At 47.8% G+C, this 144,179-nt stretch overlaps 2 protein-coding genes across 2 annotated transcripts; one reads left to right on the top strand and one right to left on the bottom strand.

Annotated features, from left to right (window-relative positions):
* Nucleotides 1-29,069: 29,069 nt before the first annotated feature.
* On the top strand, nucleotides 29,070-134,472 carry LOC144806526 (uncharacterized). The gene is made up of 5 exons (XM_078672868.1): nucleotides 29,070-29,655; nucleotides 30,201-30,902; nucleotides 100,961-102,073; nucleotides 102,142-103,234; nucleotides 134,340-134,472. Exons 1-5 carry the CDS (start codon nucleotides 29,070-29,072, stop codon nucleotides 134,470-134,472), a joined length of 3,627 nt encoding a protein of 1,208 aa, XP_078528994.1.
* Nucleotides 134,473-141,470: 6,998 nt separating this feature from the next.
* Nucleotides 141,471-142,409, bottom strand: LOC144806525 (olfactory receptor 6M1-like). The gene has a single exon (XM_078672867.1). The coding sequence runs from the start codon at nucleotides 142,407-142,409 to the stop codon at nucleotides 141,471-141,473; it is 939 nt and encodes a 312-aa protein (XP_078528993.1).
* Nucleotides 142,410-144,179: the final 1,770 nt, after the last annotated feature.

Raw genomic sequence — 144,179 nt, 5'->3', positions numbered from 1 at the left:
ATTTAACTTGTCTTAGTGTTTCTCTTGGTACTGTTTCCCTTCTTTTTTCTGCTGACTGTACAATTTCACACGGGTACCCATGAGCTAAGAATCTATGGGGCAGATGTATCAAACCATTTTTTTGTCGCAAACGCTGCGAATTGCGACACAAAAATAGGAAAATGGAATGTATCAAGTAAAAAGCCTCGCAATATTAAGGAATCACAAATTTTGTGATTCCTTAATATTGTGTAAGCATTTAAGGAATCGCAAATTGCGATTCCTTAAATGCTATGTATGAAGCATTTAAGTTTTGCGAATTTAGGCTAAGAAATCACAAATTACCACCAACTTGTAGTTGGTGATAATTTGCTAATTCTTTTACAAATGCACTTTTTGCCATTTGTAAAGGTGCCATGTGACGCTCATACATGCCATTAGGGCATGCATGTGCGCCACATGTGCACACTTGTCAATTTCAGGGGTGCAGCAGGGTGTCCTTAAGACACCCTTGCACCCTTGAAATTATTCTCAATTTGTGATTAGCAAATTGCGAATCGCAAATTGGGAATGAATACATTCCCATTCATTCCTATGGGCCTCCTGGCCCATAGAAATGAATGGGAAATTATTACTTAATTGCGATTAGCAATTTGCTAATCGCAATTAAGGAATTTTAAGAAATAGCGAATTTCTACATACATACCATTCTGCAATTCTCAAATAGCGATTCTCAAAAAATCGCTATTTGAGAATCGCAAAAGGGTATCTTGATACATCTGGCCCTATGTCTTTGTCACTTATCTGCAAAAAGTAATCTTCCTTCCATCTGAAGTATGAGTGGCGTAGACAAAATTGTAGCAACTCCAATATAAACACTAGGCCAATACATTGATGAGTTTCTGCAAACGTTTGTGCAAGGTTGGGTGACGTATGTGAGAGATACTGCACACTTTCTTCAACTTTTACAGTCAGTAGATCTAGAACATCGGAATATAATTTTGATTAATTTGCTGCAATGAGGGCAAGAATTAAGGGCAGACCTCCAAACTCTGAATGCACAAAGTCTAGAATGATTCCGATAGCTGTCTGAAAGGTGTATAACAGTCCTGAACCAATGGTCTTAAATACATGTATAGTTCCGCTCGTGTCAAACATGTTAAAGATACGACCCATTATTTCTAGGAAATGTATGGGGCAGTTTGTGTGTATCAGAGCCTGTATCTCAGCCTAGGTCCTTGCAACTTGAAGTTTATACATTTTTCGAGTGGAGGTTAAGGGTTGGCTCTGTTGTGTAAACATGGCTTTCATTCTGCTTAGAGTATCACAACGTATAAAAGAAACATTCAGTGAAGGCCAAATTAGTGACTCACTGACTGTATTTGCTGGGGGAAACAATACTTGCAATCAACAAATAACCCTGGAATTCACTGTCACCAGATATGGGATGCCTGATAGCATGCCACAACAGCCTTGATCATTCAACATGAGGTAACTCCCATTTGAGAGTAGGCCGAATGTCCTTGCAGGTGGCCGGACAAGTTTGCCACAGAACCATTACAAGCCCCATGTAAAGAAATGTCCTGACATATGAGCGAACCGCTCAGTGTATTTTCACAGTTGGTACCACTTAGAAACACTTCCCTCCACTCCTACATCTATAGTCGTACGGTAGTTCCCAGGATTGCTGAATGTATTAGCTACCCAACCTTTCATATTTGCCTGCCAGCTTTTGTGTAACCCTTTCCCTAGGGGGTGTTCCCCCCCCCCGCTGTGCGAGGGCGAGGAGGCACGTGCGGCGCCGCTGTGCTGGTGACGAGCTCGGCTCTTCATGAAGCACAGCGAAGCTGCACTCATGACGAGCGGAGTCACAGCCAAACCCGTTTTCAGAACGTTCAGCACACGGGGATAATTACCCCCGCGTGTGAACTTTCTAACGGCTGTGACGAGCTCAGCTCGTCATGATTGCAGCTCAATTGTGCCTCATGACGAGCTGAGCTCTTCAGCAGCATGGAACAGGTTAAGGCAATATTGAAATTGGAAAGTTGTGACCGGCAGGTTGATATGGCCATGAATAAGCCACCCTGTAGCTGTTTTTTCTGCTACTGTGAATGGTAATCTTTCCAGTTGTTGTTTTACTAGGGACCTGGTATTGCGATAAAAGATATTTAGTAGTTGGATTTCGGCCGGTACAGACTTTGGTTGCTGATGCAGGCAGAGCGCCAGAGGCAGGGGTTCCGGAGGGCTGGAGGGGGATTGGAAGATGCCTAGCTATTGTAGGCGGTCGATGGAGGCTGGGCACAATGGATAGGCTGCGCTGCGAAGGTTCAACAGGGTCTCCATGGAATACATTAATGGGGGGGCAGGGGAACTGGGCCCGGTCTAGCGCAGACGGGCACAGTCGGGCTTGCCTTTGGCACGCCTTCCGTGCCCCATCGGCGCGCCCGCTGCGCGGCCGGGAGGGCATGATCATTATTTGCTGGCTAGAATGTTAATGGCAGGAAGACTGCAGCGGCAACCCGGGGCTAACCCCAAGATGGTGGCTACCCTCACAGTTCCCCGTAACAGCGCCTAATCGGCTGCATGGGTGGAGCGAAGCACAGTGAGGAGGAGGGGGAAATGGTAAGTGCACAAGAAATCAAGTTTTAAAATGACAAACAAATTTTAAAAATGCGAGCGAATGGTGCTCCCAGCTTTCCGCCTCAGGAGTTCTCAATGCGTCTTATCAGTGTAGCGCGCGAGGTAGAGAGTGCGTCTTATATGCTGGCTAGAATGTTAATGGCAGAAAGACTGCAGCGGCAACCTGGGGCTACCCCCAAGATGGCGGCTACCCTCACAGTTCCCCGTAACAGCGCCTAATCGGCTGCACGGGTGGAGCGAAGCACAGTGAGGAGGAGAGGGAAATGGTAAGTGCACAAGGAATCGAGTTTTAAAATGACAAACAAATTTTTAAAATGCGAGCGAATGGTGCTCCCGGCTTTCCGCCTCCGGTGTTCTCAATGCGTCCTATCAGTGTAGCGCGCGAGGCTGAGAGCGCGTCTTATATGCTGGCTAGAATGTTAATGGCAGGAAGACTGCAGCGGCAACCCGGGGCTACCCCCAAGATGGCGGATACCCTCACAGTTCCCCGTAACAGCACCTAATCGGCTGCACGGGTGGAGCGAAGCACAGTGAGGAGGAGAGGGAAATGGTAAGTGCACAAGTAATCAAGTTTTAAAATGACAAACAAATTTTAAAAATGCGAGCGAATGGTGCTCCCGCTTTCCGCCTCAGGAGTTCTCAATGCGTCCTATCGGTGTAGCCCGCGAGGCTGAGAGCGTGTTTTATATGCTGGCTAGAATGTTAATGGCAGGAAGACTGCAGCGGCAACCCGGGGCTACCTCAAGATGGCGGCTACCCTCACAGTTCCCCGTAACAGCGCCTGATCGGCTGCATGGGTGGAGGGAAGCACAGTGAGGAGGAGAGGGAAATGGTAAGTGCACAAGAAATCAAGTTTTAAAATGACATTTTAAAAATGCGAGCGAATGGTGCTCCCAGCTTTCCGCCTCAGGAGTTCTCAATGCGTCCTATCGGGATGAGGCATGCTCTAAACAAGGCTTCCGTCGCCTGCACTTGCCAGTCTCTAGAACCCCAGACTGATTTTGTGTCTATAGTGTCCTTCCAAAGCTCAAACCCTTGTCTAGACAGCTGGGCAATAAAGGCTGCAGAGTAGATCTGTTTGGTGTTAGTTCACATATTTTTCTGTGCTGTTTGGTTTGCAGTCCTATAAAAATAAGAAGATGGGTCTGTGGTATTGAACCCTGAAAATTATGGAAACATCTGTGAAAATGTTTTTGAACTGCCCTTCGGTGGTGTAGGACAATGTTCCTATTGATTGTACATAAACACATTTCTAGGCATTGCAGATCTATGCGAAAAATTATGACCAAAATGCTGATAACAGTACATTTGTTCATAATCTGATGAACCTTCCAAGTTTTCATTATTAGAAAATGCAGCAGATTTCGCTAGATCAGACATCATATTACTGACAGTCTCGAAGTCCCAATCATCTGAATGGTATACAGACAAAATATCGAAACAAAAAAATAGAATAGCACTAATATCGAAGTTAAAATATAGAATGGACAAAATATCGAATGGACAGAATATAGTCAACAAAAATATCGAATTTAAGGAAAGTAATTTAATATCGATTTTCATTAATATAGAAAGTCAAAATATCAAAGTATATAATATAGGTATTAAATATATCGAATTTTTAATAATATCAATTTTTTAAAGTGTTTTGTATGTTAGTATAAGTGTGAAAAGTGTATATTTCTTTTATAATTTATTTTAAGTAATGAATTGTATGTTATTTAATTTTTGCGTAATTTAATTCTGTAGCCGGTTGTGGGTTTATAGGGGAATAGGTGGGAAGTAATTTAATTATAATTAATTAAATATTTGAATTTGAATTTGAATTTGAATTTAAAAACACTTATAAAGCGCACTTTTACCACGCGGTTTCATGGCGCTAGGACTGTTGAACACCAGATAGCAGCAAGAGGAGACTAGGCGGGGAAGGCTTGCAGGAAAAGATGAGTTTTTAAGGTTTTGCGGAAATCATGATAGAGTGGGATGGAGCGGACGTTGGGGGGAAGAGAGTTCCAAAAAATGGGACCAAGAACCGCAAACTTCGCCGCCCCATCCTCGTCTTCCTGAAACGTGGGACAGAGAGGAGAGATTGAGAAGAGGAACGAAGCTCTCTGGCAGGTGTGTAACTGGAGATTGCCGAATTTATGAAGGCTGGGGCGGTGCCAGCTCGGGCCTGGAATGCAGTACAACCCAGTTTAAAAAGGGCCCTCTCCCTGATGGGGAGCCAGTGCAAGTTTTTAAGTACAGCTGTGGCATGATGGAACTTGGGGAGGCCGAATATAAGGCGTGCCGCTTGGTTCTGTACCAGCTGAAGGCGACGGAGGGCATAAGCTGGGACGCCGTTGTACAGGATATTACCGTAATCCAGCCGGGACAGGACCATAGCCATCATAATGAGTTTAAGAGCAGACACAGAGAAATATCTTGAGATTTTCCTGATGGTGCGGAGGGTATAGAAGCACGAGGACACCACCATACTAATTTGGGAGTGCAAAGTTAAGTTTTGATTTAACGTGATCCCAAGTGTCTTAACAGAAAAAGAAGGTGAAGGGGGCAACCATGTGCAGGGGGCCAAAACGAAGGGGACCAGGGACTGGATGCCCCACCCGTCAAGACCAGCTCAGTTTTATCTGGGTTGAGTTTGAGGTGGTTAAAGTTCATCCAGTCCCTGATGAAAATCATAATTGATTGGAAATTGGAGATAGATTCAGAAGAGTGCGAAAGGTTAAAGATCAATTGAAGGTCATCAGCATAGTTGAAGACGGTGACCTCCAGCTGTTGGAGGGCAGAGATAAGCGGGAGGATATAAAGGTTGAAGAGAAGAGGGGACAGGGAAGAACCTTGGGGAACACCACAGTACACCTTAAGTGGAGAAGAGGAAAACCCATCTAGACGGACGGCCTGGGTGCGGTCCCTCAGGAAGGAGGTGAGCCACGCCAGGGGGGCCCCCCTAATGCCCGCCGCCCTGACACGGGTGAGAAGGATGGAATGGTCAACCGTGTCAAAATCAGCGGACAAATCAAGGAGGACCAAAGCCTGAGGTTGGGCCACGCCCATTTCTTCCCTTAGACTGTCCAGGACCGAAATCACAACCTTCTCGGTGGAGTGGCGGGGGCGGAATCCGGCCTGGCGGGGGGCCAGGTAGCCGCTGTCCTCCATAAATGAACTGAGGGCAGCGGCGATGTGGCACTCCGAGATTTTTCCCAGGTGAGGGAGAAGGGAGATGGGGCGGTAATTCGTTAAGGAAGCGGGGTCAGCACCAGGTTTTTTTAGGAGAGGGATAATTATTGCTGATTTGTGGATCTCTGGAACTACACCAATCTCCAACGAGTCATTCAAAAATGTCAAAGGAGGAGCAGGGCAGGCCTGAAAGATTTCTCTCAGGATGGGCGCTGGGCATACATCTGAGGGGGAGCCAGCGTCTCTCCAGTCAGCAGAGGGATACGATCAAGGTGAAACCTATTGGGAGGGGGATCGGGGGCCAGGGGGAATGGGGGAGGTGGGGGAATGTTGGCTTTATTGACTCTGATATCCTCCACAAAAAAATTATTCAGGGAGTCACAGAGAACTTGAGAGGGCACAGGTTTTAAAGTGGTTCTGTCAGACATAGCCAGCTCCTGTACGGTGGAAAAAATTTCTCTAGACTGGTTTCCTGCTGAGAGGATTTTGTCGGAGAAATAGTCAGTCTTGGCTGAAAGAATTGCCTTTTTGTATGCATTGAGCAATAGTGAATACTGGGTTTTTAGGATGGGACAGTACGAGCGCCTCCATGCACGTTCAGCCTGGCGAGCAGCAAGCTTCTTAGCCTTAAGTTAGTCAGAGAACCATTTATTTGCACTGTGGGCGCGTTTCACAGCAACGCGTTTCAGGGGAGCAACCAGATTACAGGACCTGGATAGCCATTCGTTAATAGTGACAACCTGCGATGCTGGGGAAAGTTTCTCCGGGGACGGGGCGGAATTGGGGAGGGCTGGACGTTTGAGTTGATGCAGGTTTAAAGTGAACGATATTAAAAAATGATCGGACCATAAACAAGGAGCAATAATGGGGGGGAGACTGAAGTATTCAGTGACCAAATTTGATCAAGGGTGTGGCCCTTACAGTGTGTGGGTGTGGATACATGAGGAGTGAAGTTAAGAATGAGAAGGGAATCTGTGAAATTCCTGGATGCTGTGTCTTCTGCAGGGGCAGAAGGCCAAAAATTGAAGTCACCGAGGACTAAAACAGAGGACTTATTGACTATTAATGTGGCTAGTAGCTCTTCAAACTCAACTAAAAAGTGAGGGGCAGGACCGGGAGGGCGGTAGACAAGCACGCAAGTCACAGGGGTTTGAAAAGATGCTGAGCGCATTACCAAGCATTCGGTTCCTTTAATGGCCGGGCAGGAGAGGGTTTGGAAATGAAAGTCCGACCGGACGATCAAAGCAACTCCTCCGCCTGCCCTGCCCGGCGGCCGGTCCGCCCGCAGTGCGTAGTAAGTGGACGGGAGTAGTGCGAGAATATTAGGGAGGGAATCGGGGCAGAACCAGGTTTCTGTCAAGAATAGCAAATCAGGTTTCTGGCTGTCCAAAAGGTCATAAAGTTCCAGTTGGTGCTTCACCGCTGATCTGGTGTTTAGGAGACAGGCCGAAATGGTGTCTCCTGGGCTGGAAGTCTGGGCAGGTTTCAGCGAGCGGTGAGGCGGGGACACAGTGGGAGGACAGGTAGGGGCCATGGAGGGAGTCAACTTGGGTCGAGCAAGGCCAAGGTTGCGAATGGTGGACACTGAGGTGGCACTGAGAGAGCCGAAGCTTTGAAGGGCATAGAGCTCGTCTGGGGAATAGGTTAAAAATTGGGCATAGCAAGGTGCCCCTAGCCCCGGCCGGCCGCGGACGGGTGCAGACGGGATTGCCTTTGGCGCGCCTTCGGCGCGCCCGCTGCGCGCGTCCGCTGCGCGTGCGCATGGGACGCTGCTTAAGAGTCCTGGGAGCGTGAAAGCTAGAACGCAACCCGAGGACCTGGTCTGCCCCTCCAAGATGGTGGCCGCAACCCCGTCAGCCCTCCGGAACAAGCGGCACTCAGCCATGCCGGACCGGGGCTAGGGGAGCGGTGATGGTAGATGAGGAAGCAGCAGCCAGGTGAGAAGGTAACAAAAATTAATGTATTTATTGGTATTTATCTTGAAATAATTGTTCAATAATGTTTAATTGGTAATTAATTAAATTGTAATTGGTAATACATTTTTATTAATTGATTAATTGATAATTATGTTAATTTTTTTAATTTATTTCCCACAGCGGGTTGTGGGTTTATAGTGGAATAGGGCGGAAAGTTTTTTAATTGTAATTAATTAAATATTTTAATTTATTTATTGGTATTTATTTAGAATTCATTGTTAATTACTTTTTAATTGCTAATGAATTAATTGTTAATTAATTTGCATTAATAGGTAATGAATTTTAATAATTAATTTGTATTAAATTGGTAATTACATTTAATTAATTGTTTATTGGTATTAATATGTAATTAATTTTGATTAATATAAGAAGTATTTACTTTCCCTACTGTTACACTCACTGGAGTGGGAATAGTCATTTTTACCCCTAAACTATCCAACGCTTTCCCTACTGTTGCACTCTCTGGAGTGGGAATAGTCATTTGTACCCCTACGCTATCCAACGCTATCCCTACTGTTGCACTCACTGGAGTGGGAATAGTAATTTTTACCCCTACGCTATCCAACGCTTTCCCTACTGTTGCACTCTCTGGAGGGGGAATAGTAATTTTTACCCCAACGCTATCCAACGGTTACCCTACTGTTGCACTCTCTGGAGTGGAAATAGTAATTTTTACCCTCCTGTTATACAACGCTTTTCCTACTGTTGCACTCTCTGGAGTGGGAATAGTAATTTTTACCCTCTCGTTATCCAACGCTTTCCCTACTGTTGCACTCACTGGAGTGGGAATAGTAATTTTTACCCTCCCATTATCCAACGCTTTCCCTACCGTTGCACTCACTGGAGTGGGAATAGTAATTTTTACACTCCCTTTATCCAACGCTTTCCCTACTGTTGCACTCTCTGGAGTGGGAATAGTAATGTTTACCCTTACGCTATCCAACGCTTTCCCTAATGTTGCACTCTCTGGAGTAGGAATAGTAATTTTTACCCCTACACTATCCAATGCTTTCCCTACTGTGACACTCTCTGGAGTGGGAATAGTAATTTTTACCCCTACGCTATCCAACGCTTTCACTACTGTGACACTCTCTGGAGTGGGAATAGTAATTTTTACCCCTACGCTATCCAACGCTTTCCCTACTGTTGCACTCACTGGAGTGGGAATAGTAATTTTTACCCCTACGCTATCCAACGCTTTCCCTACTGTTGCACTAACTGGAGTGGCAATAGTAATTTTTACCCCTATGCTATCCAACGTTTACCCTACTGTTGCAGTTGCTGGAGTGGTAATAGTAAATTGTACCCTCCCGCTATCCTACAGTAAGAATATTGTATATTATTAATTAATATTATGTTAATATAGATATGTGTTAAAAATGTAATTGTATGTTTATTTTTTTAACTTACATTAATTATTTAATATGTTTTTAGTTATTTAAGTATTTTAAGTATGTTTTAGTTAATTATAGTTATTATTTCATTAATTTCAAATTACTTTTAAGACATTTTAAAAAATTCGATATTTTGACTAACTATATATTTTTTTCGATATTTTTGATTAGATATTTTTGTACTTACCTGTTTGTAGATAGGACTTCGATATTTTTGCTTTCTATATTTTTACTTCGATATTTTTAGTATTCTATATTTTTGAATTCTATATTTTGTCAGTGATCCATCTGAATAGGTACTGGAGGTTAATGAAATCACTTAATGAAATCTTAAACAAGTGTCGAAGTTTTAACATTTCCGTCGGGCCAAAAATGTCGAAATCAACAGTATAATGTTCACTGCAGACAAGTCTCTTTCTTCATGGTGGGATCATTTGTGAGGTTTTAAAATTAGGTTCACATTTTTGCTTGTAGAATCTAGATGATTTTATCTGCTATTTACAACTAAACCTAGCCAGAAAAAAGAACAGCATTCCTGATATTAGTCACAGTTCAGTCCATGGTGAAGTCAGATAAGTCTCTTTAACCCCTTCCACGCTCATGACGAGCTGGGCTCGTCATGAGGTAGCCTCCTGCTACGCTGATGACGAGCCCAGCTCGTCATGGAACATTTGTTTTTGCATTTTCCAGCACACAGCGGGAAAATGCACAGCATCGATGCGGTTAGGAAAATGAAGAAAATCTTTGTCTTGCTGTTTGTAGGATTTTTTGACTGGCGTTGTTTCAGGTTCTCGTGGATCGTCAGAGAACGTATCAAAATTAATGAAATAGCCAGAAGTAGTTCAATCAATTGTTTGGATTGCATCAGGATTTGTAGAATTGCTGTGTTTGCTTGTTCTCGTCTAACTAATTGATCACTTGTTACATTGGTGTAGACAGGTGTATCTGGTCGGACTGTTATTTGGGTTTCAAGAGGAATGAGTTCCATAGCATTGTTGCATAGTCCTTCATTTTGCACTGGCGACTCCTCGATGGTTATGAGTCTTTCAGTTTGAACCTCTTGGATAGTAGCGAGAGGAGGGCGTCTGCTACTAGGGCGGAGACCACGAGGCCTACTGTTGAGTATTGGTCACATATTGTGATTTGATGAGGTTGATTGACACACATCTTTTCTCCTTTTTTTCCGGCAAGGGGTAGCAGAAGTACTGTTCTTGTTCCGTTGACAGCTAGGATGGGTACAGGTTTTCTGTAGGAAGGTCCAAATTCCTTTTTATCTGCAATTTTCTCTCTGACTAATTCCCTAACTTTTGGGACCCAGACAGGCCTTGCTGGCACTGCCGATTCTTCCCCAGTGGCGGTTTGCTTCAGGTTAACGTTGCTTTGTTTCGTTCTTAATTAAAGTAAAACAAATGATCCCTTGGAATATGCCACAATGAAGTGGCATAACCCTTTGCTCACTTCAGACTTCACCCTTAGATGAATAATATCCTCCAGCCTGTGCAATAGACCCCCACCACTGTGATAATCATATAAATTCCAACACTCAAAATGTATCATTAAAACCTTTTTTTATTAAAAACCTAATTATCAGTTTACAGTAATCATTACAAACTATGTGTCACACATTTCATCTGAAGCAATACAAGTTTAAAAACCACACATTACATGTGATACAATCAAAAGCCAATTGTTTAGAATAGCACCCTGCAGCACTCCAGGCAACCCTTATGGCGATGTTAGTGGTTCAGCCAACCTTATAAAGGCTCTCAAAGTGGTAGCTATGGAGAGCAACCTTTAGGCTTAGTCTAGGAGGAGTGAAAATCAGCGCGGTTTACCAGTATCTAATCCTTTAGTGTAGGCTAAGAGAAAAATAACCACACATGCTATGTATAAAAATAGATATTTATTACAATAACCAACTAACACTAAACAATGCACACAATATTGCAACAATATATTAGTAAAGCAGCACCAATACACAATAGTCCCCCGAGGGAGACCCGTGGAATACAGAGGGTTACGGATCCACCCCACCAGTGGATGCCATCGGAAGCAGGATTCCTATAACCACTGTCGGAAACAAAGGAGGACTTGCGTTCGATGCCGCTGCTGGAAGGATGAAAGAGTCTATTGCAAGGTCGACAGAGTCCATTGGACGAAGTCAGTCTGTTAGAACAAAGACAGAGTCTGTTGGAACCCTAATGCGGGTCGTGTAAAGTAGTACCTGTAAGCAGATGGTGTGGTGTTGGGTTCAATCAGGCCTACATATTCCGCTAAACTCTCGAACACCTTAGTATAGAAGTTGGCACGGACACTGGAAAATGCAAAAGACAAGTTTATTAAGACCCCATGGGGTGGTGGTACATTCCTACAGCACCCTTCGGCAATGTAAGAAGTAGCACACCGAACACCGGTGCGCGACCTCTTTTATACAGTTTGATAGCATTAAAAGATAGGCGGTTACAAGTTACACATTTTAGGTACATATAAGGTCATTTTTGGAACACAGCCAGCTTGTGGGAGGAGTTCAATAGCACTGGTCAGTTTGTGCTAACATTCCTAAAGAATGACCAGTTAATGTATAGTGCGCATGTGCGCTTGACCAGTACTAAAAAAAGCCTGTTGCTAAGCAGAATGGATGACCATACGTATCGAGAAAGGACAAGAGGGCACGCTGACCATGAGGCAGCGTGTTCATACAAAATGGAGGTCGGAAGGATTTAAGATGGCCCTCGTGCATTTTGGTCAAGTTAACAAAAAAGACCGTGTAGCTGAGCTAAACGCTAACTCAGGAGCTGCCAAAACACGACAGACGGCCCTTTTAGCGTTTAGCAAAAGCTACCTCATAGCGGACGTAATCAGGATTCTCGTCATCAATATTGATGGCCATTATTTTCAGCACTTCGTCGTTGACCAATTTCTCTTGCTTAATAATAGCTCGTTTGGACGGGATACAGGCTGTAATACATACAGAACATAATGTTGGGCCACATTGAATACATAGACAAAGGGAAAACAATACTCCAATGAAAATACATAGAATGGTTAATAATTTCCAACCCCAAGTACTAAATAGGGTCCAGAACCAACCAGAAAGGGTCCAAGTTCCATTTTCTGGGTGGATCTCAGCAGCTATCTTATGCAATTTCGTAAATCGAATCATACACGGAAGGTGAATTATCTGGCACGTACACGCAGCAACTACTACCGATAATGCGGCATGCTCCACCACGATCAGCTAGTATCACGTCTAGAACCATCCGGTTCTGGAGCGTCACAATTCTGGTAATTTGTAATTCTTCAGTTATATTTCCCAAAGCAGAGGCAGTTTCATTAGCGACGGCTTCCACCACACGTGTAAGCCGCCTTATTTTTCTGCTATTCAATGCAGCTCCTACAAATGAAAATAAACCCAAATTGAAATCTACATATTGCTGTAAAGTGGTATCAGTTTGGTCTATTCCATCGAGATCTAATGTTCTTTTAACTCTGTTTAGGACGAAGTCATGATACAGAACGTAATCATTGTGATACATAGGAGGAGCAATAAATACAGGCGGCAATACAAAAGCTATGTAACATGTTCCTAACCATCCCAGTGGCAGACAATGGTATCCCTTATTTCCACAAATGAAATATGTATTACGTGAGGCTACAAATGCAATTCCATTTGGCGTATCAAAGGTAAGTGTAATATTGCATTCGCTGCGGCCTACAGGGATTGTACCTTTATTTCTAATACAAAGATCTGCTTTTGTATCAATAACCGTTATCACATGTAAGCTCGTTACATTTATAAGTCTTTGATTCGTATAAACACGAGGTGCAGACACATTGTCCGGACGATATTCTTCCCATTCAAATTTAGTTCCTTCAGCTTGTGGATAACCATCTTTGTCATTGAAACATATCTTGTTCAATCGAAAGAGTAGTCCACCTTTCGTTGGCCATCGTAAAGTAAAAAGAAGAGTATACCAAGCATTGCAAGAACCATTGTGAGAAAACAGGAGAGGAATGAGTGGAGTTCCTCCCCTCTTTTGGTGTCCAGGCAACATTCCACATACCCAACAATTTGATGTGTTGGTCATGTTGTGAGTGTGATGCAAAATCTGAATAAAACTGTTATTCAAATAGGTCTGTCTATGTCTCTCTTCATGATAGGGCAAAGTAAAATGAAAATGTTCGGATGGGCTTGGAGTGGTAGGCAGTAAGTGTTCTCGTGCAGGAAACAATTGTTCTATAGTCCAAGCTACTACTGCAATCACCACTATGGTCAAAACAAACAATACAGCACCAAGAATTCTCCCTTTTCGTGTCGAAGGAGATGCCATAGTTCACAAAACAATGATCTTCAAGAGCAACACTAAGAGAAAAATAAAACGATGGTTCTGGACTGAGGCTGCCGTTGGTTTGTTCTCCGAGATTCAAGACGGGTGTCGCTACTCTGGACAGAACTGATCCCCCCCCCCTTGATATTCCCGGCTTCCGTTTCACAAACCTCAGAGCGGTTACCAACCAGTTTCAAAAAATGCAAAAAGAAATTATTTCCTGGGACGTAGATTGTACTTCACTCCATCAGAAACAGTGTGGTCTGGGAAGGCTCCCTCCAATTCATTGGACGTAACAGCTGGGCTCTTTTCTGCATCCAAAATCTTTCTGTACTCGGATAGCACCACAGGGTTCACCAGATCCAGGGAAACACGACGACAATGGCTGGAAGGAATCCACCGTTTCTTATTGGTGACTCTCACTGCTGTTCGGGTAGCCAGCAGCACCTGCTCTGGGCCATGCCATCTCGGTTCCAAACTGCTGGACCTCTCGAACACGCGGACCATCACGTGGTCCCCAGGATGAAGATCATGAGCCTCTCCAGTAGAGTTATCAGGGAGCGCTTCCCGAACCTGTTGATGAATAGAAAGCAAATCATTTGTTAATCGTGCCAGATAGTCATTCATCATTATACAAGGCACATCATGTATCAAACGAGGTTTAGGAACTCCCCAAATATTCATCGGCCTTCCAAACACCACTTCATAGGGTGTGAGGCCAGATCGAGAATATGGCACTGATCGAATAGACAGCAATGCCAAAGGCAAAGCGTCTGGCCATTTCAAAGATGTGGATGCCACGATCTTCGCTAGCTTCAGCTTCAGAGTCGCGTTATACCTTTCCACTAAACCTGCTGATTGTGGATGAAAGACAGCGTGGAATCTTTGCTTGATTCCCAAACCTTTCAGGACGTACTCCACTACTTTCCCAATAAAATGAGGACCATTATCATTCCACATAAATTTACAAACACCATAGCGCGGGAAATACTCTTTGAGTAACACCTTAGCTGTTGTCAATGCTGTATTATCTTTCGTGGGGTAAGCCTCAATCCATTTACTGAAGCCACACACCACCACTAAGACATACTTGAGGTTATTACAGCGCTCCAGCTGGATGTAATCCATTTGCAGTACTTCGAATGGTGCAGTAGGTGGAACAAACCCTCCTTTAGGAGTATAAGTCCCTTGTCCAGGATTGTGCTGTACACATATCAGACAGGTCTGCACTACTCTCTTAGCCGTACTAGCAATTTCAGGATTTTCCCAAACCCGTGTAAGCAATTTAGTAATTGCGAGAGCTCCAATGTGTGCCAGCCCATGCGTCATCTGCACCATTGTTTGTAAATAGGCCATGGGTAGTTTCCATCTTTCCATATCTTTACTCCGCCAGCAACCCTCATCATCCAACACTCCTTCAGTGGCCCATTTCACAAGTTCTGCTTCAGATGCCGACCTCTGTATGTCTAATATTTCTTCTCTAGCATCATGCCACCGCTCAGCTTGTGATTTCACCACGTACATGGGGGAATTATTTTGTAGCATAGCAGTCTCTCTCGCAATGCGATCTGCGAAAGCATTGCCTTGTCCTATTTTGTCCGTCACCTTTTTGTGTGCACTGCATTTGACTATTGCTACTTTCTTTGGACATAATAGTGCATTCAGGAGATCGCGTACCAATTCTCCATGCATGATGTGTACTCCATGTGAAGTCAAGAATCCTCGTTCCTTCCAGAGTAGGCCAAAATCATGCACTACTCCAAAAGCGCAACGACTATCCGTGTAAATGTTCACACATAGCCCAGCACTTAACTCACATGCTTTCGTTAAGGCTATCAATTCAGCTGCTTGGGCCGATTTCTGGGGTATTCGTGCTGCTTCTACCACTGTCTTAAGTGTCGTGATCGCATAAGCTGCGGAAGTCGTACCATCTGGTAACTTCACACACGATCCATCGACCCACAGTTCCCCATCTACATCTGGAAATGGTGTATCCTGTAAATCGATACGACCCTTTGTCTGTTCCTCAGTCAGAAAAACACAGTCATGTTGTTCTTCCTTCTGGGTCTCAGCAACAGGATCCGGCAGTAAAGTCGCAGGGTTCAGTGTCGCACATCGTTTTAGTGTGATGTGCGGCGCCAACAACGTTAGCTCATATCCTGTTATGCGGGCACTTGTTAGATGCTGTGTTTTCGTTTGATTCAACAACGCATCTACCGCATGGGGAACTAACACCAACAATTTGTGTGACAAAACTATTCCATCACTTTGTCGTATAGCTACTGCTGTTGCTGCAACTGCTCGAAAACATCCAGACAGTCCTCGAGCCACAGGGTCGAGTACCGCCGAGAAGTATGCACAGGGTCTCTGTTTGTCTCCATGTGCCTGCACTAAGACTGACAATGCGCACCCATCCTTCTCGTGTACGTACAATGTAAAGATCTTCGTGTAATCAGGTGTACCTAACACTGGTGCAGAACAAAGAGCCTGTCTCAATTGTTCAAAAGCATTCTGACATTCATCCGTCCATTCAATGGGAATCGGTGTATCTTTGGACAACAGTGCCAACAAAGGCTTAACAATGTGTGAAAAACCCAATATCCATTGCCTACAAAAAGACGTCAGACCTATGAAGGCACGAACATCTTTCTGAGTACGGGGGACTGGTGTATCTAAAACTGCTTGGATTCGATCTGGTGTCAATGCACGGCCCTCCTTAGACAAAAGATGACCGAGGTAGGTCACCTTGGGTCTACAATATTGTAACTTTTTCTTCGAAACCTTATGATTGTTTGTGGCTAAGAAGGAAAGCAAGGAAAAGGTACTTTTCTCACATTGTTCCTGCGTGTCTGCTGCAAGTAAGATGTCATCCACATACTGAATAAGAGCCACTCCATCCTGTAATTCAAAGGAATCAAGCTGCCTCTTTAAAGCCTGACTATAGATGCTAGGACTTTCTGTATAGCCTTGAGGAACTCGACAGAATCTATACGATTTATTATTTAATGTAAATCCAAAGAGATATCGACTATCAGGATGTACAGGAATCGAGAAAAATGCATTTTTCAAATCGATGACTGTAAAAGTAGTAGCCGTCGGTGGAACCAACGTAAGCAACGTGGTGATGTCAGACACCACCGGGTACTGAGGCACTACTATCTTGTTAATTTCCCTTAAATCAATAATAAAACGATAAACCTTAGCATCAGTATCTCTTTTAAGGATCGGTAGAATTGGGCTGTTGCAAACATTATAGGGAACTTCCTCAACTACTCCTGCCAAAATCAGATCATTCACAATGTGTATTAAAGCAATTTCGCCTTCCCTCGAAATTTTATATTGTGGGACACGTGGCAGAGATACTCCCTCCCCTCCTTTACAGTAATACGTACTGGGGGAATACTCATTTGCCCTACGTCAGTATCAGAAGTGGCCCACAATGCTTTTGGTAGGGAGGCTAATATTTCAGATTCATGGAGAAGACACAATGGCTCAATTTCTGGATAATTTTCGTTCAACACAACTCGCACTCCTTCCGGGGCACAGCGAATAGTAGCTCGAAAATGTTTTAACATATCGAGTCCCATAATATTATCTGGTGTATTCGGAGACAGCAAAAAGGGACAAGGGGCAGCAAATTTATCAACATGAAATGCAACGGGTTGAGACAGTGGGCTAGAAGTAGGTGTTCCATCGAACCCTATAGCTGTAATTACCTCGCCAGACAGGGGAGCCCTTGGAACCAAGTGTTTGGACAAAGCGCTACGAGTAGCTCCTGTATCGACCAGAAATTGATCAGTGGAACCCAAGACATGTGCTTCTATGTATGGACCCCTTTGATCAACCGGTACCTCAACCGATTCCACACCCCATCCTACGCAATCCTATGCATAGTGTTCATCGCGTGGCTCAACAGAGCCACCCTCATTTATCTGACATTGATTGCGATTATCGAACGTATTATAATCTGTCTGACCACGACCCCTTGCTCCATATCCTCCGCGATCATTTGCTCCATAACCTCCGCGATCATTTGCTCCATAACCTCTCGGCCCTCCATAATTATTCCTAGACCTTCCACTTCCTCGTCCCCTCAAATTACACTGTTCTCGAATCACCGGACAATCTGCAATCCAATGTCCAAACTGTTTACAGTATGCACACTGATTCACAGATATGTCAGAACGAGGAGGAGGAGCATTATTATACGATCCTCGTCCCCCTCTATTGTTTCCCCTCGTAGCCTGAACCTGAGCCAACATTACCTTCGTCTTCAAATCCTTCGCTTTCTTATCACTACTTTCCTTTGCCTCCAATTCCTGTCGTTCATAATATTGAGCCATAGTCAATAAAGAAGCAGGGGTTGCCGTGGTCCACGAACTTTCACTCGCTTTTAATCGTTTTGCAATCTCCGGTAGGAGATTAGCCACATACTTATCAACCAATAAATGCCTGCCTGTATCTTCTGTTAAAGATTGTCCACTGTAATCATGGAACGCTTCCTCAAAGCGAGAAAAGAAATCAGAAACCGATTCATCCGTTTTCTGCTTACAAGAGGCTAGTATGGTCCAATCAATCTTTTTAGCGGGAACAAGCGTCTTTAATTTATTTAGTATGCACCCTGGAAGGTCCAATATCAATTGACAAGGCTTACATGCTGGTTCCCTGTCTAAGTCAGCTTGAATTAAATCTTTCCAACTCGCCCCGAGAGTCGTGTGATCATCAAACTTACGAATCGCTCTCCACATATCAGGGGGCAATATTAGCCCAAAAAACAGATCAATATCAACTAACGTCATAACACACGAAGAAATTGCACTTTCAACACTTTCATAGAAAGCCGCTGGATTTTTACGGGGATCAGGCAAAGCATTCTTAAGCGCCATAACATCTGCTCTATTCCAGGGCGTATGAACCCAGTTATATACAAAATACCCTTTTGCGTCTTTGGATGTTTTATCATCATCTGTGCCATCCCCTTTATGAGGGACATATAAAGGCGCAGCTTCTCGCATAGGTCTAACATTAATCGCAGCTATCTTATCTGTTCCAAAGATAGAGCATTCTTTGGATATCTCCGTCGATCCGGACGCAGGCGGACCCTTTGACTTTTCCAACTCCCGTAGCCGTGTCGCCTCATTCCGTAGCTGAACCAAACGTTTGAAAAATTCCTCCGCATCTGAAAGAACAAAAAGACCTTTACGAAAGTTATCGCGACCCTTGGATATATCCTTGGGTTCTAACTCTGTAGAATACTTTCTAAATCGATCAACAACCTCATCACCAAAATGATCTAAAAAATACAACCGCTCCCTGTCAGACCATTCTTCCATTTGTTTACTAATTTCAGAGACAGTTACGGAATTAACATTTAGCTTTCGTGCAAACAACCGCAATTCCGCAGTTCGATCCGACGATAACCTCGTACGCTGTGTATTCTGATCGTCCTCATCCGAGTCCTTGTTCGGGGCCGTAGGTGCGACGTACGGAGGCGGGCAACGATCTAGTAATGAAAAATCATCTGTTTCATTAGTAAGGACCGGATAAAGAGGACGTCGGATGGGAAACTGACCATTAACCTGCAAATTATGTTCTCGAGTCTCCCTCTCTTTCTGTTCCTGTAACTCCTTCTCCTGTAGCTGTAAAGCTGTGTCACGCGCAGCCTTTCGCTGCACCTTCTCCGCCAAGGCTTCCTCACGCTTCACTCGTTCCCGCACCTCTTTCTCCCACATACGCACACAATCAAACATATCTTGTCTAAACCTTCGCTGAAACAAACACTGCTCTACATATTGAACCTTTCGAAGATCGAATGACCCATGTAGTGGCCACTGTAATTCACGATCGGCTTTTGTATACTTGTGCCATAACGTGCTATACATTATTGGCGGAATGCCAAATTTCACATACATCTCACGATTCGGAGTCCCCTCTGGGGGAGCCGGCTGTGATTTATTTAATCGATAATTGGTACCATTCTCAAAGCTGCACATCCCTCGGAGTGTGCTGAAAACAGGCATGTTCAAAAGTACCACGGAAACGCGATACTACATAAAAGGGCACTTAATGTGCTTCATACACGGTGTGCCGTTCAAATCAAATAAATCAGAGAAATATCCCTACATGCCTGCCTATGTGAGGTGCACTCCACATATAAATCAAATTCAAAGATTCAAACGTTAGCTAACTCAAACAAATTCAAATTCAAAAAGCCATAGTAAGTGTCAGTAGACTACCTCACCAATCAAAAGCTTACCAAGTATCTTCAAACGTCCAGGGTCCAACTGCCAAGTTCTGTGATCGAATCAGCCAAAACGGCACTACACGACAATCCAAGATCAGAATCTCAGTCGAGGACCGGCGCCACCTGGAAGGTCAGATCAGAAGGAAAGGAAGAAACACCGTGGGTGCCAAGACTCGGGTCACTCAATGGCAGCGATCGCTTCCATGGCGAGTTTCCAAACCTTCGTCGCGACCTCTCCTTCGGGCATCCGAGTCGCCGATGAGTCCCTTCGTGGTCGCCAATTGTGGTGTTGGGTTCAATCAGGCCTACATATTCCGCTAAACTCTCGAACACCTTAGTATAGAAGTTGGCACGGACACTGGAAAATGCAAAAGACAAGTTTATTAAGACCCCATGGGGTGGTGGTACATTCCTACAGCACCCTTCGGCAATGTAAGAAGTAGCACACCGAACACCGGTGCGCGACCTCTTTTATACAGTTTGATAGCATTAAAAGATAGGCGGTTACAAGTTACACATTTTAGGTACATATAAGGTCATTTTTGGAACACAGTCAGCTTGTGGGAGGAGTTCAATAGCACTGGTCAGTTTGTGCTAACATTCCTAAAGAATGACCAGTTAATGTATAGTGCGCATGTGCGCTTGACCAGTACTAAAAATAGCCTGTTGCTAAGCAGAATGGATGACCATATGTATCGAGAAAGGACAAGAGGGCACGCTGACCATGAGGCAGCGTGTTCATACAAAATGGAGGTCGGAAGGATTTCAGATGGCCCCCGTGCATTTTGGTCAAGTTAACGAAAAAGACCGTGTAGCTGAGCTAAACGCTAACTCAGGAGCTGCCAAAACACGGCAATGGGACAGAGTCAATGCGGGAGGCCTGGAAGATGCAGGTCTCTCGAAGACAAGAAGAACAGGATGCTTGTTGCAGAGCCCAGGCTCTGTTGCGCTGAACCAGAAGCTTCGCCTGAACTACTGTGTCTTTGGAGATGGCCGAGTTGTTCCGATCACACAACTGCATCGGTACGGGTCAGTTTTAAAGGGGACAGACTCAATGACAGAACCTTCCGTAGTGATCGACTCCGCTACCGCGAGTTGGTGGAGGTAACCGATGCGGTCACCAGGAAATCAAGTGATCCAGCGTTGCAGTGCACAGGGGTTCGGTTCTATGAGGGATGCTGACCTCAACTGGATGAGAGGACAGATCAGACATCGAAGGGATGCAGGACCACCACCTGTGTTGCTGAACCTTTGGGGAGTCTGGAGGAGCTCAGGCTCGGCCGACCGATCGGTTGCCTTGCAGTGCCTGCGACTGCAGGGGAGTGACTCCTTCACTCCAAGGGAAATTCCTTTAGTTATCTTGAAGTTCCACAGGCCTTGGTTGGACCTGTATGTAGCACAGGCACATACGTTGCAGAGGGCTTGCAGGGCGAGGCAGTAAAGAGCAGCAAGAATCTACCCCGGTGCAATCTCGAGGTCCAAAGCGAAGTCCAGAGTACCCAGGCGGTCGAAGTAGAAGTGATGTTGATCTGAAGCGAATCCCACAATGACTCAAGGGATGCATCCACAGGTAAGTCCTTAAGTACCATAAGGTGAGGATTGGGATGATTCAGGGGTCCCTCTCTGTAGTGTAGTTCCTATTATCCCAATAGGCTCTGCGCATTGGAATAATACCTTCAATAGTATAGACCTAGGACGGAGGTTAACTAGGTCTTCTACTGACGATATTAGACTTAAAGTTTTGGGTTTGCCAGCTAGCTCAGAGTTCACTAGAAACTTTCTCGAATAGGCAAGGAGGAGTTTCACCTCCCTGGATAGACAAGAAGGGATTTAGTTTCTGACAACCATAGAACATGACAACTTTGCTCTCCCCTAATCAAGAGTGTATCTCTAGAGTCGTGTGAAAACAAAAGACAACTTATTTTACTCAGTCATTTCAGTGCATTCTTAGTTTCACCAGATTGTAGAGAAAAGGAAGAGACGGGCGTGTTCAATAAAAGATGTTATTTATTGATCAGTCTCTTTTCTCATACAAGAGAAATGAATTGATATTATTGCAATACTTATGGTTAAGTAAAGTGCATACAATAAAAGCAGAATTATGAAATAATACTGTAAAAGCATGGATATGGTTTCTAAGCCATATGATATTTAAAATGGATAAAATAGATACATACATATATACATTTGACTAATCGTACTCAACTGGTGCTTCTAACTACGCCTACCCCAGTGTACCTGACCTGAGCCTAATACGTGGGCGGGAGTAGATAAGTAGCAGTTTAAGTTAAGTTTGTTTTGCCAAGTGACTGACTCAATAATTCTCTGCAAGGGGTTATTCAGTTCTCTACCTGAGATCTAGAATGGTTGAGGGCTGGTATCTCTCGTCTTTGGTCTCGATATTCCAGGCTGCCTGAAAGGGCTGCTCGGAAGCGCCGGAGCTGGATTTCTCGGCAGGAGAAAGCAGCGTCTCGTTCTCAGCGTGTCAGGAAGGCGGGGCAGCGCCAGTGGGCTTCGCTCTGTGCTGGCCTCTCGGCAAGTCTCGCTGCTCCGATCTCGTCACCATCGCGTGTGTTTGCTTAAGGCAATGTCGGTAATATTTATACCTGTAAGGTGCCGAGATTGACGTAAGGATGGACATAGATACGTCAATAAGGATGTCATACGAACTGGTCGTTAGCACATTCTTTTACTGAAGTTCTCGGTGAAATCAAAACAATGGCTGCAGGGATTTTCCCAGGTTGTCATAGGTTTGATTTGTTTTGAGAACTCCGTATGCCTTATCAGGGGCTGGAGGAATATTGCTTGCCTAATTAGATGGCAAGCATTATGACCTAATCAGATAACGCGTTCCTGTGCCGTGGTGTGGCTTAATCAGATAACGGTTTCTGCATCATGGGATGGCTGCTAGTTAATTGTTAACCAGAACAGGGTCAGGAATAGGGGGATCGATACAGAACCTATAGGAATACATCACACCCACTCCACGCTAACTATGGCCATATTTACGAATCTAGGTATAGTAAACATACTGTAGAGTATTGTGTATACCTTACACCCCAAAATACATATAATGCATTTCTAAATTATGTAATATACGGAAAAAAAAATAATCACATGTACTGTATGCATTCAAGCTGTAGAATAATGCTAAATTAATCACGCATATGTATACATTATTATTAAACGAATATGAGAATTACACATGAAATGGCTCTTAATACAGAAGAAAAAGTTCGAGACCACTCCATCACAGATCAAAATATTTATGAACATGCCAGCGGGCAGCTAATGTCTATAAAGTTCCTAAAAATAGAAATTTAGTTCTCTACGAATAGTTTCTACTTTAAGCAGAAGATAAGTGTCCCGAAAAATTGTAAAAATATTTTGGGGCTGCTGAAAAATTGCTGTCCGTAAACTGGAGGGAAAATTGTTCATGTTACTTTATTATTAAAGTTGAAGGCCAAATTCAGGGTGATGGGAACGCCGTGTGCTAGCTTGCTCAAAAGTCGTTATTTCTGCTCTGGGGAGAACATCATATCATTGAGACTGTCGAAAAAGCTGTCAACAGCTTCCTGTGAAGGTTCTATTAACTCGGAAAAAGATGTAACCATGCATTCATGTGCATGATTGCCTTCATTGGCGTTTCGATTATCATTGCTGACAGAAGGTCGTACCTGATCGATGCTGCTTTCATCTTGAACCTCACTACCCCTCAATCGTAGTGGTGAAGTTTCCACAAATGCCGTCATCAGGATTGGTAGCCGTTGGGGGCAGCACAATGCATGAGCCGTTACCGGACCCAACAATGTTTCTGCGTCCATTGGCGCATCCGATTGTAGTGTCAGACAGGTGTCCAACACGCATTCTTCTCCGCACAGCATGCACCTTAATACAGGTAAAACACATCGATGCCACATTGGTCGAAATGAAAGAAACCAAGTCATGTTTAGGTCTCTAAGCTGGGATAGTCCCAGGATTTTTGATATCCGGTCCCGGTATCCAATGGCTAGGATTGTTTCTTCCATTGTCGCAGGTGTTTTGTCTGTGACACGGTCTGCCATAACGAAATAACAGGATCAAAAATAGGATTCCTGCCACTAATCCTAAAAGGAGTGGTAGTCCGCCGAAGATGGAGTGGACAAAGTCCGGAAAAATACCCAGAATGGCTTTGAATGGAGTTAAAGCCCCCGAAAACACTGTCTTAAATACATTTGAGACTCCACTGGTATCAGAAATATTTAAGATTTCATTCAGGATTTCTGCGAAATGTATGGGGGAATTAGTTGATAACAATGAGTGAATCTCTGCAGTTGTCCTTGCGACTTGGAGATCATACGTTTCTTTTGATGACGTGAGCCTGGTCGGCGTCTGAAGAAGCACTGTTTTCATTCTGCTTAAAGTATCAATTCGAATAGAAGTAATTTTCAAGTTGGGCCATGTCCTTGCCTCCCTGTCTGTAAAGGAGCTGGGGAACAATAAGCGTTCACAGCACATGACCTTCGCAGTCGTAGTTATGAGATAAGGAATCCCGGGCAGTAAACTACAACATCTGCGATCTACTATTAGAATGTAACTCCCGTTATAGAGTCTCCTAAAGAATGGTTCTATTTGTGTTGCAGGTGTGCCTAGCTGGTGACATGAAAGGTTATTTGAGTTCCCTTCACAGGCTCCATGCAAACTAATTCCATTACACAGAAGTGTACCGCTCAGTGACATCTCACAATTATTGCCACTAAGAAACACTTTCTGTCCTTTATTACTGACACATGCATGTGAATAGGGCAAATTCCATGTTGACTTAATGTACCCTTTTCCCAATTTTTCGTACATGCCAGCCTGTATATATTTTTGGCAGTATTGAAACCTGAAAGTAGATATTGGAATATTAATTATCCCATGTATTATCCATTCAATGACAGGTCGTTCTGACATTGTCAATGGTAATCTCTCGAGTTTCTCAATGCTCAGGATTGTATAATCAGCACCCTTCTGTGCCATACTGATTTGTTTATCAGTAAGGTTAAAGATATTGAATAGTGACGTTGTGTTGATTAAACGCCAAGGCACATAGCCTGAACGCAGATTTTGTAACGTCCAGCCAAGCTGTATAATAGAACGCAATTGGGACTGACCGTGTTGTAACATCAGTAAGTCTTGCGATATTATGTCGATTGCTGAAGACACAATGCTGTCCAATGAAAAAATTCTGGAGGACAGAGTCATTAACCCATTGTCCACTACAGAAAGCGATTTTTCCAAATTAATACGGTCAATTTCCCGTATACTTTCTGCTGTCTCAATTTGAGTTATCTTCCAGGCCTCGTTGTAAGCTGCATATATAGAGGCTGCTATGAAGCGTTTTTGACGCTGTTTGCGCGGTCCCATAATGAAATCACGCAAGTCAGCACCATCAGTAAGTAAAGTTAGGTGTTGCTTAATTTCCGTCAGTGTGGATGTTTGTAGCCATTGAAGGCAGAGCTTGCCCACACTGTACGTGGTAATTATCCCTGGGTGTTGTTTTTGGGAATATCTAGGGTCTGGCCTGGTCAATGTGAACCCCTGTATTTTGTTCAGGAATCTGTCTTGACAGTTATTAGTATCTGTGGGCCAGATTAACCATTTTTTCCAATCAGGATGTGTTCTGTTTTGGTTTAATACATATTTTATGTCTATCTCATCATCTATAGAGCTGTTGCTGTACATTGTTGGCTTTGGAATAGACGGTTTATTTAAGTCTTTGATTTTGGCTAGGCCAAGACAGGTAGTTTGTTGAATAGTGTCATTCAAAAATATAATTTGTTCTGGGATCATGCAGGCTCTAAACAATGATTCTATACCTTGTACTTGCCATTCTTTTGTACCCCAAACACCTTTTACTTCAACATTTTTGTTCCAGAAATCGAAACCAAATGTATTCATTTGTTCAAAAAATGAATCTGAATATATCAATTTTGTATTTGTAAGCATAGTCTTTGTACCTGTCTTATTTGACAATTTGAAATAAAATGTTTCTGCATTACTTGTGTTGAATCCTGAAAAATATGAATATTTGTCATAAAAGGTTCTTGAGCTACCTTTTGGAGGGGTTGCACAATGTTCCCATTGATTATAATTTCAAACATTTCTAGGTTGTGCAGATTTATGTAGAAAATGGTTACCATAGTGGTTGTAACAGAACATACTATCATAATTAGACGAACCCTGCAAATAATCATGTTTTGTATATTTAGCAGACATCACTAGGTCAGACATCATATCATTAATACTTTCAAAGTCCCAATCATCAGCAAATGAGCTTGGTTTTACAAAGTCACTCAATGAGATCTTAATTTGATGTGGATATCTCAGGATTTCAACCGGACCATAAATTTCATAGTCAGTGTTGTCCCATGCTACCCCACCCGGTATAGGATTGGCTGTGAAGTTGACTGAAGAAAGTTCTCTTTTCTCGACGTGTGAAGACGTGTGTGGTTTGAAGACCAAGTTGATTTTCTGGCTTGCTGTGTCCATTTTAGCATATTTTCCCTCAATGAAATTTCCCAAACATAGTACCATGATGAGCCAAAGTATGAGGATAAATGCACCCAAGGCCACCCAGAATTCAATCCATGGAGAAATCAGATAGGTTTCTTTCAGTTGTTTCAAAAGTTCCTTAGCTTTATCTTTAAAAGTTTTTGTTGATGGCTGTGTCTTTGATTCATTGAGGTCTTCAGAGGAATCATCGAAGTTTATGAAGTAGCCAGATGCTGTTCTGTCAATTGTTCCAATTGCTTCAGGATTACTGTTTCTTGTTGCTTCAGCATAGTCATTTGTTACTTCATTGTAGGTTGGTGTGTCTCTACTAAATGTTTTATTTGGGTTTTTAGAGGTGTAAGTTCCATTGCATTGTTGCATAGTCCTTGTTGTTGTTCTGTAGGCGTTTCGAATGTGATTAGCCTCTTAGTTTGAACCTCTGTATTTGTAGCAAACCTTGGTGTTCTACTACTTATCGGGAGTCCACTTGGCCTACTGTTTGTTATCGGCCACATGATTGTGGTTTTACCAGGTCGATTGATACAACTCTGTTCTCCTTTTTACCAGCAAGGGGCGGTAGTACTACTGATCTTGTCCCGTTGATAGACAAGACAGGAACTGCTTTTCTGTAAGAAGGCCCAAATTCCTTCTTTACCGCGATCTTTTCTCTGACTAGATCCCCGACTTTTGGAATCCAGACAGGTCTTGCTGGGACAGGTGGTGTTTCTTCAGTGGTCGTTGGCTGTTGTTTCAACTTTATGTTGCTCAGGTCTTTTCTTGTTTCATTTAAGTCCTGCAAAATAGCCAAACGATCTTTGATATCAAAGCTTTTTTCTTTCACCACTGAAGTCTGACTGTCAAGATCTAAGACCATCATCCTAGTCCCAAACAATAGTTCGTACGGACTGAATCCCTTCAGAGAATTTCTTGGCAGGTTGTTTAGACTACGTTGGACACTTATTAGATGTTTGACCCACCCAGCTCCCGAACCTAATACCTTCGCTGTTATAGATTGCTTTATGCCTTTGGTTTTTTCTTTACACCATCCCGTATCCCTCAGGAAGGAAGTGAGAAGAGTCCCGCTATGCAATGCTCATTTGGCTATGTTTTTCCACACGCTTTTTAGGGCACGAGGAGAGTATTAGCCAAACGTAGCATGCTCCTAGCGTATATGCCACTACAGACTCGCAAATCTTTTTATAACAGTCCAGACGTCAGCCAAGTGCTGGGGTCTACATTATAAGTGGAAACTAGTCTTTATTTGTTAACTGGATGCTTTATTTACACTGGTTTTTATTGATTATTGTTTTAGCCCTCTATAATCCTATCTCTTCTAAAGAAGTAATATGTCCTTTTGTAATAATACGCTATTATGCGCATCAAGTGTTAGAACCTGACACACCAGGAGTCAAGTATTTCCTTAACGGAGTGCTCTATAGACCCATTTCTTTATGAAACAATGCAATATGTCTTTCGGTAACGTTGCGCTAATTCGCGCATTCATTTGGCAGACCATACTTGATTCTTTTCCCTTATTTTTCTTTCTGCGATCCCCTTTCACACAGAGTGGACAAATACGAAGATTTTTGACATTCTTGAATGCAGATTGCCAATTTACAAGTACTTTCTACGTGACTATCATAAAGGGACAGACCGTTTCTATGTAGTCACATTTAGAATTGTGGTAAGAATACCGCACTTATTGTCCGCCATCTATTCTACTGAGTAGGTGCCTTTTTCCCCTACTTTAGAATGCTTTTCCTAATGATTCCCTTTTTGTATATACTCTTTCCTTTAGTCTCTCTCCGGCGAGTACCGTCCAGTACACGGATATTAGCCCAGACCTAATGCCAAATACCACGAACATACCATTCCTCAAGGTAAATAATCCATAATGGCGAGAGAGAGTGAATTGTCTAAACTTATCCAATCACACGTTTTTAATGGGCGCAATAACGGAACATCCTGCTAGCCCCTAAACAACACGGATAAAAACCACCGGTCAACCACGTCATGTTACCGTTATGGTCCCTCACCTACACCCCCTCACAAAGGCTCACCTAGTTTTATTCTGACTGATCCACTACTGCATGAACCCTCGGAATGCAAGATCACCGTGTATGTGTTAAACACGATCACACACCAAAGCGTTATGTCATAAGACTTCATGTCTATGCACCACCACCCAAGGGCAACCACTCACAGCCTTGGAGTGACACATGTACCAGTGTGTTGACGTTACCACTACACAATACCATCACGTGCGAACCCACACGTACGGCACTACTGCATGTTGGCTGCACCTTGTCACCATTTGCAGTATGTAACAACGGCAGTACTGACTCTGTATATGTTATTCTTGTATCATCAGCCCTGAAGAGTCGTGTTGACTCAACTGTACACGACGAAACACGTGTCGGCTTTGCATAACATCTCTTGAGTCTGGAGAGAATAAATCATCTTCTTGCTGTATCAAGAACACACCAAAGATTCTGCTTCTGTTTCCTTAAATACTTATCAGTCATTGCACTGTTTGTGATACTCTGTTGTAGTAGCGAGAGCACACTTGTATATAATTGTTTAGTCCCTTGACTTTTCAGACGGTTAAGGGTGTTTTTCCGCCTGCTCTTCACGCACTACATGTCTAATTGTCAATTAACACTCTGTAACGTATATCCTAGGCAGTGCGCCTGAGAGATCTGAATTTCTAAAAACCCCACTGAAGTGTTTCTTGAGTTTGCAGATTGGGCGCCTCCACGTTACATTTTGAACCACTAGACCTTATTTTGGACGCCTTACTGTCCACCACACCATGGACAGGGCTAAAGCAGCAGCAGATCTTTTTGAGAATCTGGCCAAGGGCATGCCCACACACCAGGCATCAGCCACGGCAGGTCCTGCACGCATAGAGGGTTTAAGAGACAAGTTCTTCAAACTTGAAAAACTAAAGAAACAAGAAAACTCCCGTTGGTGGGACGGAGCAACTCTGAAACACTACCTGAAACTTAAATTAGTTCCTAGAGGACTACGGTCCAACATCTTCCCGACCCATGATGATCTAGACCGGGATCTCATGAGCAAATGGGAAGATTCGCTGAACCAGAATTCCATCACACTAATAGACATTCTCATTGAGAGTGCTGATCGGAAGACTGCCCTATTACAATCAGAAATCTCTGTGGTAGAACAAGAGATCAAAGACCTGAACAAACCTGAGGCCACTGTTAAGAATTACACCATTCTGGACGAAATTCTTCTGAAACACCAATCCGAAATCCAGAGCAGGAAGGCACGTCAAATCAAAAGGGATGAGGCAGACTATAAAAATGGCAGGATATACACTTTTGATCGCAAGTATGACTCCTTAATCCCGAAACCTAAGGCAGGCTCACAAACCGGCAGGACCACCACCACCAACTCTGCCAGTTCCAGCACCACCTCTCTGAGTTCTACTGGACTCAGCGACATAGAGAATGAAATTCTGGCCAACTCAGAACCTCATAATTCAACCTTTTTTTTAGAGATGCAACGAGTAAGGAGAGGCAACAGGACTCAGCCACCAAGGGCCGCTACAGACCCAGAACCCACAGGGGGAAACGTAGGGACAAGCGAGGAATATCGCAGGAAATTGAGGTCAGTCACACAGAGGAACCAACCACACTAGGTGACACAGTTCAAGTCATAAACCTTTCCTCACTTCCTCTAACATCCGATATGACATCCTTACTTAGCAGAGGTTTGAATTTCAATCCCTATTCCACTGGCGACATATGTCAAACCAAAATTGATGTCTTTAAGTTCATACGTAGTCTCAAACTCAAGAAACATTTTGCTGGATCACAAGACGTGCAGAAACAACCTAGACACATCCCTACTGTATTTGACAATGTACCTTTGACCATTAAAGATGTGCAATCCACACACCTGCTTCTTTCTTTGACAGACAGGGAAGATAGTCCACTTGAAATGGAAAGGCTCCTTGAAGAGCTGGATGTCGAGACCGATTACAGTATCACGAGTGGCCTTAAGAGTAGATCCAAATGGACTCCTACACTAGCAGGGGGCAACAATATGGACAAATTTTACAGACACGTCCTTGAGGATCTTAACAGTACCAACATTAAGAACCTTGACACGAAATTTAGATATAGAGACAACTTGACCAAGGGTGAACGGTCAGCACTCTCTATTCTTAGCGACAACCACAAAATCATCATCAGGGAAGCGGACAAAGGGGGGAACGTGGTGGTCATGGATCTCAATGACTACAACAATGAGGTCCTTGGCCAACTGAGTGATGACTCTTGCTATGAGCTTATTAACCATAACCCTATGGGTCCATTAACAATACTACTAAATGGACTCCTATTGAATTGGAAACAATCTGGTCTACTTGATGACAATGAATATTTGTATCCCAAAGTCTTCAGACCCACGTATCCGTGGCTGTATACCCTACCTAAAGTCCACAAGAATCTACCATTCCCACCGGGCAGACCGATAGTATCGGGGATTGGGGGCCCCACCGAAAGAATCGCAGAGTATGTGGATCTTTTTCTGGGACCTCTAGTCAAGAACCTTCCATCTTTCATACAAGACTCGAAACACATACTGAACATCATGTCAGACCTGGAGTGGCAGCAAGGTACTAGACTAGTAACTTTGGATGTGGTGTCCCTGTACACCAGCATCAATCCTGAAATAGGTATCAGTGCAATTACCAAACTTCTTTCAAATAGACCTGCTTCGCTATGGGCACATACCAACATGCTGCTACACATGATGAAGATCATCCTGGATAATAACTTTTTCATTTTTAATCGGAATTGGTACAGACAGAAGAAGGGAGTAGCCATGGGCTCGAAATTCTCACCCTCCTTCGCTAATCTCTTTATGGGGGCCTTGGAAACCGACCTAATCTGGGGTATCAAAGGCAAACCATACATTGACTCCATAGTCTACTGGGGGCGATACATTGACGACTGTTTTCTCTTATGGTCAGGATCCGAGGAACTTCTCCAGTCCTTCTTCAAGTATCTAAACAATAACTTATGGGAAATCAGTTTCACTATGCGCCACAGCCTCACCAACATTGAATTCCTAGATCTTGAATTCTATGTTAAGAATAACCAATTGCATTCCAAACTATTCAGGAAACCAACCTCCTGCAACTCCATTCTCCACGCTTCGAGCTTTCACCCTGAGCATCAGTTAAGGTCTATCCCATATGGAGAATTCCTTAGGGCTAAACGTAACTGCAGTGAAGCAATGGAATTCGATAACTGTATCATGACCATGAAAAATAGATTTCAAAAGAGAGGGTATTCGAGCTCATCCCTTCTAAAAGCAGAACGTAAATCCAGAGTCATCTCTAGACCAGATTGTCTGAAAGCACGTACGGAGGTGGAGTCCTCCAAACAACCAATCAGACTGATTACTGAATTCAATGCACTTAACTATCACGTCAAAAAGAGCTTCAACAAACACTGGAAAATCTTAACAGATGATCCTGTTCTTAAAGAGCTTCTTCCGAACAGACCTTCCATCACATACAGAAAGGGCTTCACCCTGAGAAACAAACTAAGCCCTACAGTCCCCCACAACACATCGGTTCAGGACTGGCTATCCACAAGAGGTCTTGGTTTCCACAAATGTGGGTTTTGCTCCATGTGTATTTGGGGCAAACATGGTACCAAGACTTTCAAAGGCCCTGATGGAGCTATCTACAAAATTAGACACAACATCACGTGTTTGACTAAATTTGTGGTATACATAATTGAATGCCAGTGTGGAAAGATCTATGTAGGCAGCACCATCAGGACATTCAAGGAAAGAATTTCTGAACATATAAGAGCAATACAGAGGAGAGACCCCAAATACCCTGTGGCTTTACACGTAGCAGAATGTCAACCATTGGTAGATGATATCAAAGTACGTGTTTTCGGCATAGATGTGATTCCCCTCGACATTAGAGGGGGCAACCGCGAACTGAAGCTTAGACGTAGGGAGGCGACTTGGATCATGCGTTTAAAATGCGTGGAACAGGGGCTCAACTACGACCCTGAGCTTCAATTCTTCTTAGGCGACTAGGCAGCCGTCTGGGGGACCCTTCTTCCACAAAGACTTACTGAACCTTTAATGTGTGATCAGCGAGGAACTCACAGTGTCACATATAGACATTTCTAGATACACCTACCATGTACTATGATGTCAATGAAGATAACTACTATGTATATTGTGTTAATACATGATCTCATGAGCGGTTATACCATGTAATACTTCTGACCAATACCTAGGTCTAATATTGTATAATGATCATAATGTTTAAGAAACTAATTGTAATGTGTTTTGAACCCGTTGATAAAAATGACATGCTCACTAACGAGAGGTGCGGGTGGGCACTTTCACTCTAAATTACTTAGGTCACTGAATTTACGATCTTTACCTCGCTTGGGTCTTGGAACCCGAACACTCACGTGCACACCAACCACCTTCACGCGCCTCCTGTTCCCAACCATGTAAGCCCCCTCACTCTAGGCAGGCTAAGACATTAGGAGTTCCTTTATGAAATGACTTTCTCTTTCGTCCTAATTGAAACGACCTCTGCATAGAACTGAGTGCATATTTTATATATTTTTTGATGCACTTCTGCCACTTAAAGATGGCGAACCCGTTTTTCCACACCACTGACGACGTGGACATCTTCGATTTCTACCTTTGTCTATAAAGTAATCCCCCCCACCTGGTCACGTGTCCGTACAGAGAGACGGCAACCGGGAACCACAGGAGGAGGGATTCCAAAACAGAGGTAAGCGGCAACTAACTCCCGTTATCACCACCGCATGTTCTGAAGCCCATGGTACTGGGCTTTCTAAGAGCTAACCCGCGCTCTTGTTTCCCGTTTTGCAGCGCACCGCCTTTTTAGAGACGTACTCGTCTCTAGCCAGCCAAGTATCAGACGGATCCCCTCCCGGCTACCTCCTGACACACCAGGAGTCAGGTACTTCCTTAACTTAGTCCTCTATAATCCTATCTCTTCTAAAGAAGTAATATGTCCTTTTGTAATAATACGCTATTATGCGCATCAAGTGTTAGAACCTGACACACCAGGAGTCAAGTATTTCCTTAACGGAGTGCTCTATAGACCCATTTCTTTATGAAACAATGCAATATGTCTTTCTGTAACGTTGCGCTAATTCGCGCATTCATTTGGCAGACCATACTTGATTCTTTTCCCTTATTTTTCTTTCTGCGATCCCCTTTCACACAGAGTGGACAAATACGAAGATTTTTGACATTCTTGAATGCAGATTGCCAATTTACAAGTACTTTCTACGTGACTATCATAAAGGGACAGACCGTTTCTATGTAGTCACATTTAGAATTGTGGTAAGAATACCGCACTTATTGTCCGCCATCTATTCTACTGAGTAGGTGCCTTTTTCCCCTACTTTAGAATGCTTTTCCTAATGATTCCCTTTTTGTATATACTCTTTCCTTTAGTCTCTCTCCGGCGAGTACCGTCCAGTACACGGATATTAGCCCAGACCTAATGCCAAATACCACGAACATACCATTCCTCAAGGTAAATAATCCATAATGGCGAGAGAGAGTGAATTGTCTAAACTTATCCAATCACACGTTTTTAATGGGCGCAATAACGGAACATCCTGCTTGCCCCTAAACAACACGGATAAAAACCACCGGTCAACCACGTCATGTTACCGTTATGGTCCCTCACCTACACCCCCTCACAAAGGCTCACCTAGTTTTATTCTGACTGATCCACTACTGCATGAACCCTCGGAATGCAAGATCACCGTGTATGTGTTAAACACGATCACACACCAAAGCGTTATGTCATAAGACTTCATGTCTATGCACCACCACCCAAGGGCAACCACTCACAGCCTTGGAGTGACACATGTACCAGTGTGTTGACGTTACCACTACACAATACCATCACGTGCGAACCCACACGTACGGCACTACTGCATGTAGGCTGCACCTTGTCACCATTTGCAGTATGTAACAACGGCAGTACTGACTCTGTATATGTTATTCTTGTATCATCAGCCCTGAAGAGTCGTGTTGACTCAACTGTACACGACGAAACACGTGTCGGCTTTGCATAACATCTCTTGAGTCTGGAGAGAATAAATCATCTTCTTGCTGTATCAAGAACACACCAAAGATTCTGCTTCTGTTTCCTTAAATACTTATCAGTCATTGCACTGTTTGTGATACTCTGTTGTAGTAGCGAGAGCACACTTGTATATAATAGCCCTTGGAGAGATTATCCCAAAATAGGCCCCTTATTTTTAGGTCGAGCGACCTATCTCAATGCGCATGCGCATTGAGCGGGAGCTCGATATATTGTGGCTTAAACAGAGCTTACCGAGATCAGGCGATTCCCAGGCGATTTCTTCCAGTGCACGTGAAAGCGCGTGCACAATGCCACCAGCCGCTTGCCTCGCATTACCACATCAAAGGCAAGGCGGCCTCGTCTCAGGCCCCTGCTGCTTCACACCCTCATGCCGCTCTCCCCGCTCCGCCCCCTCCCCTGCCCGCCATGTCGCATTTCTCCTCGTACTTTCACTTTGACTGCCGCAGGCCGTCTCTCGTGTTTCTCCTTGTTTGTTATTTGGGCTTGAAAAGGCATTTATACTATCCTTCAAATTTGGTAGGAGTTTGTGTTGTTTTGAATTGCTTTGTTGTTGTCAGACTTGAAAATGACTTGCGCTCATGCTTATGTTTTTGTGCTTCCCATTTAAATAAATGTTTGCCTCGGAAAGGCATTTATACGTTCGTTCCTCATCTCGCTGTATTTTTTGGGTGTTTGGAAATTAATTTCGAGGAGCATCCGTTTTTCTTTAGGGTAACATTTAAATATATTTTGTGCTTGATAAAGCATTCAAATGCTCATTTCCTTTTGTTTTCCCATTGCGTTTTAATCCGGGCGTATTGTATTTTGCTCTGAAACTGTGCCTTAAGCAAGATTGAATATGGCATGTGCCAAAAGTATTAAATGTGCAAGTGAATTAATGGCTGAACGCAGGCAAGTATTACATTTAACCCAAAAGAATATGGAAACGTGGACAATGCCGCTCCCCCTACACTTGTTTTGTGAACATTGTTAGTGTGTTGTGCGCGCGCATGATCTCGGAAAACACATCGGAATAAAACACGCATTTCTTAGATTTTTTTTATCGAAGCTCTTTCATTAAAGAAATGCGCTACCGCTACCTGCATTTTGTAAACTTTAGCATGTTGTACCCGCACACAATATCATACATATTTACAGCATGCATGAGCAATTGTTCCATTTCAACGTGATATCAGCAGTAACATTACCGCCATTACTCTATGTACATTCCCAGTAAACTAGTGGCTCAGCTAGCGCATTGGGATTCCTATTGATCTGCATGTCTAATCGATATACTATAAAGGCAAAAAATACAACTTTGTTGAAGATTCCACATAAATATAATTCCATACAGTGGCGATTCTTTCAGTTGGTGTCAACGAGGGAGTTGCAGGTAAGGCATCCTCATTGTGTTTTTAGTGAAGAGCAGGCCGGATTTTGGAAGACTGAATAAATAACACCTTTTAGAAGCTTGGCTTCAGAGGTCTGCACTTGAGAGAAGTTAAACTGCTCTTCCATGCAATTCTAATGTAAACAAGAGGGGCTCCTTAAACCCCCATTGGTCGGCAGACAATGTAAACATTGGCACAGCTAGTAAAAATATGTTAATGTAGTTGGTTACAGCTACACACTGCACTCCATTTCAGGGGTACGATGTGATTTAATTAGTTTGAAATCCCCTGCATATTTCAATTAAGTTAAACTGTAGACAGGAGTTTAAAAATCCTAGTTTTAAATGCTTACCTTACGGCGTCCTACGCACGCAAAAAAGCACTCCAAAAATACATGTCCACTATGTGTTCAACTGTTACATTTCACCCGAAAGCATATCCATTCAATTGAATATGGCATTGGCTAAAATTGTTACAAGTGCAGGCAAATGAATGGCTGAACACATGCAATTCAGATACTAATAGATTAAACTACTGTTTTAACACATGGGGTGCTCTTAAAAACAGATTTTCGATCCTTAATTCTCCCGATACAAGTTTTTAAAAAGGGTTTACAAGAGTTCTTTGAATTTATTGTTGTCTACTCCATGTGGGTTTTAAAAAAAAAACTATGAATACGAACCTGAATGCCATCGGCTAGCCACTGCCCTTAAGCTATTTATGTAGCATATGTTGTGCGTTGCAAGGTAGTTCACATCTGTTCATATTATTGTTTACGGAGAGACGATTCTGCCCATTGTGATGTGGCGCTAGGGGGTTGTCTGTCACCACAGGAGATCTACCTCCTCCTCGTCCTTCAGGAACGCACAGGCCAATTCCCTGACCATGGTGGTTAACATACTCCATTGCGCTGTGTCAGAGCCGCCAGCCCCATTTTTTTAACATGTCTTATATCAGACAATTATTGACTCAGAACAAAGTGGTGATCCTTTCTGTCCTCATTGCGTTTTCAATGAAGAACAGTCCGGCGATTAAATTTCAAAGTTTAAAAAAGACATTTTTCAGTCTTGGCGTCACCATAACATATGGCAAATTTGGTCAATTTACCCTACTTACAGCCTAGCCTGTTCTCTGTCGAGACTTGAGCAATCTTTAGAGCACAAGATAAGATCTTTTCACATGGAAGAGTCAGACGTATTGCAACACTACTTAAGAAACAAGCATTGGCATAGACAATAGGTCTCGCCTTTGGGACCTTATACGTGTTTAGCCATGCAACAGTTGATGTTGCTGCACCAAGGATATTATGCTGCATAACTAAATACTTAGAAGGTCCCAAAGGCGAGACCTATTGGCTATGCCAATGCTTGTTCTAGTCTTATCCCCCTCTATACGTAATGTTATTTCATATATTTTGTGAGGTTTGCTAACTCTGGTGTCTGCAGTTTCCACTTGAAGGTATTCATTCGTGTCCACTGTCTCCAGATGATTCATAAGGACTTTGCGAGCTATGCTCACTTCTGCTGCGCTGTCTAGCATTGTCTGAGCCCATTCTCCGTTTTTCAGTTGTGTCCTCAGTATTCTCGGCATTGTTGATTACTTTAATACAGGCTACCTTCTTTTTTGGAAATTGTAATTTTTTATTCAGATGAGCAGATTTCTTGTCTTTGGACTTGACGTGCTCTTCCCTGTGTTCTGATCGTCCTCTTCTCGCCGATTTCTGCAAGGAAGTCTGAAAAGATTGAGAGGGACGTGTATCAATTTCTTGATATCTATCAGGTTTTTTTATATTATCCCTATTTCTAAGGTTGTATTTTTTCCCAGAGGGCTCACTTTGGGGAGACCTGCGTCCTTGGTTCGGAGATCTTTCTCTCCGCCGAGGAGACCTTCCTCTGGACTGGAATTTCTTTTCTTTAGGATTGGATTGTTTGTTTCCATCCCAGCTCTTTTTTGGTGTTATTAAATTATTTTTAATAAATACTTTTTCATGACTTTCAATTAGTTGAGGTTTTACTGGTATTCCACCCAAACTATCTCTACCTAGTTCCTCATAGGATTTTTCTATTATTCTGGCAATTTCAGCTGGTTGGTCTGCTATATCTGTCTCTTTTAACCTCTGGCGGATCGCCACATTTGCTGCTTCTCCCTTTATGTTGGCTAGTAATATTGCCGAGACCTGCTTGAAGTCTTTCAGTAATTTCATACCAAGAGTTAAAGCAGGTTCTGGACCGTATTCATCTTGAATTTGTTTTAGCACATCTGGTATTACTGACATGGATGGAACACCATGTGTTTTTGTGTAAATGGAAGCAAAGACTGTACCCCAAGTGTCACAGTCCTCCACGTGTGGTGCGATTCCCATTGGAAGACAGATAGTCACAATCCTGTGTTTTTCTAACGGGGTGGTGTCTGGAAACACCGCCTCTATTTGGGTGATTTTTTTGCTAACCAGAATGGTATTTGGTCCCGTTTAGCTGGTACTTTACCTAGGCAGGACTGTATGTTCTGTGGTGTAATTTTATTTGTGTTCCCCTGATGAGGGGTCAGCGGTGGAATTTTAATTGCTGGTTGGATTGTTGAAGTCCGCATTACATATTGGACTAATTGTCTATGTACTTTTATTAATTGTTTTAGTTGTATTAAAAGATCTGCTGCAGACATTCTTTCGATGTCTGGATGTGGTGTGTATCCGGCTAGGACCGGCCACGTTGCTCCTGGTCTACCTAATGGACCAAGCCTGGTGATGTGATTATTATGTTTTAGGGCGCCATTAAACAAGAGCAGGTGCTCTTGGAATTTGAGTTGTACTTCCACCTCTTCGAAAGGAATGTACTCATTAGGAGGTTCCTCTGTTTTGTAATAGTGGAAGTGCTTTGTTACAGCGTTTGCTGCTGGAAAGTGTATCCATGAATAGAATACCTCTGTCTGCCGATATTCGTGTGCCTCAATTACGAATATGACTGTGCCACCTCTCGGTGTCAGTCCATTTTCTATAAGTTTTAAAGTTATAGATTTTCTTATGTTGACCGGGATGAGTATTATATCCTAGTCTGCTTCTTGCATAGTATTATCAGCTGCTGCGAGTTCAGCTGCTATTCTAACTGTCTCTCTTTCATCATCACTCTCTGACATTTTACTGTCAGGAAGGTTATTCTGTTTGTTTGCAGATCAGGTTCTTATGGAAACAAAGATTAGATGCACAATATTTTGGAACAGTGTATCCTTCAACGTTGACTAAACCAAGAACCGTACATAGGAGTTTCCTCCTGCGAGGTTTGGCGGATATGACCTTTCACCCACTCCAGACGTCTTTGGAGTATTATGGGAAAAAAGGGGTCTGAGTGAAAAAGCACGACTGAGTTACTCTAATGTCTTGCGTTAGTTTTATCGCCTTTCCAAACCTTTGGGCGCCATGTAGTGTAGTTCCTATTATCCCAATAGGCTCTGCGCATTGGAATAATACCTTCAATAGTATAGACCTAGGACGGAGGTTAACTAGGTCTTCTACTGACGATATTAGACTTAAAGTTTTGGGTTTGCCAGCTAGCTCAGAGTTCACTAGAAACTTTCTCGAATAGGCAAGGAGGAGTTTCACCTCCCTGGATAGACAAGAAGGGATTTAGTTTCTGACAACCATAGAACATGACTACTTTGCTCTCCCCTAATCAAGAGTGTATCTCTAGAGTCGTGTGAAAACAAAAGACAACTTATTTTACTCAGTCATTTCAGTGCATTCTTAGTTTCACCAGATTGTAGAGAAAAGGAAGAGACGGGCGTGTTCAATAAAAGATGTTATTTATTGATCAGCCTCTTTTCTCATACAAGAGAAATGAATCGATATTATTGCAATACTTATGGTTAAGTAAAGTGCATACAATAAAAGCAGAATTATGAAATAATACTGTAAAAGCATGGATATGGTTTCTAAGCCATATGATATTTAAAATGGATAAAATAGATACATACATATATACATTTGACTAATCGTACTCAACTGGTGCTTCTAACTACGCCTACCCCAGTGTACCTGACCGGAGCCTAATACGTGGGCGGGAGTAGATAAGTAGCAGTTTAAGTTAAGTTTGTTTTGCCAAGTGACTGACTCAAGAATTCTCTGCAAGGGGTTATTCAGTTCTGTACCTGAGATCTAGAATGGTTGAGGGCTGGTATCTCTCGTCTTTGGTCTCAATATTCCAGGCTGCCTGCAAGGGCTGCTCGGAAGCGCCGGAGCTGGATTTCTCGGCAGGAGAAAGCAGCGTCTCGTTCTCAGCGCGTCAGGAAGGCGGGGCAGCGACAGTGGGCTTCGCTCTGTGCTGGCCTCTCGGCAAGTCTCGCTGCTCCGATATCGTCACCACCGCGTGTGTTTGCTTAAGGCAATGTCGGTAATATTTATACCTGTAAGGTGCAGAGATTGACGTAAGGATGGACATAGATACGTCAATAAGGATGTCATACAAACTGGTCGTTAGCACATTCTTTTACTAAAGTTCTCGGTGAAATCAAAACAATGGCCGCAGGGATTTTCCCAGGTTGTCATAGGTTTGATTTGTGTTGAGAACTCCGTATGCCTTATCAGGGGCTGGAGGAATATTGCTTGCCTAATTAGATGGCAAGCGTTATGACCTAATCAGATAACGCGTTCCTGTGCCGTGGTGTGGCTTAATCAGATAACGGTTTCTGCATCATGGGATGGCTGCTAGTTAATTGTTAACCAGAACAGGGTCAGGAATAGGGGGATCGATACAGAACCTATAGGAATACATCACATCTCAGAGGAGGGGTCAGACAGGGGGGAGGATACTCCCATGTCCTTTGTCCAGTTTTGCGTCTGAGCAGGGAGCCAACAGTGTTGAGGTATGATTCCAACAGGTTTGATACCAAACATGCCCAGGTTCGTTCTAGTCAGTTTTGAGATGGTCATCGCGTAATGATGCTTGGCCTCTCTATTTCAGGATGGCTGTTCCACTTACAAAGCCTGCAGAATGGACTCTGGGGTTTGTAGGGGTGTCCTGCTCATGCAGGGGCACCCTCACAAATAAAACCAAGAACCCTGCCTTTGGGACTGAAAAGGCCTGCCAGAGGGGTGACCTCTAGGGTCTAAGTGCACATGGGGAGAGATATAAGGAAACGTATATCTTCCGTACCACATACTAGGGACTTACAAGGGTGCACCAGTAACCAAACAGGAATGTACCAAGGTACTTGCTATAGCCAATTTAGGGGAGAAAGAACAGAGGCTAGGGTCCTGCGTAGCAGGATCCACGCCAGAGTAGTCAGAAACAGTATATCACCAGGCAAAATGTGGGGGTAACCATAGAAGCATATCCTACTTTCCTACACTGCTGCAGACAGCCTTTTTTCAAGCATCACCACCCGCAATTTATGCTGTTTGCTGGAGCAGAGGCTGTGCATCTCACTCTCTGAGGAGGACTCCCATGACCTTTGGAAAGGCCATGGCAATTTCCTCCAGGAGGCAAGGTTGAAATTCAGTTATTTCAAGTTCCTACACCACTGGCACTGCACGACAAAAAGCACATTTGGCAGAGTATTCCAAGTCCTGGAGGTGCTGAAGGTGTGCTGCACCGACCTGTGACATTTTGCATTTCCTGTGGGTCTGTATAATAGTTTTTTGCTACTGGGGCTCCATTCAGGATACCTTGATGACCAACCTAGGGGTGACACTGCAATTAATGACCCGTCTGGCATAGTCAAGTCAAGTCAAGTTAGAATTTATATAGCGCACTACATACCCATAGGGTCTCAAGGCGCTTGAGGAAGGGGGGGGAGGTTTACTTATCGAATATCCATGTTTTAAGTTGTTTTCTGAAGGCTAGGTGGTTTTGAGTGAGGCGGAGGTGGATGGGAAGGGAATTCCAGGTCTTGGCCGCTAGGTAGGAGAAGGATCTTCCTCCCATGGTGGCTTTGTGGATGCGCGGAACAGCGGCGAGGGCTTGGTTGGACGAACGCAGCTGGCGGGTGGGGGTGTAAAAGGAAAGGTGCGTGTTGAGACAATCAGGTCCAAGTTCGTATAGGGCTTTGTGTGCGTGGGTGAGGAGACGGAACGTTATTCTCTTGTTGACGGGGAGCCAGTGAAGGTCTTTCAGGTAAGCGGAGATGTGGTCTGTGCGAGGGATGTCTAGTATGAGTCTGGCTGAAGCATTTTGGATGCGTTGGAGTTTTTTCTGTAGTTTCGCGGTGGAACCGGCGTATAGGGTGTTTCCGTAGTCCAGACGGCTTGTAACCAGTGCGTGGGTGACCGTTTTTCTTGTTTCGGTGGGGATCCAGTGAAATGTTTTTTTGAGCATGCGTAGGATGTTGAAGCATGAAGATGAGACGGCGTTGACTTGTCTGGTCATCGAGAGTGAGGAGTCTAGGATGATGCCCAGGTTCCGTGCGTGGTCCGTCGGTATGGGGGCTTTTCCTAGGGCCGTTGGCCACCAAGAGTCGTCCCAGGCGGAAGGGGATGAGCCTAGGATGAGGACTTCCGTTTTGTCCGAGTTCAGTTTCAGACGGCTGTGCTTCATCCACTCGGCTACTTCTTTCATCCCTTCTTGTAGGTTGGTTTTGGCGGTGGTTGCGTCTTTGGTGAGTGAGAGGATCAGCTGAGTGTCATCAGCGTAGGAGATGATGTTGAGGTTGTGTTGACGTGCAATGGTTGCGAGGGGGCTCATGTAGACGTTGAAGAGGGTGGGGCTGAGAGATGATCCTTGCGGGACGCCGCAGATGACTTCGGTGGCCTCTGACTTAAAAGGGGGGAGGCTGACTCTCTGAGTTCTTCCAGCGAGGAACGAAATGATCCAGTCCAATGCTTTTCCTTGAATTCCGATGTTTCTGAGGCGTTGTATCAGGGTGCTATGGCAGACTGTGTCGAAGGCTGCGGAGAGGTCAAGGAGGTTAAGGGCGACTGTGTCTCCGTTGTCCAGTAGTGTTCGAATGTCGTCTGTTGCTGCGATGAGGGCGGTCTCGGTGCTGTGTTTGGCTCGGAAGCCAGACTGTGAGGAGTCGAGTGATTTGTTGGTTTCGAGGAAGGTGGCGAGCTGATTGTTGATGGCTTTCTCAATGACTTTGGCAGGTAATGGGAGGAGCGAGATGGGGCGGTAGTTTTTGAGTTCGGTGGGGTCAGCTGTGGGTTTTTTCAGAAGGGCGCTGAGTTCGGCGTGTTTCCAGCTTTCTGGGAATGTGGTGGAGTTAAGGGAGTAGTTGATGACATCTCGGAGATGGGGTGCGATAATGGAGTCTGCTTTGTTGAAGATGTGATGGGGACATGGGTCTGTAGGGGATCCTGAGTGGATGGAGTTCATCAGGCGAATGGTCTCTTCTGTGGTGATTGGGTTCCATTCTAAAAGGATATTCGGAGGAGGTAACGGTTCGGAGGTGAGTGGGGTGGACTGGTTTACAGGTTGGTTGTCAAAGCTGTTATGGATGTCGGCGATTTTGTCATGAAAGAATGAGGCAAGGGAGTCGCAGAGGATTTGAGAGGGGGTGATGTCGTTAGAGCTGGCGGTGGGGTTGGTGAATTCTTTGATGATGTTGAAAAGTTCCTTGCTGTTGTGGGCGTTGTTGTCTAGTCGGTCTTTGAGTGCTGATTTCTTGGCTGTCCGGATTAGTTGGTGGTGTTTGCGGGTGGCGTTTTTGAAGGCGGCTTGGGTGATAGTGTTTGGGTCTGTTTTCCAAGTTTTCTCAAGGGAACGACAGAGCTTCTTGGATTTCTTAAGGTCGTCGTTGAACCAGGGGGCGTTCTTGCTTCCTTGCTTGATTTGATGTTTTTTCAAGGGTGCTAATTTGTCGTCGGTTTGGGTTAATCATTGTGTGAGGTTGATGGCGGCTTGGTTAGGTTTCGTTGAATAGGCAGGGGGTTTTTGAAGAAGCGATGTTGAGATCTGGTCGATGGTGATTTTGTTCCAATTTCTTCGCAGAGTTGGTTGAGGGTGGTTGTGGATCGAGGTCTTATTGTAAATAAAGTGGATGCAGCTGTGGTCCGTCCAGTGGAGGGGTGTGGTATGAGTGAAGGAGATATGCTTGCTGGAAGTGAAGATCGGGTCGAGTGTGTGTCCTGCATAGTGTGTGGGGGTGTTAACAAGTTGTTTGAGTCCGAGATTGGCGAGGTTGTCCAGAAGGGTGGTGGTGTTATTGTCGTTGCTCTTTTCCAGATGTAAATTGAGGTCTCCAAGTAGAATGTATTCTTCCGAAGGGAGGGCGTGTGGGGTGATAAAGTCAGTGATGTCTTTGCTGAATTTTGTACGGGGTCCTGGTGGCCTGTAGAGGAGGGTGCCCCTAAGTGTTGTCTTGGGGTCGGTGTGGATCTGGAAGTGAAGGTGTTCGGCGATAGCGAGGTTGTCATCTGAGCTGGTTGAGACGCGGATGGTGTTCTTGTGGACGATGGCGATGCCTCCTCCTGTTTGGATGGGGCGGTCCTTACGGATGATCTTGTAGCCGTCCGGGATGGCTATGGTGATGTCTGGAGCTGAAGAGGCATTCATCCACGTTTCTGTTAGGAAGGCGATGTCCGGAGAAATGGTGTCGAGTAGATTCCAAAGGTCGATGGTGTGTTTGTGAACCGAGCGGGTGTTGAGAAGGATGCATTTGAGGTGGTTGGTGTTGGCTCTCTGTTTGATGTTTGTGGGTTTGGTTTGGGACCTGACGCAGGTGAATTTGCAGGAGTGGCAGGTGAAGGGTCCAGGGTGTGTCCTGGTGCTGCTTGGGCGCAGTTAGTGAGTCGGCCGGAGTTGAGTGCAAAGAGGGAGGAGGCGTCATATGTAATGCGGGGAGGATGGGTGGAGCGGGGACCAGGGGGTCTGGCGCTGGGCGCGGTCCAGGCGCGGACGGGCGTAGACGGGCTTACCTTTGGCGCACCTTCGGCGCGACCGCTGCACGTGACCGCTGCGTGCCTAAGCATCTGTCATAAATGGATAGTGGAGGGGGAGGGGCGTGGGCGGGTCAGCTGGGAGGCGGGAGCGGGGAGGAGATAAGGGCCACGAGGACAACAAACAACCAAATGGCAGGAAACGAAACTGGGGCACAAAGACCAAAATGCTATTCAAAGCGCAGAAATTACACAGCAGTGCAGCGCTATTAATTTAAATATTAATACAGGACACTTGGCTATGATGCGAGGCAGATAACGATACCAGGCGCTATGTTCGCGTTGCAGCGCTCTCAGAATGCAGGCGATGTCGCTGAGGCAGGCAATCCGATGTAGCTGGAGGAGGGGTGCAGGCAGAGAAGGGGCTGAGGCAGGGAGCATGTGGGAGCGACCTCCACGGAGCGAGTCCAGCAGGTCACAAGTTGGAGGTAGGAGGAGAGAGCTTCCTCTACCAGTGGGTGGGCGGGTCAGCTGGGAGGCGGGAGCAGGGAGGAGACAAGGGCCACGAGGACAACAAACAACCAAATGGCAGGAAACGAAAATGGGGCACAAAGACCAAAATGCTATTCAAAGCGCAGAAATTACACAGCAGTGCAGCACTATTAATTTAAATATTAATACAGGACACTTGGCTATGATGCGAGGCAGATAACGATACCAGGCGCTATGTTCGCGTTGCAGCGCTCTCAGAATGCAGGCGATGTCGCTGAGGCAGGCAATCCGATGTAGCTGGAGGAGGGGTGCAGGCAGAGAAGGGGCTGAGGCAGGGAGCGTGTTGGTAAGAGTTGGCCTGCTACGGCCTTTGTAGAGGCAAAGGTGGAATTTTACACCATTGGTCACCCACCACGCTACCGTCTCATAGTACATGGCTCTTTGACATGCACAACATGGCCACTTACAAAATACCTATGTGTAAGCTGAAAGACTGTAGGAAGGTGGCTACCTGACTATGGTTACCCCAGATTTTTTGCCTGTGTTTAGCTGGTTTTTTGACTTAGTTGACCTGGTTCCCTGCTAATCAGGGCCCCAGGCCATCTGCTCTCTCTGTAAAATGGATTCCATGTACCCTAGGTACATACCACAATTGGAAATGGACTCCTTGTCAGCCCCTGTATAATGCACTATAGGTGCCCAGGGCATAGGGGCCACCAAGGCCTACCAGGGGCTGCAGCATATCTTTTGCCACCCCTGGCTGGTTCTTAAATTGACACAACTGGCTGATCACTCAGCTGGGGTAAGGTGGTATAATCACCCCTTGCTTAGATGTAGTATACCTATATCTAAACCTATATCTGGACACATATTAACCTGTGAGCCACTCCTATGGAAGGCCTCATCAATCCTGGAGGCAGAGTGCGTGGTTTCATGTGAGATGGAGCTCTAGCATGAGCTGAGCCTGTCTGCAGCTGTCGGGAACAACTCCCTAAGCTGTTTCAGGATAATGCCATACCATATACTCTTAAGTGCCTTATAATCCTCGCGGTTATATAGCAACTTTGGTTTGGCTTTATCAAAACATGTCGTGTAAGGTGTCATACGATTTGGAATACCATCCCCTCGCCAGTTCTGGCGACGGGGATGGCATTCCACCCCTCTAGAGGGGTAAGACATGTTCCTTTACTAAATGCGGTTAATTTCTCCAAAGACCTTAAGATCCACAAAATGGATGCCTCTGCCACAGACAAATGTCTGGACCCCTGCAGTTGACCGAAACTCAGCAGATGGGGCCTGGACAAAGGGTTTCCTGTCACAGGAGGGTGTCACCACCCTCCAGACAGGAGATAGTGGATTGTAGCAGGGAGGTTTGAAAGAAACCAGACACTGCCTGGGGCGCACAAGGCTGCCCCTTGCATAATCCGGCCAAACCGGTTCTGGGGCACTCCAGCCCTCGTGCCAGGGCGGCCTGGATCAAAGGAAAGGGGTGTATCCACCCCCTTCCTGGGTCCCACCCATAGGGAGGGACCTAGCAGGTAATCACGCCCCCCAGATTGGAATAAGAGTGGGAGCAGTGCCAATGCACATCAGATTTCCTGGAAGAAACATTAGAAATGAAACTCTGGACCCTTGGACCTCCATCTCAACGTGGAAGCCCGAAGAATCTCCCTTGTGGTCAAGGAGTGACCACCCTGCAGCAGCAGGCACCATCCAGCCCTCGACGTCTACTTAGTTGCAGTTCCCGCCGGAACTCGAGCGACTGAGATTGACGAGATCAAGCTTGCCTGCCTTCCAACAGCCCGATCCACAGTCCCTGCAGAGCTGAGACCCGTGGAGGCGACCGGAAGCGTGGGGCACGCCATCTTGAATTGACCACGAGACGCTGACCGTGCAGCCCACGAGTGACCCTCGAAGCTGTGCACCGGGGTTTGAGAAGCCCCCACCCTGAGCTGCTCCTGAGCCGAAGTTCAGCCCTCCACACTCGACGAGTGCTGCGTGGGGCCCTTTGGCTCTATTTGGCTCAACGCGTTGGCCCGGTCACTTGCCAGCTGGCTAGTGGTCCCTGTGCCGACGAACTACCTAAGAAGACTCGTGAATCTGGTTGCTCCAGATCCACACCAGCTCCCCTGAAAAGGAGCCCCGACTCTGACCTTCCTGGTCCGAGTGAGAAGCAATCTTCCGATCCCGCGTGGATTGCTCTTGCCAAGGCTTGTTTGCTCCAAACTTGAAGCCGACTGCACCGACGGTGAGAGCCTGCGTGGGACAGATCGTGACCTGCTCCTGGACGTCGCAGATGCCCCAGAGCCCACGTGACAGCGGAGAGAAGCTCCTCGACGACCACCTGATTGCGCCCGACATTGCCTGGTTCCGTCCTGGTTCCACCCTGGTCACTGCTGAGTGACCCAGACTCTGTCCCCTCTGCTTTCAGGTACTCTACAACTTGAGTCCACCCTTGGACTCCACCGGACACTTCATCTTTAACCAGCCTGCAGCCCTTTCAGCTTCAAGCACCAAGAGCCTGCGTGTCAAAACCCGACGCCACTTCGACCCTGTGCACCCACTTCCTGTGGGTGAGGTAACTTTGCTCCGCCGGTGTTCCCACACTGGTGCACACCTCTAGGGTCTGTGTGTTAAGTTTTGTTCCTCTAGGTTCAGCGGAAGTGTCCTTAAACTTTAACTCTATGACTTTTACGCACCATTGGTTAACATTGGTGCATGCGTGCGCTTTCCGCACATCTCCCGAATCCCGAGGGCCATTCCCGACTTCAGCATTGCTTGTCCTGACTGCTCCCAGCGATTCCCTAGGCCCTAGGCCTAACCACTGTTCGAGTGGCCTCTCTTATACCACTTGTTTAGTATATGGTTTGAGTGGCCACCCGCCCTCATCCATAATTGTGCAACTTGTATGTTTAAACAGTGCTTTTGATTTAACGCTTGTGCCCCTTTATTCATAAAGAATACTGGGGATTGTTTTTAGTAATAAACACATATATTTTTATAATATATACTTGTGTGGTGTCCTTTCATTTGGTATTACAGGATTGTATGTGGTAAAACAGCTCGCTTAACACGACCTCTTAAGTTAAGCCTTTAGGCTGCTTAGTCCATGCTACCCCTAGGATAGCTTGTCTAATAAGGTTGACTTACAACCAGACACCATAAGGGATTGTTTGGTCAGGTAGTAGGTGGTTCCAGAATTGGAAACATCCCCTACCAGGCCAACTTCTCACAAAGACCAACTGCAGAAGTTTGGAGTCCCTTCCTACATGGACAGTGGTATACGCTGACACCAATCGACCTGGTTCCATCCTCTGTACCTGCCCCTTGACTACTTCGGGGGTGGGAGTTGGCTTCTTGAGGGGCTGCCAGGTGGCCTGGCAACCTGACTTTTCTCTCCTGTCCCCATGTTCCTTCCCCTCGCGTTCCCCCACATCCTCCTTCCTTGATCATCTGTCCGATCTTCTGGGCCGTATCACCTCTATCTGGAGGGGTTATTCTATTTATTGTTTTTCCTGTTATCAATGTATTCTAACAAGTTCTAGTTTACACAGAATCTTGGACTCTGCTTAACCGATAATCATTCATACCTGTTAAATGCTGATTGTATAAGGACAATCAATAAAGAATTGAGATATTATAAAAAGGCTATTTGAGACATTACTGAATTTATAGACATGATGGGAACACATGTAAAGTGATACAATTAACAACCAAGTCTCACTAAAATAGACAATCGCATTAGCATTCTTCTGAACTGTAACATGTGCAGTGCTCAAGGTGAAATATGAGAGAAGTTTTGCCACCAAAATGTGGACAGAGAGTTTGCTCTGTGTAGAAAAGTTTTGGAGATGCTACTCAGCACACAGCAGAAGTCATGTGTGATGTTCTAGTTAATCCCTCTAAATGTGTGAGTGTCAGTAGTTATGAGTGATGCTTGAGGGCTCTGATGTATGCACGTCTGAATTAATGTCGCTGTCGAGGCATTCAAGGCTGCTTGCATGACAATGCTACAAACAGTTGACGCACTCGCTAATCAATGGTGTACTGATGACTCGCGTACTATGATATAGGGGCTTATATGAAGGAGTACAATATTTCCGAGTAAGGAAATGCCCCTCCGCTGTTCTTCAAACCAGTAACACCCACTCATTTTTTTTATGATACATTGCAAACTGTGTGAGAAAATTCTGGTTCATACTTGATATCTCTATCTTAGGAATTAATTGCTTCAAAGATAAATTGCCCCCCCCCCATTCACAGTGACATCAGGAGAGCTCAGCTCTTCCTCCTGCTGAGCCTCAGTGGGGAGCGGAGGAGGAGAGGCCTGTCCAGGGGAGCGGAGGAGGAGAGGCCTGTCCAGGGGTGAAGAGGATGAGAGGCCTGTCCAGAGGTGCGGAGGAGGAGAGGCCTGTCCAGGGGTACAGAGGAGGTGAGGCCTGTCCAGGGGTGCAGAGGAGGTGAGGCCTGTCCAGAGGTGCGGAGGAGGAGAGGCCTGTCCAGGGGTACAGAGGAGGTGAGGCCTGTCCAGGGGTACAGAGGAGGTGAGGCCTGTCCAGGGGTGCAGAGGAGGTGAGGCCTGTCCAGGGGTGCAGAGGAGGTGAGTCCTGTCCAGGGGTGCAGAGGAGGTGAGGCCTGTCCATAGGAGGGGCAGAGGAGGCGAGGCCTGTCCAGGGGTGCAGAGGAGGCGAGGCCTGTCCATGGGTGCATAGGAAGTCAGACCTCTCCAGGGGGGCAGAGGAGGAGAGGCCTGTCCAGGGGTGCAGAGGAGGAGAGGCATGTTCAGTGGTGCAGAGGAGGAGAGGCCTGTCCAGGGGCAGAGGAAGTGAGGCCTGTCCAGGGGTGCAGCGAAGGAGAGACCTGTCCAGGGGTGCAGAGGAGGTGAGACCTGTTCAGAGGTGCGGGGGAGGTGAGGCCTGTCCAGGGGTGCAGAGGAGGAGAGGCCTGTCGATAGGAGGGCAGAGGAGGCGAGGCCTGTCCAGGGGTGCAGAGGAGGAGAGGCCTGTCCAAGGGTGCAGAGGAGGTGAGGCCTGTCCAGGGGTGCAGAGGAGGAGAGGCCTGTCCAAGGGTGCAGAGGAGGTGAGACCTGTTCAGAGGTGCGGGGGAGGTGAGGCCTGTCCAGGGGTGCAGAGGAGGAGAGGCCTGTCGATAGGAGGGCAGAGGAGGCGAGGCCTGTCCAGGGGTGCAGAGGAGGAGAGGCCTGTCCAAGGGTGCAGAGGAGGTGAGGCCTGTCCAGGGGTGCAGAGGAGGAGAGGCCTGTCCAGGGGACAGAGGAGGTGAGGCCTGTCCAGGGGTGCAGAGGAGGTGAGGCCTGTCCATAGGAGGGGCAGAGGAGGCGAGGCCTGTCCAGGGGTGCAGAGGAGGCGAGGCCTGTCCATGGGTGCATAGGAAGTGAGGGCTGTCCAGGGGTGCAGCGAAGGAGAGGCCTGTCCAAGGGTGCAGAGGAGGAGAGGCATGTTCAGTGGTGCAGAGGAGGAGAGGCCTGTCCAGGGGCAGAGGAAGTGAGGCCTGTCCAGGGGTGCAGCGAAGGAGAGACCTGTCCAGGGGTGCAGAGGAGGTGAGACCTGTTCAGAGGTGCGGGAGGTGAGGCCTGTCCAGGGGTGCAGAGGAGGAGAGGCCTGTCGATAGGAGGGCAGAGGAGGCGAGGCCTGTCCAGGGGTGCAGAGGAGGAGAGGCCTGTCCAAGGGTGCAGAGGAGGTGAGGCCTGTCCAGGGGTGCAGAGGAGGAGAGGCCTGTCCAAGGGTGCAGAGGAGGTGAGACCTGTTCAGAGGTGCGGGGGAGGTGAGGCCTGTCCAGGGGTGCAGAGGAGGAGAGGCCTGTCGATAGGAGGGCAGAGGAGGCGAGGCCTGTCCAGGGGTGCAGAGGAGGAGAGGCCTGTCCAAGGGTGCAGAGGAGGTGAGGCCTGTCCAGGGGTGCAGAGGAGGAGAGGCCTGTCCAGGGGACAGAGGAGGTGAGGCCTGTCCAGGGGTGCAGAGGAGGTGAGGCCTGTCCATAGGAGGGGCAGAGGAGGCGAGGCCTGTCCAGGGGTGCAGAGGAGGCGAGGCCTGTCCATGGGTGCATAGGAAGTGAGGGCTGTCCAGGGGTGCAGCGAAGGAGAGGCCTGTCCAAGGGTGCAGAGGAGGTGAGACCTGTTCAGAGGTGCGGGGGAGGTGAGGCCTGTCCAGGGGTGCAGAGGAGGAGAGGCCTGTCCATAGGAGGGCAGAGGAGGCGAGGCCTGTCCAGGGGTGCAGAGGAGGTGAGGCCAGAATGGGGTGCAGAGGAGGAGAGGCCTGTCCAGGGGTGCAGAAGAGATGAGGCCTGTCCAGGGGTGCAGAGGAGGAGGGGCCTGTCCAGGGGTGCAGAGGTTATGAGGCCTGTCCAGGGATGCAGAGGAGGTGAGGCCTGTCGATAGGAGGCGAGGCCTGTCCAGGGGTGCAGAGAAGGAGAGGCCTGTCCAAGGGTGCAGAGGAGGTGAGACCTGTTCAGAGGTGCGGGGGAGGTGAGGCCTGTCCAGGGGTGCAGAGGAGGAGAGGCCTGTCCATAGGAGGGCAGAGGAGGCGAGGCCTGTCCAGGGGTGCAGAGGAGGTGAGGCCAGAATGGGGTGCAGAGGAGGAGAGGCCTGTCCAGGGGTGCAGAAGAGATGAGGCCTGTCCAGGGGTGCAGAGGAGGAGAGGCCTGTCCAGGGGTGCAGAGGAGGAGGGGCCTGTCCAGGGGTGCATAGGAGGAGAGGCCTGTCCAGGGGTGCAGAGGAGGAGAGGCCTGTCCAGGGGTGCATAGGAAGTGAGGCCTGTCCAGGGGTGCAGCGAAGGAGAGGCCTGTTCAGAGGTGCAGAGGAGGAGAGGCCTGTTCATAGGAGGGGCAGAGGAGGTGAGGCCTGTCCAGGGGTGCAGAGGAAGTGAGGCCTGTCCAGTGGTGCAGAAGAGGTGAGGCCTGTCCAGGGGTGCAGAGGAGGTGAGGCCTGTCCATGGGTGCAGAGGAGGAGAGGCCTGTCCATAGGAGGGGCAGAGGAGGTGAGGCCTGTCCAGGGGTGCAAAGGAAGTGAGGCCTGTCCAGTGGTGCAGAAGAGGTGAGGCCTGTCCAGGGGTGCAGAAGAGGTGAGGCCTGTCCAGGGGTGCAGAGGAGGAGAGGCCTGTCCAGGGGTGCAGAAGAGGTGAGGCCTGTCCAGGGGTGCAGAGGAGGAGAGGCCTGTCCAGGGGAGCGGAGGAGGTGAGGCCTGTCCAGTGGTGCAGAAGAGGTGAGGCCTGTTCAGGGGAGCAGAGGAGGTGAGGCCTGTCCAGGGGTGCAGAGGAGGTGAGGCCTGTCCAGGGGTGCAGAGGAGGAGAGGCCTGTCCATTAGAGGGGCAGAGGAGGTGTGGCCTGTCCAGTGGTGCAGAAGAGGTGAGGCCTGTCCAGGGAAGCGGAGGAGGTGAGGCCTGTCCAGGGGTGCAGAAGAGGTGAGGCCTGTCCAGGGGAGCGGAGGAGGTGAGGCCTGTCCAGTGGTGCAGAAGAGGTGAGGCCTGTCCAGGGGTGCATAGGAAGGGAAGCCTGAAATGGGGTGAAGCAGAGGGGAGGCCTGCCCAGGGGTACAGATGAGGAGAGGCCTGTCCAGAGGAGGGGCAGAGGAGGAGACCCCTGCCCAGGGGCAGAGGAGGAGAGGCCTGTACAGAGGAGGGGCAGAGGAGGAGAGGCCTGTCCAGGGGCAGAGGAGGTGAGGCCTGTCCTGGGGTGCAGAGGAGGAGAGGTCTGTCCAGGGGTGCAGAGGAGGAGAGGCCTGTCCAGGGGGTGCAGAGGAGGTGAGGCCTGTCCAGGGGTACAGAGGAGGTGAGGCCTGTCCAGGGGGTTCTGAGGAGGAGAGGCCTCTCCAGAGGAGTGCAGAGGAGGGGAGGCCAGTCCAGGGGTGCAGTGGAGGTGAGGCCTGTCCAGGGGTGTATAGGACGCGAGGCCTGTCCAGGGGTGCAGAGGAGGTGAGGCCTGTACAGGGGTGTAGAGGAGAAGATGCCTGTCCAGGGGTGCAGAGTAGGAGAGGCCTGTCCAGGGGTGTATAGGAGGTGAGGCCTCTCCAGGGATGCAGAGGAGGAGAGGCCTGTCCAGGGGGTGCAGAGGAGGTGAGGCCTGTCCAGAGGGTGCAGAAGAGGAGAAGCCTGTCCAGAGGAGTGCAGAGGAGGCGAGGCCAGGCCAAGGGTGCAGAGGAGGTGAGGCCTGTCCAGGGGTGCAGAGGACGTGATGCCAGTCCAGGGGTGCAGAGGAGGCGAGGCCTGTCCAGGGGTGCAGAGGAGGAGAGGCCTGTCCAGGGGTCAGAGAAGGAGAGGCCTGTCTGGGGTGCACCGGAGGTGAGGCCTGTCCAGTGGTGCAGAGGAGGTGAGGCCTATCCAGGGGAGCAGTGTCTCTCTTCGGGGGACTGGGCATAGCGCCTCGAGGCTCAGAGCGGAGTGAGAGGCACTGTATGGGGTAGAATGAAGTCTAGGCTCCCCTGACCTTAATGAGAATCCTTCACCGAGAGCTCCTGTGAGAAGCACCGAGAGGCCTGTCCAGGGGTGCAGAGGAGGAGAGGCCTATCCAGGGGTGCAGAGGAGGTGAGGCCTGTCCAGGGGTGCATTGGAGGTGAGGCCTGTCCAGGGGTACAGAGGAGGAGAGGCCTCTCCAGGGGAGCAGAGGAGGTGAGGCCTGTCCAGGGGCTGCAGAGGAGGTGAGGCCTGTCCAGGGGGTGTAGAGGAAGAGAGGCCTGTCCAGAGGAGTGCAGAGGAGGCGAGGCCTGTCCAGGGGTGCAGAGGAGGCGAGGCCTGTCCAGGGGTGCAGAGAAGGTGAGGCCTGTCCAGGGGTGCAGAGGAGGTGAGGCCTGTCCAGGGGTGCAGAGGAGGAGAGGCATGTCAGGGGGGCAGAGGAGGAGAGGCCTGTCCTGAGGGGTGCAGGGGAGGTGAGGCATGTCAGGGGGGCAGAGGAGGAGAGGCCTGCAAAGCTGATGCAGAAGAGTTGAGGCCTGTTCCGTGGGGGTGCAGAGGAGGTGTGGCCTGTCCAGGGGTACAGAGGAGGTGATGCCTGTCCTGAGGGTTGCAGAGGAGATGCCTGTCCAAGGGGAGCAGAAGAGGTGAGGCCTGTCCCGGGTATGCAGAGGAGGTGAGGTCTGTCCCGGGGTGTGCAGTGGAGGTGAGGCCCGTCCCGGGGTGCAGAGGAGGCGAGGACTGTCCGGGGTGTAGAGGAGGTGAAGCATGTCCTGTCCAGGGGGTTAAGCGCAGGTGAGGCCTGTCCAGGAGTGCAGAGGAGGTGGTACCATGTTCCTGGCTGGGGGTGCAGAGGAGGTGAGGCGTATCCGGGAGGGGTGCAGAGTGGTTGAGGCCTGTCCAGGAGGATGCAGAGGATGCAGAGGAGTGGAGGTGTGTCGTCTGCTGGGATGAAACCTGCCCTGTAGGGGTAGGAGGTGAGGCCTGTCCTGTTCTCTTGGTATGAAGAATGTGGACCGCCTCAGCCGCTGCTCTCACCGCCCAGAGATGCTCCTTTCCAGACATATCATTTTATTTTAAGAGCTCATAATCCGAGTTTTTGAAAAGTATCTGGAGTTACATTAGAGCCTCAGATGGCTCCTGACAAAGGCAAACTGGCTAATTTCTCTTTCGTGAGTGCCCTGCCTTGTTTTAAGATGTTTATGTGTCGAATTCTGCTAGTTTAGGTGCTCCTTTGGTAACGCCTCCTGTCCTGGTGACGCAGAATGTCTAAAAGCTTTAATTGTGCTTCCAATTAGTAATTGGTTGCATCCCACAGGGCACACTTACATTGTTCCAGTATAGGATTCCACTAATATTCAAAATTAAACCAATTTTGCAAAAATAGTTCTAAAAGAATAATGTTTATTCCAATTGTTCAGAAATTATATTCATTTCTTTCATGCTCAGTAAACAGAAAAACTGTATATTTTCATATCGAGTTCAGTTGTTAGCTCCAATGCATTTCGGGCGCTGTGCCCTTCATCTGGGAGCGTGTCTAAAGTAAAAGTAACATAGCTAAGTTTTAGATTACATAGACATCACAAAAAATGTATGTAAACAATTGTATCAGCCTGCAACAGTGTCCCCATGCTCAATAAAACGTGAAGTGAGACGTGATTTAAACGAGGTGTGTAATTCGGCGCGGTAAGTGAAGAACGCTCTATGAGTGAACAACAAGCGTGTGGTTAAAAAAATGGTGCACCCAATTACTAATTGGAAGCACAATTAAAGCTCCTGACAAAGGCACACATCTCCTCCAAGCATGGAGTTTATTTTTTAAACCACTGTCTTTAGTAAAGTAACCAAGACTACAACCCCCAGAATGCACTTATGTATTACAGGCATGAATATTCGGGGGATCACTCTACGGAAATATTTGGTACTTCCCAAGGCATCGTGGCAGATAAGAGTAGAACAGTTCATGTGCAAGGGTGTTCATTCTCAGCCTCTCTCTGCAGATTGTGAGTCCAGTGAGATCTGTGATAATATGAATCTCTCCCAAGGAGATTTCACACAGTTTTATCTGTTTCAGGGAGAAATACAATGAAAAACAGGGGGTGCAAGTCCAGCGCCAGAGTTTCTGGTGTCCTTGGATCTCTGGACTGACCCTTCCCTGGTCCTGCAAGAGAGGACAAACCAGGTGTTTAGTCTGGCCTCTCTAAGGGAGCGAGAGCTGGCTCAGTATCCTGGTCCACCAAGTCCCATCTCCCATCCCGGTCCTCACAAGGCCCCGACTCACGTCCTGGTCCTCACAAGGACCTGGCTCACGGCCTGGTCCTCACAAGGCCCGCGGCTCACATCCTGATCCTCACAAGGCACCAGCTCACGTCCTGGTCCTCACAAGGCCCCGGGTCAAGTCCTGGTCCACCAGACCCCAGCTCAGGTCCTGGTCTACCAGGCCCACGCTCACGTCCTGGTCCTCACAAGGCCCGGCTCACGTCCTGGTCCTCACAAGGACCTGGTTCACGTCCTGGTCCTCACAAGGCCACAGTTTACTTCCTGGTCCTCACAAGGCCCCAGCTCACGTCCTGGTCCTCACAAGGCCACAGTTTACTTCCTCGTCCTCACAAAGCCCCAGCTCACGTCCTGGTTCTCACAAGGCCCCGTCTCACGTCCTGGTCTTCCCAAGGCACCGGCTCACATCCTGGTCCTCACAAGGCCCCTGACTCACGTCCTGGTCCTCAACAGGCCCTGATCACATCCTCTTCCTCACTAGACTCCGGCTCACGTCCAGGTACTCACCAGGCCAAGCTGGAGAGGGAGATCAATTGGTTGTTGGCCCACAATGCCACCTCAAACAGGAAGCAGACATATGCAAATCAGCTTTAGACTTCTTCCATTAGGGCAGTCCAGCCTGAAGAGCCAATGCAGATCCTTTCTGAACCGGAACACAATCAACCCAAGACTGGTTTCAGCCTATCTGGGCGTTGACTGTAGGGTGCGGCTTCATTCCAGTGGTGCAGCGAGCACTGAACCCACATCTGGGCTCTGACTGCAGGGTGAGACTTCATTCCAGTGGTGCAGTGAGCACGGGACCCACACATGGGCACACCTGGCGTATTTATGAATAAGCAAAATGATGGGTGGAACGTTTGAGTTCATCTCTGCCACTGTTAATTACTCTGGGACACATCCCAGCCCAACCTTCTTGTTCTTGCGCTCCGTCACTACTCAGCATACAGCCAATCAGAGAGTTTTAGCTAACATTACTTCCATTGTTGTCTGCTTCAGTAGTCACAGCAGTTCTAACTCTAAGGATCGGCCTGTCTCTCTGCTCCTGTTGTTCACCGAATTAACTGAGGCCGCGGTGAACAAGCAGCTCACCAAATACCTTGAGTCCCACCAACTTCTACACAAAGTCCATCCAGGGCTCCAAAAGAGCTAAAGCCACGTGGGATATTAGCGACATTATGTATGGGGGTGGGGAGGTGGGGGCTCTGATCTGATTAGATCTGTCTGCAGCCTTTGCCCCCATCTCCCACTCCACATTACTACAGAGATTGCAGATGGTGGGTCTTAGGGGAAAGTGCCTGCTTGGTTCTTATCCTTTTTGAAAGATTTGACCCAAGTGGTGGCATCAGCTAACTTCAGATCAACCCCTAAGACAATTACCCCTCCCACGGCTGGTTTTGAGCCACAATCTTTTCAATCTTTACATGGCCCACTTGGCCAGCCTGATCGAGTCATTCGACATCCCCTCTACTCAATGATACACAGATCATTAGATTAGAAGAAAATACACCTGATCGAGTCTTTCGATAATCGATATCACCTCTACTCGATAATACACAAATCATTAGATTAGAAGAAAATACGCCTGATCGAGCCATTCAATATCACCTCTACTCAAATGTACACAAATCATTGGATTAGAATTAAATACAGATAAAATGGCCAGTAATTTCAGGATCTGCCACCAGGAAGTCGCTGATTGGATGAGCTCAAACTCCCTGGCGCTAAACAGTGAAAAAAACAGAAATCGGGGTATTTGAGACCAGAGCCTCATGTCACAAGGGTGGCGGCCGGTGCCTTTGGGAGCTCTGTCCATCCCATTCCATCGGGTCAGCAAACTGGGAGTTTGGGTGGACTTGCATCTGTCCTTAGAAGGATACATTAAAATCACCTGCTCTACAGCCTTCTGACTGCTGAAAGTTATCACAAAAATACTTCCATTCATCCCTGCTTCATCTAGGAGGACCTGGTACTGGTTCTGATCCTATCGAGAATGGATTCCTGCATCACTTTACACGTAAGCATATCTGAATATCGCCTACGTAGGTTGTTGCTGCTACAAAGACAGCATTTGGGCTGGTTCTGAGGTTAATAAAATGAAGGTCGATCTCCAACAAACTGGTCAAATTGCACGGGCTTCCTGTCCTGAAAAGATGTCAATATAAAGCACTTCATGTCATAAATGCTCTGCAATCAGGGGATTCATTCTTATATGACCTCGCTTATTGCCTGGTATCAGCTGGCCGAAGGGTGAGAACCCATCATGCTTTGCTGCGTAAAGTATCTAAGTTTACGAAATCAGAATAGATGGCCTCTCCCTGCCTGTGGTGACTGCAGGTACCTGGAATGGAATGCGCTCCCACCTGCTCTGTGCGCCCAAGAAAACATGAGTTCTTTCAGGAAACAGATCAAAACCTTTCTGTTCATGTTCAGGGGCTGTGGGATTTTGATACTTATGTGCTTATACTAGCGCTAGGATACTTCTTTCCCGAACTAGTTGTTCAGTGCTATATTAATTTGCTCTCACATCCACTCATAAACCATCGATCTCTGGGCAACAGATCGTTGCCGCTATAGACGCCCTAGGAGGACGAAAGGCTTTGGGATCTGAAGGTCAGGTGTGGAGTTTTACAAATCTTAGAAATAAATACTGGATGTATATCTGCCGGATGTGTATGCCGAGTGTTGGACTTGGCCCTTCTGGCAGGTTCACCCCTGAACTTTTTGCCTTTTAGTGTTACATAATTATAATGATTTCTGGTCTTTGCGCACTTTAGCACTGTGGCGCAGTGTAAAGTGTGTGCGCTCTCTGAGTGCGTGTGTGAGGTTGACCTGCCCTCCCATAGGAATGCATGGGGAATGTATGTGTCCATGTTAGTTCCTGATGCGTGGGGAGTGCAGGTGCGAGTTTGGTTTGTGCGGACTCGTGTGATTAAATGCTGCGCGATGATGTGTGCGGCATAAATGTGTCTAGTGTGGAAGTGCCACTTCAAGAAGTTGGCATACCTGTGTAATTTATGTCTGGCGTGTGATTGACTGGAGCTGGCTGGTGAGTCTGGCTCCAGGAGTCAGGATGGGTCTGCCCCGGTGGTGAGTGGAGAGATTAGCATGCTAAAGTGAGGGAGGAGTGCACCTGGGAACTAACTAGGGCTGGGCTTCCCCACACAATGCTGGCTCCGCTCCCTGTGGTGCGACTGATGACCCTAGCCTGGCCAGTGAATAGGGAGAGGGGCTGAGAAAAACAAAGTGCTCCAAAACCAGCTGCGACTGGTTTTTCCCCCACCCTACAGACACAGACAAAGGGATTTCTCTGTATAAAAAGGGGATGTGTCCTCTTGTAAAAGGTTCTTTTGCTGAACTTGAATCTACCAGGGGCGTGCTGCTGCTAGGGCCCTGGGGAAGGCTTGCCTATCTGGGCCCTGCCCAGCCCCTGGATGCCTGGCGGACCCTTCTATTGCCTGAATCCTGACAGAGGTGGCCTGGCTGATGGTGGGGCCCAGGAGGGACCACCATAGGGGCTGTCTCCTTGCTGGAGTGCCCTGTGTGCTGGCCTCTGGGCCCTACATGCCCCCCTGACCTCCAGGACCTTTTTCCTTGCTGTTGCCATTGCCCCAGGACTTGATGCTACCTGTTGGCGCCCTGGGAGCGCTGGGCTCCTTTCCCCTGTGGCCCTGTGTGAGGGAATCCCGAGCGTAGGGATTCCCCCTGTAGCCCCTTCATCGCAGGTGCCCACCCTGCATTATGCCCGTTGCGATATTTTTTTAATAAGGGTGCCACCCCTTTTCAGATGCGCCTTAGCGGGTGCCTACCCCGCTTCTACGTTTATTTCCTTCACCGAGGGTGCCCACCCCTCATTTTATGCCCCTTAGTTTCACCGCCGCGGCACCGGGAAGGAAAATGCCTCCCAAACCGGAAGTCAGGCAGCCGGGCGCCCGAAGCGGGGTGGGACTTTCGCTTGCTTCAAGGAAGTCCCGCCCGCTGCCGCACTAAAATTAGCTGCCCGGGGCCGCTGCTGAGAAGAAGGAAGAAAAGCCGGCCAAGTCATGGCCTCCCCGCGGCCCAGGGCTCCCAGGAGTGAGGGAGAGCCCCGGGGCCACCAGCAATGCCGCACCAGTGTTGCGGGGCTCCCGTGCAGAGGAGGGAGCCCTGGTGATAGAGAGCCCTGCCGGCCACCCTTAAAGAAGAGCAGAGAAGCCCCGCAGAGACGCTGCCTCCTTGAGCAACCGGTGAGTGCAGATGTCTCGGTGGGCCCCCCTGTCAGTGGTAGAGCGGCCCCGGATAACAGCGGGCCGCTCAACTGTTCTCCCGCATGTTGGTAGTTAGAGCCTAGAAGGCTCCTGGGGGCATTTTGTATCTCGAGCCCAGGAGGCTGTACCACCTTGGGGGCATTGTTAGTTCGAGCCTTCGGGCTCCAACGTCTTTGGGCATTACGGGAGGTAGAGCGGCCCCGGCTGGCAGCGGGCTGCTCCCCCCAGTCAGCATGAAGGTCCCCGAGCCCAGATGGCTCCCACGAGGCCCCATTATTTTTCAGAGCCTAGAGGGCTCCTGGGGGCACATTGTTTTAGAGCGTAGAGGGCTCCTCCGATGGGCAAGTGTTGGCTTGGAGCCTAGAGGGCTCCAGCCTTTGGGCAGTTTTGGTTCCTGAGGGCTAGTGAGAGCCCATGCCGCAGTTCGTTCCCCAGCTGCCCAGCAAGTAGTGGGCAGCTGCACCGTTTAGGCTCTTTCCTTCCTAGGGACATGTGTTCTCTTGACTGAGGAGTGAGGCCCACTCCTTTCCCCTACTTTGGCCTTCCTCAGCTGTGCAGCACTTAGTGCCAGCTGCAGCATTTAGGCCCTGCTCTTGTCCCCAGCTGCCCAGCAAGTAGTGGGCAGCTGCTACGTTTAGGTTCTGGCGCAGTGGTACAACCTGGACTTTGATGTGAGTTATGTGCTACATGTGATTTCTGCGCTAAATGTGATTTATATGCTATTATGATTCATGCGCTAATGCTTTGGGTGTTAGGAAATGTGCTGTGTGTAGTATGTTTTGCGCACCCTGTGTTCTGACACCTCTGAATGTGTTTTTATGCATCATGTGTGAAGCTTCTGGCCTATACCCCTAAATGTATTTTCATGCTTAGGTGGTTGTTTTATCTAGTATCGTTATGCTAGTGAGTTCATGGTGCCCTGCGTGATACTTTCCTAAGGTAGTCAGGGTTGCGTAGGTGGTACTTACCTTTTACCAGTAGTTACTGGTTGTGTGCTACATTTGCTATTTGGTGCTACAAGCGTTCTAGGTTCTAAGTGCTATGTTCTAAAAGTGTTACTTCTACAAAGTGCTAATTCTACAAATGCTAGTTCTAAAAGTGCTTATTCCTGACAGTGGTCCATGTGGCCCTGTCCCATGTATATAATCCCTTGTAAATATTGCCGGTGCTAGTTGGCACAATGTACATCCTGTGATTATGATTCTGATGTGTTCTGATAATACAAAGGCTATTTTTATATAACCTTATGTGGAGTTCCTTTTGTGGGGGGCCTGGGATGTTGTTACTGGTGGGTGCGTGCGCAAATGCTTTACACATCGCCTCTGAGATAAGTCTGACTGCTCGTGCCATGCTACCAAGGGGGTGAGCAGGGGTTATCTTGGCGGGTGACTTCCTTGCCCTGACTAGAATGGTGGTTTCTGCCTGGCTGTGGCGCAAGCCTTAGCCAACCAGAAATTCCCATTTCTAACACCGAGGCATTAAAGGGTGCTGTGACGCTGCTGTCTATAAGTGACACAATCATATCAGCGCTCCCCAAGCTTGGGACAGACCGGGCTAAGTGTATCTCTTATCGCTCTCTGTCACTGCTTCACTGTGACAATAAATTCCTGCCTGAGGTGATGCAACTCGGCTATCCCTCCTACGAGAGAGAATAGTCTCCCTGGTACAGTTGGGATTTGTCCCACATAAATCCACAGCGGTTCATCTAAGGGCGGTATTCGCAGTGCTGCATCGGGAAAACGCACACATGAAGGCTGGTGATGCCGATAAGGCATTTGACTCCCTGGAACAGTCTTTTATGATCGAGACGTTTAGGCGCCTTGTTATGTCAGGGAGTTTGAGATCACATAGGAAGCTGATGGACACACAGCCTATGGCCTGAGTTTACGTAAATGGGCTCAACTCAGACGCCATTCAGATGGCCTGGGGCACTGGGCTGGAGCGCCCCCTGTCACCCGTTCTTTATACCAGGAATGAACCCTTAGGCCTGTGAACTCCAGGAGAGGCATACCCTACCCACACTGGGCGGAGACCTTTTAGAAACTGAAACCAAAAAGAAAACATGTCTTTATAAATTGACAGGTTTATAGTCACAGTGGCCAGGCCTGGATGTGCGTTGAGAGTTGTGAAGGTCAGACGACGGAACTTCAAAGTTCAATTGTTCGAAATCCTTAAAGTTAAAGGTTTTCTGGACAGGTCCGCAGTCCTCTGGAGATCTGATCTTTATTGAAGAGTAGAAAATAAAATGTCCTCTTGGAGTCAAAAATATCACCAAATAGGTGTAGCCACCATTCAATCCACTCTACTCAATCACATCTACACAAGATCCGTTAATTACACATATATACCACCAAGAAACAAATTCCACATAATAGCTTTAATATAAAAAAATACAACTCATGTTATTGTGTTTTTACTTAAAAAGTAGATTATATATGTGACTCCCTATAAACAGTTCTAATTTTAATCCCCCAGTACAAAATATAATTTGGCGCACTAAAACACTTCAGATAAAAATACATGAGGTACTGGCATCAGTGCGGGTTTAATGTGCTGAGAAGTTTGATACCAAACTTCCCAGGTTTCAGTGTAGCCATTATGGTGTGAAGTTCGTAATGACAATCTCCCAGCACCATATACTCTTAATGTCAGCACTGTAATTTCAATGCCTAAGAATGGACTTGGCCACTGTAGGGGTACAGGGCTCATTCACCTGTACCCTCACCACTGGCATAGTACACCTAGCTGGAGGGGTACAGGGCTCATTCACCTGTACCCTCACCACTGGTACAGTACACCTAGCTGGAGGGGTGCAGGGCTCATTCACCTGTACCCTCACCACTAGCATAGTACACCTAGCTGGAGGGGTGCAGGGCTCATTCACCTGTACCCTGACCACTGGTACAGTACACCTAGCTGGAGGGGTGCAGGGCTCATTCACCTGTACCCTCACCACTGGTATAGTACACCTAGCTGGAGGGGTGCAGGGCTCATTCACCTGTACCCTCACCACTGGCATAGTACACCTAGCTGGAGGGGTGCAGGGCTCATTCACCTGTACCCTCACCACTGGCATAGTACACCTAGCTGGAGGGGTGCAGGGCTCATTCACCTGTACCCTCACCACTGTTATAGTACACCTAGCTGGAGGGGTGCAGGGCTCATTCACCTGTACCCTCACCACTGGTATAGTACACCTAGCTGGAGGGGTGCAGGGCTCATTCACCTGTACCCTCACCACTGGTATAGTACACCTAGCTGGAGGGGTGCAGGGCTCATTCACCTGTACCCTCACCACTGGTATAGTACACCTAGCTGGAGGGGTGCAGGGCCCATTCACCTGTACCCTCACCACTGGTACAGTACACCTAGCTGGAGGGGTGCAGGGCTCATTCACCTGTACCCTCACCACTGGTATAGTACACCTAGCTGGAGGGGTGCAGGGCTCATTCACCTGTACCCTCACCACTGGTATAGTACACCTAGCTGGAGGGGTGCAGGGCTCATTCACCTGTACCCTCACCACTGGCATAGTACACCTAGCTGGAGGGGTGCAGGGCTCATTCACCTGTACCCTCACCACTGGTACAGTACACCTAGCTGGAGGGGTGCAGGGCCCATTCACCCGTACCCTCACCACTGGCATAGTACACCTAGCTGGAGGGGTGCAGGGCTCATTCACCTGTACCCTCACCACTGGTATAGTACACCTAGCTGGAGGGGTGCAGGGCTCATTCACCTGTACCCTCACCACTGGTATAGTACACCTAGCTGGAGGGGTACAGGGCCCATTCACCTGTACCCTGACCACTGGTATAGTACACCTAGCTGGAGGGGTGCAGGGCTCATTCACCTGTACCCTCACCACTGGCATAGTACACCTAGCTGGAGGGGTGCAGGGCTCATTCACTTGTACCCTCACCACTGGTATAGTACACCTAGCTGGGGGGGGTACAGGGCTCATTCACCCGTACCCTCACCACTGGTATAGTACACCTAGCTGGAGGGGTACAGGGCCCATTCACCTGTACCCTCACCACTGGTATAGTACACCTAGCTGGAGGGGTGCAGGGCTCATTCACCTGTACCCTCACCACTGGCATAGTACACCTAGCTGGAGGGGTGCAGGGCTCATTCACCTGTACCCTCACCACTGGTACAGTACACCTAGCTGGAGGGGTGCAGGGCTCATTCACCTGTACCCTCACCACTGGCATAGTACACCTAGCTGGAGGGGTGCAGGGCCCATTCACCCGTACCCTCACCACTGGTATAGTACACCTAGCTGGAGGGGTGCAGGGCTCATTCACCTGTACCCTCACCACTGGTATAGTACACCTAGCTGGAGGGGTACAGGGCCCATTCACCTGTACCCTCACCACTGGTACAGTACACCTAGCTGGAGGGGTGCAGGGCTCATTCACCTGTACCCTCACCACTGGTATAGTACACCTAGCTGGAGGGGTGCCGGGCTCATTCACCTGTACCCTCACCACTGGTATAGTACACCTAGATGGAGGGGTGCAGGGCTCATTCACCTGTACCCTCACCACTGGTATGGTACACCTAGCTGGAGGGGTGCAGGGCTCATTCACCTGTACCCTCACCACTGGCATGGTACACCTAGCTGGAGGGGTGCAGGGCTCATTCACCCGTACCCTCACCACTGGTATAGTACACCTAGCTGGAGGGGTGCAGGGCTCATTCACCCGTACCCTCACCACTGGTATAGTACACCTAGTTGGAGGGGTGCAGGGCTCATTCACCCGTACCCTCACCACTGGTATAGTACACCTAGCTGGAGGGGTGCAGGGCTCATTCACCTGTACCCTCACCACTGGTATAGTACACCTAGCTGGAGGGGTGCAGGGCTCATTCACCTGTACCCTCACCACTGGTACAGTACACCTAGCTGGAGGGGTGCAGGGCTCATTCACCTGTACCCTCACCACTGGTACAGTACACCTAGCTGGAGGGGTGCAGGGCTCATTCACCTGTACCCTCACCACTGGTACAGTACACCTAGCTGGAGGGGTGCAGGGCTCATTCACCTGTACCCTCACCACTGGTACAGTACACCTAGCTGGAGGGGTGCAGGGCTCATTCACCTGTACCCTCGCCACTGGTATAGTACACCTAGCTGGAGGGGTGCAGGGCTCATTCACCTGTACCCTCGCCACTGGTATAGTACACCTAGCTGGAGGGGTGCAGGGCCCATTCACCCGTACCCTCGCCACTGGTATAGTACACCTAGCTGGAGGGGTGCAGGGCCCATTCACCCGTACCCTCGCCACTGGCATAGTACACCTAGCTGGAGGGGTGCAGGGCCCATTCACCCGTACCCTCGCCACTGGCATAGTACACCTAGCTGGAGGGGTGCAGGGCTCATTCACCTGTACCCTCGCCACTGGTATAGTACACCTAGCTGGAGGGGTGCAGGGCTCATTCACCTGTACCCTCACCACTGGTACAGTACACCTACCTGGAGGGGTGCAGGGCTCATTCACCTGTACCCTCACCACTGGTACAGTACACCTAGCTGGAGGGGTGCAGGGCTCATTCACCTGTACCCTCACCACTGGTACAGTACACCTAGCTGGAGGGGTGCAGGGCTCATTCACCTGTACCCTCACCACTGGTACAGTACACCTAGCTGGAGGGGTGCAGGGCTCATTCACCTGTACCCTCACCACTGGTACAGTAAACCTAGCTGGAGGGGTGCAGGGCTCATTCACCTGTACCCTCACCACTGGTACAGTACACCTAGCTGGAGGGGTGCAGGGCTCATTCACCTGTACCCTCACCACTGGTACAGTACACCTAGCTGGAGGGGTGCAGGGCCCATTCACCCGTACCCTCGCCACTGGTATAGTACACCTAGCTGGAGGGGTGCAGGGCCCATTCACCCGTACCCTCGCCACTGGCATAGTACACCTAGCTGGAGGGGTGCAGGGCTCATTCACCCGTACCCTCACCACTGGTATAGTACACCTAGCTGGAGGGGTGCAGGGCTCATTCACCCGTACCCTCACCACTGGTACAGTACACCTAGCTGGAGGGGTGCAGGGCTCATTCACCTGTACCCTCACCACTGGTACAGTACACCTAGCTGGAGGGGTGCAGGGCTCATTCACCTGTACCCTCACCACTGGTACAGTACACCTAGCTGGAGGGGTGCAGGGCTCATTCACCTGTACCCTCACCACTGGTACAGTACACCTAGCTGGAGGGGTGCAGGGCTCATTCACCTGTACCCTCACCACTGGTACAGTACACCTAGCTGGAGGGGTGCAGGGCTCATTCACCTGTACCCTCACCACTGGCACAGTACACCTAGCTGGAGGGGTGCAGGGCTCATTCACCTGTACCCTCACCACTGGTATAGTACACCTAGCTGGAGGGGTGCAGGGCTCATTCACCTGTACCCTCACCACTGGTATAGTACACCTAGCTGGAGGGGTGCAGGGCTCATTCACCTGTACCCTCACCACTGGTACAGTACACCTAGCTGGAGGGGTGCAGGGCTCATTCACCTGTACCCTCACCACTGGTACAGTACACCTAGCTGGAGGGGTGCAGGGCTCATTCACCTGTACCCTCACCACTGGTACAGTACACCTAGCTGGAGGGGTGCAGGGCTCATTCACCTGTACCCTCACCACTGGTATAGTACACCTAGCTGGAGGGGTGCAGGGCTCATTCACCTGTACCCTCACCACTGGTATAGTACACCTAGCTGGAGGGGTGCAGGGCTCATTCACCTGTACCCTCACCACTGGCATAGTACACCTAGCTGGAGGGGTGCAGGGCTCATTCACCCGTACCCTCACCACTGGTACAGTACACCTAGCTGGAGGGGTGCCGGGCTCATTCACCCGTACCCTCACCACTGGTATAGTACACCTAGCTGGAGGGGTGCAGGGCTCATTCACCTGTACCCTGACCACTGGCATAGTACACCTAGCTGGAGGGGTGCAGGGCTCATTCACCTGTACCCTGACCACTGGCATAGTACACCTAGCTGGAGGGGTACAGGGCCCATTCACCTGTACCCTCACCACTGGCATAGTACACCTAGCTGGAGGGGTGCAGGGCTCATTCACCCGTACCCTCACCACTGGTACAGTACACCTAGCTGGAGGGGTGCAGGGCTCATTCACCTGTACCCTCACCACTGGTATAGTACACCTAGCTGGAGGGGTGCAGGGCTCATTCACCTGTACCCTGACCACTGGCATAGTACACCTAGCTGGAGGGGTGCAGGGCTCATTCACCTGTACCCTGACCACTGGCATAGTACACCTAGCTGGAGGGGTACAGGGCCCATTCACCTGTACCCTCACCACTGGCATAGTACACCTAGCTGGAGGGGTGCAGGGCTCATTCACCTGTACCCTCACCACTGGTATAGTACACCTAGCTGGAGGGGTGCAGGGCTCATTCACCTGTACCCTCACCACTGGTATAGTACACCTAGCTGGAGGGGTGCAGGGCCCATTCACCTGTACCCTCACCACTGGTACAGTACACCTAGCTGGAGGGGTGCAGGGCTCATTCACCTGTACCCTCACCACTGGTATAGTACACCTAGCTGGAGGGGTGCAGGGCTCATTCACCTGTACCCTCACCACTGGTATAGTACACCTAGCTGGAGGGGTGCAGGGCTCATTCACCTGTACCCTCACCACTGGTATAGTACACCTAGCTGGAGGGGTGCAGGGCTCATTCACCCTTACCCTCACCACTGGTATAGTACACCTAGCTGGAGGGGTGCAGGGCTCATTCACCTGTACCCTCACCACTGGTATAGTACACCTAGCTGGAGGGGTGCAGGGCTCATTCACCTGTACCCTCACCACTGGTATAGTACACCTAGCTGGAGGGGTGCAGAGCTCATTCACCTGTACCCTCACCACTGGCATAGTACACCTAGCTGGAGGGGTGCAGGGCTCATTCACCTGTACCCTCACCACTGGCATAGTACACCTAGCTGGAGGGGTGCAGGGCTCATTTACCTGTACCCTCACCACTGGTACAGTACACCTAGCTGGAGGGGTGCAGGGCTCATTCACCTGTACCCTCACCACTGATACAGTACACCTAGCTGGAGGGGTGCAGGGCTCATTTACCTGTACCCTCACCACTGGTATAGTACACCTAGCTGGAGGGGTGCAGGGCTCATTCACCTGTACCCTCACCACTGGTACAGTACACCTAGCTGGAGGGGTGCAGGGCTCATTCACCTGTACCCTCGCCACTGGCATAGTACACCTAGCTGGAGGGGTGCAGGGCTCATTCACCCTTACCCTCACCACTGGTACAGTACACCTAGCTGGAGGGGTGCAGGGCTCATTCACCTGTACCCTCACCACTGGTATAGTACACCTAGCTGGGGGGGTGCAGGGCTCATTCACCTGTATCCTGACCACTGGCATAGTACACCTAGCTGGAGGGGTGCAGGGCTCATTCACCTGTACCCTCACCACTGGCATAGTACACCTAGCTGGAGGGGTACAGGGCCCATTCACCTGTACCCTCACCACTGGCATAGTACACCTAGCTGGAGGTGTGCAGGGCTCATTCACCTGTACCCTCACCACTGGTATAGTACACCTAGCTGGAGGGGTGCAGGGCTCATTCACCTGTACCCTCACCACTGGTATAGTACACCTAGCTGGAGGGGTGCAGGGCCCATTCACCTGTACCCTCACCACTGGTACAGTACACCTAGCTGGAGGGGTGCAGGGCTCATTCACCTGTACCCTCACCACTGGTATAGTACACCTAGCTGGAGGGGTGCAGGGCTCATTCACCTGTACCCTCACCACTGGTATAGTACACCTAGCTGGAGGGGTGCAGGGCTCATTCACCTGTACCCTCACCACTGGTATAGTACACCTAGCTGGAGGGGTGCAGGGCTCATTCACCTGTACCCTCACCACTGGTATAGTACACCTAGCTGGAGGGGTGCAGGGCTCATTCACCTGTACCCTCACCACTGGTATAGTACACCTAGCTGGAGGGGTGCAGGGCTCATTCACCTGTACCCTCACCACTGGTACAGTACACCTAGCTGGAGGGGTGCAGGGCTCATTCACCTGTACCCTCACCACTGATACAGTACACCTAGCTGGAGGGGTGCAGGGCTCATTTACCTGTACCCTCGCCACTGGTATAGTACACCTAGCTGGAGGGGTGCAGGGCTCATTCACCTGTACCCTCACCACTGGTACAGTACACCTAGCTGGAGGGGTGCAGGGCTCATTCACCTGTACCCTCGCCACTGGCATAGTACACCTAGCTGGAGGGGTGCAGGGCTCATTCACCTGTACCTTCGCCACTGGTATAGTGCACCTAGCTGGAGGGGTGCAGGGCTCATTCACCTGTACCCTCACCACTGGTACAGTACACCTAGCTGGAGGGGTGCAGGGCTCATTCACCTGTACCCTCACCACTGGCATAGTACACCTAGCTGGAGGGGTGCAGGGCCCATTCACCTGTACCCTCACCACTGGTATAGTACACCTAGCTGGAGGGGTGCAGGGCTCATTCACCTGTACCCTCACCACTGGTACAGTACACCTAGCTGGAGGGGTGCAGGGCCCATTCACCTGCACCCTCACCACTGGTATAGTACACCTAGCTGGAGGGGTGCAGGGCTCATTCACCTGTACCCTCACCACTGGTATAGTACACCTAGCTGGAGGGGTGCATGGCTCATTCACCTGTACCCTCACCACTGGTATAGTACACCTAGCTGGAGGGGTGGCTGATCTAGGCCAGGGCAGTGTTTTGTAGGCATGGCTCACAGGGATGTGTGCCATGTTGACTCTTCACTTTGTTCTGCATCAAAACACGCAGCCTGCAAAGGCAGTGTGTGTGTGTCTAGAGGTACAGGGCCTCTAAGGGTGGCACAATAAGTGCTGCAGCCCTTTGAGGCCTTCTCTGGTCACAGTGCCTTGGGTACCTGTGGTACCATTTACCAGGGGCTGACATGTGGCCAGAGATGCCAATTGGGTTAGTTTTGGGGAAAGAACACAGGCCCTGGGAACCTGATTGGCAGGGTACCAGGGCACATCAAGTCAAATTGCATCAGTGGTCTGGAAAAAAGTGGGGGGGTTACTATAACAGAAACCCCCTTTCCTACAGGTAGTCTTTGAACAAAATGTGGAGATGCATACCATGCGTTCTAACTTGTCATTTGCTGGTCTATTTTCCAGAAGGGTCTCTCTTGGACTCCACCAAGCACGTTTCATCGTATTTTCAGCAACTTGTTTGGGTATGCGCGTTCCTTTAATTTGTGCACAAGAATTTCTGCATTCATGAAATAATCACTTTTACCTGAGCAATTCCCTCTTATTCGGAGAAATTGGCCCTAAGGCAACTTGTCACGTAAACTGCGTAGATGATGAATAGTGTAATGCAGGGCATTGTTCCTAACCCTTGATTTGGTAAACAATGTAGTTCATAATCGGCCATTGTGGCCAAAGACTGCTACATCTAAAGATTTGAAAGATGACTGGCTACTGGACACACAGAATTGTATATCTACTAATCTGGAATTCAACCATTCAATAAACACATTTAAAATATCATCTTGTCCATCCCAAATGCAAAAAATGTGATCAATAAACCGAAACCATTTGTGGATATGATGCACAAATGGATTGCTATCATAGGTAAATTTCTCCTGAAATTTGGCCATGAATAACACGGCCAGCTCTGGGGCAAAGGGACAGACCATCGCTGTCCCTTTGATTTCCTCTCCATGGGCAGCTCGCTGGTGTGACAGTGTCTCCATGACGACACGTTGAGATGTCTGCCTCAGTACTCATGGCGGAAGGTCGAGCAGTCGCGGTGGGAGGATCTCCATCTTTGGTCTGAGGTGCTGGTGTTATTGCAGAAGTGGAACAACGGTAGAGTCAGCAGTGGTTGTCTGCATCTTCAATCTGCGGTCTCCGAATCAGCGTTTTTTATTTAGCAGTTGACAGTGGCAGGACTTCTCAGCACTCTGCCACATTTCCTCTGTTCATTCTGGGCCGTTCCTCACAACGGGCTCTGCTGCTGGTCCTCCTCAAAGGGCAGGCAGACTTCTGCTGGACAAGGCTCTCTCCTCTTCCCTCTCATCAGACAGGCAGCTCACAGGGCCACTGCCAGAGGCAATAGTTTCGTCCCGGAAGACTTGCAGAAACCAGGCAATGTGCCCTCACCTACGGGGGAATCACTAACAGTGATACTTATCTTGAAACAGAAGCTCTTTGTGTCGGGCTGTAAAGCAAGTTGAGTTACAACAAAGCCAATATGTCTGTGACCCACATTTCTGTGGTATTTTCAGACCCTGAATGCTTATTCCCTGTCTGGATTTACCGGTTTACCTGGTTCCATTTCATTGTCCATTTTCTTCTGCGGCACAAACAAGGACTTTGTGCAGGGTGATTGCCGCTCACAGCAGGTAGTGATGATGCTGCCTCCATGCGGGAATACTTACAACATGAGCACAGTAAGGTGACCTGACCTGACCTGGTCAGTGCCGGTCGCTCCACCCACCGCGTGGCCCACCTGCGTGTGCCAGTCTCCGTTGCCGCCGCCACTGCCAGTAACTTTTGTTTGCTTGCCTGTATTCTGTATTGCTTGCCTGCATTGCCTGTATTCTGTGATAGTATTCTCTCTCTCCGTACTTGCCATTGTCTGTTGCCCCTGCCCCTGATTGTATTCTGCTATCTCTGTGCTGTTGTGCCCCCTGTTTGACTGTTGTGCCCTTGCTTGGATTCGGTCCTCTCCTTTCGTGCTCCCGCTGACCCACCCCGCTCCCCGCTCCCTGCCACTGCTCCCCACGCGGCCCCTCCCCCGCTCCTTCAGCCTCTCCTCACATCGCTCCCCTCCCCACTCGCCACCCCGCTCCCGCCTCCCAGCTGCTCCTCCCTTGCTCCGCCCCTCCCACTACAGTCCACGCGTACGCGCAGCGTTCACGCGCAGCGGGCGTGCCGATTGTGCGCCGAAGGCCCGCCAAAGGGAAGCCCGTCTGTGCCCGTCCGTGCCTGGACCGCGACCAGCGCCAGACCCCCTGGCCCCCCGCAGATGCCAACCCACCCGCCGGACGTACAACGCCGCCACCCTGAGCGCACTCAACACCGGACGCCTCCCTGGATGCCAACAAGCCACACCAGGATGCACCCACGGACCCTTCACCTGCCAAGCCTGCAAGTTCACCAGCATCCAGACCAGCAACTCACCCGCACCCGCTAAGCCGAGCACCTACAGCAACCACCTGAATTGCATCCTGCTCAACACCCACTCCATCCACAGACACGCCGTGGAACTATGGAACCTGCTCGACACCACATCCCCGGACGTCGCCTTCCTCACGGAGACCTGGATGAACGCCTCCTCATCGCCCGACATCGCCATCGCCATCCCGGACGGCTACAAGATCATCCGGAGGGACTGCGCCAACCAGACTGGAGGAGGAATCGCCATCGTCCACAAAAACACCATTCGCATATTGTCCAACTCTGAAGACACCCTCACAACCACCGAACATCTTCACTTCCAGATACACACCGACCCCAAGACCACACTCAGAGGCACCCTTATCTACAGACCCCCAGGACCCCGCACACAATTCAGAGAAGACATCGCATACTTCATCAGCCCACACGTCCTCCCCTCCGCCGACTACATCCTCCTTGGGGATCTCAACTTCCACCTGGAGAACAACAACGACAACAACACCACCCCCCTACTGGACAACCTCGCTAACCTCAGACTCAAGCAACTGGTGAACACCCCCACCCACTACGCCTGACACACGCTTGACCCAGTCTTCACATCCAGCAAGCACGTCTCCTTCAGCCACTCAACCGGATCCACTGGACAGACCACAGCTGCGTCCACTTCAGCTTCAGAAAGAACACCACCCACCACCACCCGCAACAGGTTCCCCGCAGGAACTGGAACAAGATCACCACCGACCACCTCACCGCATCACTGAACCAGAACCCCCCCGCCAGATCAACGGACCCCAACCAAGCAGACTTCAACCTCGCACAATGGATCACCAACTGATCTGACGACCTCGCACCCCTGAAAGCCCACCCCAGCAGGCCCGGAAGCAAGAAAGCCCCGTGGTTCAACGACGACCTCAAGAACTCCAAGAAGAACTGCCGCACCCTCGAGAAAGTCTGGCGAAAGAACCCAACCACAGCCAACATGACCGCCCTCAAGCACGCCACCCGCAAACACCACCAGCTGATCCACACCACAAAGAAGACAGCATTCAAGGAACGACTAGACAACAACGCACACAACAGCAAGGAGCTCTTCAGCATCGTCAAAGAGCTCTCCAACCCCAGTGCCGGAAACAACAACATCACTCCCTCACAAGACCTCTGCGACTCACTCGCCACGTTCTTCCACAACAAGATCGCAGACATACACAACAGCTTCAGCGAACAGACCACGCACCCAACCACAGAACCAACGCTCCCCACCACCACCCTCCGCGACTGGACCCCAGTCAACACCGAAGACATCATCCGGACGATGAACACCATCCACTCCGGATCACCAACCGACCCATGCCCTCACCACGTCTTCAACAAGGCAGACTCCGTCAACGCACCCCAACTCCGGGACATCATCAACTGCTCCTTCAACAACGCCACCTTCCCGGAGAGCTAGAAGCACGCCGAACTCAGCGCCCTCCTGAAGAACCATCAGCAGACCCCACCGACCTCAAGAACTACCGCCCCATCTCGCTGCTCCCGTTTCCAGCCAAAGTCATCGAGAAGACCGTCAACAGACAGCTGGCCGCCTTCCTCGAGACGAACGGATCCCTCGACCACTCCCAGTCCGGCTTCCGAGCCAATCACAGCACCGAGACTGCCCTCATCGCAGCCACTGACGACATCCGAACCCTGCTCGACAACGGGGAAACAGCGGCCCTCATCCTCCTGGACCTCTCCGCAGCGTTCAATACTGTCTGCCACCGCACCCTATTTCAACGCCTCAGCAACGTCGGAATCCAAGAGAAGGCACTGGAGTGGATCATCTCGTTCCTCGCCGGAAGAAACCAGAGAGTCCGCCTCCCCCCGTTCAGATCTGAGGCCACCGAAGTCATCTGCGGCGTACCACAAGGCTCATCACTCAGCCCCACCCTCTTCAACATGTACATGAGCCCCCTCGCAACCATCGCACGCCAACACGGTCTCAACATCATCTCCTACTCCGACGACACCCAGCTGATCCTCTCCCTCACCAACGACCCCGCCACCGCCAGGACTAACCTACACGAAGGGATGAAAGAAGTAGCCGAGTGGTTGAATAACAGCCGCCTGAAACTGAACTCAGACAAGACGGAAGTCCTCATCCTTGGATCAACACCTTCTGCCTGGGACGACTCCTGGTGGCCCCCGGCCCTAGGCAGCGCACCCAAACCAACGGACCACGCACGCAACCTGGGCTTCATCCTGGACTCTTCCCTGTCAATGACCAGACAAGTCAACGCCGTCTCATCTTCATGCTTCAACATCCTACGCATGCTCCGAAAGATCTTCAGATGGATCCCCACCGAAACCAGGAAGACGGTCACCCAGGCTCTTGTCACCAGCCGACTGGACTACGGAAACACCCTCTACACCGGAACCACAGCCAAACTGCAGAAAAGACTCCAACGCATCCAGAACGCCTCTGCACGACTCATCCTGGACATCCCCCGCCACAGCCACATCTCCAGACACCTGAAAGACCAACACTGGCTCCCCGTCAGCAAAAGAATCAATTTCAATGTTGCTTTATTCGAGAATGAACTCATAAAAGCTTTAAAAAACTATTTATAAAACATTTAAATTGATTAAAAAAGAGTTAAGAAAAAGTAGTAAAAAATTTATCACATACATAGTCACATACATTTTACAGATAAAATATGCAGATAAAATATGTACACTCTGATTAATGACCTCCAGTTCATTCATTTATCTAAGGACTTTTGTCTAATGGACCATGACCAGCCGAGAATTTTAGAAGTGGCTATTAGTATAAACAATGAAGAGCTAGTACAGATAATTCTTAATGCCACTACACTGCTGGTTGTACCTAAGCTCTTACACATGGGAGTGAGCCAGATACGTCTCGGCTCTACATAGGATTTGCATGCAAATAAAAAGTGACCGATTGTTTCGTCATGTGCTCCATAGGATGGACAAGAACTATTTGATGGGCCTCCCCACCTACCTGTTAGGGATTTAAGAGGGAGAGAACCTGCTCTAATCTGGAAAAGCAACTTCCTATCCCTTGGGCTAGTGATAGTGTCCCAGTATGGTTCTAGACTTGGGAGGAACTTTGCTTGCAGAAATTTTCCAGCCATAGTCTCTTGGTTGATTTCTTTCCAAGTCCGTTCTGCCACTTTCTCCCAATAGATCTCTTTAAGGTTAGTCTTTGTTGGAAAAGTGGCCACCTCCGGATTTTCCCATAACATGTAGAGGCCTAGTTTGCCCAACATTTTCCTTAGTGCATTTAGCCATCCTATTTTGTGGAACTCATCTGCATTGATTATATCCTTAAATCCTTCTGCATAGTGTGAGAGTTCGGGTGTAGTCCACAGTCTACGCCAGTACATAATAGGTCTTAATCTTGCTTAGTCAGTTAATGCCTTTCTGCCTAGATCATACCTTAGTGGCAGCAGGGGGGTGCTCTTGGGTAGACTTGTGATAAGTCGAAAGAACTTATTTTCCGAAGTTTGTAGTTTCCCTAGGTTCTCATAGCCCCACAACTCTGCACCATAAAGTGATGATCCTAAAGCTTTGGCCTCATTTACCTGAAGCACAGGTTTTACTGGTTTTGTTAGAGATTTTCTGTGCTCAGAGCCAAGTGCACCAACTATTTGCCTGTGCTTTATACTTGCAGTGTCTATGTGTTTGATCAAACTTGAATCATTTGATATGTGGATTCCCAAATATGTAAAAGCATTGACAATCTCTAAGGGCGGTCATTCATAACAATATGAGGTTTACGGCCACAAGAAGGGTTAAAAACCATTGACTTAGTCTTAGACACATTAATTTCCAGTCCGTGGTCCTTACAAAATTCAAAATCAAATCAAAATCAAAATCAAAGATTATTAAAGCACGTTGTAGGCCACTTGGGGTCTTGGATAAAATCAGAGTGTCATCGGCGAACATTAAAATCGGTATCTTAGTACCAGCCAGTATCGGGGCATCAACATTCTCAGCCAACATGCGGGAAACAACTCCATTAATATACAGTGTGAACAGGGTGGGGGCCATTGAACATCCTTGTCGTACCCCCCGCTCCACTGGAAAATCAGAGGTTACCTTACCATGCCCTCCCCACTGGATCTTCGCATAGTTTGCCCCATGGAGCCTCATTAACATCGTTAAAAGTTCTTCAGGGATGCTCAGGTTCTTCAACACTTGCCACAGTTTGGGCCTTGGAACAAGGTCGAAGGCAGCCCGTAAATCTACAAAGGCTGCGTACAGGCTACCCTTCCTCAGTAGCACGGTTTTCCATTGTAGAAGGGAAAAACGAAAGACCTGATCCATTGTACCTACAGATTTTCTAAAGCCGGCTTGAAATGGTGACAAGGCGTTATTTTCCACGGCCCAGTCCAAAAGTCTGTTCACAACCGCCCTACCTATCACCTTTTGGATGGTGTCAATTAGGCTTATGGGCCTATAGTTTCCTGGTTGTGATTTGTCTCCTTTCTTATAGCTGGGAATTATAATTGCACATTGCCATGACGCCGGTATATTTCAATTTCAAAAAATCTTTATTTCGATCACGGATCATAAAAGATACAACACAGACAAACATTTTAAAAACTTATTAAACATAAGGTGATCGGTGAAAAAATCATTAAATATTAAATAACATTCGGGGAAATCGCTGAAGGAGTCCGTTATACCAGTCTTTTCAGCATGCGAGTTCGAGTGACCCATAATGCAGTTAAAAATTTTGACAATGCAAAAACTACATGAGGAGAAAGATCAGATTTTAGAACTCTATACGCAGTATGAAAAGATCTAAACCCTAGGTTCCTGAGCATAGGGACTAGCCAATATTTTCTACTTCGGTCATAGCCCCTACAGAAGAAGATTGCGTGGATGTCATCCTCTATCGGGCAGGCACACATCGGGCACGATGGTGTCGTAGGACACGCTGTCCAAGACGCTGTGTACGAGGCCAGAGGCAGACATCCATAGCGCCACTGGAGGAACAATTTCCTTGTTAGAGCGGGGGAAATATTGTCCAATACCTTTTCGAGAGTGTAAGTGTCTTTAATTTTCAGGAATAATTTTGTCAGGGACCCCTCAGGGGAATTATTGAAGGCTTTAGTGAGCATTAAGTCATTATAAGCGCTAGTAAGTGCCTTCTTGGAGGTTTTCGTGCATGAATTGATAGGGTCAGACCATAATTCTGAGAGCCCAATTTCTTCGAGCCTTCCCTTGACATAGGTCAGCCAAGGAATCTTCTTTGTCTTCCCTATTTCCAAGAATTCCTGTAATTCCTCTCTGTAAGTTATAAGATCAGGACTAGACCACAGCCGCCTCCAGAATTTTAGGGGTTTAAGTCCCAGTTCCTCTGTTATTGGAATGATACCCAGATCTAACCTGAGTGGAAGTAATGGGGTACTCTGGGGAAGGGTGGCTAGCTGTCGCAGAAATTTGTTCTCACTGACCTGCAGCTTCGGGTGTTGAATATAGCCCCACAACTCACCCCCATAAGTAACCCCTGCTCTCGCTTCCATCTTGTATATATGAATGATTGGGGCAAGGGGTCGATAGCTTGATTTGTTCGCCAGGCGCAAAGTGCCACCCGCCAACTGTGCCAGTTTGATGGTCATTTTGGCCTGGTGAGGTGACCAAGCAAAATATTCATTTATCGTAATGCCCAAATATTCAATGTTATGGACCCGTTCTAACTGGATCATTCCTAGGTTGGGAGGGGCTCTATTTCGGGCGCTCGGATTTAAAATCATAAATTTGGTTTTTTGGGGGTTTATTTCCAATCCCCTCTCAGAGCAAAAGTCAAGGAAGCCGTCCAAAATACGTTGGATCCCCATCGGAGATTTAGACAGCAGCAGGGTGTCGTCCGCAAACATGATTGCGGGCACCCTGTTGCCAGTCAACTTTGGGGCATCAGAGTTAGCAATCCTGTTGAGGTGGGCAACTACCCCGTTCACAAAGATACAAAACAGGGTGGGTGCAAGCACACAACCCTGTCTTACACCTCTGCGAACGGGGAACCTTTCGGTTAGCTTGCCACCTTTGCCACACCTGACTCGAGCATAATTGTTGGAGTGGAGTCTCATCAGGATTGCCAAAATATCCTCAGGGACGTTCAGGTCCTTCATGACGCTCCACAACCTTGCCCTGGGAACCAAATCGAAGGCGGCACGGAGGTCTACAAAGATGGTATATAGACTGCCGCCCTCGATAACCGCTGTTCTCCAATAGAGGAGTTGAAGCCTGAAAATTTGGTCAGTAGTAGATACACCCTCCCGAAATCCTGCCTGGTATGGTGACAGGATGTCCATTTCATGGATCCACACCTGCAAACGATTTAAAATCAGTCTGCCAAAGAGTTTTTGGGATATATCTATCAGACTGATAGGGCGGTAGTTGGATGGGAGCAGAGGGGATCCCTTTTTAAAGATTGGGACTACCTCTGCTCCCATCCAAGTATCTGGTACAGTCATTCCACCCTGAATAGCATTGAACATGAGTGTGAGGTACGGTGCCCAAATCCCTGGTTCCTGTTTAAACAGGTCCCCCGGAACCCCGTCTAATCCAGGTGCTTTTCCAGCAGATAAGCTCTTAATAGCCTGCCTCACTTCTTTCTCTGTAAAAGGAGGCCCAGAGGGGGTTGGACAAATCAGAGAGGGCTCAATGGTAGGATCCCCAACACCCTGCTCATACAATGCTTCAAAGTGGGCCTGCCACACAGAAGGGGCTATATTTGGCTCAAGTGCTGGAGATAGCTCAGTCGTGCCATTCGCTACTACCCGCCAGAATTTACGTGAATCTCTGGTTGATAGTGCTTTCGTGAGGGTCTCCCAGTAATCATGATCCCATTCCGCCTTGGCATTCACCACAAGGCTCTTGTAGTTTTTTCTCCTGTCACTAATTTCTTCCCTGCCGAGGCGTCCCTTAATAGCAGCTATCAAGTGCGCCTTTGCATTTCTGCACGTGGCGTTATACCACGAGATCTTTGTCTTTAAGCCCTTCTTTTTTGCGGCGGATGTGAACAAGTCGTGTTGAAGGGAGTCTATAATATTTTTGTGTATTGTTGCTAGTTCGCCTCTAGATACTTCATCTAGGTCTTTAGTACCTAGCTCGAAGGCACACTCAAAAAATGGAATTAGCCTTTCATAGAGGCACGGTATTTTATTTGCACTAATGACTAGCGTCTCCCACTTGACTTTCCTACGATTGTTTTCGAGTAGGAGGCCTGACTTGTCACTGCCAGTTCCCTGTGAAGGTTCCTGATTCCAGTGAAGGGAATAAGTCAATTCCAGGGAATTATGGTCGCTATCCATTCTTGGGCATACTTTAAAATCGATTATTGCTGGCCACATGAAGGTTTTGACCATAATGTAATCTAGACGGGATTCACTACCGGGTTTGTTGTAAGTCGGTTTACTTGGAATGTCCGAATTACAGCGCCCATTACATGCCCGGAGTGCCAAGTTAAGGGTGAGGGCGTTTATTTGTAAGGCCAAGGGGGTCCAGGCCTTTGGAGGTGGTGCCGCCGACTCTGGAATCAGCCAGGTGGAGTCTTCGTCCAGAGAAGGACCATCACGTAGTCCGGAGAGGGGTTCATAATGGGAATTGAAATCCCCGCCCACTAGACAGGGGTGATCACACGGGAAGTCTTCGAGAAACTTTGCTAATTCGTCTATAGTGGGGGATTCATTATACATTTTAGTCGGCCTAGAGTAGATGTTGGTAACTAAAAGCTTTAATGCGCCGGGCCACTGTAATAGGACGGCCAACAGATCATCAGAAGCGGTCTCCAGAACGGAGGCCTGACAACCGAGATCCGTTGCTATCCCTATCAATAGTCCCCCGGATGGTCTCCCCTTTCCCTCCCACTTGGCTATTTTAGTAAAAACAGCAAAGCCAGATAGATCTACTGGATCTCGCGCCCAAGTTTCCTGTAGTAGTATTATATCCTTGGAACTAACATAAGCACCCCACTCTGGACAGTCTAATTTGCTAGAGAGCCCAGCCACATTCCATGAAATTATGATTAAGTGTGGTACTTCTGTACAGGACAGGCTCACAGCCTGGTCGTTGGATTCGTGCTGGGCCGTAGAATTAGGAGAAGGAAGTGTAAAGCCAAGTGGGCTGGATACACTCAGTGGGGACGGGTTTGTCATAACTGGCATCTGGATTGGTTCGTCTAGCGTTGTTGCCAAAATGTCCTCCATTCTATCTGATGAATTGAGCGGTGAAAGACTCCGTTGCTGGGGAGCGATCTCAGGGGGAGATGAGTCTCCAAACCTCCCGAGTCAATCCACCTCCTCCAGGCAGCCGAACCTGTTTGAAGTGGGGGCCCCCTGCCACCAATTGAGTTGATTTTGTCCGACCAGTCTATACGTTGGTCGACCAGGGTTTCTAACAGTAGACCATGACCCCTCACTCACATGTTGTTGCCTAGGAGGATAAAAAAAGGTGAGTGGCCTAACCACAATCGTAGAGTTAGGCTCGAAGGATGGCCCTGCGCATAGACACCGGGCTGTGAGGGGGTCCGAAAATGATACCACCACACAGTCACCGGGTATAGATTTGTGGGTATGACCAATCCAGGGAACTCTCCGCACCATAAGTATATTACTTCTTTGGTGATCGGGTAGTTGTTTATTAGAATTGAGCCAGTGAATGACTTTATTTTTTAAGGAAAAATCATTTTCCTGTGATTGCTGATCTAACTCTGGAACACCCGCTAGAACAATAACGTACGACCCTGCTTCTGGCGGGAGGTCAATAAACCCTCCGCGAAAATTGTGACGACTAACCTGTCGTGTTTGGTTATGCACCAAGGGTGGCCTGGAATGGTGGTTAGCCGGTGCCCTAGATACTGTATTCGGCCTCTGTACTAGTTTCTGGGGATGAGAAGGTTTTCGAGTTACTGTACTCGGAGTAGGGGGAGTAATATTTAGAACAGTGGTACGGGGTTTTGGAATAGGCTTGGGAAGGGTCTCGGGAATGCTATGGATTCTTTGTGCGGGAGGTTGGACATATTGTGTATCTTTAGGCTGTGAAGTGGGTTCCGTTACGCCTTTGAGCTTAGCATCCATTTCCTTAAGGCTCAAACTAGCTAGAGTCACTATAGTCCTATCCATTTCTAGGAGGTTATTCTCTATGCGAGAGAGCCTCAATTCCAGAGGGGAAAGTAACTGCTTTAACGTGCCCCATACTAGTTGAAGAAATTCACTGTCACTCTCCCTATCGTGTACGGATGCACTCCCCCGACCCTCCAGGGTGTTTATGCTATTCTGACTAGGAGGGATGGTGAGAATATCATCTTCGACCCGGCTAGGTAATTCAGTAGTAACTTCCCCATTAAAAACAGTATTGGTCGATTTGGGGTTAGCGTCATTCATTCCCAGCGAACCCATGACCCTTCTATTGTTAAAAAACTTTAGCCTTGCTATTCTGGCTTTTTTCCTGGCGTGTATAGTTCTTGCCAGACATTTCTTTTTGTGTGCCGCAGCTTTCTTGGCGCTAAAATGACTGGCAACTTGACTTATTTTGGGGGAGGGGAAGGAACCCGCAATATTAAATATAGGGGCAGGAGCAGTGTTCTGTAACACTGGGTCAGAGGGGAAATTTAAAGGGGGATCTAAAGGAATAGTGGAGGGAGCAGGATGCATGACTGCCGTTATTATCAGAGGGCGTGGGGCAGCTGGGCAATCAGGGGAACGAGCAGATGCAATTTCCCCCAAGGAGGATTTTTTGGTGTTAGCAATATGCGCCGACAACCTACGTGCAGCATCAAGTTCTAACGAGACCTTGTGCTGCATTTTGGTGATCTCCTGGTCAATCGCCAAATTGGTTTTGACCAGGAAATCATCTATCGATCTATTGGAGTTGCTGGCCGCCATGAGAGTTTTGCTCCGGCTACCCCGAGAACACATCTTACAGAGTACAAGTTAATAAATAGCTATACACACAACAATAAAACTGTAAAATGTGACAGTAATGCTGGGATGCAACAAAGGGGGTAGCCCAACCCAGCCCTCTCAGTCCTCGAACGGCCTCAAACGGCCCGGTCTTTGCCCTGTCTTCGCCCGGGCTGCGTCCCGCGCTGCGGGAGTGTTGAACCTTGAAATAGTGGGCGTGCTATGCAGGGGGCGGGCCGGCGGGGAGAGCGGACCGGATGGTGAGTCCGTGGTCTTCGCAGGGACTCCTGGGTATTGGAGTCCCTGCACACTCGCAGCCCACGCCTTACCTCGCACCCCTGCCTCCGCCCTCAGTAATCAGGTGCTGGTGAGAAGACACGCACTCCTGTGCGCAGCGGCTCCCGCGAAGCGGGAGCGGCAAGCCGTGGGAAGAAAACTGCCCCAAAATTCCTACAACAGCGAAGTAAGTGACTGGCACTCCGTTCAGCGTCCCAGGGGTTTACAGGGAAGAGCGCCTTTTGCAGGTTCAGGTGTGCAGGGGGCGGGCCGGCGGGGAGAGCGGACCGGATGGTGAGTCCGTGGTCTTCGCAGGGACTCCTGGGTATTGGAGTCCCTGCACACTCGCAGCCCACGCCTTACCTCGCACCCCTGCCTCCGCCCTCAGTAATCAGGTGCTGGTGAGAAGACACGCACTCCTGTGCGCAGCGGCTCCCGCGAAGCGGGAGCGGCAAGCCGTGGGAAGAAAACTGCCCCAAAATTCCTACAACAGCGAAGTAAGTGACTGGCACTCCGTTCAGCGTCCCAGGGGTTTACAGGGAAGAGCGCCTTTTGCAGGTTCAGGTGTGCAGGGGGCGGGCCGGCGGGGAGAGCGGACCGGATGGTGAGTCCGTGGTCTTCGCAGGGACTCCTGGGTATTGGAGTCCCTGCACACTCGCAGCCCACGCCTTACCTCGCACCCCTGCCTCCGCCCTCAGTAATCAGGTGCTGGTGAGAAGACACGCACTCCTGTGCGCAGCGGCTCCCGCGAAGCGGGAGCGGCAAGCCGTGGGAAGAAAACTGCCCCAAAATTCCTACAACAGCGAAGTAAGTGACTGGCACTCCGTTCAGCGTCCCAGGGGTTTACAGGGAAGAGCGCCTTTTGCAGGTTCAGGTGTGCAGGGGGCGGGCCGGCGGGGAGAGCGGACCGGATGGTGAGTCCGTGGTCTTCGCAGGGACTCCTGGGTATTGGAGTCCCTGCACACTCGCAGCCCACGCCTTACCTCGCACCCCTGCCTCCGCCCTCAGTAATCAGGTGCTGGTGAGAAGACACGCACTCCTGTGCGCAGCAGCTCCCGCGAAGCGGGAGCGGCAAGCCGTGGGAAGAAAACTGCCCCAAAATTCCTACAACAGCGAAGTAAGTGACTGGCACTCCGTTCAGCGTCCCAGGGGTTTACAGGGAAGAGCGCCTTTTGCAGGTTCAGGTGTGCAGGGGGCGGGCCGGCGGGGAGAGCGGACCGGATGGTGAGTCCGTGGTCTTCGCAGGGACTCCTGGGTATTGGAGTCCCTGCACACTCGCAGCCCACGCCTTACCTCGCACCCCTGCCTCCGCCCTCAGTAATCAGGTGCTGGTGAGAAGACACGCACTCCTGTGCGCAGCGGCTCCCGCGAAGCGGGAGCGGCAAGCCGTGGGAAGAAAACTGCCCCAAAATTCCTACAACAGCGAAGTAAGTGACTGGCACTCCGTTCAGCGTCCCAGGGGTTTACAGGGAAGAGCGCCTTTTGCAGGTTCAGGTGTGCAGGGGGCGGGCCGGCGGGGAGAGCGGACCGGATGGTGAGTCCGTGGTCTTCGCAGGGACTCCTGGGTATTGGAGTCCCTGCACACTCGCAGCCCACGCCTTACCTCGCACCCCTGCCTCCGCCCTCAGTAATCAGGTGCTGGTGAGAAGACACGCACTCGTGTGCGCAGCGGCTCCCGCGAAGCGGGAGCGGCAAGCCGTGGGAAGAAAACTGCCCCAAAATTCCTACAACAGCGAAGTAAGTGACTGGCACTCCGTTCAGCGTCAACGCCGGTATAATAACACCCTGAGCAACCGCATTCAATAGGAGATGGATGTATTTACACCAGCCCTCCTTGTCATTGAGGAAAAGGTCCGCCAGGCACACCATCTAGACCGGGGGCTCTGCCATTTGAGACTGTACTCAAGGCCATCATAACCTCATTACTGCAGAATAAATTGTCTTTATAAAAAGAAGGTCTATGTTCAGTCATCAAGTTATTGGACTGGGTGTCTGCATACTGCGGCTTGAAGGAGTTGATCCAGTCCTCCTGGGATACATTATTATTAGGGGGCTCTGGTGAACCCCCCTTGCCCCATTTGACAATGTTCCAGAATAGTCTAGAGTCATTTTTGTCGCTTGCTTCCTTCAGCTCTCGCCAATGCTGCTCATCCTACAGTTTCTTCGCATTGGCTATGCTTTTTCTGTACGTGGTTCTGGCCGTACGAATAGACACCATATCCCTCTCCCTTATCGCGACTCCTAAGGCTACTCTAGTCTGTCTACACTCAGCATTATACCACTTCGCTGGTTTGGCATTTCTTATGTCGCATTCCTTTGTTGGTTTCTGGAAATTATCCTTAATAGCTATGAAGAGGTTCTCATGGATTTTAGTTGCTTTACCACTCCCTGAATATTTAGGGTTTAATTGTTCAAGAAGTGTTACCGCTTCATCAACCTGGAAGTTAATGCTGTTTATAGTTTGCTGATTAGCCTTAACATACAACCATCTCAGCCTACGCATATCATTGGTTGGGACAATCAAAGGGAAATTAACTACCTCACGTGCCTCACCCATACTATATGGAGCCCACCATTTATGTTTAACACATAGCGGATTGAGATCGCTTTCTATTCTAGTTTTGACCTCCATATCGATCACTTGTCCCCAAAGTTGTAGACTACATAGAACGTAGTCTATTCGACTGCTGTGTCTCCCATTATCAAAAGTGCAAGCCCCTAACCTGTCACTTCTTGTCCTTCCATTTAGGGCCCTCAGGCTGTTTTCATAGCAAATTGCATTTAAGAAAATGATGTCCTCAGACCATCGGGTGACAGGTTTCAGATGTAGTTTGGGGACACCCCATTGCCTATCTTCTTCATCTCCAGCCCAGTCATTTTGAATAGATAGGGGTTCAAAAGTTCTGCAAAAAATCACCAGCTACCACAATTCTGTTGTCAAGCGAATGAGTTTCTAGGAGGGAAACCAAAGCTGCACAAACTTCTGACCTTCCTCCCCAGCAAAAGAATCACGTTCCGCCTCCTCACCCAAGCACACAAAGCCCTCCACGACTTGGGCCCCAGGTACCTCAACAGCCGCCTGACCTTCTACACTCCAACCCGCCAACTATGATCGACCAACCACGCCCTCGCCGCCGTTCCACGCATCCGAAGAACCACCATGGGAGGAAGATCCTTCTCCTACCTGGCAGCCAAGACCTGGAACTCCCTCCCCATTTACCTCCGCCTCACCCAAGACCACCTCTCCTTCAAGAAGCAACTGAAAATCTGGCTGTTCGAGCAGTAGCGGCCCTCCCCCCCCCCAACTCCCCCCAGCGCCTAGAGACCCTCCAGGTGAGCAGCGTGCTATACAAATTCATTGATTGATTGATTGATTAAAAGGCGGCCCTGACCCCATCCCTCCACCCTTGTGTCCAAAGTTACACCCTTCTCGTCTGGATTGCTGACAATATTGCCCATCTTGTGCCATGTTAGATGGTGGGCAATCAAACATGGATGTGACTGGTATCAACATACATACACATGTGTAAACAATATAGTGCCCTGCGACCTTATATTATAAATACACGTCTCAAAATTCAAACGGGGATGCAAATGCGAGAACTGGTCATGACACGTGAATGGAACTTTACTCAATGCCCTGTAAGCACCGCAGACGCCCTCTGACAAGTAAAGTGACCAGTTCAGCTGGTGACCTCTAAGAACATGGTATGCTGCTACCACTACTCACTGTACGCAGCTAGGGACACAGACCGTAGTCTTTGCCCCATCAACAGAGTGGTTGTAGTGTCCGTCAACGTCCCCAGAGCCAGGCTTTGGGTCTTCGGGTCAATTTTGGACCTAGTCATGCAGTGCGCACACAGTATCTTCTGCCTGCTGAGGCCAAAATAAAATCAGGATAACAGAGTCCCCTGCAGTTCTGTCTCTCAAGGCAAGGGTGCCCAGGCTTTGGCCGAGGTGGGGGAAAGGGTGACCAAGCAGGGCTCAGCCAGTCTATATTGTTGTCTTCCCCTAAAACAATTGGACTCTGATATTTACATTTATTTATTTTAGCCTTCATTTGTAAAATCACAATATACTGCAGCAGAACTTTGAGCTGTATGAGGGTCGTGCCAATCAGGGCGGAGTGGGAGGAATTGTAATATAGTGTACACATCTAAAATGACAAGAAAATGCAAGTTAAACGATTATGTATGAAGTGATCAATTTGTTAGTGTTATGATTTCTGATGTCTTCGTCTCAAACCGGAGGGTCACTAATTTGAATCCTGGTTGGTGCACTAGGGAATAGTGACTTGTATATTTACAGTGCTAGGACATCCCTGCCTGTGAGAGACAGCACTTTGAATATGAAAGACAATGGTTTAAAGAAAGAATTAAACAACATAAAATACGCTACACAAATGATAGGATGGGCTGTAGAGTATAAGAACAGTCGAGCATATTTTGCAAAAAGAGAGAACATGTAGATGCTTATCGTGATGTCAGATTTTATATTTTTAATAACCGCAATCTCACTGTAGCTAGTGTTAACCTTTTTTTAAGTTTCCATGAAAATACTGCATTCCAGAAGTACGGGTAACAACCTTACAGTAGTCTTAAAAATAATTACTCTTTGTCACCGGGAACATCCAGGTTTGTCGCGCCCTCTGGTGGTCTGCTCCATTGTCCGCACTCATCTAAGGCAGCTCGGTGATGCCAGCACAACTGTAACTGTCTGGAGGGCGCTCACAGCTCAGCTATACAAGTCCTGCTTGTTTGGTGCTGGGTGGCAGGAGCTGCCGGGCAGCAAGGATCCCAAAGTGAGTGTCCACATGCCAGTTTGTGGATCGTGTTCACAACCAAACCCAACTATATAAGCATACTACGAATCTTTGCCCCCACCACACAAGCAAACTGACCCAGGAGTTACAAATTAGCCATGGAGGCTCCGGGCCATTGTTTACATTGATGGTTCCACCCAGGTCTCTGGCCCTCTGGACAGCTATCTAAACAGAGGACATGCCCTTTTGAGAAGCTGGTAACCCAGTGCTTCTTCGAACAGTTCTTTTATCGAGGCGGTCCATTTTACGAGTGAAATTCTCATGTCAGTGGCCTCCTCAACATGGTACGACCTCAAGGACTCCAAGAAGACCTGCCGCACCCTCGAGAAAGCCTGGCTCCTCGACCGGACCATCGACAACATGACCGCCCTCAAACACGCTACCCGCAAGCACCATCAGCTCATCCGCACCACCAAGAAGAAATCCCTGAAGGAACGACTGGACAACAACGCCCACGACAGCAAAGAGCTCTTCACTATCGTCAAGGAGTTCTCCAACCCCAGCACCGGCACCAACGACATCACTCCGTCACAAGACCTCTGCGACTCCCTCGCCTCGTTCTTCCACCGTAAGATCGCCGACATCCACAACAGCTTCGGCGCCCCACCCACGCACCCAACCGTCGAACCAACGCCCCCCACCGCCACCCTTCGCACCTGGACCACGGTGACCACTGAAGACACAGCCCGCACGATGAACACCATCCACTCCAGATCACCGACCGACCCCTGCCCACACCACGTCTTCAACCAGGCCGACTCCACCATCGCACCCCAACTCCGGAACATCATCAACGCCTCCTTCAACACCGCCACCTTCCCAGAGAGCTGGAAGCACGCCGAGATCAGCGCCCTCCTGAAGAAACCTACAGCGGACCCCACCGATCTCAAAAACTTCCGCCCCATCTCGCTCCTCCCTTTTCCTGCTAAAGTCATCGAGAAGATCGTCAACAGACAGCTGACCGCCTTCCTCGAGACGAACGGATCCCTCGACCCCTCGCAGTCCGGCTTCAGAGCCAACCACAGCACCGAGACCGCCCTCATCGCAGTCACCAACGACATCCGGAACCTCCTCGACAAGGGGGAAACAGTGGCCCTCATCCTCCTGGACCTCTCCGCTGCGTACGACACGGTCTGCCACCGCACCCTAGTCCAGCGCCTCAGCAACATCGGTATCCAAGAGAAGGCACTGGAGTGGATCATCTCGTTCCTCGCCGGAAGAACACAAAGAGTCCGCCTCCCCCCGTTTCGCTCCGAGGCCACCGAAGTCATCTGCGGCGTCCCGCAAGGATCTTCACTCAGCCCCACCCTCTTCAACATCTACATGAAACCTCTCGCACCCATCGCACGCCAGCACAACCTCAACATCATCTCTTACGCCGACGACACCCAGCTGATCCTCTCCCTCACCAGAGACCCCGACACCGCCAGAACCTGCCTACACGAAGGGATGAAAGACGTCGCCGAGTGGATGAAGGACAGCCGCCTGAAACTGAACTCGGACAAGACGGAAGTCCTCATCCTGGGATCTTCGCCCTCCGCCTTGGACGACTCCTGGTGGCCCCCAGCCCTGGGCACCACACCCACGCCAACCTACCACGCACACAACCTGGGCTTCATCCTGGACCCCTCCCTCTCGATGACCAGACAAGTCAACGCCGTCTCCTCATCGTGCTTCAACACCCTGCGTATGCTTCGCAAGATCTTCCGCTGGATCCCGACCGAGACCAGGAAGACTGTCACCCAGGCACTCGTCACCAGCCGACTGGACTACGGAAGCGCCCTCTACGCCGGAACCACAGCCAAGCTACAGAAAAGACTCCAGCGCATCCAGAATGCCTCCGCCCGACTCATCCTGGATGTCCCCCGACCCAGCCACATCTCCAGCCACCTGAGGAACCTGCACTGGCTCCCCGTCGACAAGAGGATCACGTTCCGGCTCCTCACCCACGCACACAAGTCTCTCCACGACCTGGGCCCCAAGTACCTCAACGACCGCCTGACCTTCTACACGCCCACCCGCCCGCTACGGTCCACCAGCCTCGCCCTCGCAGCCGTACCACGCATCCGAAGAGCCACCGCCGGAGGAAGATCCTTCTCTTACCTGGCTGCCAAGACGTGGAACTCCCTCCCCATCCACCTTCGGCTGACCCAGGACCATCTCGCCTTCAGGAAACAACTCAAGACCTGGCTGTTCGAGCAGTAGCATACCCCTCCCCCCAAGCGCCTTGAGACCCTCCCGGGTGAGTAGTGCGCTATACAAATGGCATGATTGATTGATTGATTGATTGATGTGTGGGTGACATTCATTCCGCGACGTTCTGAAGCGTGCATAAAGCACAAGCCCGAAACCATCGATCTATATCTTTCAGGATCAACACCTAACGAGAAGAACAAACGCAGAACTCAAATGTTTTGATAGAACAATGTCATAGTCACAGCTTGATGCGTTCACCGTATTAGCAGGTCTTTTATAATTAGGCGATCCTACCTGGAGACCGTTGTTATGTGGTCTCTATTAATAAGAGTTTAATGTCCGCTATTGCGTATACTCTGTCTACCTTGATACTTCTGCTTTTCGTTAACCTTTGCGTTGTTCTAAACGTACCAGTAACCTTTATAAGACAAGTTGGTAAGCTTTATAATGTTGTCTATCTGTTGTCGCTTTATCTCCTTCTTGTAAAATATGCCAACCTAACTTGAAATAAGTACACTTTGTTGGGAGAATAGCTATTGTTACTGGTAATTTCTTTTATTGCAGCACAGCAATGCCTCTATTCTTAATCGAACATTGATTATGCAAACAGTATTGATTTCATTCCAGAGTGTCTTTTGCACCATTAAGGCGATAAATAATACGTTGACCTCATATTTGAGATCGATCGGTTTATCCTATTAGAGTCCTGTCCTTCATCGTTGTTTTCTAGTGAGCGGCCTAGGCTCTAGAGGGTCATACTGGCTCTCTCCCTCCCTTTGCTTCGACAGTGTTTGCCTTTAGAGCTGCTGATATGGAGTGTGGAGACCTGTAGTTAAGCAGCTCTGAACGAGTGAATGAAATTCATGCTGGTGGTTTGTGCTGGGAACGTGCCTTTGCTGTTTATTTCTTCCATCCAACCTCCTTCAAGGTGCACACATTGTCAGATCAGGGGATAGAGGCACAGAAAGAGTAGGATTTGCCTACTATTAAACACTTTAAGTCTGATGAAAGCAGAACTACTTTTTCCAAAGGTTATTACTTAGCCACGTTACATTCTGGTGACTAGTCCATGACAGTGAGTGCTGTTTACTCCGTCAGAGGCAATGTCTATGTGGTAATCAAACTCTTGTGTTATCGGTAGGCTAAGTGTAAGATTTATTCACCACTCACCCAACTGCACCAGGAACGTAACTTCCGGGAACACTCCTGGCAACGCATCAACAACAGTCCAGTAGCTGCAGGAATGAATCTTTAGTTAAAGACACATCACCACAGTCTGGGCCCATTTTTAAAAACACAGTTTTACTTACAACTTTAGGATGGTTGTAAATACCCTGATCTTGGACATAAATGGGGGGAGAGGCATACATTTACTTAGTGTACCCGAAGCTCGCTATTTCACAAATTGGTAGGTCAGGGTTAAACACGTAGTCTATTGGTTACACAGTTTCCTAGTGCAGTAAACCACACGTTGAGTGATGGACATTGTGAGGGAGAGGCAGAGGGACTACAATCCCAGAATAAGGACCTCTATAGTGTCCCTGTCGAGAAGTAACATTTGGTGTTTATTTCCAGCATTTTTAGGTAAAGTGGAAAAGCCGGGATTAGATGTTATATCTCCCCTCGGCCCCTCCTAGACTTAAGTTAGGATTTTGTCTTAATTCTGTCTTAAGTCTGTCTTAAGTTTGTGTTAAGTCAAACGTAAGACAAAATCCTAACTTTACTACTACTAAATGCCTTCTGTGAATATCAACAGTAGTAAGTTTAGGATTTTGTCTTTAGTTAGTTCTGTGAATCGACCCCCGTGTGCCTGGCCCGTGTTATTGCATTGTTTGCATCAGATTCTCCTTGTGCCTGGACTGTGTTATTGCATTGTTTGCATCAATCCTAGTCCCTGGCCTGTGTTATTGCATTGTTTGCATCACATTCTCCTAGTGCCTCGCCTGTGTTATTGCATTGTTTGCGTCAGATTCTTCCAGTGTCTGGACTGTGTTATTGTAGTATTTGCTTCAACCCTAGTGTCTGGCCCATGTTATTGCATTGTTTGCATCAGATTCTCCTAGTGCCTGTTCCGTGTTACTGCATTGTTTGCATCAGATTCTCCTAGTGCCTGTTCCGTGTTACTGCATTGTTTGCGTCTGATTCTCTCAGTGCCTGCCTGTGTTATTGCGTTGTTTGCATCAGTTTCTCTTAGTAGTTGGCACGTTTTATTGCATTGTTTGCATCACATTCTCTTGGTGCGTGGCCTGTGTAATTGCATTGTTTGCATCCGATTGTTCTAGTGCCCGGCCTGTGTTATTGCATTGTTTGCATCAGATTCTCTTGGTGCCTGAACCGTGTTATTGCATTGTTTGCATCAGATTCTCTTGGTGCCTGAACCGTGTTATTGCATTGTTTGCCTCAGATTCTCCTCGTGCCTGGCCTGTGTTATTGCATTGTTTGCATCAGATTCTCATAGTGGTTGGCCAGTGTTATTGCATTGTTTGCATCGATCCTACTGCCTGACCTGTGTTATTGCATTGTTTGCGTCTAGTGCCCGGCCTGCGTTATTGCATTGTTTGCATTAGATTTTGTGCCTGGCCTGTATTATTGCATTGTTTGCATCACGTTTTTCTAGTACCCAGTCTGTGTTATTGCACTGTATGTGCTGCTTTTGGTATTTTATTATTCTAATACTTGCAGATTTTCTAAAAAACATGGTACCTTTTATCCCAATCAAGTGCATCTGACTGCAAGGACACTGCATTCTTCCTGCAGTAGCAATCGACTTTCTATTTATGTAGCAACAGACAGCGCAAAATGTCTGCCAGAGATGTTGTAAGGTCAGAAACAGTACATCGGTAGGTAGGTATGATGCAAAACAAACTGTTGAGTAAGATTTTAGCGACAGAAGCTGCTGTGATAGGCGGCAAAACATCCATGTCAAAACATCAGCAGTAGGACAATGGTTCATGGAATGATAATTGTAGATTTATTTACACTTCTGTGCAGTGCATGTCACTTATAGTTCTTTTCTTCCACTCTCATGAGATGGTTTTACAAGGCAACTCTGAGCTCACTAAGTGTGGAGCTGCCACGAATCTCAGAGACGGGCCGTTCCAAAGACGGTAACAGAGAAGGTTGAAAGATCTGAGTCTTCATCCTGGCAGATGGACTGGTGATCCCTGAGGGGGTGTAGTTGGTGTGTGTGTTGCCACGGCTGTCCAGGGGGTGTAAGAAAATGTCAGCAATTTGTGGAGGGCCCTCTTTTGGGTGAGAACAACCAGCTTTATGCAATACGGAGTTGAGGGTTTGTGTCTGCACAGGAAGAGTTACATTCTGATAGCAAAATGGAGGACCTTGTCCAAAGGGGATTGATGTTACCAAGGTTTAACATCTTCAGCTACGACAGACAAAGTCCATTTACCTCCAGGTGCTTGAAAAGCCGTCTGCACACTGCTGGTGCAAGCAGGATGTCTATTCTCTAGTTGGCATTTGCCAGGGGATGTTCAGATACAGTGGTTGAATTAAACCATGGAGCAGCACTTGTAGCGTTGACTTTTGGAGTCTTGTAGTGTGTGCTTGATGCGGAGAACTGTCTTAATGGTCAGAAAATCAACCAATCAATCAATCAATCATAGCATTTGTAAATCCCACTACATACCCGTGAGGGTCGCAAGGCGCTAGGGGGGTACGCTGCTACTGTTAGAAGAGCCTGGTCTTGAGGAGTCTCCTGAAGGGTAGAAGGTCTTCGGTCTGCCGTAGGTGGATGGAGAGGGTGTTCCACGTCTTGGCGGTGAGGTGGGAGAATGATCTGCCACCGGCGGTCACTCTACTGATGCGGGGGACAGTGGCAAGGGCGCGGTCTGCAGAGCGGAGCTGGCGAGACGAGGTGTAGAGGCTGAATCGGCTGTTGAGGTATGCTGGTCTGGTGTCGTGGAGTGCCTTGTGTGCATTGGTGAGGAGCTTGAAGGTGAAGCTCTTGTTGATGGGGAGCCAGTGCAGGTCTCTCAGGTGTGGTTTTATGTGGCTGCGGCGCAGTATGTCGAGGATCAGGCGTGCGGAGGCATTCTGGATGCGTTGGAGCCGTTTCAGGAGTTTGGACGTGGCTCCTGCGTAGAGTGCGTTACCGTCGTCCAGTCTACTGCTAACGAGGGCCTGGGTGACCGTCCATCTGGTTGTGGTGGGGATCCACTTGAAGATCCTGCGAAGCATGCGGAGGGTGTTGAAGCCGGAGGAGGAGACGGCATTGACCTGTTTCGTCATGGAGAGTGTGGAGTCGAGGATGACCCCCAGGTTACGTGCGTAGTCGGTGGGTGTAGGGGGTGCTCCTAATGCCATCGGCCACCAGGAGTCGTCCCAGGCTGAGGGGGTGGAACCGAGGATGAGGACCTCCGTCTTGTCCGAGTTCAGTTTCAGACCGCTGTTCCTCATCCAGTTGGCTACGGCCTTTATTCCTTCGTGGAGGTTGGTTTTGGCAGTGCGGAGGTCCTTGGTGTGTGTCGTCAGCATAGGAGATGATGTTTAGGTTGTGCCTTCCGGCGACATGGGCGAGTCGTGCCATGTATACGTTGAACAATGTTGGGCTGAGGGATGACTCTTGGGGTACGCCGCAGATGATCTCGGTAGCTTTGGAGCAGAAGGGAGGGAGGCGGACTCTCTGGGTTCTCCCGGAGAGGAAGGAGGTGGTCCAGTCCAGGGCCTTCTCTTGGATTCCGGTGTCGTGGAGGCGTGCTTTTAGTGTGCGATGGCAGACTGTGTCGAAGAAAATTCAGACTCTCAGAGCACGAGGTCTGTGACTTGACCAGTGGAACTGCAATAAAGAAGATAACCTAGACCAGTTCTACCTCTCCCGACCTTTGAACTGAGCATTGAGGAAAGAAGTCCTTGTCTGGAAGGAAAATCTGCACAAGGCACAGCTGACAGAAGCCCCTGCCTGGAAGGAAGATCTGCACAAGGCGCATCTGACAGAAGCTGGAGCCTGAAAGGAAGATCTGCACAAGTTGCATCTGACAAAAGCCGCAGCCTGAAAGGAAGATGTTCACAAGGCCCAGCTGACAGAGGTCCTGCCTGGAAGGAAGATCTGCATAAGGCACAGCTGACAGAAGTCCAGCCTAGAAAGGATGATCTGCACAAGGCACAGTTGACAGAAGTCCAGCCTAGAAAGGAAGATCTGCACAAGGCTCAGCTGACTGAAGCCCTCTCTGAAAGGAAGATCTGCACAGGGTGCAGCTGACAGATGTCCTGCCTGGAAGGACGATCTGCACAAGGCGCAGCTGACAGAATTCCTGCCTGGAAGGACAATCTGCACAAGGAGCAGCTGACAGAAGTTTTGTCTGGAAGGAAGATCTGCACAAGGCACAACTAACAGAAGTCCTGCCTGAAAGGAAGTTCCGCACAGGGCGCAGCTGACAGAAGCAACTATATCAAAGAAAGATCTGCACACGGCACAGCTGATAGAAGTCCTGCCTGGAAGGACGATCTGCACAAGGTGCAGCTGACAGAATTTCTTCCTGGAAGGACAATCTGCACAAGGAGCAGCTGACAGAAGTCCAGCCTAGAAAGCAAGATCTGCACAAGGCGCAGCTGACAGAAGTTCTGCTGGGAAGGAAGATCTGCACAAGGCACAGCTGACAGAAGTCCTGTCTGAAAGCAAGATCCGCACAAGGTGCAGCTGACAAAAGTCCTGCCTGGAATGAAGATCTGCACAAGGCACAGCTGACAGAAGTTCTGCCTGGAAGGACGATCTGCACAAGGAGCAGCTGACAGAAGTCCTGCCTGGAAGGAAGATCTGCACAAGGCACAGCTGACAGAAGCCCAGCCTAGAAAGGAAGATCTGCACAAGGAGCAGCTGACAGAAGTTCTGCCTGGAAGTTAGATCTGCACAAGGCACAGCTGGCAGAAGTCCTGCCTGAAAGGAAGATCCGCACAAGGCGCAGCTGACAAAAGTCCTGCCTGGAAGGAAGATCTGCACAAGGCGCAGCTGACAGAAGTCCTGCCTGGAAGAACAATCTGCACAAGGAGCAGCTGACAGAATTCCTGCCTGGAAGGAAGATCTGCACAAGGCGCAGCTGACAGAAGTTCTGGCTGGAAGGAAGATCTGCACAAGACACAGCTGACAGAAGTCCTGCCTGGCGGTGACCTCAAAGCAGTGAGAGACCCACAAACCACAAGATCCTTCAAGCCCAGATAGCCACACTGGACACAATGTACACCAAAGGCCTGATTTAGATTTCAGTAAATGGTTTATTCCATCCCAAATGTGACAGGTATCCTGCCCACCCCATTAAAAATGCATTACATCCTGTGGCAATTATAATAAGACAGACAGGATATCTGTCACGTTTTGATTATGCCTTGGTGTAGTTCGTAGAGTTTTACTCCGCGGAACTCCACAAAGTGCCAGGAAAACTCTGCCGTACTCCACGGACTTCCGCAAGTGGCAGAGTTTGTTAAGTTGCGCTGCTCTCACAGATCTTTACTGCCAGGAGTTTGTCCCGCACTGTAAAATCAGCACGAACACCACTACGCGTTGCGCCAGAAGGCGCTGCTGCTTTCTGCCGCTCGAATTGACATTCTAATCGAGTGGCAGCTTCATCAACGAGAGTGGCAGATTTCTACACATGAGTGGTCGCGACCTGCCATGACCTCCTGCAATGAGATATCCCTTCAGGAGGAGGTCTAGTGTGTTATATTTTCTCACAAGTACTCACCACCTTACCGTTGGCGAACCGCTTGAGAAAAAAAAACTCCGTTCTGCATTACTTTGTGGAGTTCTTTGGAACTCCGCACACTGGGCAAAAATTTGCGAGCTACACCGACAGAGATGAATTCTTCACCCACCCCTAGTTTTGTGGCAATAATCTGTTGAACAAACTCTAAACTAGGCCATATGTCTGCAATAAGTGTTGTAGAAGAAGTGAGATCCATGGCCTTGTGACTATCAGGCCGTTATCTGATTTCTGATGAACCCCACGGAGTGAGTGCGCACCCAGACGGTAGAAGGGGGACCGAAGGACAGGAAATCAGATAAACTTGAAGATGAGAAATATGGAACGGTAGAAATGTCGCATCTGGGGGTCTAAAAGGGAGCTATTTGTGATCCCAAAGTACACTAAACTCCTATGGAAGTGAGCAAGTGTCCAAGGTAATAGATCAAACTTACTACCTTTAATAGAGATAGAAATACAACCTCACAGTCAAAGGACCCACTGCGATTGCTTGGACAGACCCATGCAGAGCAAAATAGGATTCCCATCAACAAAGTGTAGATCAAATGTTTATCATTTGGTTATCCTGATCGGGCTGGTGTGTCTCTGGATCTTTAAGACCATGCCATGCCTCAAACTCATCCGGGTCAGACCCTCAATCGCCGTGATGACCATAGAACTATGATCAGGATGGGAAAAAAGTGCAGTGCCAAAAGGAAAAAGTGGTGTGTTTAAAAAAGGATAGAGAAACAATAAGAACAAACTTTAATCAACATTGTTCTCTCCCTTATTAACCCCTTCCATGCTCATGACGGGACGGTTCCGTCATCAGCGTCGGTGCTCCGGTGCTGATGACGGAACATTTCCGTCATGAGCCAATACGGTTTTAAACCCTTCAGCACTGCAGCGAAATTCGCGCAGCACTGAAGGGGTTAAAACCAAACAAGTAGAGCAGTTTAACCAAATAGCTGCATATCAAAAGGCCAACATGTTTCAGCCAGAATGGACTAATTCCAAAGGCTTTCATCAGGGCCACCGTTCTAAATACTTGCTACTGCATTTCAAAGGTGCAGCAGAAATCAAAAAAGGATATCAGTGTACAAATAAAGATTAGTTTTCCTCGTATCAAATTGGTGTCTCATCCATCCGCATTGTACAGGGAGTGTGCCTCACCTCTCCTGGAAACCTTGCTCAGGAAAAGGAGGTCCCGCTCTGTCCGTCACGACCCCTTCGCGCTCATCTGAGCTCAGTGGTGAGCTTAGTCCATTCTGGCTGAAACATGTTGGCCTTTTGATATGCAGCTATTTGGTTAAACTGCTCTACTTGTTTGGTTTTAATAAGGGAGAGAACAATGTTGATTAAAGTTTGTTCTTATTGTTTCTCTATCCTTTTTTAAACACACCACTTTTTCCTTTTGGCACTGCACTTTTTCCCATCCTGATCATAGTTCTATGCTCATCACGGCGATTGAGGGTCTGACCCGGATGAGTTTGGGGCATGGCATGGTCTTAAAGATCACTTTTTGTTAAATAACACTTAATTTTTGAGTTGCCAAATAGAAAAACGTGAGTAAGGTGGGGAAGTTGTGCTCCCGTCCTGAAGAAGGAGCGTTTGCTCCGAAACATGTCGACGCACACAAGAGGTACTGTTCATTAACAAAACAGAGATTACCTCGCACTTCACTTCTTTTAACAGTGCCAGCCTGGGGTTTTGGATAAAAAAAAATTCTTTCACTTACGAGCCAGGTACTTTTTAACCAGTCACAACCACCACTCACATTATTTACTTTATCACGTGCACCACACACACCACACATAGCCATTTGTCAGTGCTCCTGCGTAGTCGTAGGTCGTAGCACGCCGCATCCCGTTAGAGGGGTGCGAAGACCCCGATGATGAAGCATGACACCAAGGGGCCTTTTGGTGTGTGAGGGGTATTTTAACAAACACTGAGTGTTCCCTTATCCTTTGGGACACACGTCTCCTCTGGTAGGATTCCCTTTGTTTATACACCTTAAAGATCAAGAGACACACCAGCCCGATCAGGATAACCAAATGATAAACATTTGATCTACACTTTGTTGATGGGAATCCTATTTTGCTCTGTATGGGTCTGTTCAAGCAATCGCAGTGGGTCCTTTGACTGTGAGGTTGTATTTCTATCTCTATTAAAGGTAGTAAGTTTGATCTATTACCTTGGACACTTGCTCACTTCCATAGGAGTTTAGTGTACTTTGGGATCACCAATAGCTCCCTTTTAGACCCCCAGGTTGTTTTTTGTGATTAGATTGTAGTTTTGGGGATTTCATCCTGGGCCTGGTCTTTAAAAATTCCCTGTGACCCTTAGCTCCACCATATGGTATTTAGAAATGTCGCATCACCTGTGGATAATTTACACCTCCTCCGCTCTACCCAATGCCCATCCGGTAACAAATGGCATCCTGGGCCCCAAACAGACAACGTCATGCCAGATGCCATGTAATGGTGGAAAAGGTGGAAAAAAGAGTAATATGCACACATCTGCTGCGGGGATATGTCAGGTAAATTATTGGTTGTGATGGATTCTCTATAAGTACTAAATGACTGATATCGTTGAATATTAAATTATATGAATCAACATTTGTTTGCCTTATCTGCGCTTATAATGTAAAGTACGGGTCTTACAGTGAAACCCTTGTTCTGTTTTACACAAAAGCCCCGGAAGGAGCTGCATCTTACAGAACTTTATCTAACTTAGGAAGAACTAAAGACTTGCTTTTTAAAGTTATCTTTCAGGGCCAGAACCGGGTGCTGTAAGCTGCACTAGTTTCAGTGAGATGGACAGATGTTATGGCGATAGGAAACCCCCCTCAACTGACAATAATGTTCCAATCTTCCAAGTTAGAGGAAACCAGAAATGCATGAACCAAGGGAGCTGTTGAAAGTGTCAAAGGTGACTTATGAACAGCGGGTAAAGACAGGAGTTGGTATTTGAGATGATCTTAAGTTAATAGGAAAAGAATGAGAAGAAGTGTGTGAATGGAGTTACTTTTGTTGTATACTTCATGAAGAGTTACTGGAAATTGTGCAGCCCAGCCTGATCCATCACTTTTTCTAAACTCTATTGTTGTTAAATCCTGACCATATGCGTCTATCTTAAGCTATACCGCTAAGCACTTGGGTGCTCCGTGAGCGCCCTTACTTTGCTAAGTTAGCCTGTAAACGCTGGTAAATCACCTCCTTTTCAGACATTAATAAGATGTCACCTGATCAACAGAACTTTTAGTTAAATATCTGTGTATGATGAACAATTCCTTGCTAAGTTTTAAAGGCGGTAAAGAAGAAGGCGGGGATTTACTAATATTTTGCGCCGTATTTTCGTCACAAAAGTGGCACAAAACAGCGCAAAATCTTTTTTTCCTAATTTATTTTCCAGCCCTACTCTTGTTTAGCGCTAGAAATAACGTAAAAGTAATGTGAAGCAGCACATAGCACTGCTTCGCATTACTTCACACCATGAGGGCCTGCCAAGGGGGGTGCATGGGCGTTCCCTTGCAACCACCCAAGGTTTCTCACGCTAAAACCAATTTACCAAATACAGTAGATTGGGTTTAGCGTGAAAAAACTGCACCCTTTTAAACTAGGCGCAAAGGAAGGAGAAATGCTTTGATTTATCCTTCCTTTTCTGACTTTGCATGCGTGCTGCACTCTGCCACACGCATACAAAGTGGGAAAAGCTTTCTCTCGTGTCTACTATTCTGTACAAAAACCTATGCTGGGCTCACACACACACACACTAGCGCTCTTGTGCTAAGGTGTGTGCATGGCACAGGGCCGCTGTAATCAGTGCTGGCGCAAGGGAGAGGGAAGGAGAGAGCCATATCTTTGAAAATATGGTGCTCTCCTGTTCCCTCCCTGTCGAGCATCGCAGCCTCGCGGTGGGGGCTGCGCTGCATTGTGTGGAGATTTGGTAAATCTCCCCCGAAATGTCTTTTACAACCAGTTAAACATTGTGAATTCTCATTCCATTATGTTTCAATTTAGTAATTTTCAATATCTTTACATCCAACAGAAAACAAGACTTGAATGTATGAAATGACCATCAATAAAGAAGCTAATGCTGTAAATCTTCAATAATAGCAGAAATAATGAGCTCCAGTATTCAGGAAAACATCAGCGCAGTCGGCGACAGGGGAGCCTGCACATAAACTGACAGATCCCGAATGAAGCATCAAGGGCAGTTCAGTGATTGCAAGAGGCTGAGCTGTGCACCACCACGACACAAGACGAAGAAATGACCTTAGGAAAATTAAGGCAACAATAATAACAAACCGCCTCCTGTATAAACAAGTGTCCAACACCAGCTTTGATCATGGGATCTGTATGATGTGATTACCACAGTGCTCTATTTTATAAAATGATGACAAGCCATCATTCCCTGCTCTAGGAGAATTGTAAACTCTTTCTGGACAAACCACAGTAACCAGAGAAGAGCACAACAGAGTGGAGCCGGACAATTGACGGGTAAAGGAAAGAGGAGTTCTTCTATCTACAATACAATAGACTGTCCTAATTTGCACCGGCCAAAAGGAAGATACATCTTTACCCGCAATCGTGCATAGCCATAATCCAATCTAAAGGCACAATCGCCTACAAAGACACCTTCTACGTATTAGGAGTGTGGCAAATATTTGGTGGCTATCGCATTTTATTGTTAAAACAGAAATCAAACGTGCAAATTACTGCACACATATAAAGTTTGTGTAAAAAAACACAAGTGCTTTATCAGCCATGTCGGCCCATCAGGAAATACAGTCAAGGGATGTAGACAAATATATACCCGACCCAGAGACACTAACCAAGAAAGAAGAATCATACACCTGCAGCGAGAGCTTTAGTTTGTCATCACTACGCAAGCTTCATCAGCACACGTACACGGGACAAAAACCATTCAAGTGCAGTGAATGTGTCAAGAGCTTTAGTCACTTATCACACCTCCAAATTCATCAGCGAACACACACAGGGGAAAAACCATTCAAGTGCAGTGAATGCGTAAAGAGCTTTAGTCACTTATCAAACCTCCAAACTCATCAGCGAACACACACAGGGGAAAAACCATTCAAGTGCAATGAATGTGCAAAGTACTTTAGTGAGTTATCAAGTCTTCGAAGACATCAGCGAACACACACAGGGGAAAAACCATTCAAGTGCAGTGAATGTATAAAGAGCTTTAGTCACTTATCACCCCTCCAAATTCATCAGCGAACACACACAGGGGAAAAACCATTCAAGTGCAATGAATGTGTAAAGAGCTTTAGTCAGTTATCAAACCTCCGAATTCATCGGCGAACACACACAGGGGAAAAACCATTCAAGTGCAGTGAATGTGTGAAGAGCTTTAGTCAGTTATCAAGCCTTCGAAGTCATCAGCGAACACACACCGGAGAAAAGCCATTCAAGTGCACTGAATGTGTGAAGAGCTTTAGTCACTTATCACACCTCCAAATTCATCAGCGAACACACACAGGGGAAAAACCATTCAAGTGCAATGAATGTGTAAAGAGCTTTAGTCAGTTATCAAACCTCCAAATTCATCAGCGAACACACACAGGGGAAAAACCATTCAAGTGCAATGAATGTGTAAAGAGCTTTAGTCAGGAATCAAACCTCCAAATTCATCGGCGAACACACACAGGGGAAAAACCATTCAAGTGCAGTGAATGTGTGAAGAGCTTTAGTCGGTTATCACTGCTTCAAAGTCATCAGCGAACACACACCGGAGAAAAGCCATTCAAGTGCACTGAATGTGTGAAGAGCTTTAGTCACTTATCAAACCTCCAAATTCATCAGCGAACCCACACAGGGGAAAAACCATTCAAGTGCAGTGAATGTTTGAAGAGCTTTAGTCACTTATCAGACCTACAAAGTCATCAGCGAACACACACAGGGAAAAACCATTCAAGTGCACTGAATGTTTGAAGAGCTTTAGTCAGTTATCAAACCTCCAAATTCATCAGCGAACACACACAGGGGAAAAACCATTCAAGTGCAATGAATGTGTAAAGAGCTTTAGTCAGGTATCAAACCTCCAAATTCATCGGCGAACACACACAGGGGAAAAACCATTCAAGTGCAGTGAATGTGTGAAGAGCTTTAGTCAGTTATCACTGCTTCAAAGTCATCAGCGAACACACACCGGAGAAAAGCCATTCAAGTGCACTGAATGTGTGAAGAGCTTTAGTCCCTTATCAAACCTCCAAATTCATCAGCGAACCCACACAGGGGAAAAACCATTCAAGTGCACTGAATGTTTGAAGAGCTTTAGTCAATTATCACACCTTCAAGGACATCAGCGAACACACACAGGAGAAAAGCCATTCAATTGCAGTGAATGTGCAAAGTGCTTTAGTCAGTCATCACACCTTCAATTTCATAAGCAAACACACAAAGGAGAAAAGCGATTCAAGTGCAGTGAATGTGTAAAGAGCTATAGTCTATTATCAGACCTACAAAGTCATCATCAAACTCACACAGGAGAAAAGCTATTCAAGTGCAGTGAATGTGTAAAGAGCTTTAGTCACTTATCAGACCTACAAAGTCATCAGCGAACACACACAGGGGAAAAGCGATTCAAGTGCAGTGAATGTGTAAAGAGCTATAGTCTATTATCAGACCTACAAAGTCATCATCAAACTCACACAGGAGAAAAGCTATTCAAGTGCAGTGAATGTGTAAAGAGCTTTAGTCACTTATCAGACCTACAAAGTCATCAGCGAACACACACAAGGGAAAAGCGATTCAAGTGCAGTGAATGTGTAAAGAGCTATAGTCTATTATCAGACCTACAAAGTCATCAGCGAACACACACAGGGGAAAAGCCATTCAAGTGCAGTGAATGTTTGAAGAGTTTTAGTCAGTTATCAAGCCTTGGAAGACATCAGCGAACACACACAGGAGAAAAGCTATTCAAGTGCAGTGAATGTGCAAAGTGCTTTAGTCAGTCATCAAACCTTCAATTTCATCAGCAAACACACACGGGGCAAAAACAATTTAAATGCAGTGAATGTGTGACGAGCTATAGTCGATTATCAGACCTACAAAGTCATCAGCGAACACACACGAGGTAAAAATCCCTATCATTGTAGTGAATGTGACAGGAGGTTTTGTGACTCTTCAGCATTAAGGAATCATCAGCAGACTCACAGAGGAGAAAAACCATTCAAGTGCTGTGAATGTGGAAAGAGCATTTTTAATCGATTATCAGACCTACAAAGACATCAGCGAACACACACGGGAAAAGCCATACCATTGCAATGAATGTGTGAAGAGCTTTAGTCAATTATAAAGCCGTCAAATACACCAGCAAAGACACACAGGGGTAAAGCCATTCAAGTGCAGTGAATGTGCAAAGTGCTTTAGTCGGTTATCACAACTTCGGAGTCATCAGCGAACACACACGGGGGGAAAACCCTATCGTTGTAGTGAAAGTGACAGTTGTTTTCGCTTCTATTCAGCATTAAGCTCTCATAAGCTAACTCACACAGGAGAAAAACCATTCAAGTGCAATGAATGTGGGAAGACCTTTAGTCGATTATCAGAGCTACAAAGTCATCAGCGAACACACAGGGAGAAAACATAGAAGGGCGCTGAAAGTGTGAAGGACTTTTGATAGAAGACCTGACTAGTAGTAAAGAAGAAAAACAGATAACAGTATTTGCAGAGTTATAAAAGTGTTTGTTTCCAGAGATTGTTCACTTCCATTCACAAAGCAAAGCAACATGATGCACAAGGGTACACAGTTGGAGGCGAGCACAATGTGGATTAAAAGAAAAGAAAATTCTTGATTTTTATTTGATGAAGAGATACAAAGAAAAAAATGCAATCACACCTGATCACACTTCCTGTAAAAGCAACACTGAACAATACTGGGACTAACAACTGTATTTTCAGCTATCTTGTAGGATTAGTGATAAAATCTATAAACCCAACACACCCAAAGTAGGCATGTTGCCAGGGCTCAGGAGATGGAGCTTCATTGGTAAAATGCATGTATTACTATTAACAAATGCCACTGCAGTATATGTAATGAACTAAAGTGAAGCACAGGTGTTCAAGAAATAACCTATTTTTAGATATAACAGAGCATATACCTTGTTTTTAAGTAACTTTAGCTGCATCTTTTACACACTGGTTTCGGTTGATGGATCAGCTTGTGTCTCAGGCCTTATAACTAAGTGTGACCCATAGCTCCTCTCCGACTTGGCTCTCCCTATTCATTTTCTGCCGTGCCAAACTCTTCTTTTCACCAGAATTCAGCCACTGTTAGCAGCAGACTCTGTTTGAAGAATGTGGTGAAATAGCGAAATTCCACATCAAAAGCATATATGTGCTAGGACAATCTGTTGCACTCCAAGCAAATCGTCTTCCACACTGATTGTCCCTTGTCCTGAAATGTTCCTCAGGATTTGTCATATGAATGCCAGAAGTGGCAGTGAGATTCATGAAGCTAAAGCTAACAGGAGTGTGTGGGAGATAGAGAGGTGGTGAGATACAGAGAGCGAGAGAAACAAAGAAAGGCGGTGAAAAAGAAAAAGAAATGGAAGGAGGGGGAACGGCAGGTGATTTGTATTCACCTAAAAATAGAAGAAGCAGCCGAAAACTTGTCAATGTGTGACATCACCATAGAAACGGGCTGAATACCTGTGAATTTATATAATTATTTTTAATATCTATAGACCCATGTCATGGAATAAACAGGGCACAAATAAGGAAAATAGTGAAGGAGCCCATTATCATATGCAAATCACAATGATGTCACAAGTAGTGACATCACAAGAAGTGATGTCAGGCCCTTATAATAATTTTCACATGAAAGATCGACGGCCTGTTTTAAAAACAAAAAACAAGAAACATAAAATATTGTAAAAAGAAGTTTTTGGTATCAGTTTTTATACATCATGTGTTTTTCCCACTATCAGTTTGTAACTAAACTCGAAAATGACTGAAAGTGTAAATATTTTTAAACAGATATGTGGAACTTGTAAATTACATTTTTAAACAGTTTTCAGCTAATAAATCAAAAGTGCTTTTAATTTGTGTTTGTTTCCTGACATTCTTTATCCAGCCCCTAAGCCCCAAAGTGTTTCACATTTATAGTGTATTAAGCAATAGAGGGGCTGATTTCTCTGTTCCTCTGTTGCTCCACTCACACAAATAAATAAAGGGAACACTGCTACTGGGACAGACGGTTACAAACACTCTGAGGCCTGTGTCTGCAGATGCAATAAACAAAGTAACAATTCCCAGTCGCAGCCTAAGGAGCTATGTGGAACTAAGTCTCTTTTCTAGGTAATAGTGGGGGGACCTCATCAAACTGTGTCGACCCCCGACTTGTGCCGTGCTGATAAAGCAATAGTGAATTTTTGTAATTTACGAAGAATTGAAATGCGAGGAAGAGAAGAAGAGAGCGAGGTGCAGGATATATTAAAGAAAATGAAAAAAAGAGACACAAGACTTTACCCTGTTCTGTGTACAAGCATTTTACGTAAACAATTTGTACTGTGCCATGTGAACAGGCTGTCACCCCCCTTTGTATGTAAATGATCTTCTGTGACCATACACCCCAGGCTCCCATCTCTTCTAGCACGGGTGATAATGTGAGCACTTTAAGGTAATCACAAACTAGGACTATATTGAGAAACCATCGGCTTCATGGGTCACACAGCTGTGGTTTTGTAGTTCATTATTAGTTTTTTAAAATTTACTTTTATTTGCAGCAATTCTCCTGGTGACTTTTTCTCAGTATTACGCTTCAGGTCGCTCATAGCTCTCCATCAGTTAAACGTTAGGTTTGATGTAGGATTTGTTGTTAGTGTCCCTAGACCATGTCCCAATCCCTTTGCCCTCAATTTGTCAGCATGGGTTTTGTCCACACACTGGTCTAGGATGGACCTTCTCAAGGTAGAAGGCGCTGTAATAGGAATAATAAATCAGACATATATGAAATTGTATAACAACAAATGTGTGCCTTTCAGTTATCAGGCATCACCAGACTCACATCTACACATGTAATTGAGCATCAGACTAAAGTGACTCCTCCCTGTATAAATATGTGCCATCAGTATTCGGGCTGATGGTTCGCTTGATGCGCACAGCAAATACAATTTCTGGGAGTGTACGTATTGGCCTAAATTTTAATTGCTGAAATTTCATGCAGTGTCGCTGATGCACACAGCTTATAAGGTTTGTGCATATTGCGCACTGTAAGCAGATCACTGAAGATCACCCTTAAGTAGTAACTAGGTCAAAACATAGTACAAACATCATGCAAAATGTCACTGCCCCTCCCTTCTTTTTGACATCTCCCGGCGTTCCACCTCTCTCGTCTAAGAAGGTTTTCACACATTATGCTCATGTCTGTGGCACTTCCTTAAGTGCAGAGAGGGAAGCCTCATGGTTAATGTATTGTTTGGGCTCTGAGGGACAAGAATTCTTTGAACATCTTCCTGAACTCTCTGATAGTGACTGTGACACTCTTAATGAAAACGATATCTGCATCAAAAAGTTAGACTTGCGCCACCTCCCCAAAGTGAGTACTGTCCTTGAACGATATCACTTCGGGAGAAGAACGCAAAAGTAGGATGAGTCAGTGGAACAATACATTGCGCAAATTGGCTTCCACGTGCAATGTTGGTGCAGCTTTAGAGGGGCGCTTAAGAGATCAGTTTATGTTGGGATGCGCCCTTGACAAAACGAGACACGCCCTGTGGCAAAAAGACATGCCATCGCTTCAAGAAGTGCTGACGATAGCCAAAAGTCATGAGCATTCAAAAGCGTGTGTTGATATTATACGCAAAGACAGTTCAGGTGATAAAAAGGAGAACATTAATGTCAAAGTGCTAGTGAATAGATTTGTTAAACCCAAATCGAGCACCACTTTAAAGCCCTTTAACACAAAAAAATTGAGGGGAAGTGCTTCAGGTGTGGCAACTCTGGCCTTATGGCCAACTTTAACCCGTTGCGTGCATCGGACGGCCCCCGGCCATCTGACGTCACAGTGAGCATGTGCGGAGGATGGCCGGGGGCCTCTGAACTGCACCCACTTATTAATATGCCCGCACCTCGGTGAAATTCGCGCCGCAGTCAACAGGTTAAAGACTACCCAGGCTGGAAGGCCATGTGCAAAACTTGTGAGAGAAAAGGTCACGTCTCAAAAAGCTGCAGAACGGGTAATGAGCATAAAAAAGTCAGGGAAGTTGATCTTTAGGAAGAAGAATTGGAAGGAACCAATATTCTCCCAGTCACAGGGAATGCTAGTGATGGCCCTCAGGAGCTAGTTTTGATCAATGGTTCTCCAGTGAGCATGCTCTTCGACTCTGGGGCCAAGATAACTTTAGTTCCAAAAACATTTTATGAGCGTAATCTGCAGAGGTCTTTGCTGGTGAACTGGGTTTGTCTCAAAAACTATGTACATTGGATAAAGGTCAAATCTAACGCTGTTCCAAAAACAGTTAAGGTCAGGAATACACCTCTGTAAGTAAGAGAGAGCATGAAAGTTGAATTAGACAGTCTCTTAGCCAAGTGCATCATTCAAGAAGTTGAAGCAATGGAGTGGGTCACTCCTGTTGTTATGGCCTGCAAAGCCAATGGGGAGGCCAGGCTCTGTGTCAGCTCGAGGGAGCTCAACAAAGCAGTTATTGTTAATCATTACCCTTTACCTAACATAACTAAAATGATGTGTTCTGTTGAGGGGGTAAGGCATTTTTCTTCCTTGGACTTGACCTCCGCCTATCACCAGGCCAGCCTTCACTCCTCTTCAGAATATTCAGAATATTCACTCCTCTTCTCAGGACCTTACCTCATGTGTAACACCCTTTGGTACCTTTAGATTTGTAAAAATGCCTTTTGGACTATTTTTTGCAGCCTCATTTTTTCAGAAGGCGATTAAGGGCATTCTTGGAGGCCTTCAGGGTGTCAAGGTGTACCCAGATCATGTGCTCATCTTTGGTGTGGATCTTGAGGAGCATGACGGGGGCTGACGTCAGTATTGAACGAGTAAGTCGATGCTGACCTCATCCTTAGGGCTGACCAGTGCAAATTTGATGTCAAAGAAATAGACTACCTAGGGCATTTTGAGTCCGCTTCAGACATCAAATCCAAAGACTCATTGGTAAGCACCTTTTGTAATTTGCGCACCCCTTTGAACAAAGAAGAGTTTGTAAACTTTCTGGGCATAGCTGAATTTTAATAACAAGTTTGTTCCTAACTTTGCAGGCAAAAGTTCTTGTTTGAGGTCTCTCCTCCAGAAGGGAAGCACATTTGTTTGGTCCAAGTGCTGTGAGGAAGAGTTTGAGTGGATTAAGAAACATCTAAATGAAACACCTTTTCTAGAAAGTTTTGACCTCACAAAGGTATCTTATTTCATGACTGATGTCAGCTTGAAGGGGTTAGGAGCAGTTCTTTTGCAGAAGGTTGATGGGGAGGTGTTGGACCCGGCCTCGTGACGTGGTCCTGATAGAGCGCGCGAGGCCACCCGGCCAATAGTTTTCGCCGTTTTCCGGCTTCAGGGCCCATATACTTTCCAAATCACCATATACATCGATCGGGTGACTTCACAAGCTCTACCAGGTTGATGTGTGTGTGTTCCCTGCTACCAATTTTCGGTGCACCCGACTTACCATCCACCGATGCGGGTGCCTAATGACCACAATGAATCAGGGAGCTAGCTGTAAAGGAAAGGCAGCAAAATACAAACCCAACCAATAACATTCAAATACTGTTTAAATGACCACGGACAACTGGAAGTTTTAAAATGTTTATCTAAATTCAATATTTTCTTGCATGAGGTACAATAAAACAAGGCAATCAATAACCAAGATAACGTAAATCACATAAGCATGAAGAAATAATGACAGAGTAATCATCAAGGTACTAAATAAAATGTAGCGAGAAAATACTATGCAAGTCAGTATTATCTAGACAGGGATAGACTAAGTGTGGGTGACTATAGGAGAGTTTATAATGAATACCACGCTTCACTTAAGGTGAATGGGCCTTTGAACAATCTAGGCAACGAAGTTCTAGACCATATCAGGAAATGACACACTGCTATGCAAAATATAATTTCTAACAAATGAGAAGACATAGGAATAAACTTATGGAAAAATATAAATGACTTTCAATAGTTGCAGAAAGGCATGGAAAATATCACATATGCAATGTTGAACTTTATTAAAGCAAAAGTTAGAAATTCAGAAGGTGCAAGAATTTCAAGAGGTTCAGAGCAATATTTACCTAGAAAGGTGTGGAAAACCAAACCCTGGCCACGGGTCAGTTAAGGACAGGAAACCCTCAAGGAAGGATACCCCTCAAAGGACAGCAGGTGCAGAATGGACACCCAGGACAGGACAGGATACCCTCGGAATAGGAACCAGGACAGGACCCTCAGGACAGGACAGGACCGGAACCCACAGTTCGGAAGCAACGCCTGCGCTCCACCCGCTCTGCAGCTATCGATCAAGACCCCGATTGGGTTAGCGAACTCCCAGCTAAGTGCCTTGCCAGCACTTTAAGGTTCAGTAGAACCTTAGTCTATGGTCAAATTCGGACAGAGTACTCCGCAGCGCTCTGTATCTTCAGTCACCTATTGAGTGCGTTGGGTCAGTGACAGGTCAGCTAAACCAGACAAGTCGGACGGTTCACTAGGTGAACCCAGGGTAGATATACAGTTTGGGGACAGTGTACCACCCCCCAATGTTGCAAAGTGTCAGAATCCCTCAATTTCGATTGGTCCTAAGGTAGGGTTTGGGTAACACACCAATCACAATACACGAATTGAAGCCTTCATTAACATATTTGGGTACCGCCTAGCAGGTTTGGGGTTCCCATGAGAAGTTACACGGCAAACAATAGCGCAACATTACAATGTATCATATAAGGAGCCAAATTCGCTGTTCTCGCAGGGCAGAGGTGACTTTCTCAGGAGCATCTCGCCCGTCACTGCCAACTGGCGGTGTTCCATCTGTCAAGGTCCCTCGTGCTGCCGAATGTCGCACAGGCGCAGAAGGGACCTCCAATATGGCTCTCCTCTCACTCAGACCCCCATTTCCCGCGGTACATGAAAAGTAAGCGAAAACAAATTAATACATAATAATGTCATTATGAAAACACATCACAGGGTTTGTACTTTTAACTCATCATCAAGAAATAAACTTATTGCATCTAAATGTTAGCTACATTGACACGGACACAAGAGCAGTGGCACGAGCAGTACCACATGATAAGCACAGCTATGAATTACGCATGCGCATAACTTTCCCTCCACTTCTGCAGACGCGTCAGGACACGTGAGTGTGGCTGACGCATGCGCAGTAACTAAAATACAAGCGGCGGCCATTTTTAGGGACACGGATTAATTCATTAGAAATACACATAGGCAAGCTTCGGGAACTTTGCCTAAACAAAATAAAGGTTAGTAAAACATACATTTTTGTTCCCTTATTACACATAAACGAGGTTCTTGATTTCGGCAAGCCGCAAAATATGCGAAGCTTTGCTTCATCAATCCCCTCTTTGATGATATCTACTATCATCACAAATTATAATGGAACCAGATGCCAACTTTCTTTCACACTTTATAAAGTTCTATTTCTTCCAGCAACCGTTCTAACTTTTCTCTTTCAGTTTTAGCAGGGTGAGAAGTCTTCACCTTTTTGTATATCTGATCATTCACTTCCTCTAATTCAATCTCATCCACACTTCGTTTCACTCCTCTTGCATTTATCTCGTGCTTTTTGGTGCGCTTGCGGTATTTACAGCATAAGAAAATGGAAAGTATAATAAGACCTATAATACCAATTGGCATCAGAATTTTGAATAATAAGCTTTTACCTATGCTAGCAAGCCAATGACCTACATTTGAGAGACCATCTACCAGTCTCTTCCAGGCACTATCAACCTCGAGTGGTTTGAGTTCCTTTGCCAAATTAGTAATGTTTTTCACATATCTTTTGATCTGCACACTTTTATCCGGAATATAAGTGCAACAATGTTGCGCCTTCAACATCCGGCAGACTCCGCCCTCTTTCGCTAATAAGGTGTCAAGAGCAAGTCGATTTTGTAAAACCATTGATCTGATCGCAACCATTTCGGTATTGACCAGCAGAAACCCATGAGCTGTTTCAGTAGACAGCACATCTACTATAGTAGATAACTTGCAAATTCTGTGAGTATTCAGAACCACTCCCACTCCAGGTATCAGTGCACTGAAAATACTACCCATAATTTCACCTATACTTTCTCTTTTACTACGCACTAAGCCATTAGTATCTTCATTGCTTCCAGCTTTTCCATTCACATGGTATATTTTCGGGAAAACAATGCCAAAGTAGCAGCTTCCATACCAGTGATCCGGCAATTTGAAATAAGCCTTGTCCCCACAAATGTAATAAATTCCAGGAAACACAGGCTCTGACCCATTTTTGAAACCCCAACCTCCAATTACCTTGTAATTATGTTCGCATTCACTGGAACCAATGAAAACATTATTATAATAGCTAGTCTTCTCGCGGTGAAGACATAGCTTGCCTTTCTTTTCAAAATCCAGCAACAGAGCAGGACCCGCTCCACCAGATGAGGTGCCTTCCATGTTTTCTGCCCACTTTGGCTTTTTCTGACTTTCGTCATTAGCCTTCTTCTGAATTTTAATTCTCCTTTTCTCTGCCATGTTCAGGAACATCTTTTCCTGCTCACGCAAAGAACAAGTCAAGTTATCTCTGTGTGCGTCTGCTATGTCAATGTTCCCTATAGTCAGAAAGTAGTCTCCCATATATCTTATGGTGTCAGTTTTGGTATGTACAGGATTCAAGTTCCCACGTATAGGAAGTTCAGAAAAAATCACGTCATTGTTAGAGTAATAATACTGTAACGGTCCCCTTTTGTAAAATAAACTAGCTAAAATGCTACAGGAAATTCCATATGTCAATGGCAGATGATGGTATGTCACGCCTTCAGCCACAGAAGTAGGTAGCTTCATGCAGACATAGCAATCTTCAATTTCCATAGTCTCTACATAGTGTATTAACAAGTTTGCGAAAACATTTAAGTGTGTCTTGTTCTTAACTCCATGATAATGTAGTCCTCCCTCATCTGATGCTTCTAAGTTCTGTTTGGTTTGTCTCAAAGCTCTTTCATGTCTTTCTACACTCTGTGTTGTCAACTCCTCACTGTCAGTATTTACAGTTTCAGCAGGGACAATGTTAGTATCTTTACTTACAGCAAAGGGAATGAAAATTGTTAATCCTATCCAGATAACTATCAGTACTACTACACTACATATACACACCTTGCAACACGTCTTAAAACGGCTGCAACTAGGTCTACCATTCACTGTTGAATCAGACATTTTGGCTCAGAAGGAGTGTTCTCACCCCTCTTTTTGGCTTTTTACACAACTAGCTTACTTTGTGCAAATTCACGGTGGTTCGTCTTCCTCTTCAGCTGAGTACTCTGGGACAGGTTCCCCGTCGCTCACGTCAGTTATATCAAGATCTTCAAGTTCTTCCAAAACCAGTGTCCATTCAGGAGACTTGTACTTTTTGTTTTGTCTTTTTATTCGCTCACTCCTTCTTTTGGAAGAGTCTTCTTCTTGCTCTGCTATCCGAGCACTTCTTCTTGCCTCTGCACGTTTTTCTTCCACTGTCTTTATCCTAAGTCTCAATCTTTTTACAAACCTAGGCTCAAGGTTGTTTCTTTTCTTTAGTCTCTTAGTCGGTACTTGGACTTCACTTTCTTTTCTTATCTTTTTGTTCTCTCTATCTTGTGGTAATTCTTCTCCACTTTCTTCTCCTACTTCCCTTATCTGGCTAGTTCCAGGGCTAGCATCAAATTCTTCTGCCTGGTTGTTAATCTGGCCTTGTTCAGGGATATTCTGTTTTTGGCTTTCGATTGTCTTTATTTCTGTTTCTGTTTCCTGAACCCGTTCTTCTAACCCTCTCTGATCCTGTTCAAGCACTTCGATCTCTTGATTTTCTTCTGCTCGAACTATCACTCTTTTTCTAGTCTCTCCCTTATCTGCATCAGGTGTGCGCGGTGGTGTATCAAATACCTGCTCTGTCCCTGTCTGACCTTCTCCTTCCTCAGTTTTGATTTGAATCTCAAGCGGCTGAGGTTCTTCGCCTGTGCCTTGCTTTTCCTGACTAGTCCACTCTCTACCTTCACTAAGTCGTTCTCTTGTTCTGATAGGATCTTCAGTCAGATCAATCATCGGTATCCATTCTTCTGGCCATATGCTTGGCAGCTCGTCTTCAGCTACTCCTGGCTCAGTTTCCTGGACCTCTTCAGCAGGCTGGATTCTTGGCAGTTCGTAGTCAACTACTCCTGGGCCAACGTCTGCTGTTCCTGCAACCTGACTGGTGCTGGGCTGCTCGTTGTCAGTTGCTTCTGGTCTGGCTCCTTCAGGGTCCTCTGCTGGTTGCCCTTCTTCTTCAAATCCTTTGTCTGGCAATACCTTCTGGGTGTGTCCAGCGTGGATCCACTGAGGAACACCTGCGACCTTCACTGCAGTGGTTGTCACCAGGATTACTTGGCGTTTCTTTCCCCACCTTGGTGCCAGACAGCTTGATCGAGTGTGCTTCTTTATTTTGACCCAATCTCCTGGAACCAAGCTGTGGAGAGGAGTCGTTGGATTGAGGATGCCGTCGTCTCCAATCTGGCGAGAGATAGAACGCACTTGGTCACCCAATCTTCTGCAGTATTCAAGCACCAAATCATCAGTAATACTCAACAGTTTGCTTCCTGGCACCCATGCTTGTCTCATCACTCTTCCCATAATGATTTCATGGGGACTTAGGCCTGTCTTGCGGTCTGGAACACTTCTCAGTCCCATCAGGACCAGGGGCAGGGCCTTCACCCAGGTCATGCCAGTAGCATCTGTCAGCTTTGCTAGTCTGTTTTTGATAGTTCCATTTACTTGTTCCACTATTCCAGAAGCCTCTGGGTGGTATGCACAATGGAGTTTCTGCCTTATTCCAAAGGCCTTACAGAGTTCAGCCAGTATGTCATTCTGGAAATGTCCACCCTTATCTGATTCAATAATGCATGGTATTCCGAACCTAGGTATCAGTTCTTTTAGTAAACACTTCGCTACTGTCAGTGCGTCACTTTGAGGAGTAGGGTAAGCTTCTACCCATTTTGAAAATACGCAAACAATGACAAGGACATATCGTTTCCCTTCACAACGGGGCATGGTGATGAAATCAACCTGTATCCTTATAAAGGGACCCCCTGATCTCCCAATCTTGCTCAGTTCAACCATTGTCCTCTTGCCTGGGTTCATCTGTTGACATGACAGGCACCTCTGGCAGAGGGACTCTGCTACCTTCCTGAACTTTTTACTGTACCAAGTCTGTTGAAATACCAGAATCATGGCATCCCTACCAATGTGTGATCCTTCATGTATTAATCTAGCCATTGTGCCAAGCAAGTGTCGGGGTAACACAGGCATACCAGTTGGGCCCAAGATGACACCATCCACACGTCTCGGTCTACATCCATCCTCCTTCCATTTTTCTCTTTCTTGCCAAGGAGCCGACTCCTGCCACTCTCTCACCTCATCCCATGTAGGCACTTCCTCAAACACCTGAAGCTGGCAGCTGGTTCCTGGCCCCCCTCGTTTTGGATTTACAATATACCGATCTTTGGCACACCATTGAGCCACTCGATCAGCATAATCGTTTCCCAGTGATACTCTGTCCATGCTCCTTTGATGAGCGGTACATTTTACCACTGCCAGTTCTTTGGGCAACTGGATGGCCTCTAAAAGGTCATGAACAACTTTTGCATTCCGAATGGGAGTACCTGAGGAAGTCATGAATTCCCTCTGTAGCCATAATTGGCCAAAGTCATGCACAACGCCATAACAGTACTGACTGTCAGTATACACTGTTATGCGTAAGTCCTTCCCAATTTTGCAAGCCTTTATCATGGCTATCAATTCGGCTACTTGTGCAGACTTGATGTTATATAGATAACCTGCTTGTTCAATTTTTGTGAAAGACACTACTGCATAAGCAGCACTCAAGCCTCCTAATTCATGTCTTAGACAGGAACCATCCACAAATAGTTCTTTATCATGCTCAGGCAATGGTACTTCTTTTATGTCTGGGCGTGGCTTAGTACTGAACTCTGTCAGGTCAATACAATCATGTTCATCATCATCCCCACCTTCCATTTCCAAGGGGTCGGGGAGTAAGGTGGCAGGGTTCAGAATACCGCACCTAACAATGCTTACATTTGCTGCACCCACAAGAATCCTCTCGTATTTAGTCAGCCGACTAGGGGTGAGATACTGTGTTTTAGTTCTGGTCAATAGAATTACCACTCCATGTGAAACATATACGGTCACAGGATGTCCCATGACAATGGACTCACTCTGTTCCAAACTTGCACAGGTAGCAGCTACTGCTTTCAGACAGCCTGGTAACCCAGCAGCAACTGGGTCCAGTGTGGCAGAGAAATAAGCCAGAGGCCTTCTGGTCGTGCCATGTTCTTGAGTCAGGACAGACAATGCGCAATTATCGCGAGTGTCACAGAAAAGGGCAAACTCTTTGGAATAATCTGGCATTCCCAACGCAGGGGCTGTACACAGACAGTTTTTCAGTCTTGTGAAAGCCATTAGACTTTCATCGTCCCACTGTACAACATCTGGCATTCCTCTCGTGGTCATTTTTATCAAGGGCCTGGCTAAGGCTGCAAATCCCAGAATCCACTGCCTGCAGTACCCTAATACACCCAGGAACATTCTGACATCTTTTTGAGTACGGGGCAACTGCATTTTTTGAATTATTCTCACTCTTTCTGATGTGACTTTTCTGACACCCTTTTCTATTTGGTGTCCCAGATATTTTACAGATTTCGCACAGAACTGTAGTTTGTCAGGGGCTACTTTATGCCCTTTCTCACACAGATGATTTAGGAGGGCAATGGTGTCAACTACACAGTCCCGGTGACTTTTAGACGCCAGTAGAAGGTCGTCTATGTACTGCACTAACACAGAGTTCCCAGGTAAGATCAAAGTCTCTAGACATTTCTTCAAGATCTGATTAAAGATAGAGGGGCTCTCTGTATACCCCTGAGGGACCCTGTTCCAACAATACACGTGACCCTCGAAAGCAAATGAGAAAAGAAATTTGCTGTCGGGGTGCAGGGGTATCGAAAAGAATGCATGACACAAATCAATCACAGTGAACCATTCAGCATCCCAAGGAATCTGGTACAATATCACTGCAGGGTTTGGGACAATAGGGCAGCAAGGAACCACAATTTTGTTAACCTTTCTTAGGTCCTGCACTACCCTATACTTGCCACTAGGCTTTTTGATGCCCATAATCGGTGAGTTGCATGGGCTGCTCATCACTTCCTGTATGATGTTTCCTTCCAATAATTTTTGTATTTCCAGAGTGATACCTGCTTTCACTTCAGCATTCATTCGGTAGGGCCTAGTGTTAGGATATACTGCATTGTCCTTGATGGCTATTTGTATGGGGTCCACATCTTTCATCAACCCCACATCCTTTCCAGTGAAATCCCACACCTCTGGCTTTACAGCTTCCTGTAGTTCTTGGGGCAAGTCCTGCAGGGTCAATCTTTTAATTTCTGAGTCAGGTCTAAGCAACAATAATTTATAAATGCCGTCTTCATCTGGGGTCTGTATTTCAACACCTTTTGGTGTGCAAAAGATGGTACAGTTCATTTTGCACAGCAAATCACGTCCCAGTAGATTCACTGGACTGGTGTCACAGACGACAAATCTATGCATCTGTTTAAAATTTCCAATTGAAATCTCCATTGGTTCGGTAACAGGAGTACTAATCAATTGATTAGATACACCTACTACTTGGATATTTTCTCCCGAGAGGGGTAGGTTTGGAACGTCCACTGTTCTTACAGTAGAACGGGTAGCGCCAGTGTCCAACAGAAAGGTGACATCATTTCCGTCAACCTTTCCTTCAATATATGGTCCAGACTGGTCTACCGGCAAGGAAGCGCCAAGTACGCACTCCTCGTCCTCCCCTCTCAGGCCCCGTCAGTCCTGATCATTACAAAGGAAGGTATCATTCAGCAGATACTGCGAAGTTGCTGTATTTCTGTTCTCCCCGCTTTCCCAAACCTCTATCTCTTCATCTTCTGCCTGTCTTCCCCTGTATACCTGCTTGGGTGCTCGAGGCACCTGAACTGTTTTTACCTGGGGTTGAGTCTTTCTTGGTCTTTCTTTCTGCGTCTGTGGAGTTAAATCAGGAGTTTTCTCATTAACATCGACTAATTGGGGACACTCGTTTCGCCAGTGTCCAATTTCGCCGCACTGATGGCAGGGAAATTTTTTCATAGCCTCTTCCCTGCTAAATTTGGGCCGGGGCTTTCCTCCACCCCCTCCCCCAGGACCTTTGTTCTCAGCATTTTTAACCATGTTACTCAATTGTTTTTCCTGTTGTTCTGCGAGCTTCACCTGAGCCCACATAACCTTCTCCTTAAGGGCCTTTTTCTTTTCTGCCATCTCGTCCTCGCAGTACTTAGCGTACCGCAGGACCTCATCCATTTTCTTAGTATGCCAACAGATTTTATTATCTTTTATCCACTGACAAATTTCAGGTCTTAAACCATTTACAAACCTGTAAATAAAGTGCGTCATATCCTTCAGGTCGATGTTATCAATACCGCTGTATGTTTTAAATACCTGCAATAACCTCTCATAGAAGGAGTGCACTGTCTCGTCCCTTTCCTGGGTCGTCCTATCTATTTTTGTCCAATCAGTTTCCTTTGCGGGCACCTTTTCTTTCAAATGCTGAATTACCTGCTCATATTTTCGCATGACATCCTTTGATGGCTCTCCAGTTTCCTTGTTTCTGGGGTACTCCTCACTCGGCCAGTCTATGTTTATTTTACACTGGGTCCATAAATCTACTGGAACCACAATGTCGAAAAACCCATCCAGGTCTTTCCACAGACATTTCTGTACCTTCACGAACCTCTCCACTTGCCTGTACCAGTCAACTGGTTTCTCTCGTAATTTTGGAAAATCGTTCGTGAAGGACACAATATCCTGCCTAGACCAGGGGACATGCACATATTTACCTCCTGGAACTTCGCGCATGGGGCATAACTGCTCAGGTTTTTCTACCTCTCTTAAAGCAAACTCGGGAGTCACTTGTCGGGAGCGAACCTCTTCCCTCTTTTTCGCCCACCTGCTTCTCCATCTTTCCACATCTCCCCATTTCTGCAGTACCCCCATTAATTCTTTAATCTGCAACTTCTTCCCTGCCACATTCAGGTGTTCTATATCTTTGTCTGAGAAGTCTGCTCTGTACGGTTTCTGTAAGGGCTTGGATTTTGAGATATCTACCCCCATACTAACTGCTGTTTCGGTCAATTTTTCATGGAGCACTCTGGTGTTCCTAGTAAAGCTTTTACATATGAACGACAATTCTTCCTCAGAGTAGGTATTCAATCGATCCAACCCCACATTTCCTGCCATTAATTCTTCTATTTCGACCCTCAGCTTGTAGAGGTCTAAAGGTTTTGTTTGCGGAGTCTGCTTCTCTAATTCACGACTCCAACTCTCAATTTCATCCGGAGTTACCAGAGAGACATTCCTAGTACCTGTTGCTGTCTCTAATTTAATTTCTTTTGTATTAAAAGGGTTATGCCTCTGCTGTATTCCCTTTCCAGTCTGTTTGTTTGGTAATTCCAAGAACGCAACTTCAGACTCGCACTCACTGGACTGATCATCTATGATGATCGGTTCCTGTCTCGGGGTTGCCATGACTGGGGTCATAACTGGAGTAATCGGATTTCCCTGACCATTTCCGTATAACGGGACCACCGGTCCAATAGTTACTGGAATAGTCAATGCCTCAGGACTGGTATTTAACTGAGAAATTTTCTGAATTATTTCTGTTCTTTGTCTAGCTAGAGCCTCTTGCTCCTTTTCCACTAGTACCCTTCTTAAAGTTGTGTCATGTAATATCTGGGGGGTCAATGGAGGAGTAAAACTCGGGGCAGTAGGATGCGTTTCACTTGGTCCTCCCCCATAATTTGGTTTCGGGAATAAAGTTCCAGTGTTAAAGGACCTGCGCTCTTCCCCATATGGAGGTTGAACAAAAGGCAGTCCTGAATTCGATGGTTTCTCTTCGCTTTCATACAAGGGTCTGGGAAAAAAGGTTTTCGTACGTAAATATTTTTCTTCCTGGCTTGCGGGCACTTTGGGATATATATCCCTTGTTTCCGTCGGTTCGGGTTTTTCAGGATAGGGCAATACTTGACCACCCCCTCCCAGTCCCAGGGACCTGTCTTCTTCTTTTAGGAAGTGGCGTCGGGGAACATCTCCTACACTGGAAGGTCGGGTTCCCTCATTGTAAGGTGGCGGACTTCTGGTACAGATGTCATCTATTAGGTCATCATCTGAATCCCCCAGGGCCCCCCAATGCTTACATTTTTCAGTACTTTTCTCACCCGCTCCAACGTTATGACATGCCGGCATCATGGGAAACAGACCCTCAACAATCATGCTCTGTCTCCACTGTTTCATCCTTTTATCCCTGGACTCCTGTTTCTGCCTGGGGTACCACTTGGTCAAACCCTTGTCCATTCGGGGTCTTTCTCTTTCAAAAGCCTCAATCTCCCATTCCTCTAATGCCTCATACTGCGTTAGTCTTGGTCTGGGATGCAGTTCATTCATTCGGGTTCTTAAATTAAATAAGATCCTACCATTGAAAGTACCATCTAACGGAAAAGCCAATACTCCGTCATCTTTTGTGTACTTCACCCAATTCTCCAGCCACACACAGGTATTGTACCCTCGGTCAAACATCATGAATGAGGCGGGAGTATTGGGTGCTGGGACAAGAACACCTTCTCTAGATTTAATCGGTTTGTCCGTTTTAAAATAATTTTTCACCTTACTTACAAGGGACATTTTTCTCTTGGTTCCGTACATAATATCGTATCTATTAGCCTTCCACTGATCCCTTTCAAACCCTAGATGCCTTGGATCAGGTCGAGTCTCTGTAGTCTGCGAGTGCCACATACGACTTCTGCGCTAACTTTGTTTACAAACTACCTCCAATCAAAACGCGCTTCAGAAAATTCGTGCAACCAATGGGTGCACGACACAAAATAAGCTCCGCCAATGGGTGCGCGGCCCCTTCGTGAGACAGTTCCCACGCTCCGGCGCTCACCCCTCCTTTACAATTTCAGCTCCGCTACCCGCCCGCTGCTTCTACCAATCCCAGCGCGGCACAGAGTGACGTCAGAGGCGCTTCGCGACTGACTCCCTCCCTTCACAAGGTAACGGAAACTTTCTTTCTTTTAAAGTGCTCAGTGCTTGGTTATTTTACAACAAATACACATTCGCCACAGTGCTCAAGTGTCTAGACAGAGAAAGAATTCTTTTACTGCAAGTAAACTACTTCCATTTACTTTTCACTCGCTGCGGGCAGATCTCTTCCGCCTACCCTTCACTCTAGCATCGGTGAACCTGTTATTCCCCTAAACTCATCCACTTCTTTCCGGGATATATTCCGAGTTTAAGGTTTCTCAGCGGACCCCTCTGCTTTCACGCTAGCTCCGAGGAACCTGCTACTTTTCCGATGTGACCCTTACTAGGTTACGCCACTATGGGAATTTTGCCAATGAACCCCGTTACTGTCATTTATTCACACATGTATTCAGAAAACCCTAGTTAGTGCTTCCCGGTTATCCTAACCTGCACCTAACTTTCCTCGAACCTGTGACCTCAGGACAATGGATTCTATTCACCACTTGCCCTTTCAATTCCCCGGGGAGTTCGGACAACACTTAACGATTCGATTTACAAATGCATGGATTAGTACATATAACAATATAAGAACAAGAAAAAGGACAATACAAAAATTCATGAATTATTTTTTTTTACAAGATATTATTCGTGCGTATTCACAAGAGATTGATCAGGTCTCTTAGAACAGCCGCTCTTATAGCAGCATTAATATAATAGCAGCTTCCGACTTAACTAGTCCAACTAATCCCTGCCTTACTCTCAACTAGTCCCTAACCATCCTCTAGCTACCAGAAAACTGATAGAGCGCGCGAGGCCACCCGGCCAATAGTTTTCGCCGTTTTCCGGCTTCAGGGCCCATATACTTTCCAAATCACCATATACATCGATCGGGTGACTTCACGAGCTCTACCAGGTTGATGTGTGTGTGTTCCCTGCTACCAATTTTCGGTGCACCCGACTTACCATCCACCGATGCGGGTGCCTAATGACCACAATGAATCAGGGAGCTAGCTGTAAAGGAAAGGCAGCAAAATACAAACCCAACCAATAACATTCAAATACTGTTTAAATGACCACGGACAACTGGAAGTTTTAAAATGTTTATCTAAATTCAATATTTTCTTGCATGAGGTACAATAAAACAAGGCAATCAATAACCAAGATAACGTAAATCACATAAGCATGAAGAAATAATGACAGAGTAATCATCAAGGTACTAAATAAAATGTAGCGAGAAAATACTATGCAAGTCAGTATTATCTAGACAGGGATAGACTAAGTGTGGGTGACTATAGGAGAGTTTATAATGAATACCACGCTTCACTTAAGGTGAATGGGCCTTTGAACAATCTAGGCAACGAAGTTCTAGACCATATCAGGAAATGACACACTGCTATGCAAAATATAATTTCTAACAAATGAGAAGACATAGGAATAAACTTATGGAAAAATATAAATGACTTTCAATAGTTGCAGAAAGGCATGGAAAATATCACATATGCAATGTTGAACTTTATTAAAGCAAAAGTTAGAAATTCAGAAGGTGCAAGAATTTCAAGAGGTTCAGAGCAATATTTACCTAGAAAGGTGTGGAAAACCAAACCCTGGCCACGGGTCAGTTAAGGACAGGAAACCCTCAAGGAAGGATACCCCTCAAAGGACAGCAGGTGCAGAATGGACACCCAGGACAGGACAGGATACCCTCGGAATAGGAACCAGGACAGGACCCTCAGGACAGGACAGGACCGGAACCCACAGTTCGGAAGCAACGCCTGCGCTCCACCCGCTCTGCAGCTATCGATCAAGACCCCGATTGGGTTAGCGAACTCCCAGCTAAGTGCCTTGCCAGCACTTTAAGGTTCAGTAGAACCTTAGTCTATGGTCAAATTCGGACAGAGTACTCCGCAGCGCTCTGTATCTTCAGTCACCTATTGAGTGCGTTGGGTCAGTGACAGGTCAGCTAAACCAGACAAGTCGGACGGTTCACTAGGTGAACCCAGGGTAGATATACAGTTTGGGGACAGTGTACCACCCCCCAATGTTGCAAAGTGTCAGAATCCCTCAATTTCGATTGGTCCTAAGGTAGGGTTTGGGTAACACACCAATCACAATACACGAATTGAAGCCTTCATTAACATATTTGGGTACCGCCTAGCAGGTTTGGGGTTCCCATGAGAAGTTACACGGCAAACAATAGCGCAACATTACAATGTATCATATAAGGAGCCACATTCGCTGTTCTCGCAGGGCAGAGGTGACTTTCTCAGGAGCATCTCGCCCGTCACTGCCAACTGGCGGTGTTCCATCTGTCAAGGTCCCTCGTGCTGCCGAATGTCGCACAGGCGCAGAAGGGACCTCCAATATGGCTCTCCTCTCACTCAGACCCCCATTTCCCGCGGTACATGAAAAGTAAGCGAAAACAAATTAATACATAATAATGTCATTATGAAAACACATCACAGGGTTTGTACTTTTAACTCATCATCAAGAAATAAACTTATTGCATCTAAATGTTAGCTACATTGACACGGACACAAGAGCAGTGGCACGAGCAGTACCACATGATAAGCACAGCTATGAATTACGCATGCGCATAACTTTCCCTCCACTTCTGCAGACGCGTCAGGACACGTGAGTGTGGCTGACGCATGCGCAGTAACTAAAATACAAGCGGCGGCCATTTTTAGGGACACGGATTAATTCATTAGAAATACACATAGGCAAGCTTCGGGAACTTTGCCTAAACAAAATAAAGGTTAGTAAAACATACATTTTTGTTACCTTATTACACATAAACGAGGTTCTTGATTTCGGCAAGCCGCAAAATATGCGAAGCTTTGCTTCATCAGTCCGACCCCTCCCGCATGGCGGGCTCGGGACAACATCGGCCCTCCATCGGCCCGCTGTCGCTCCCCTGGCACTACCCTCAACGAACTCTCGACGAGAGCAGCCACCCTGGCAACCCAAGGCTCTCCTCCCTGGAACCCGGCGAACCCTACTCGCCACAACTCTTCAGGCCCGACTCCATCTTGGGCCCATCACGTCCCGAGCACGTGGCCTCGGCCCGACCCCGGCCACGGCCCCAGCGAAGCCCCGACATCGAGCCACCAAGATCCACCCAGGTGGTAGAGTGGCCACTCGACGGATCTAAGAGGAGGGGAGTTTCGATGGCCCTCCAGCCGTCCCCGGACACCTGGTATCGATCGCCCTCCGGCCTTCCTGGGCACTGGCTCCACCCCCCTGCTGGGTGTCTGGACACCCTCATCCCGGCCCCTCGGATCCCCCAGGTGCGAGGTTCCGGACATCAAAGGACTCCAGTCCTATATCTGGGCTAGCCCTGGATTAGGACGCCAGTTGTATCTGGAGTCGAAGCCCTGCTGACCCCGTCACGGCTGATCCTGATCAGAACTCTTGTACTTGGAACCATCCTCGGAGCCCTGCTGACGCTGTCGCAGCTCTACTATGCTGAACCATCTTTGGAGCCCTGCTGACACTGTCGCGGCCCGACTACGCTGAACCATCCTCGGAGCCCTGCTGACGCTGTCGCGGCCCGACTACGCTGAACCATCCTTGGAGCCCTGCTGACGCTGTTGCGGCCCAACTACGCTGAACCATCCTCGGAGCCCTGCTGACGCTGTCGCTGCCCGACTACGCTGAACCATCCTCGGAGCCCTACTGACGCTGTTGCGGCTCCTTACACCCCCCAGCTCAAGGATTGAGAGCTGTGCGCCGGGTATCCTAGTACCCGTCGGTACCGAGACTGTCCCGCTACCCCATTTACCTGATACCAAGACTTTGAGGGTCCCTCGATCCCTTTGTACATATTGCTGCGAGAACTTGCCTTTATTCTCTTTATAAAGACTCTTAAGAATCTACTCTCCTGTGGTGTCCCTTTGTAGTGGTGTGATTGCTCGTCTGCTACGATTAGAAGAGAGGAGCCTCGCCAAGGAGGTCTCTCGACGGCGCTCGGCCTATTCCATAAGGATTGGTGGGTATCAGGGTGGTCAGTCCGACATCTTCTGTCGTCCCTGGGATCGCTTTTCTAACATTGGTGGCAGGCGACGGGATCCTAGCCGACGCAAATCGTGCAGCGAGTAACTCGCCCACTACTAACAGAGACCCACAGCAACCATGAGTACTAAAGAAGCCGGAACGACCCCACAGTTCCAAAAGGAACTATTGGAGGAGTACACCCATAAAGAACTCAAACAATTTTGCAAAGACTTAGGTGTTGCTACCACCGGACTAAGCACCAAAGAGGATTTTAAGGAAGCGCTGCAAACATGGGTGGAGGCCGGAGCGACACCACCCCAAACCGAAGATGACACTGTTCCAGAAGTGCCCCTGGGAACCATAACAGCCCCAGCGAAAGAAACAACCGCCAACCGAGACACGGGCCTCTCCCCCGAAGACGCCCAAGATCGAGAGAGAAGTCGGCTCCATGAGTTGGAGCTCGCCCGACTCCGGCTGGACGGAGAACTCCAACTAGCAGAAAAGAAAATGGCCATCGAGCAACTCCGGCTGCAAGGAGACCTGGAGGAGAGACGGAGGCAGAGAGAATTGGAAGAAAAGAAACTCACATTCGAGCACGAGCGTGGCCTCAAAGAAATGGAGATCAAGGCCAAAAGCGAAGAAGCTGGTGCCGCTGTGAACTGAAGCCCCCCACCTTCTACCGACACAAAGGGCCACATTCCCAAGGATGTCGTCAAGGAGTACTATAAAAATGACGACATCCAGCAGTGGTTTAAGGCCTACGAAGTCGCCATGACCGCGCACCACATACCCCGAAAAGATTGGGGTGCCGGCTTATGGGGAAAGTTCGTCAGCGAAGGAAGAGACACCTTGCTGGAACTGGCCGACGACGTGATGTCCTCCTATGATCACATGAAGGACGCCCTGTTCACCCGCTATGGTCTCACTCCTGAGATGTACTGGCAGAGATTCCGAGACTGTAAAAAGATCCCCGGTACCACATGGGTGGAGTACGTAAACTTTTATAGCCGGGCCCTGGAAGGGTGGATCAAGGGCAGCAAAGTGACCACCTATGAGCAGCTGTTCAACCTCATCATATGGGAACACCTCTCCAACAACTGCTTCGTCGAACTCCGACAGCACCTACTCGACAGCAAGCTGACCGAGCCACGGAAACTAGCTGTCGAGGCCGATTGATGGGTGAGCACCCGGGTCCACCGGACCCCAAAAGGAGAATCTGGACGGAACCCCCAGGGGCACCCCCGCCAACGAGGCAGCGGAGGAGGCCAGAACAGGAGCCGAGACCTTCCGTCTGCGGCCCCCCGGAGTCCGCCCCGGGGATCGCCACCGAACAACACTTCGCCATCCCTGACCCGAAGAGGGGCCCCCCCAGCCCGGCCGGGGCCCCGCCCAAACGTTACCTGCCACAGATGCCAGCGGCCAGGTCACTTTGCCCGTGACCCCCACTGTCCAATGAACCAGGGTACCGGCACCACCGGACCTCCGACTCGCCAGATCGCGGCCGCCGCCATGGGGGAAGGAGGGGAAGAAGAAGAAGAAGAGGCCTACCACGAGGACCAGACTGAGTGGGAGCCGGCCGCCATGGCCCTAGTCTGTCTGGGCGAAAGAGACATGGTCCCCCGGGCCCCACTCCCGAGCAACACCCAAAAATACCGTCAGTGGGTCAATATTAATGGGCGACGGGCCGAAGCACTCCGTGACACTGGAGCCAGTGTGACAGCCGTCCGCTGCCACTTAGTGACTCCCGAACAGATCCTACCGAATGTACTCTGCCCCGTGCTGGCCGCCGACAATTCCGAGACCCGGTGCCAGATGGCCCGAATCCCCTTCGAGTGGGGAGAGGTGTCGGGCACGCTAAAGGTGACCGTCCGGGCCGACGCCCCCGTGGACTGCCTCCTCGGAAACGACCTCGAGAGTTCCCCCTGGGCCCAAGTCGAGAGGAGAGAACACCTGGGGATGTTGGGACTACCCGAGTGGGTCTGCGCGACCACCCGATCCATGGCAGCCCGGGCCCCGGCGGCGACCGAGGCCGCCCCGACAGAAGAATGGGAGTGGCCCGCGCCGCCGCCTCCCGCCGTCGATGAAGAAACTGACCCCGAGTCCGCGCCACCGGAGCCCCACCGCGACGACACCACCGAGCTCGGTGACATCCCCGAACTAGCCCAATGGTGCCAGGAAGGTGGTCCCACCCAAGAACGATTCCGGCAGGAACAGAAGGCCTGCCCCTCCCTCGAAGGTATCTGGCAGCAAGCCACAGCTCAAGCCGCCGGGGACACATTGGGGACCCACTGGGTCGACTGGGACCACGACCTCCTATACAGCGAGCAGAAAATTGCCGAACTGGGGGCCAGCCGAGTGTTGGTGGTCCCCCTACGATTCAGAGACTTCCTCTTAAACTTGGCACACGACGTGCCCCTCGCCGGGCACCTGGGACAGAACAAAACCTACAGCTGCCTGGTGACCCATTTTTACTGGCCAAAAATGCGCAATGATGTGCACAATCACTGCAGAACCTGTCCGACCTGTCAAGCCAGCGGGAAGAGCGGGGGAAAAGTCAAGGCCCCGCTCCAACCCTTTCCCGTGGTAACCACCCCCTTCGAGCGGGTGGGGATCGATATAGTGGGGCCCCTGGACTCCCGCACCTCTCAGGGACACCGCTTCATCCTCGTCCTGGTGGACCATGCCACCCGCTACCCAGAAGCCATCCCCCTCCAGACCATAACGGCCCCCGTGGTGGGCCGGGCCCTGATGGGGATCTTCTCCAGAGTCGGATTCCCCGGAGAGGTCGTGAGTGATCGGGGCACTAACTTTATATCCAAATATATGCGGTCCCTGTGGCAACAGTGCGGGGTCACATATAAGTTCACCACCCCATATAGCCCCCAAGGGAATGGACTTGTGGAGCGGTTTAACCGAACACTTAAGGGGATGATCAAGGGCCTAGAAGAGCCCCTATGCCGCAAATGGGACGTCCTGCTGCCCTGCCTCCTGTTCTCTTATTGGGAGGTGCCCCAGAAGTCCCTGGGGTTCAGCCCCTTTGAACTATTGTACGGACACCCTGTCCGAGGTCCCCTCAGCCTGTTCAAAGAAGGCTGGGAGACTACAGTCCGAGATGCTCCACCCGATGTCTACCGGTACCTCCTGACCCTCCGCAACCAGACTCGGAAGTTACGGGAACTTGCCGAGGCCAAACTTGAGGGCAGTCAGGAGGAAATGAAACGCTGGTATGACCAGAACGCCTCGTCCATCGAGTTCGAGCCGGGTCAGCAGGTCTGTGTCATGTCCCCGGTCGAACCTTGTGCCCTCCAGGACAAATGGACGGGGCCCTTCAAGGTGGTGGAGCGCAAGAGCCCCGTCACCTATTTGGTGGACATGGAGTCCCCCAGGAACCCCCTCTGGGTTCTGCACGCCAACCGGCTCAAGCCTCACTTTGCCCGCACAGAGCTGAGTCTGCTGTTGGCTACGGATGACGGAGCCGAAGACGACTCCGAGCCCCTGCCCGACCTCCTGAAGTGCTCTGAAAAAGACGGCTCAGTCGAGGGAATACTCCTCTCCTCCGCCCTGACCCCCGAACAGCACCAGGACTGCCGAAAGCTGCTGGGGCAATTTGCGGACATGTTTTCACTCACTCCTGGGGTCACCCAGTCGTGTGTCCACGATGTCGACACCGGGGACAGCACGCCCGTGCGACACCGGGCTTTCCGGTTCCAGACCGAGTTCGGGCCTGCATCCAGTCCGAAGTTGCCAAGATGCTAGCCCTGGGGGTGGTCGAGCCCTCAGACAGTCCCTGGGCCAGTCCAGTTGTCCTGGTCCCTAAAGCCGCCGCCCCCGGCACCCCCCCGGAACTCCGGTTTTGTGTCGACTACCGGGGGCTGAATGGCGTCACCAGGACCGACGCCCATCCCATCCCCCGGGCCGATGAACTGATTGATCGCCTGGGGGCCGCCAGGTACCTCAGCACCTTCGACCTCACGGCCGGGTATTGGCAGATCGGCCTCACCCCTGGTGCCCAAGAGCGATCTGCCTTCTCGACCCCCGATGGCCACTTCCATTTCAAGGTGATGCCCTTCGGAATGAAAAACCCTCCAGCCACCTTCCAGAGACTGGTAGATAGAGTGCTGGCGGGGCTAGAAGAGTTCAGTGCCGCATATCTGGATGATATCGCGGTTTACAGCCTCCACTGGGACGAGCACCTGACGCACCTCTGGGAGGTCCGGACGGCCCTCCGACGGGCCGGACTGACAATAAAAGCCAGCAAGTGCCAGATAGGCCAAGGGTCTGTGACCTATCTGGGGCACCAAGTAGGGAGCGGCCAGGTGGCTCCCCTCCAACCAAAAGATTGACGCCATCGTGGCCTGGGAGCCCCCGGTCACCCAGACAGTAGTCCGAGCCTTCCTGGGTCTCACGGGATATTACCGGCGCTTCATAAAAGACTATGGGAGCATTTTGGGGCCCCTCACTGAACTGACATCCAAAAGGCAACCCCAGAAGGTGCACTGGACCCCCGAGTGTCAAACAGCCTTTGAGGCTCTGAAAGCTGCCATGTGCACCGCCCCTGTGCTCCAAGCCCCCGACTACAGCCGAGAGTTTGTGGTCCAAACCGACGCCTCGGAGCACGGCATTGGGGCGGTCCTATCGCAAGTTAACCCCGAGGGAGTTGACCGTCCTGTGGCCTTCATCAGTCGGCGCCTGCTGGCTAGAGAACAACGATGGAGCACCATCGAGAGAGAAGCCTTCGCCGTCGTGTGGGCCCTAAAGAAACTCCAGCCCTACCTCTTCGGCACCCACTTCCGGGTACAGACCGACCACCGGCCCCTGCGGTGGCTGATGCAGATGCGGGGCGAGAACCCGAAGCTGTTGCGATGGTCCATCTCCCTCCAAGGGATGGACTTCATTGTGGAGCATCGCCCTGGCAACGACCACGCCAATGCTGATGGCCTGTCCCGCTTCTTCCACCTCGGCGAGGAGAACCCCCAAGAAGATGGGTGACTCTCCCTGCCTTCAGCTGGAGGGGACGTGTGTTGGACCCGGCCTCGTGGCGTGGTCTGACCCCTCCCGCATGGCGGGCCCGGGACGACATCGGCCCTCCATCAACCCGCTGTCGCCCCCCTGGCACTACCCTCCACGAACTCTCGACGTGAGCAGCCAACCTGGCAGCCCACGGCTCTCCCCCCTGGAACCCGGCAAACCCTACTCGCCCCAACTCTTCAGGCCCGACTCCATCTTGGGCCCATCACGTCCCGAGCACGTGGCATCGGCCCGACCCCGGTCACGGCCCCAGCGAAGCCCCGACATTGAGGCACCAAGATCCACCCAGGTGGTAGAGTAGCCACTCGACGGATCTAAGAGGAGGGGAGTTTCGATGGCCCTCCAGCCGTCCCCGGACGCCTGGTATCGATTGCTCTCCGGGCTCCCTGGGCGCTGGCTCCACCCCCCTTCTGGGTGTCTGGACACCCTCATCCCAGTCCTATATCTGGGCTAGCCCTGGATTAGGACGCCAGTTGTATCTGGAGTCGAAGCCCTGCTGACCTTGTCGCGGCTGATCCTGATCAGAACTCTTGTACCTGGAACCATTCTCGGAGCCCTGCTGACGCTGACGCGGCCCGACTACGCTGAACCATCCTCGGAGCCCTGCTGACGCTGTCGCGGCCCGACTACGCTGAACCATCCTCGGAGCCCTGCTGACGCTGTCGCGGCCCGACTACACTGAACCATCCTCGGAGCCCTGCTGACGCTGTCGCGGCCCAACTACGCTGAACCATCCTCGAAGCCCTGCTGACGCTGTTGCGGCCCGACTACGCTGAACCGTCCTCGGAGCCCTGCTGACGCTGTCACGGCTCCTTGCACCCCCCAGCTCAAGGATTGAGAGCTGTGCGCCGGGTATCCTAGTACCCGTCGGTACCGAGACTGTCCCGCTACCCCATTTACCTGATACCAAGACTTTGAGGGTCCCTCGATCCCTTTGTACATATTGCTGCGAGAACTTGCCTTTATTCTCTATATAAAGACTCTTAAGAATCTACTCTCGTGTGGTGTCCCTTTGTAGTGGTGTGATTGCTCGTCTGCTACGATTAGAAGAGAGGAGCCTCGCCAAGGAGGCCTCTCGACGGCGCTCGGCCTATTCCATAAGGATTGGTCGGTCTCGGGGTGGTCAGTCAGACATCTTCTGTCTCCCCTGGGATCGCCTTTCTAACATTTCAAGGTGTACCCAGATGATGTGCTCATCTTTGGTATGGATCTTGAGGAGCATGACGGGGGGCTGACGTCAGTATTGAACAAGTAAGTCGATGCTGACCTCAGCCTTAGGGCTGACCAGTGCAAATTTGATGTCAAAGAAATAGACTACCTAGGGCATTTTGAGTCCGCTTCAGGCATCAAATCCAAAGACTCATTGGTAAGCACCTTTTGTAATTTGCGCACCCCTTTGAACAAAGAAGAGTTTGTAAACTTTCTGGGCATAGCTGAATTTTTATAACAAGTTTGTTCCTAACTTTGCAGGCAAAAGTTCTTGTTTGAGGTCTCTCTTCCTGAAGGGAAGCACATTTGTTTGGTCCAAGTGCTGTGAGGAAGAGTTTGAGTGGATTAAGAAACCTTTTCTTAAAAGTTTTGACCTCACAAAGGTATCTTATCTCATGACTGATGTCAGCTTGAAGGGGTTAGGAGCAGTTCATTTGCAGAAGGTTGATGGGGAGGTTAAAACGATTCTTTTCGTCTCTAGGCCATTGAGGGGTGCTGAATGCAACTGTTCTGTTGTAGAGAAAGAAGCTCTGGGTGTTTTCTGGGCGGTGCTCAAGCTGAAAAAGGTTTTGAGGGGGAAAAGGTGCAGAATTCTTACTAATCACAAACCTCTTAAGGAGGTCTTCTCCAAGAAAGGCATTGTTAGAATTGGGGGTCTCTAGTTAGCACAGGTAGATACTTGTGAGAAATAGGGACCCTCTCCTCTAGTCAGGGTAAGGAGGTACCACTCCTAAAATAACCTCTGCTCACCCCCTTGGTAGCATGGCATGAGCAGCAAGGCTTTATCTCAGAGGCGTAAGTTAAGCATTTGTGACCACATACAGTAACCCAGTGACAACACTACAAGTGGACACCACACAAGGTTTTATATAAAAAATAAGTATATTTTCTATAGATTTACCACAAGACCAATAAACGACAAAAAGAATACACAGTAATATTAGATTTCAAGAGTTCTTGTTAAAAGGCTTAAATCAAGGTACTGTGCAAGTCGGTAGCCTGGTCCGGCTACAGCGTTGTTGAAAATAACACAGAGTCTAGCAATCCAGCAGACCGCGTCGATACGGGCCCACTCAAGTGTCAACAGACTCAGTCAAAGTACCTTTTACTTGATGCGGCCGGCACAGACGTGCGAGCCGGTCTCGTTCTTCATCGTGGTGCAGAAAAGAAAGCATTACAGGACACATTGTCCCTCAATGCGGTGCAGGCAGCGGCCTGTTTACGGAGTCGGTGGATCCAAGGCGTGCGTTGCAGGGCGAGAAGGTGCTTCGTTGCGGTGCTTCCAGCTTGCGGTGCGGTGACCGCGCCGGAGTTCGGGAGCGAGTGTCGATCAGTCCGGACAGTGGTGCGAGTGTGAGGCGGTGCCCAACTCCGGTGCTTTCACAGGACTCAGAGTCAGCAGCAGTGAACGCGTTGGTCAGACCAGTACGAATCGGTGTAGCAAGGAGTTGCACGTCGGGGTGTCCTTCCAGTCGCAGTGCAGGCAACGGCTCGGTGAAGGCGTCAAGACGGAGTCGGTGAGCTCAGAGCTTGCGTTGTTCGAGGCGGACGTTGCTTGATGCGGTGCCTACAGGACACCGGGCCGGTCTTGAGAGTGGGTCACAGCTCCCTGCCTCTGTAGCCACTGAAACAGCATTTCCAGCAGCAATTCACAAAGGCTGGTGAAGTTCACTGGTCCTGGGACTTCAGTCAGGGGGCAAGCTCTCTTCCAGGCCCTTGGAGATCTTTAGCACAAGTTGAAAATAAAGTCCACAAAGTTCTTTCTCCTCTCTTTGGCAGTCAGGCAACACCTGTAGGCCAATCCCCCAAGCAGCACTTCAGCTTGGGAATAGTCTCTCCTCTGTTTCTTCAGGATCCTCTCCTCAGCAGAGGTTTCGTCTTGTAAGTCCAGAAGTGATCTAATTTCATGGGATCAGGGTCCCAAAATTTATACCCCGAAATCATTTGTTCTCTGAGGGGAGAGGGGCCTGTGCCTAGGCCAAACCAGTTCTGAAGCACTCTGTTTACCAGTGAAAAAATATGAGAGAGGACCCCACAAGTTCCAGGGAACAGGGTACTATTAACATTGAAAGTCAAAGGGCCATCCCTGGAAACATTTTATACAAGAGAGCCACTACCGGAGTGTTGTGCTCTTGTTTTACTCATTCACCCCACACACTGAGTAACTCATCTAAATCACTGGTCACTGACCAGAATACAACGTTTACAATCTATTTTTATTAAAAATGTACTCATACAAAAATCAGTAAGAATTTCTACTGACAACATCAGATTAAAAATCATCTCATAGTGTAAACAAATTTACTGTTTAAAAAACCAAGCATAATACAAATACTAATGTCTAACATATTAAAAAAGACAACAATTCATGTATATGTGACATAAAACAATTTTCAACATAAAAATTGAAAGGCGAAGTACATAGATCACAATCCGCAAAGGTAAACACACATTATATTATCAATCAAAAGCAAAAGAACATAGAACATAACCCCCTTGTTTCAATAAAGCACTTGATGCTGCTACCGATTAATTGATCCAAAGACCTTAGTCTAGATACAAAGGGATTTCCTGTATTGTTAGTGTTGTATCTCTGGAATCCCCTAGGTTTTAATGAATTCAATACGGAAAAAATGCGTCGACGTGTTTCGGTGTTGTAGCCCGTAGATATGGTCACACCTTCATCAGGACAGTATGTATGTAAGGGGTCATCAGGTTCGAGCGACCGTTTCCTTTCTGTGTGTTAAAAAAGCATCAATGTGGTCTTGTGGACCCATGGGGTGGGGGCCAGGGCCAGTAGGGCAGAGCGGAAATGCCTGGTGGGTGTGTGGAAGGGGAGGCGGTGGTTAAGGAGCCTTCACCTGTGAACTGCTTCCTCTGTTCCATATCCCAGGTTGCCTATTCAAAATGGACGGAGCATCTGAATCAATCAAACACTCAAGGTGTTTGATTGATTCAGATGCTCCGTCCATCACCACCCCCTTTTGTACCGCTTTTGGCCGCGATAAGTGTGGCAGGGTATGCTCAGACGTGAGTCCCTTGCTCACTTTGCCACTGGATTCAAGCAAGCCGGGCTGAAGACGGCTGTAATGCCAGAAACCGGTGCTCGGAAGCTTGTTTCCGGTCCAGGAAAGACATGGCTTGGCAGTTCCGGCTGGACTGTTCCCATGAGGCACAGGGTCAGACTGATTTGCATATAGCCATGTCTGAACTGGGGTGGCAGAGTGGGCTAAAGAACGGTGATGGATTAAACCTGATCTTTTGACTGGGTGAGAGTGTTTGATTGATTCAGATGCTCTGTCCATCACCACCCCCTTTTGTACCGGATTTATCAAAAAGGCTTGAATCTTCTTCTCCTGAAAGAACTTAATCATTTCCCTCAGTCTCCATCGTCTTTCTACGGTTGTGTGACAATAGTCCGGGCGGAAGAAGAATGATACCCCTTCGCTGGTTCTCTTTGCATCCGGTCTAGCCTTTTCTGCGATTGCCTGCCTCCGAACAAAATTCCCCAGAAAAATTAAAATTGCCCTGGGCTTGTCCCCTTCCCTCGCACTTCTTCGTATTTTAAAAGGAGTACGGTGTGCTCCCTGTATTTCTCCGGACCAGATCCAGCTGGAGAGCTCTCGAAATGACTGCTCAAAGAGCTTGATGATATACGCTCTGACGTCTGATCCTTCCACCCCCTCAGGTATTCCCAGGATCCTAAGGTTGTTACGCCTGAGCCTGTTCTCCATATCTTCAAGCTTCCACTGTATGTCTGCTACCTGAGAACAGTGAGCATCGACCTTGCTCGTCGCATCCGCGACCTCGGCTTCCGTTGATACCACTCTCTCCTCAAGGTTTGATACTCTGTCCGTGGTATTGGAGCAGGCCTTAGATAACTTTCTGACAACGCCCTGCATCTTCCTCATTGCAGATTTACGATTGTCCTTGCGTGTATCTTCCCTATGTGCGATGATTTCTTGATGGATTATCTCCAGGAGGGAAATTTGGGATGATTCCACAGAGGGGCTTCCCTGCAATGGCATAGCGGATGAGTGATCCCAACTCATCTCTCATTGAGGATGATCTTGCCCCTTTAATGCAGTCAAAGACCTAACTGCTGTTGATGGAAGTTCTTGCTCGGGGTCACTGTCAGATTCCAGATTGCTGTCCCCCAAATAAGTAGGTGGCACAATCAGTGCTACAGACTCACAAGTATCATTTAATTTTCAGGTCCTGGGCACCTGTACCACATTTACTTATATGTAAATTAAATATGCCAATTGGGTACATGCCAATGTTACCATGTTTTAGGGAAGGAGCACAAGCACTTTAGCACTGGGTAGCAGTGGTAAAGTGCCCAGAGTCCTAAGGCCAGCAAAAACAAAGTCAGCAAAAACAGGAGGTCTGAAGGCAAAAAGTCAGGGGAAACCACGCCAAGGATGCCTGGTCTAACAGTGTTCTACATTTCTGTAGTGTTCTATCCACAGGGAGTGCCTTCCAGTGTGTGGGTCCAACAAGATGGAAGAAATGAAATCTTGTCAGTACACAGGGCAGGTTTGGTGTGGGCAAGAGGTGACTGATTGATCTTAGATTGCATGAGGGAATGCTTGGACAGAGAATGTGAAAGGTGACCCGGGGTAGTCCTGCAAATAGCACTGAAGTGGCTGTAATGCATTGGGCCATCTACGTTCCTTAAAGGCTTGTACAGCATGAGGTGGAAAAAGCGTATGGCCTTTGAGGCAACTGCACATTGCCTTCCGTCATGTACAGCATGAGGTAGGAGCAGGGCCTAGCTTTTGTCTCTACTACACATTACCTTCCGTCTGAGGAAAACGTGTAATATTTTACTTGGCATAAGCAACAGCCATTTTGGCTGTGGTGTCCATTTAATTTCCTTCGTAATTCTCCCGTCCTCTGCTGCTCATCTTTTTCTGCCTGTGCTATCTATTTCAGTTGACTTCCTGACTCAGCTAAAAGCAATGTACATGCTGAGAGTTTGTAGCTGCCAGAGCACCTGGTTTCAGATGTTAACTGTCAATCATGTCTTGCTGCCATAAGCACTCCTGCTCCCCCTCCCACTTTGCTGACCTTGTGGTTTTTCAACTGTTGTTGTTTGCTGATAACTTTCTAAAACTTGTTCTTCATATTTCTGTTCACTACAGTATACCTGTATAAAAAGAGCTGTGTTCTGTGAATTCAGTGTACTACCTCAGGCATCACTTGAGAGTGCTGTGTGGATGTGGTCCCACTCATGAGTGATTAATAACCTTGTTACTTATTTCCAACTCCAGTGCTGATCTCTGTTTTGTTGGTCTTTGAACCCATAGAAAAAAGGGTGACCCTGCACCAGTGTACCGCTAAAAAGGTACATTTCCACAAGTCATGTACAGCATGAGGTAGGAGCCGGGCCGGGCCTCTGTATCTACTTCACATTACTTTCAGTCATGTACAGCATGAGGTAGGAGCAGGGCCTGGCCTTTGTGTCATATGCACATTGCCTTCAGTCATGTACAGCTTGAGGTAGGAGCAGGACCTGGCCTTTGTGTCATCTGCACATTGCCTTCAGTCATGTACAGCTTGAGGTAGGAGCCTGGCCTTTGTCTCTGCTGCACATTGCCTTCAGTCATGTGCAGCATGAGGTAGGAGCAGGGCCTGGCCTTTGTGTCATCTGCACATTGACTTCAGTCATGTACAGCTTGAGGTAGGAGCAGGACCTGGCCTTTGTGTCATCTGCACATTGCCTTCAGTCATATACACCATGAGGTAGGAGCAGGGCCTGGCCTTTGTCTCTACTGCACATTGCCTTCAGTCATGTGCAGCATGAGGTAGGAGCAGGGCCTGGCCTTAGTGTCATCTGCACATTGCCTTCAGTCATGTGCAGCCTGAGATAGGAGCAGGGCCTGTCCTTTGTGTCATCTGCACATTGCCTTCAGTCATGTACAGCATGAGGTAGGAGCAGGGGCTGATCAAAGGCCAGGCCCTAAATACAGTCAAAGTATTACTGGAAGTTACTGTGTGTAGCTATGCTGTTGGTCTTTCTGTTTTAATATAAGAAAATCAGCAGATTAAAAAATAGTGGCAGAAATCTATGGCTCTGGCTGGTTCCTTGAACTCTTAGAATCTAAAACCGAGCCACAGATCTCATGCATAAAAAAATGTCACAGAGCTCGTAGTTTCTGATGATTCACAAATCCTGTGTCAAACTGTACAACAAGAGGCACCTAACCCCCCCTCCTCCCGAGCTCCCACATCCCCCCAATATCCTCCCTGCAGTCTACAGTTGTTCTCATTGTCCCTTTATACGCCCAGCCATTTTTACTACAACAATTCATGCTGTGGTTCCTCCTGGATCTGCCTTGGAAGAAAGGACGAAGGTATTTATTTTTCAAAACTGACTTCAGCTTAGTTTACCTTGTTTGACTGCTCGTTGTGTTTTATTGCAAAACAAATGCTGAGTGGATGTTCAATTTACCACTGAAGGATCATGAGCTGAACCAGTCTCCAAAAGCTCTCTCTTGATTTATTTGTTTTAATTTTAACAGTTTTCCCCATGGCTACATGCAGCAGGAAGTGGTAAAAGGGACTGGCCGAGGTTGCTCTGGGTTGGCAGTACACAGGCATGTGTCTTGCCCTAGATTCACAGGGGCAGATTTACAAGCCCCTTGTGCCACTTTTGCCTCACTTTTCCCATGTTAAAAATGACACAAAAGTGGCACAAGGGGCTTGTAAATCTTCCCCACAGTTCTTTGGGGAATTCACCAACCGAGGGCACCGTCTGTGGTGGCCAACCAAGATCAGTGTGCCATAGTAGGTATCATATGTACCCCACGGGAGGCCCTTTGAGGCGCCCCACCCCTCACTACGGCCTGGGCTAGGGTTGCTCCTTTAATGGCCTTTTCTGTTTTATGTTTGGGGCAAGGGAACCAAACCTTGCATCCTGAAATGGCTGCAGCAGAAGAACATTGGTGGAATCGCTGAACTATGTGTCTGAAAGAGGCAATGAGAGAAAATCCTCCCTCGTCCAATGGGATTCCTTTAATTTTTTATATCTGACTTTTCGTAAGATCAACTGTTCCTAAATGTCCACGGTACACAAAAGAGTTAACCCTTTAAAGCCTGCTAGGCAACTGTTTAAATAACTTATATCTCAAAAACTGCTTAATGAAATTACACCAAACCAACACATGCATGCTTTCAGAGTAAAGTTGTGCTTTCACTCCAAGTTCAGTGTAACTTTGCTTTTCAGTTTTGGCTAAAGCAGAAAGCCAAGCATGCACTGGAAGTTCAATAGGAAAAAACATATTTTTTTCGCCTCCTCCTAACTTTCACCCCTACAAGGATCTGCATGAAAATTGACAATACAGACCATAGCAGACTCTGCCATGCAATTGTCACATTTGGTACAGATTCAAAAAGAGCAGATGGTGGATGGAATGCTGAATTAATCAAGCATTCTCCCCAGTCACAGATCTGGGTTAAATCCATAATTTTTTTGCATGCCACGCCACTCCAGTTTAGAACCAGCCACAAATTACTCTTGACCCTGTTCCCCATGGGAACAAACCAGCCCGAACTGCCAGGCCAGGTCTTCCCTGGACCAGAAACAAGCATCCTTGGACGGGTTTCGGGGTAACACCCCTCAACAGCCAGGCTAGCTTGAATCAGGTGGTGTAGCAAGCACGGCATGGCGAGCAAAAGAACAATGGATTAACCCTGATCTATTGACTGGGGATAAATGTTTTGATTTGTTCTGCATTCCGTCCACCATTTGTGTGTCTTATGCTTTCTCGCCCTAAGTACGCCAGGTATATCCATTTTTTGTGGGTCCCAGGCTCACTGTGCCACTGAATTCAAGCTAGCCTGGCTGATGAGGGGTGAAACCCTGAAACTGGTCCTAGGATGCTTGTTTCCAGTCCCGAGAGGACCTGGCCTGGCAGGTCGGGCTGGATTGTTCCCATGGGGAACAGGGTCAAGACTGATGTGCATATGGCTGGGTTTAAACTGGAATGTGTGGCATGCATAAAATCAATGCACTTTACCCAGATCAAATTATTTTTCGTTTAAGCGGTCCACAGAGTCCACTCATGGCATCTGCCACTGCATAGAACATTAAATAATATAAACAGATTAAATAAAGTGCATATATAGAAGCAAAATCGAAAAATGTAAAACATTCTGTAAATGGAAAGACATTTTAAATTGGATACTAAAAATTAAGTTAGAATCCTCAGATTGTTTCATGAGAGCAGAGCAAGTGCATCAAACAGAACCTAGCATGGACAATGGCTGAACTCAATTGAATTTAAGTAAACTGTCTTCCCATTAAAATTAACATTTTGATTGCATTGTATATTTATTTGGGATTCAAAGAAAATAGTAATCATGGGCGGAGAACTCCACTCTGCTCGCAGAGTGTGTAGAGATTTGCATACTCCACGTGCCGCGGAGAACGCAGAGTACGCAAATCTCTGCACACTTCCGCGGCGGAGCAGGGTTGGCCAGCTCCCACCCCCCTATTAACTATTGATTACAAATTAAATAAAAAGAGTTTAAAGTAAATTAAAACCACGCGCAGTTTTCCGAGAAACACTGATGAAGAGGAGGAGGGCAGCCCGGGGACGCCGCAGCCAAGGTAAGTGGATTTAATTTACTTTAAACTCTTTTCATTTCCTTTGTAATCAGGTAGCGGAGCGGAGCTACGCATGAGTTTCACGGAGTTTGTCTTCCGCGTAGCCCCGCTACGCCCAGGGTTAGAAAATAGATCTTTATTTATGTGTTGTTTGAAGAATTCTTATTTCAGTCTTTATTGTGTATTTATTTGCAGATCAAATCATGGTTAATGTATAGGCGATTGTCGCTGGCTTCCAGTAATAAATTAGAGTGGGCCTGGTTTCCAATAATGACTCGGTGTGGGTTCCCGAGTTCCACTAATGATTAAGTGGAGGTCCACTGTAATTATAAGGGTAAAGCGCAGTCTTAGAATACCTCTCCAGTGCACCTTCAGAACATATTGCTTTCCTAGCCAATTTATGTTACAATTGAGCACTATGCACCCTTTCATCCCATATTTCCAAACATTTCTTTGGAGGAAGTTGGGTTTCTAGGAACAGTGAAGTTCAGGATGTATTTAGATTTTAAAGCTTTTTATTGAGTTTTTAAAGGCTACAAATGCTTAAAATTATACATTAAATTATACAACAAATCATATAGAGAGAACATAGGTAAATACAAAATAAACCTAAAGGCTAAGAGAAGGTACGGAGAGGACGATAAGGACGCAGGGTCAGATTAGTGGTAGAATCTGTCACGGTGTGGGAGTTACTGAGGGGGCTGGTAAATGCCACTTAACTCACTTTTGAGAAGAGGCATTAATGACAGTGGTGGAGACATTGAGCATTCTGATGAGTTTTGTGATAAGTGACACCAGGTTGCTGGCAATTAAGTGGTAAAACATAATGTTGTAAACATAGTAATACATGTATGATAGCCTGGTATGTAGAGCAAGCCAGCAAGTCAGGTGCCGGAGTGTGGCAACCTCTGATCTGCGTATACCTAGAGTATATGTGCTTTATGCAGGATTTTGGTCCCCTGCATAGGGTGGGTGTGAACTCTGGAGTACAGAGACTCATAAATGATGAGATTAGTCAAGCACTATCCAGTGATAATTGTGGAAAGAGAATAAGGTAAGACATAAAAATGGTAGTAGTCTTAGGTTTGGTTACGTATGATGATTAGGGAGATTTTAATATGGAGAGATAACTGTATATGGGGTTTTTCTTGTGGCCGAGTAGTTGTCCAACGTATCCCAGATGGGTTTAGAGGGTGTTTTCCATGGTGAGTTTTTAAGTGAGATTTTGTCTGCGCCCCTGATGTAGGATATCCAGTTGATATAGGAGTTAAAGACAGCTTTGTGCATGCTTTTCCAGTTGGATAGAACTAATTTAGTTGCAGAAGTTATAGATAACTCTAACAAGGCACAGTTGGATGGATTATCGAGATTAGCGTCAAGGAAGCCCTTAATGAGGAAGGCAAGTCTGGATATTTGGGGCCAGATGTAGGTAATCCCAGATTACCGATTCTTGAATACCGAATCATACCGATTCGGTATTTAAGAAGTGGCAATCGGGATGTAGGTATTTTTACTGATTCAATTACTGAATCGGTAAGATTCGGTAATTACCGAATCTGTATTTGCTGATTCTGTAATTGCCATTGACTCCTATGGGCCTTGAGGCCCATAGGAATCAATGCCAATTACTGAATCGGTAAATACCTATTCGGTAAAAGTACCGAATTTACAAGGGGGACAGGGTGTCACTTTGACACCCTGTTGCACCCCTCACTTGTGCATGGGTGCACATGTTGCTGACATACATGCCTTTAGGGCATGTATATCTGCAACATGGCTCATTTTTAAAGCAAAAAAAATGCTATTTGAAGGGTTTTCATTATTTACCACCAACTTCTAGTTGGTGGTAAATAACAAATTATTAAACCCTTGTAGCACTAATTACAGTGCTACCTACATGTAAAATTACCGAATCGGTAATTTTACCAATTCGGTATTTTACCGAATCGGTAAAATTACAGATTCGGAAAAATTACCGATTCTGTAATTTGACATGCCGAAAATCGGTATTTTCGGCCATTTCCGACCGGTATTTGCCTACCTACATCGGGCCCTTAGTACCAACACAAGTTTAGTTAGTATCACCACTTTACCACTACTGTCCCCAGCTGTAAGGTTAACTTTGACTGATGAACTCAGTGCTTTCAGTATAGCAAGCTGGTTTGTGTTGTGTATTATAAGCTAATTTATAAATGGATGTGTATATTACCTGCAGCATATTTCTCTTTGTATTCGTGTTTTTAACACATTCCTGACTTGTTCGTTTCTCAAGGTGTACACAAAAGGATTCATTAAAGCGGAAATAATGTTAACGAACATATGCACTGTTTTGTAGACCTCCTCTGAAGGATGCATTGCTGGGCTGACTTGAAAAAATATGGTGCCTCCATAGACGAGTATAACCATGGTCAAGTGGGAGCTGCAAGTGGAGAACGCCTTCTGTCTTCCTTCCGTTGATGGGATTCGCACAATCTTGGAAATGATGAAGCCGTAGGACACGACAGTTAGCCCCAGAGAGCTCAGCAGGAAGGCGAGCGCTGAGATGATATCGATGGTGTGGAGGATCCTTGTGTCCATACAAGCCAGCTTCACAACAGACAGGCCATCACAGTAGAAATGGTTTATGACGTTGGGACCACAGTAGGGAAGCCCTGTTATGATAATAGTTGGGTAGAGGTTACAAATGAGTGAACTCACCCATGCTCCAATGATGAGCCGTACGCAGAGCCGGCCTCTCATGATGGTGGTGTAACGCAGTGGGATGCATATCGCCACATAGCGATCAAAGGACATGATTGGCAGAAGTAAAAGAATGATGGCTCCGAGATAAGCAGAGATAAAAGACTGTATGAAGCAGTTGGCCTTTGCAATTGATTTATGCAGCGAGAGCATCTGCACTAGCATTAAAGGCATAATGTTGGAGATATTAATGGTCTCCAGCAGGGATAGATTCCAAAGAAAGAAATACATGGGGGTGTGTAGCCGTCGGTCTATGCCTATTAAGGTAATCATGAGAGCATTTCCCAATTCTGTGACCATGTATGTGAACAGAAGAATGATGAACATTAGAATCCGCAGTTCAGGACTTCCGGTGAAACCCACAAGTATGAATTCTGTCACCAAGCTCTTGTTCTTCGTGTCCATGACTGTTCAACGGATTCCCTAAACAAGAGAGGTGTTTTAAAGGTCTATTACTAGTAGTATGCTGACCTCGGATAAATGGTTTGGTATGTAGCATTTACAAGCTTACTTCTTGGGTAAATCGATTAATACTCAATAGGGCAAATGCTACTCACTCACATGACTTGTGATGCGGATTTGTTTGTTCATGCCATCCACACTCCCGGGGTGATGTGGATTGCTTAGTAGTTGAGTAGCTAAAGGCAGGGTTAAGTATATTGCATATTCAAGATGCTACACTTTCCATTGGTTTTATATTGAAGGATGTTATTATCTTTGTACATTCAATTACTGCTAACGATGCACTAGTTTTGCGGTATATCTAAGGCCTGAACACGTGAATGTTGGATATTAAAGGACAAATTCACAAAGCTAGTTGTGTGTCAATTTGTCCTGCATATTAAATAACCATTTGTTGAGAATGAGGCCACAAGAGAAGGTAAGAGCAGGAGTTTATTCCGTTAGGTCCTTCAGCACCAGTTCCTAGTCTCTCATCAACCTTCTAAGGTGAGCTCTCACCTACCATTCTAAGGTGGAATGTACCAATGGGTGAAAGGAACAGGGGTGGGAAGGAAAGGAGAAGGGTGGGAGGAAGGAGGGAGAATCTAAGGAGAATACATTAAGTTACAACACATCTCCCTTTGAATAAGGGATATACTGCACTAACATCAGGAAACAAGTTAATAATTGCACAAAGATAAATGTCCATGCTAAAAATACAATTTATAATCTGCTGGCCAAGACAGTGGCTGACGAGACCAGGGTTTAATGGAGACAGATGCGTTGGATGTTGATCCGCCTTGGTGTACTTCACTGGAAGACACTAACGATTGTACTTTGGGGCAGCCTGCTACATTACCCATGCGCCTGTGCTGTGTGGAGTTTAGAGCTCCGAGTGAAGTGTCCCGATACATGCCCTTATATAGGCATAGAAATCAATCCCTCATTTAGACATAGCCCTTGCAGACCAAATACAGGCATGGCTACTTCCACCCGTACCAAACGTCACAACAATTTCTTGGAAAATCGGCTTAAGCAGTTAGGGAACTTCCCCATGCTTGAATATTGATTTGTCCAAGAACTCATGAACTTTGCAAAGAACAACTATTCCCTAGGGGTTCTTTCCTGACGTTATTATGCCTGACTTTACGTCAATCTATGGCATTCCTAAACACCTTCAAGGTATAAATATACCTTCACGTGCTATGGCAAACTACGGTGGTACGGAGCAGTTCAACTATCTACTTGCCCAACGCAGCTCGCTTCAGCAAGTGCAGAAGGAAGCCGACCCTCCAGCTGATGCACTGATCAAGAGACTGCCTTTCTCTCGCCGAGAATCCAGCTCCGGTGTTTCCAAGCTCCCCTGGTGGGGCGTTGGTACATCGAGGCCCGAGACTGAGATACCAGACCTCCTTCATTCTAAACCAAGGTATGGAGCTGATTAGAACCTAGAGAAAACTTTGGTAGATTCTTGGCAAAAACAACTAAACCTATGCAACACTTACTTCTTCCCGCGTACTAGACTTAGGTTAGGTACATTGGGGTAGGTGTATTTAGAAGCACCAGTTGAGTATTTTTAGTCAATGTTATTTATGTAAGTACTTTTATATGGCTTAGAAACCATACAATGCTTTTACAGTATTATTTTATAATACTATTCTCGCTGTATCCATTATAATTTGCAGTGTGCTTAACGATTGTAGCAGTTCACTTGTCTTGTATGAGAAAGAAGAC

Source organism: Lissotriton helveticus, assembly GCF_964261635.1.
Source record: "Lissotriton helveticus chromosome 1_1 unlocalized genomic scaffold, aLisHel1.1 SUPER_1_unloc_8, whole genome shotgun sequence".
Classification (NCBI taxonomy): Eukaryota; Metazoa; Chordata; class Amphibia; order Caudata; family Salamandridae; genus Lissotriton; species Lissotriton helveticus.
Note: the sequence above shows the minus strand (reverse complement) of the source record. Positions and strands in the feature narration are given on the sequence as shown.

Excerpts from the sequence above, each read along its gene's own strand:
- LOC144806526 (XM_078672868.1), top strand. The coding sequence starts at position 29,070 with ATGGACAGGGCTAAAGCAGCAGCAGATCTTTTTGAGAATCTGGCCAAG. Across the intron at positions 29,656-30,200 it reads TAAGGCAGGCTCACAAACCG|ACAGGGAAGATAGTCCACTT; the intron begins GCAGGACCACCA and ends TTTCTTTGACAG. Across the intron at positions 30,903-100,960 it reads AGACCTGGAGTGGCAGCAAG|AGACACTAACCAAGAAAGAA; the intron begins GTACTAGACTAG and ends TACCCGACCCAG.
- LOC144806525 (XM_078672867.1), bottom strand. The coding sequence starts at position 142,409 with ATGGACACGAAGAACAAGAGCTTGGTGACAGAATTCATACTTGTGGGT.